Raw genomic sequence first — 144,179 nt, forward strand, 5'->3', positions numbered from 1 at the left:
ACATGCCAAATTGTTTGCTATGGGTTGACTATTGATGAACCTATTCAAACATGAGGATGGTTATCTATTGCAAACAAGAGAGACGGCCACTACAGATGACACACACGTCGTTGGAAGAGAGAGAGAGAGAGAGAGAGAGAGAGAGAGAGAGAGAGAGAGAGAGAATGTGTGTGTGCGCGCGCGCTTGTGCGCCTATAAAAAGTCTAAAAAAGTTTCATGTTTCTAATTGTTCCATAACATGATTGCCTAGCACTTTCATTCTAATCCTTCCAATCATTGAAATAATGAGAAGGTAAGACGAAGCTTTGAACTTTTCAATTAAGGCTTTTTAACTTCAAGGAAACTGATGAGAAGGTATAATGTGACGTGAGATAAGAAAGACAATGAGAATAGTTAAATAGTCAATTTGTCATTTTCTTTCTTCAAAGAAATAATCACTCTTGTCAACTTTTCTTCCTTTACTTTCGAACTCAACATAAACCTCCCATGGGTTTTGGAATTGACAAGATGGTAAGGATAATGGTGGGTTAGGCAACCTCTACAAAGAAAATGTCGAAGGGAAGGGTGAAGCATGTGTAGTAAGGAGCTAGATCCCCGCAAATGCAATACTTGAAGAAGCACCTAATTGATCAAGCGGACTTCCGAGTCCTTAGATCTCTACTAAACCCTAACCACCAAGAAATGTTTTCAAGTATTTCAATCCACTTTTCAAGTAAGTGTTTAGCCTAGATCCCAAAAGAAAGTACATTTCTTTCTCTTCGTGCAAGAATTACTCTCCCTAAAATTGGATTCCTCAAGAGGCAAGCAACTTGAACTTTCTATTGACATCCAAAAACACGGAACTTTGAAAACACATTTCCTTATATTTAACATTGTGCTTTCCACATAGTTCTTTCGATTTCCTAACATTATTTCATTTTTCTCTACATTAGCTTATTTTATGTGCACTTACATGTACTCGCCCATCTGGCATACATATCTAATTTCAAAATCTAGGTCAACATGTTATTTTCATGCTTTTCCTTTTGCTACGTGTTAAGACACCCCTTTTCAAGTCCCCCCCCCCAAAAAAAAAAAAAAAAGGACAATCATTTCCTGAAGAGGACATGGACCTCAAGAAAACCACCTCTTTGCATGTCGGGTCCAACAAGATAGTTCTTTCGATTTCCTAACATTATTTCATTTTTCTCTACTTGAGTTTATTTTACGAGCACTTACATATACTCACCCATCTAACATACATTGCTAATTTCAACATCTACATCAACATGTTATTTTCATGCTTTTCCTTTTGGCCAAGCATTTCCTGAAGAGGACATGGACCTCAAGAAAACCACCTCTTTGCATGTCGGGACTCAAGTCCAACAAGAATCTGGAACTATTGGAAGGCTATTGTTATATGGTTTGAAACTTTAAGATCCATACCCCTCAATTGAAATCTTTAAACGTGTGTGTGGCCTCAAATATTTAGCCACAAATTCATCCACTGCTCCAGATTTAAAACTTATGAAACTATACCCATGGTTGTCCATCAAACTACATATTTTATATGCCATTAAAAGTTCGTTAGTCCATCTCTAGAGACTAATTTTCATGATGCAGGTTGAGAGCTTGGACATTTCACCGAAGAAATGTCGCAAAGCTAAAATGACTCTGTCCAAATCCAAAATGTTCCGAAAGCTAGCCTCTACCAAAACCTCTGCATGTTAGATGATACTTGCCTATCAATTGCCACTAAACTTAGCACACATATGGAATCACGAAGCCAAAAAGCAAAAAACTTGGTTTACGAGAGGGATCAATCACGGGTAGATTTGCTTATACATCACAATGGCATTGCAAGTTGATACAGAATGCAAACAAGGGTGCACAATCACACGCAAGAGCATTGTCTTTTTTTCTATGCACACACGTGATATATATATATATATATATATATATATATATATATAGGGAGAGAGAGAGAGAGAGAGAGCGCTTTCACTGTGATTTTCTAAAGATAAACTCTTCTTTCTCGAAATGTAAGATATCCACACATTTCTAGGCTAAGTAGACCACTTCCCTGAAGTTAACAATGGGTAATATTTTTTGGCAATGCTAACAAACAGCATGCTTGCCTACATACATAAAATCAGAAGAAAATTATGCTTTCATCGTCAAAATTTGATTGAGGTTTGCCAGTTTCTTCCACAGTTTGCATCTCTGAATCTAAAATTGTGAGCTGTGAATTCACCCAAGCTGGAGTCGACCTTCCAAGCCATAACACCTCTCCAGTTGACTTGTTTCTGAAATCTGGGTGTTTGGGACTTTTCTGCATGTAGGAAAAACAATTGAGGATGGATAATTACACAAGTATTATGTAAGTTTAGTGAAGGCAATGCTAAATCTATGAGGCACATGCTTTAGGAGAAACCAAGAGCCACCTTTGAATCCCTGTTGTCCCACCACTCAGATGGATTTGCAAAAAAAGCTTGCCACAACTTTTCCACCTCTGGATCAACAGCAAAGTGCAGAATATCTTCAATTAGCAAAAACAAAAATGATGGGTAAAATCTAAACAAAGCAATTAACAGAGAGCAACCCCATGGAGCACCACAAGCTCCTTCAACTTCCATCTGCAGATGCACATGCAAAATGAGTCACCTTCAAACCAACTTTTTAAACATGTTTCACTATATGAGATCTTTGTCATTTTGTAGTTTGATATGCACTACATAAATCGGTCTTAAGGTAGCTGAAAATGATGTTTGTTGTATTTCCTACATTTTTAATTTCTAAAATCTTGCTAGTTTCAAACTTGGACTGAATTGGCCATTTTACCGAATCAGAATCTTTTTTGGACCTGAATTTTTTTGAGCTGAGTGGCCGTCCAGGTCCAAAACTCTCACAGAATCAGAATCTCACTATTCAATGTCTCTCTTTCATTCCTTCGTGTGTATGTTACTTGATAGCCGCACCGGGTCATTTAAAAAATCATTCTACCACTGGGTATCAAGGCAGAATTTAAAAAAAACACAAATCCGGATGGATACACAAGGCCTGTGCCTGCCCACTGCACAAAAAAAACATATTACTATATGGCATGTGGTGAATAGTTCCAAATTTCATACTGCATGGACAGGAATTGAGTGGGCACATACTACACTGTAAGTCCAAGAGGATTCTGTGTCTCCAAATTACCGTTTATACTCGATTTCTAAGAAATAGATGGTGGAAATTGAGTTTTGACTTCCCACCTATGCAAATGCCTTAAAATACTGAGCTAGACAATGGTTCTGTTGCCATATACTGGGCACTTTTACTGTAAAGAGAGGTCCCTTAAGAGGGTTATGACAGCCAAGTCCCATTAATAGGACTCAAGGCCGGTATGCGCATCATTATATGATCACCACTCTTGGACTCTTGGCACGTAGGCTAACACATCCACACATTGTGACAGTGGCTGAGAGATCCTGGTATGGAACGCCAACTCGGGGCTGCTAGCTCCCAGGCTTCAGGGCGAGCCCATTTGGCTCTATGGTGGATGTCCACTTCTTTTATGTTCTTTGTCGTGGATGTGACTGGTGTGATATCTCACGGGCAGGTTGGATCCTAGGGATATGTTTCAGATGTCCTTCATGTTAGGGATGTGGACAGCAATAGAGTGCTGAGGAAACATAATCCAATGAAGAATGAATGGAAGGAGGTAAGTAAATGCCCATGGGCCACAGCATACCCTATTTATAGGGGACTTTGGAGAATTTATCCTACCATGTGAAATATGTGCCAATAAACAGGAATAAACACATTCTCTGCATGCTTGATCTCCATCCTCAAGAGAGAGGACACCAGCTGCATCTCTATGTTGGACAAGATGCAAAGGTGCAGCCACCATGTCATGGTTGAGGCATCCAAGGCTCCCATCTAGATAGAACCTATAGATCTTCGGTAATCAATAGGTGAGATGGCAGCTCGAGGCCAACCACCCCATCAAAGGAAGATAAAGAATGCAAAGGCTATCCCCCCCCTTGAAAGAGATAGGGCATCCGAAAACTCAAGAATCACCACCTCTTGATGAGTGCTTGACGAAGAGGGAATGGCTGATGAAAGTGCAAAAGAAGGTATCTAGGCCTGCGGTGGGACAAAGCCCTAGTAGCTCCTAGAGATATCCTTTCGAATCTAACTAGAAGAGAGATGGGAGGAAGGCATAGCATGAATCCACTCAGCAGAGAGGGATATCATAGGCGATCTCGTCGATGCCCTCATGGGAGAGGATGTCCATGAAGTCATGCTAGAGAGTGGGAATGTGCAACTCTTATGGAGCCATGGGTGGGTGACAACCTCAGCCTCTCAATGGCGGCTGGAGCAGCCTCTGTAACTGAAGATGGTGGTGAATAGCCACTGTCTCTGAATGGAGAGCAGACTGCAGAGCCCAAGGTGATGGCAAACAACCATTGTCTTGATGGAGCGGACTGCAAAGTCAAGGGTCGTGGAAGCCGTTGAGTCATAGGCTAGGTGGAGGAAACCTCTCTCACTTGTCGGGGTGGTCTCCACAAGAGCCTATTGCATCATGAGGTCTTAGAGCCCCCCTTTGCTCTTTCAAGGACTTGATGTTTAGGGTTTAGAGAGAAGGGAAGAAAGAGACTGATATAAACATAGAAGAGAGAAGGAAAGAACGGCATTGAATGCTGAATACAATGTGGACTGATCAGTCCCTACATGCATGCCAAAGAGTCGGTGATGGCATAGAGAATGCACCGGATGATAGAGTGCCATGGGATAACGAAGAGTGCTTAAAATCATCCAAAAGAATGCCAAAACCTATAGTGTAGCATTGAGCGTCAACATCTCCAGCCCAATGTGAGTCACTCCATCATGCTAGAGTGGCCTCCTCTCCATAGATGATTGCATACGATCCAGTCCCCTGTAGATAGTGCAAGACGAGCAAAGTGGCTCTCAAGTGAGCCTACAAAGGAGTCTTCATAAGAGAAAAAGAAAAGTATCACAACATAGGAGAAGTTTAGCCTCATATGAATGAGCCAAAAAGTCATAGTATCTAGTGGCATCTAGAGGGGGATTTCCTATGAGAGAAAATTTGGACTCTCAATCCATGGGGGAAGATATGGGCTTACACTAATCCATACCAAACTTCAAAAGAAGCTCAAAGATTATCTATGCTATGAGATGAAAATGCACCGTGTCATCGAGTAGAACTCAAGATGGAGGGAAAAATGGATGATGCCCAAATCGGTCACATCAAACCCCTGGCAAAGTATCGCTTGCATCCAATCCACATAAAGGATAACCAAGACACATCGCTAACCTCATATCCATTTGTTCAACCAAATAGAGTGCCATCTATGAATGGTAGACATGGTCCTCCATTATACGCACAAGGAAGCTTGGAGGCTGATCTATCTCCTCTTGCACAATGCCATTCAAAAAGCCGGACTCACATCCATCTAGAGAACAAGCCAATGATGAAGGGTTGTGTCATGAGGACATGTATTTTTGAAACCTCACTTAACATGTGGATTAATTTTTAATCACATGATTAAGTGAATGTTGCACATGTGAGGTGCAACTGGGGTTAAAGTAAATTTACAAGCCCGGGACCCAAAGAAATCACGGCATGTCAAAGGCAAAAGTTGCTATAAGTTATGCCACACAGGTAGTTAGTGGTATCTGGTGATGTTGTGCTAAGAAATGCACTTAGCCACTTAAACAGCCCCAAAACATGCTTATTTTAGGCTTATTTTAGCCAAAACCCTAAAACGGGGAGCGGATCGAGAAAGTTAAGTGGGAGAGGATCTAGAACCCTAATTTTCTATAAATTGGCAGCCAGCCCTCCACTCTTTCACAATCTCATTTTTGCAGGTTTTAGGTGTTACCAGCTTGCTGCCCACACCCCGGTCACAGAGGACATCTCAGCCCTTGCTGTCCATCACTGTTCCCTATAGTTTGGCGCCTGTTTCCAGCCCTCCACATGTTGATTGCTGTTGTTTCTCCCTGGCAACTGACTGCTGTTCATCTGTACTGCTATCGTACAGCCTGCCACCCCAGTAAACTGCTGCGTTTGCAGGCTCCAGCTGCCGCCTTGATAGTTTTATCTCTCCTGTCTGTAGTCGTTGCAGTCTTTCTCTCTCCTGCAAGCTGTCCTGCCTACGTTTTTAATCTTTCTCTCTCCTGCAGGCTCCGTTTTTTATCTTTCTCTCTCCTGCAAGCTCCGTTTTTAGTCTCTCTCTCTCTCCTCACTACTGTCTGCATCAGATCCAGCTTCTCACTGCTGCGTTTGCTGGTGTTCGACATCCAAAGGCTGCCTTGCTGCGATTCGGGATCCGTTCAGAGTACGATACACTCTCCAGCTCATTACCCCTGCCCTGATCCTAGATATATAGGAGTTTGAGGTTCAATATTCATTCATTGCATAGTGTGTTTGCTGCATAAGCATTGTATTATTAGTAGTTATATCATTTCATTTATTCACTGCGTTCATTGTCTCTGAGTTACTCTAACCCTAACCCTAACTGTGTTCTTTTTATCAGTCTGTGCTTTGTCGTACAGTTTTTGTTTATGTGTCTGTGTTAGGGTATTTTTCTTTACAGGTGCCAATTGTTGGCCTGGGTCATTCATTTGGACATAAGTGTCAGTTAATGACACTAGAGAAGGGCATTTAATGGTACCTAATGCCAATCTGATGGTCAAAGATGACGCAAAGACACTCGGGAATGGAAGTTGCCTAGCCAATTTAATTATTGGCTAGCCAGATTATTTTTCAGGACACCGAAATAATTATTAGATTAATTTTCAGTATTTAAAGACTGAAAATTATTATTTAATTATGAAAAATGCTAAAAAAACCATTTGGGAAGGCTGTCACTTGTCAAAATTGCCCATGCAAGACTGAAAAACGTCTTTAGAGACTGAAGAGAGGCATTTTTATGATGCAACGTCCAAGAGAGAGAGAAGTAGAGGCTGTTGGTTTGAATTGCAACCATTGGAGGACCTTCTAAGGCACCCAGGGAAAGAAGAATACCAATCGATAACAGCTTTCCCTCTCATCTCCCAACCATTTCACAACCTTGCTCCGACGATCTCAGCATTTGGACCCTCGGAAGCTGAGAAATTTCAGATTTCTCTGTTGTTGTAAACCCTAATCTACAGTAGAAATTAGGGTTTAGCAACCGCCTCGAGAAGTGTGCCAAAAATTAGAAACTCCAAGACTTGAATTCAACAGGGCTGAAGCTGTTTTATAGCCAATTCAAGTGGAGGGACCAACAAATAATTGAATTTGGGGCATTTTCAGCCCTCAAAGCGGGTGAAGGCCAATTGTTTTCCTGAAATCAAGGGGAAAATCTGATTGAAAACTTGCTGGTGATTTTGAACAAGAGGAGTTGGAATAGCGAAAGGGATTGGGAGAATCCCATTGTAAATCAACTTCTTCTTCAATAAAGCTAAAGAAATACCGAAAGGAGCGCCAATTTTGGGGCCAATCGGGTGTGTCTTGTCCAAGATCAATAGGTAAATTTGTATTTTCAGATTTGCATTAATTGTTTGCTGCCCACGAAAGGAAGGCTGGTTACAGGAAGCAAGAGCAAAGATAGCTCCAATAGTAGACAGCCATGCCATCAAAGCTTCACTAGACAAAGAGGGTTTCCCCTCATCAAAGAAAGAAAGATGCCCCTCAAGCAACTTAGCACAAAGAGGATTGTTGCCAAGGAATTTGCAAAGAGATGACAACATGAAATAATATAGGCTAGCAAGTGTGTGGCATTTTTTGTTTGCAAGTAAAATGTGGCTGATTATATTACTTTTTAAAAAAACTAATTACAACGGAGTGCTCATGCTCAACAGACTAGCTAGAGCTGATGAAAGTCACAAATACATCATGTATACAAGCTTCTCAGGGCGGTCTGGGGGGGATGGGGGCAAGAAGCCATGGAGGGGGGGGTGTATCGCCATCTAGGGCTGTCTGTCTACATCACAAACAACAGGTCCTAGCCGCCCCAAGTGCGCATAAAATAACATCGGAGCTCCTAACGAGCCCTGGACTCGCCCTGCACTTGATCCCATCGGCCGCAGAGGGAGTGGATGATGGAGGTCGAGAACTCTGTTAAGGTCACTTGTACTGAAAGTCTCTCTCCGCCGAAAGCCTCCTGACACCGCGCCTTCCAAATATGCCAACCAGTAAGACTCCCTATGATCTCCCATACCTCAGAGCAGTTTGTTGTGGGCTCCAGTACCTGGCGGACGGGTAGAGCCTCTAAGCCAACCACTGTGCAGCACGATCCTGCCTCGATAATGAATATTGTGTCCTGCATCTCGGCCTCATACAGAAGGTGATGGCTCTGGCTGCCTGCCAGCAGAAAGCTCCCCATGAGATACATCCAAGGCTGGGTGCTATACGACGAAGGATGCGGCATGCTCCTCTCCACACGAGTTGCGCCGCCTCACACGACCAAAGGCAGTGCTTTGGGGTTTCCAAAGGCTACTGTGTGCAACGCTTACAACCTCCCTCCTACATCTCGGCAAGCTAGCTTTCCACCGCCAAGCGTCCATGTGCCACCAGTCATAACAAATATAATACCCTCATCGGTCTCCAGCTATCCCATAGGGGGCGTCAGAAGGTCCATCGGAAAGGTTCTGTGATGCTGTGCTTCACCCAGTACCTACTACGTGACGGCGCCCAATCTATATCCTCTTGCATTAGTACGTGTCTGCCAATCCTGGCGGTGTACTCCAAGAACCTCAGTGGCTTCTCGACAACCGCAATGGCCGGCCACAGCCACTCTCTCGTATCCCACTCCGGCTCATCAAGTGGCTTGCCCTCCCAGCTCCAGAGGAGCCACTCCCTAAGCTCCTGCCAAAAGACAAAAGGGTCCAGTCGCCATGTCTTCCCCTGAAGGCCAATCACCCGGATCTTCTTCCATGAAAAGACAACTATCCCCTCATCCTACTGCCCTCTGTCAAGAGCCAGACGCCCCCCCTCCTATATAGTGAAGAAGGTCCCAGGTGGAGTGCGGCCCACTCTACCTGCCACTTGTAGGGGAATGCATGCTAGTGAAAACCTAGCGGCCCATACCTCCGCGGGCTCTATCGGCTCTCATATCGGGGGAGCAAGCTACTCCTAAGAAATTTCTACATCTATCTCCCTTCTCAGCTCCATTGCTCTGGCAGGCTGATACTCAATGCAACACCTCCTCATCCACCATCCTATATACCTCCTACCATATCCTGATGATACGAGCCAGGCCAGCCTCCCAACCAGCCCACTAGATGCGGGGGCACTCGCCAATCTGTGCCCCTTCCCGATCCCTGACTTGGGGGTTCCAGATCACTGGCTGGTAGTCTATCTTCTCCTAGCAGCCTGGGAGGTTCTGGATTAGGGCCTTACGGAGGCCTTGGCACACGCAGAGCAAGATGCATAAGAAAGGTGATGTGGGCTGACGTGAAGATCCATCTCAAGGACGGTCTCCACTCACCGTCAAGCCTCAGTCTACAATCCTAAAGACCCTCCTGCAATAGGACCTTCCAGGTCTCCCCTGCCGGTGTGAGGCCACGGAAAACTAGCTTGCCCAAGAGGGCCATACTCTAATACTCTGGGTCTATGATCCCAAGCCCTTCCTCTGACCGATGCCATATGATGATCGCCCATGCCACCTTGGCCCTGAAATCCCTCGAGCTGTCTGACTCGGACCAAAGAAAGTTCCACACTAGGTGGTGAAGCTGCACTATGCAGGATGAGGAGAAGCACCAACACGAGGCGATGTACCAGGCCGTCGCTAGGAGGACCTGGTTAACCACCAAGGCTTGGCCGGCTAGTGAGAGGCGAGCCGTGCTCCAGTAGGTCAGCTTCCTCCGAATAGAATCAAGGACTGGAAGAAATTGTTGGGCGGGAGTGATGTCGAGTCGCATCTGAAATCCTAGGTACCAGACAGTTTGCCCTCTACTCACCCATCTAAATCCCAGGTGGACGTCCCACTCCATGCTAGAGTCCGGGTGTTTGTAAGGAAACCAACCGACTTTCACCAGTTGATTTTTTCTCCCGCTGCAGAACAGAACACCTCAAGAGCCACCCTCACTCTCTCCAACATCAACTCATCATCCTCTATATAGAGTGTTGTATCATCTGTATACTCAACTTAGTCTCCTCTCTCACTGAATGTCGGAGGCCACGTAGTCCGCTCACACATGACCTGAGGAAGTGAGACATCGCCTCTGCAAAGAGTAAAAATAGGTACGGGGCCAGGAGGCAACCCTGCTTGACTGATCTCTCCAGCCGAAACTCCTTTCCTCACCTACCATCTATGAGAACCCTGTTGGTGGCCAATCTGTAAAGTGCGGAGACCCCACGAATCCAAGCGTGGGGGAATCCTAATCTCACCATGGTGCCCTCTAGGAAATCCCAGTCCACCCTGTCATAAGCTTTCTCGAAATCCAAGAGTAGTATGGCCAGTCTCTGCCCCTTGTGCTGAGCCCACTCTGTCGCCTCAAAGAAGATGAATACATTGTCTAGGATGCTCCTATCCTGGACAAAGCCTGTCTGTGTCATGGATGATATCAAGAAGTACGGAGCGTAGTCATCTACCAATCATCTTTACCAGTGCCTTATAGGCCACTGACAATAAGGTAATCGTTCTCCGTTGGGAAAGCTCCAACCGGTCTCCCTCTTTTGGGAGAAGACTGATAAGGCCTGCCAAAAGACTCCCAAGCATCTGTCCTGAAATGAAAATCTCCTGGAAGGCCATCAGTAGCGGGTCCTTCACCACTTCCTAGTAGGTAGTGACTCCCTGCACATCATGTCTCCCTTCCGCGCCCAGAAAGCTGTTGAGCTACGGAAAGAGAACTCCGAGCGCCTATCCTCTGAGCCAGCAACGGCTGCTCGCACGCGCACCTCCTATGTGTGGAGGGTGGGATCCCCTAGTGCCTCCTGTAATAATCTGTGCGTATCTGCAAGGTCCTGCCGGAGTGCTCTCTCCTCCTAGCTCTATTGCCTAGCCTGTATGGCTGCCTCTTGGCAGATTCTGCTCGACTCGGCTAGGACCTCTGCAACCTCCTCTGGAATCCGGTCCCTGTTGCCCCTCCCTGATCCAAATCTACTCTATCTGTCTCATCACCTCCTCCCTCCTATAGATTGAGTGAAGGATCCGATAGGATCGTGTGTCTAGGGCAGATGCTGGGGGATCTAGTGTCAGGAGAACCGGGCAACAATCGGACAACGTGGTGCCCGCCAACTGCCCAATTTGGCCTCCACGAGAGCCTCCCCACTCTCCCACATAAAACCTGTCCAACCACTCTACCAAGACTCCACCTAGCCGCATGTATCCCCAAGAGAAGTCCAACAACCTCTCCCTCCTATGGAAGGCAGAGTCTCTCCAAGCATCGTGTGCTCCTATTGCCAGTAGAAAGACCTTCCATGCCTCTTACTCCTACCAAACCATGCCCTAGTAGTTTCTGCCTCTACCCTGCTGGTTCTCCAAAGCCTCCAAGTTGTTAAAGTCTCCTTCAACGATCCAGGAGTCCACCTCTGGAAGTCCATCCACGATCTCCACCCAGAACCTGCTGCGTGCTCTAACCTCCATAGGGGCATAGACATTGAGGACTCCAAGCCACAAGTCCCCAATATCCCATCTGATCCATAGAACCATAGAGACAGGGAACGCCCGTTCCAGCGTATAGGAACGGATTAACACGTTCCGAGAGGTACGAGCCCACGAAACGCTGGCGAAACGTTTCCTCCCATTCCCTGGCCCGTTCCTGCCCGTTTCTTGGCCGTTCCCTGTTTGGAATGGCCGTTCCAGTAAGGTAATTTTTAAATTTAAAAAAAAAAACAGTCACCCGCTACTCCCGCCTGTCACCCGCTACTCTCTCGCCTGTCGCCCGTCCACCTATACGTAGTCGTGACTCACCTGCATCTTGCGCCTGTCACCCGCGAGCTTCTCCAGACTCCCACATATCGCCCGCCTTCTCCCGCCTGTCACCCGCTGCTCCGCCTACTCCCGCTTCACTCACCTGCTCCGCCTGCCACACCTACCTCGCCAAGGCCGTGTCTACTTCTGTCCACCTGACTCTCCCACCTGCCTCTCCCCCCCTACGTCACGTGCGGCACACGGTACACCTCTATTGATTGCTTGGCCGGACTCCCGCCCGCGATTAGATGAGGTTTGAGGAATCTAGATTCTCGATACTCATGTTGAAATTTTGGCCGAAATTTCTGCAATTTCATTGGACTTTCAACTTTGGTTGAAATTTCTGCAATTTCATTGAACTTTGACACATGGATGTTGAAATGTTGGCTGAAAATTTCTGTAATTTCATTGAAGTTTACTGATTATTTGTCACTTCTATATAGATGGCAGCATTGACATCTATGGGATCTTCATCATCCTTGGCAGGTACTTCGTCAACAACTGGACGAAGTCGAAGCACTACTTGGTCATGGTGGGATGAGGCAGATGCAGGGGTGCCATTGAGAGGTGGAGGGGCTCGCCCTTGGAAATGCAAACTTTGCCCTTATGCTCGCACTAGTGGGGCTGATAAAGTGAGAGCCCATCTTCTACATGAGGAGGGGAAAGAGGTGCGTTTTTGCACCAATGTATCAATTGAGAAAAGGCAACAATTACTTGACCGCATAGCTACTTCTATGGGGAATTCACATGCCAGGAGGACACCAAATATAGCAGTGGATCCAACAACATGGACTCCCAAGGCCAGCACGGCATGGTGCTTCATGCAGAAGACCACCAGGATTAGTGGCTACGCAGCCTTCTCGTGGACCATCAATGGCAACAAGTCATGGTGTTAAACAGAGTTCATTGCACACTTCATGGGAACCAAAGAAAAACGAGGAAACAGATGCAGCAGTGGCACGCCTTTTTTACCATGACCATATTGCATTCAAATCAGCCAGGTCACCTTATTTTTTAAATATGGTGACAAAGATTGCAGAGTATGGATCCACATATAAGCCCCCTTCATCAGAAACTATCAAGACTACATTGCTTCAAAAGGAGAAAGTAGCCATAGAGATTGCAACAGCAAATATTCGCAATCAATGGGCAAGAAATGGAGTGACATTGATAGCAAATGGATGGAGTGACACACGCCATAGGTCCATACATGGTGTTGTTGCATATTCTCGTGGAGATGTATACTTCATTGTAGTCATGATGCTTCAGAGACTGGAAAGAGTGCAGATGTATTGGCATCCGAGTGGTGCGAGGCAGTGCAGACTGTTGGGGCAGAAAATGTAGTGCAGTTTGTGGCAGATGGTGAACCTACAAAGGGCAGCAAGAAACATTTTAATGGCAATGTATCCACATATCACCTTTAGTCCATGCATGGCGCATTGCTTGAATGACTTGTTGAAGGATATTGGGGACTTGCCATGGATTGCATCTCTTGTTGCGAAAGGCAACAAGATTATCACATTTATATGTAATCATCAGTACTTGTATGCTGAGTTTCGCAAGAGAAGTGACAAAGAACTTCTTAAATTCTCGGATACACGATTTGCATATAACTTTCTTATGCTTGGTCGATTGCACTATTGCAAAGGTGCAATTAGGAAGCTATTTACTAGTGATGAGTATGAAAATTGGACTAGGACTGCCACTGCTACTGCTGTGTTATGTAATGCATATGTTTCTGATAGAGATTTTTGGGATGGTTAATCGCACCAACCAAATGGTTGATCCTATTATGCACATGTTGAGGCTTGCAAATGGCATGGTTCCATGCATTGGGAAGATCTATGAAGGTATGGATCGCATGATTGAGAGGTTGGAGAGTTTGGAACCAAATGCAGATAGGTATGAGCAGATCAAGGAGTTATGCATCAGCAGATGGAATGAGTATGACTCTCCTATGCATGGTACAACATATGTGCTTGATCGTGAGTTTCAAGGAAAGATGCAAGAAAGAGACCTTGAGGTGGTCAAGGCTTGAAACACATTGCTTGCAAGGCTTTATCCTAGCCATGAAATGCAACACAAAATTAAAAATCAGCTCTCTGTATATCGGCAAACATTAGGGATGTTTGGTACAGAGGATGCACTAGAGGACAGGACAAATATTGGGGCTGCTTTATGGTGGGAGGACTACGGGGCAGAAGCTCCAGAGTTGCAGAGTTTGGCTATTCGTATTCTTAGCCAAACAATTAGCTCTTCTTGTTTAGAGTAACTATGGAGCTCATTCAATCACATTCACTCAAAGAAGAGAAATCATCTTGGTACAATGAAGACAAATGACCGAGTTTATGTGAGCTCCAATCTTCGCTTGCTAGCTCGTACATCAGTTGTAAAGGCTGATTCTTTTATATGTTGGGAAAAAGATGACGATGATGATGATGGTGATGGTGATGGTGATGGTGATGGGCAGGATGTTGTTCAGCAGGATGAGCATCCAGGCACAGTGGAGCCATCTTCCATGAATCAGAGCACTTAGTAGCTAGCCTTTTGGAACTTTAGAGTATTGACTTGGAAATTGGAGCTCTTGTAACTTGGATCTTTACTATTTAGGCTTTAAAGTTTAGTGCATATTTTGTGTTTTTGCAATGCACACTTGTTGCCAGTTGGACTTATGCAACATTGTTGATTACAATGTTGAATTATGAATGTGACAATCCATTGCTGGTTACAATGTTTTGAATCTTTATTATTGTTGAAACTTGATTATTATGTCTCTAGAGTCTAATTTCATGAATTATGGTTGATATGATCTCTCTCTCTAGATTCTAAGACAAGTGTTGACTCTCTCTCTCTCTCTTTTTTTTTTCGTAAACTCTCTCTCTCTCTCTCTCTCTCTCTCTCTCTCTCTATACACACACACACACACACACACACACCGTTCCCTCCGTTCCCGTTTCCCGTTCCTGGTAACTATGCATAGAACCCTCCCTGCCACTATTGTCTCGTGGTCTCGTACACAAGGGGTGAGACTTGGGCCAATAGAGATGCATATGCCTCCACTCCTGCCGTGGGCACCTATGGCGTGCTCCCAATACATGTGTGAGCTGCTCGGGAGTACCTTCCCTACCCGTTGGGCCTGGGTGGAAGTAAGCTTGTGCTCCTGTAAAAAAAAGATGTCAATCCGTCCGACAAGGGCAGCCTACAACTCCTGCCGAACAATCAACTTCCTGGAATCACATGCTCCACTGTAGTGAAGACTATTCACATTCCAGGATGCAATGTGTAAGCTCATGGGGGAACCTACGACTTATCGAACATGCAATTGTTCTGTGTGGAGACTGTTGATGAGGAGAAAAAGCTATGGGGCATGCAAGTACGCTTTGCCTCGGGTCCGGACGGCAAACTCCAGTCCCCATGGTGGCCCTTGACCGGACCATAGGAGTGATAGATGCTCCAAGTGGTACTATCAAGGCATCTATCAACCATACACTGGTAGAAACAGGCCGCCTATGCCAGGTGCCACTCCACATCCCTCGGAGCTTTCCAATATGGAGGGGCTCGAAAGATAATACTGAAGTGTGAGACCTCGACACCAGCCCACCAGTTAATGTCCATCATGCAACCACGCCACTGCTGTGCAAACAGTGCTAGTCCTTCTCCCATCCACTGGGAGATGTGGTCCGCCACCTGACTCTTCAACTCCTCTATCTGTGTCGTCCAATCCCCTGAGTGAGAGAACTGAAGAAAAAAAGCATAGTTTGGTCCATCTGATGGTGCTAGCAGATGGACCTTGCTCCTCCTTGACTTACGGACCACGAAGATCCCCACCTCTAGAGGTAGTGGAAACTCTCCGCGCTCCACAACTCTCAGATAGGACCATGGGCCACTGCGGAAGAACTCTTGTGGCAACAATTATCCCTGTCTCGAGAAAGTGTGACGGGTGCCAAAGGCAGATGAGCCGGTGGCTATGTGGGAGGGAAAAAACTGCTGGTGCAAGGAGGATGTAGACATGTGTGGCTCATCACCTCCTGTGGGAGGAGGGGGGTTGGGTTTGTGGTGGGGAATCACCTGAACCGGGTGCGGATCAAGGGGGCGCTCAGCAAGAGAGGTGGTGGGGGAAAGAGGATTGAGGGATGGTTAGGGGTACGTTGGGAGGGGAGGGGGGGGCTGGGGACGCGCAGAGAGGGGGGGGCTGTGGGATCTCAGGTGAGGTAGTCTATGGCATGGATGGTGTCTATGGGGGACTGCGATCCTGCCAGGCGGGGGGGGGGGGGGTGGGGGGGGGAGGGGGGACTGCGGAGTGCTCTGCACAGGGAGCGTCACTCGCCCTCCTGCTCCCTACTGGTCAAGGCTGCGTCTGAGGAGCTAGCCGCGGTCCCCCCTACCGTCTCCCTCTCTGTCGTCTCTAGACTCACTGAAGCCATCAGTGTCCTGCAGCTGTCACTGCATCCGCGAAGGAGGCAGGAAGAATTGTGTCGAAGAGCCATCTAAAGTCCTCCACTAACTGGTGGTACTCTACCGCTAGTCTAGAGAAAAGTAAGGTGACTCGGTGTCTGAGAAATTTGTTATGAAGCGCAAATGACTCCACTGTGAAGCCGCTATACCAGGGAACCATGTAAATGATCCCCTTTGTCCACAGAGGTGAGTCGAACCATGAAGATCCCTCAACCCATGAGGACTGCCTCCACGATTTGTGATGTGCCAATGCGTAGCATAAAGTGGAGTCAATCCCATAGTTGGGCCTTCGATGGGGAGTGTCCAACGACCTGACCGAAGATCGTTGTTTCTTTCAACTCTAGCTCTATGGCACGGACGGCTAAGAGATGTTCCTCAGAGAGAATGATGCACAAGGTGTTTGACTGGGGGGCACTCGCAGAATGCGCCGGTGTCTAACCAGAGGTTTCCATTGCACGTCCCTACTAGGAACCTACCTATCACGCTGCTGTGCTACTGGGGAGAGAGGAAGCAATTGGAGGTAGAGAGGGATCCATGGTGAGGAGAGGGAGGGAGAATTTTGCTGTTTTGAAAATGGTGGTGTGACCAGAATGCGTCAACGTCTGACCAGAGGTTTCCATTGCATGTCCCTGCTAGGAACCTACCTATCACGCTGCTGTGTTATCGGGGGGGGGAAGCAATTGGAGGTGGGGAGGGATCCATGGCGAGGAGAGGAGGGGAGGAGAAATTTGTTGTTTTGAAAACAATGGTGTGACCATCTGGCGGGGCCTCAAGGCGGGGAAGCGAGCCAGGGGGGGGCAGCGGGCGGCCAGGGGAAAAAGGCGGAGTGGAGGCGAACCCATGGCAGGCGGGGGGGAATTGCCAAGCGGGAGGGGGGAGGACTGACGAGATAGCGCAGGGCAGGGAGGAGGAGGACTGACACAAGGGGGAGACTGGCACAGGCGAGGGGAGGAAAGGACTCGCGCAGGCGGCAGTTCAATCGGAGATGGGGAGCAGCGACGCGACGCAATGGTGAGAGCTCGTGAATTTGCACTGTGTAGAAATAGAGAATACTGTGTGACATATGCATGTTATTGCCTTGAGCATAAAGCTCTTAGAGCCAATCGATCTTTATTCCAATGGCATAGAGAGCAAAACTGGATAACAATAATCTTTGATGAGGTGACTGTTCCTGCCACAATAGGTGCACCCAATGGTCTATGCTTTCTCCTTTGGAAAAGAAGCCATAGCATCTATGTGTCAAACTTGTAATGGGAAGGTGGGTGGGAGAGAGAATAAGATAATGGTATCTCTCGAATGATGCAATGAAATGATGAATATGGAAATTTGAGAGTATTGCTACTTCACAAACATTTTTCGTCTTCACAAGGATAAGTATCTTTAGCTCTTGGGGCACCTCTACTTTGATACCATGTAAAGGAATGGTAGGGTTTGCAAGGAAAACCAATGTGCTGCAAACAATAAATAACATAGAACTCAAAAACACAAAAACTTAATGAAATAATAAGTCATAAACAATGTTGATACAATGGAGACGCTGCCAAGCGTTTTTGTGAAAACTGAAAACCCCTAGTCAAACTACAGTTAGGTTTGATTTCTATTAGCTTAGATGTTTGCTGACAATTTGTGTTATTGTTTCGTTATTGGATTTGTTGTGTTTGCCTAGCTTAGAATTTGTTTCTATCATTTTGTTTGATTTCTTGATTGTGAAACTTAATAGCCTTGGCCGAGCTTGGTATTTTTTGGACAGGTTGAAGCTAGAGTTTTGCTAATAGCTGCCAAACATTGTGGAATATGGTATGTTATCTTGCCGAGACTCTTGCACATCACGGGGATTATGGATTCACGAGCACTTTATGTTGCACTTGTTGATGCACTGCACTCAAGGATCGTCTCTTGATTTTCTCAAATACTTCCATGCCATGGGTTGGGATTATGCATATTTTACACCATCATTGAGCACTAGCACGGCATGAGGCCTGCTCCAGCTATATACAGTAAATCCCAGTTGCACATACACTTGAGAGAGCACCTGTCATTGAGCACACACATTTCTTGCACGCACGATATTTGGGATGTTCATCAAAAAGTTAGAAACCTCTAGATGAGTGTGTAAGATGGTTGGGTGAGTTGGAGGGTCGTGAAGGACACCGCCAATTGTGAGATGGGTTGTTCTTATCTGATCAACATCTTGAGGACCATCATTTTCTAGCGTGATTGTGAGAGTTGAATGGGTGGAGCGGAGTTTGATATCTTTTTTTCCTACTGAGCGTCGAGAGGTAAGATTATGGTGGGTAGAGCGGAGATTGATATCTTTTTTATGAGTGTTGAGAGGTGAGGATAAGGAAACTTAAAGTTAACAATGAACTATGTTTGCATTATGCATGACACACGATCACATTTAGATAAGCTAGGCACATTTTCTTCAACACATACATTATTTTTGTGTGTAGCATCGATTTATTGGTTACAGACCACGATCCAACATTGCATATTTTTCCAAATCATGAATGATTGGATACATAGTTCATTTCAAAAAACCATATTCTTGCTAGGGTACACTACATAAAAAACAGGTTCATATCCACAGAATGTTTATTTTGAAAACTCAAGGATCAAAGAAAAATGTCGTAAGTTTTACATCGTTAGTGAGTATTGCTTGAAGAAAAAGAGAACATGTGTGCTGAAAGTGTGTGCAATTACAAAAACAAAAGGCCAAGGAAGGGAATAAGTCATCCAAGATAAAAGATGGAGAAACATGATGCAATTTGCGAAAATTGATATTTTGGCCCATTTTTTATGGATTTTCGTAGTTCTGCCCGCATTGGCTTGTCGATCAAATGCGTTCCCATTGTTTTGAGTACGCAAATGACTATATTCGGAGTTCATATGACGAAGTTATGATCCAAACAAGTTGCAAACTAGTGAGAGAACTTGTGAAGAGACCAAATAATGATCAATTGTTGTAGATGGAGTGAAACGCATGAGTTGTGGGTGACAAGTGCACAAGGATGCATTGTGCAAAAATGCAGTACTCTAGGCAAGGGGATGTTCTTACCAAACTTTTTGTTAAATTGCAAAACTTTTCTAAAGAGTGTCTATGTCCCATAAGCCAATCCCTAATTTGGGAGGATCCATATATCTATGAATAGAAGGCTGAGTGGTAGCCCGGCCCATCCTTTTGCAAATTGTTAGTGCCCAAACTCCACTACTATCTACACCCTGCCTTTGGCAAATACCTCGGTTCACAGTGCAGCCAGCTTACCCTCAGTCCTAGGTGACCTGTCCAGGCACTGCATTTTTCGTTGTGCAGACCTGCCTGCCAGCTGATGACATCAGATCACCAATATGTACAGGCACCAAGAGGCTACATTTTGCAGTCACAGCAGCCACTTATATCATAATCTTCATTCTCAACTTGCTACTCATAGTCTTCGAGCTGCTACTGCCTCTTTTAGCCTGACCAAGACACACAGATCTCTATTTGCAACTGCTGATTGCTTGCAAAGACTGCCTCCTGCAATTTAGGTGTGATATTCCGACTTTATTTTCAATCTTCTCGACTTCTCGTGGTTAGATTTAAAGAATTCTAGACCATTAAATAAAGGAAGTCTCGAACAAAAATAGTCCGAAGTGTGTACTCCGACACTTTCCCAAATTGATAAGGACTGAAACCATCCTTCAAGGAAGTCACCACACGAACGCAAGTCATGGGCCATAAGTTAAAAGTGACTAAACCCATTTAAAACTTAGCAAAGCAAGAAAAGTCTAAAAGCTTTAAGCTAAAAAGCTTAAAAGCTTAGAAAAAGAAGAGGAAGATAATGACGAATACGCTGCCAACCCCTCCCCCCCTTTTTTTTATCCCAAAAAAAAAAGACACGTGATTCTCCAAAATTTGGAGATCCTGAATGCATGAGGAAAAGCCTAAATTCTCCTCCTCAATCACAGCTGATAACTCCAGTAATCTCCCCCCTCTTCTTAGTTCAACGAGAGGTTTAAATTAAAGCAAGATCATCCGAGAGCCAGGCGAATCAATCGTGGCATCTCTAGCAACCTCTCTAGACCTCAAAGATCAAATCATCAGCATCAGATTGCATCTTGAAAGCCTCCAAATTGTTGATTTGCCAAGATACCCCCTATAAAGAGCTCCTCTTCTTGATCACAACCCTTCTTCTTCAATTTAACTATAAATACAAGGCATGAGGAGCTGTTGAAAGGTAGCTTGAGCAAGGGAAGAGAGACTATTCTCGAGGGCATAGAGCAAGGAGTGGAGCAAGTGAAGCGCAAGGATGGGAATTCTTGGCACGAAGACAAGGTGGATACTTCGCGGGCTCTTGGAATTGAATGCTCCATCCCTCCTAACCCACTTCCCTGTGAAATCAAGACTCTTCTCGATTTTCTAAATTCCTAATAATCGCCATCCCCCATCAATCCAATTGTGACAACCCCAAGCTCTCTTGCTAAAAATCCCCTCTATGATCTCACGATTAAAGACTATGGCTCCGAAGAAGAAAGTTATGAAGGTTGCAGAGGCAAGAGTTGCCAATAACGTTGTGGATACAACCACAACCAAGCACTCGTCATGGATCCCTAGGTACTATATTTTGATAATAAAAGCAGCTAACAAGCCATCATCCCATAAATTGACAACAAAAGCTACATTCATTAAAAAAGGATTTTATTTATTTTCTGCATATAATCTTTTAAAGGAAATCTTAACTGCAAATTCTAAGGGGTAATTTGGGTTTGCAGTAGATGTATTGTGTCCCTAAAAGACTTAGTATTTTTTATTTGTATTGATCGAACAAAACCTCTAATAGATAAACACAAACACCAATTCTCGATACATAAAAGATCTTGAGATGGAATTGTCGAAAAAATACTTTTCGTAATAAAACTAACCAATATCTTTTTTTTAATCACGGGCAAGGATCCACGAAACTCAATTAAGAAAAGTCCACTAAGAGAGTTATTCTCAAAAAAAGAATTCTTGTTTAGATTCAATCCAAACTAGGTCCGAAGGAAGGAAAAATCTAAGAAAAATATTAAAAAGTATTGCCACTTATGCTAAGTTTTGCCTTGATATTATTATTTTTGAAAAGAAAAGATTTGTCTTGGAAATAAATTTGTTAAAAGTTTATGTATAATGCATTCGAAATAAGATGTTTGTGATTGATTGTTAGATACTAATCATTCCTAAAATCATCAAGCTAAAAGATAGATGATCAAGTACAAATTGCCGACTGAGGCAGTATTCCGATGAGCACAAAATGCCAACTGAGACAGTGTTCTTCGATGGCGCTGGACCTCCCCAAGGCCAGCATGGATAAAAGCATACTCCAAGGGGTTTTCTTTTTTGTTTCCTGTTACTGAGTATAGACCAATCATGACGCGAAATGCCTTGTTGTAGGGAACTCTAGTCGACAGGAGGAGATGAGGATACCAGGGGGCTCTAGTCATAAACTCCTTAGGCTCTTACGAACTGCCAACTATCCTCCCAATTCCAAACAGTATCTTGGAAGTTCCAATACTAGGTGAGAAACTGAACTTGGAATGAATAATACCTTCGGGTTGACATCATTCTAGTTAGAACAAAAAACGTTGTAAAAAGTTATTTTTCTTAAGGAACTATTAAGAAGGGATTGCTTTAGTCTGATTTTGTGTTGTGAATTAAAGGCGTGTAACAAATTTGTATCAAGAGATAATTCAAAGAAGTTGTCTTTATATGTTGAACCTAAGATGGTAGGTAATTAGGTAATTAAAAATACTCTCTCAACGAAAGCGGAACGATCGACTCCCGATGGATCTAAACCTATCGTTGGGTAGTCTTGGTAAGCCGAGAGTTTTCCTAAGAAGAAATAAAAATCACATTTTTTATGGACCATTAGAGATCAAAAAGCCTGACTTGCATCAGTTTAGAACCATGGGCAGAAGGGATCAAAGTGCCACACTCCCCTTCGTCTCCCGTTCTTTTTGAACATAGCATGATGCAAGCCCGTTTCAGTCAGCAATTTCTATAAGTAGTGGAAACTCGAACCGCTGACACTAATCAACCGTTAATAGTTGATTTGACCAAAAAGACTCAGGTCGATCCTCGTGGCAACGGCCCGAACTTCCACTACGGGGTAGACTCGAGCGAGCCTAGTTAGCAAACTCCAAGGGTTTTCATCAAATATCGGACGACGTTTTCTGGGACATCTCTTGATGGGCTACTAAGAACGTATGGCAGACGAATCAACTTGGGCGCGCACGTTACATCAAGATCAGTTTAGAGTATGACACACTACAGCTCATCTCTATCTCAATCCTTTCTGAGACATGAAAGTTCAAGGTTTTGTATTTACTCTTGTACAGTGTGTTTACTACATTAAGCATCACTTTGTGTTTTCTCATATATTTGTGTTTATCTTTGGTACTCTAGCATTATTTATATGGTATCAAAGTTAGGTACTCTTTGAAGTAACCTAAGCCTTGATCTAAAAGCTCAACATCTAAGATAAAGAACTTTGAAGGAAATATGGCCCCAAACTCATCCTCACCTCTTTAATCTCTTGAACCACCTTTGCTAAGAACCACACAAGAGTGGGTCACTTAGCTTACTCTATAAGATTCCGATAAAGGAGGAACATGTGACTATCATAGCACTTGCAAACCATATGAGATTTCATGAGCCTAAATACGATTTGATCCTGTTGCATCAAGCAAATAAGCATTGGAAGGCAACATTGATTATTTACCCTTAGGTTCAATACACAAGTTTCATGTTTTGGTGGAAAGACTAGAACCTCCATATGGAATTGGCCATCGTATTGGAGAGATGGACACAAAATACAAAACTCTATACAGTTTTCATGTCAGATACACAAACATTTACTTCTATTTCCACTTCATATATCCCTACATCCATGCAAGATGTTAGTAATATTCAAGATGAAGAGAATCTTAAATCTACTCACACAAGTGTAAGTCCTTGAGAGGACAGATACTTGTACATAAACACAAGAAGAGGAGCATGTAGCCCTCCAAGTTATACTTCAAGTTTTGTTCCTCATAATCAAATATGAAGTTGGTGCATCATCATTTCCATTGTCATCTACTTTTTAATTTAACAAAATCATTCATCTCCATTTCCAACTCTCTCCTCCACACCTTAATTTGCAATCCCACCCATCCATTTCTTCTCTTCCATTACATTCACGTCTACATTCACACCCTCATCTACCATTCCAGCTATCTGACCATACACCACAATGGGGGAAGGAGCTTGAAACACCTGCATATCTTTTGCCTTTAGGTCCATTACTTTTGTATAGCCAAGTCAAAGAGATGCAATAGTAATAGGGGTTTATCCCCCACACCGAGCCTCCTTAGGGACCTATAGGCAAAGGTATCCCACCCATGTTGAGCTCCAAGGCGCGAGGATCAAGACACGCAGTGCTTACTAGCAACAGAGAGAGTGAGAGATATAGAATGCAAGGTAGTGAGGGTGAACATGATTTTTTGGGTACAATGACGAGTGTACCTCTTTAGGTTTTTAGATAGATATATATGTGAAAGTACAAGTGCTAAGGGTGCGTTCACACCCGAGCACATTTAAAGGCATGAGGGCCCTTATTCCCAACAACCTCCCACCTAAAGGCAATGTGCCTTTAGAGGAGAAAAGAATCAGCTAAGTCTAGGTACATACAAAGCAAACCGCTTTGCTAGAAGACCCTTCGTGAGAAGGTCTGCAGGATTATCATCCGTATGCACTTTGACAAGCTCAATGCTCTTGCTGTCAAGTACATCTCTAACGAAGTGGTATTTCACCTGTATGTGCTTCGTCTTTGCATGAAAGACGGGATTCCGTGCTAGCATGATAGTACTCTAACTATCACAATGGAGAACAGGTAGCTTTGTAATGCCAAGCTCTTCCACCAGACATGAAAGCCATAAAGCATCCTTGCATGCCTCAGTGGCAGTCACATACTCTACCTCTGTAGTAGACAATGCAACACACTTCTGTAGCCTGGAGATCCAAGAGACTGCTTCTCTTGTGAAGGTAAACGCATACCCAAAAGTGGACTTTCTGCAATCCGCATGACCAGCATAGTCTGCATGTGTAAAGCCAACGACAGATGCCTTCTGCTTTTCAAAACGCATGCACAAGTCCTTTGTGCCTTTGAGGTATCTCATGATACCTTTCACTACTTTCCAATGCTTTTTACCAAGGTTTGCCATGTATCTGCTAACCACTCCGACTGCAAAGGCACTGTCTGTCGAATGAGCCGGATCTAGGACATGGCAGTTAGTTATGGTGGATGAAAGAAGAAGAGTAAACTCATGATGAAGAAGACAAAGACACTATTTATTACAAGTGAATTAGATTCCAAGATTGAGGCTTTGACTCATAAACACAATCTTGTGTATGTGGACAATGACACTGACACTTTACTGATAAGAAAAGAGTACTATCATTGCATTAAGAAAAGGAAGCAAGGACAATGCTTTATAGGAAAGTAGGAAACAGCAGTAGGCACCACTGTGCATATGGGATAGGTAAGCTTGCATGTCCTTGGCCCTGAAGCTCCATACAAAGAGGCTGTTAGTGAGTGTGATTGCTGAATCTCAACACCCCTCCTCAATCACAACTAGAAAGGCACTAAGTGTGTAGAGGCTGTAATGAGAACCACCTGCAAAGTGTGGACACACCACAAACATGGTAGACACCAGAGGCTGTCACAGAAAAGACTAAGTGTGGGCACCAAAACATGATGGACATCCAGAGGCTGTAACAGGGGCCTCACAAAGTGTACAGGGACTGTAGTGCCAAGTTACATGAGGAGTTTACAAAGCTTATGGCAAGAAGCATTAGGGCAAGGAAATACAAGGCTTTTAAAACAATCTATCAGAGTAATGAGAGTAGAAGGACTGATGAGTCTTGTCATTCCGATCCTAGTAGTCTTCATCTTCATCTTCATCTTCTTCTTTTGGTCCATGGTCTTCTTCTTCTTTCACAGCTGCAAGATAGGCCTTTTGGGACCTCTTTCTAGCATGACAGAACTTCTCAGTGTGTCCGGTCCTTTTGGAAAAGTCACAGAAGAGCGGTTCCCTTTTACCTTTGTATATGTTGTTTACATATAACATTTGTTCATCCTTTGAAGTGCTAGGCTCTTATTTGCTTTTAAGTTTATTTTCTTCCTCTAGCAGAGAGGCTTTAATGTCAACAAGTTGAGGATCAAGCATATTGGTTAGAGTGGTTGATACATTATCATAGACAAGAGGTAAACTTTTTAACAAGACACTAATACAAACATCTTCATCCATTTTTAGCTTTATCCCTGCAAGTTGAGTAAGCAGGCTTTCCATGTAGTTCAGATGGGATGCCAGGGATGTATGAGGCTTCATATCAAGTCGGAAAAATTCAATTAATAGACCATACCTAGACGACTTTGACTGTGCACCAAATAAGGTATCCAATTTGTCCCAAGTGTCATGGGACGTGTCACACGCATCCACATGATGGATGTAGCTGTCATCCAATTCCAGTTTAATGATGGCTTGTGCCTTGTCATCATTCTTCTGCCAAGTAACTACAAGGTCCGCATCCCGAGGTTTCTTCTCTTTGCCATTGGTAATGGCCCAAAGACCCTTCTTCATCAGAATGAGCTTGATGCGGGTTTGCCAAGTGTGAAACCGGACTCCCTTGAACCGAGCATTTGGAGAGTCTTTTCCCATGTTGGATGGCTGAAGCAGTAGCAAATCAGCTCCAAGATTCTCAGATGTTACAGGTGAAGGAGCAGATTACAATGTGTCAAGAGACACAAGTAATGGTAGTGTGAAAACACACTATGTAGAGACTTGATGTTGAGCTTAAATCTTCCTTACTCGGGGTCATCGATCCTTCTTCAATCTTCTCAGGTCTTTCCCCTCCTTGATTTGGTGCTGGGACAGTAGATCAGAGTGGCAGTGGGTTGCTCCAGGTGGCAGGAGAGAAAAAATGATGAGATTTTTGAGCTTTGATGAAACTGGCTATGGCTAACAGTTTAGGGTTTCAGACAGGGGCCTGGTTTTTTGCAGATTGCAGGAGCTATGGTTAATTATTTCCAAAACTTTTTTTATGGAAATGTAGCTCTTTCCAAGGCCTATCAAAGCCCTATGATCTTCATCAACATTGCGACGTATGCAAGCGGAATTCGGCGTACGAACAGCAACGGCGCAGTCTGGACAGCGACGACGAATTTTCGCAATGCCAGGGCTGTCGGCTGCCAATGTGCCTCTGTGATGTGCCAGGGAGAAGCGCAAGGAGTCAAGAAATGATCTTCCAAAAGAGAGCTTGGGGAGATACTGCCTGGTTCAAGAGATCTAAGAGCTCCAAGGAGGCAGGGTCCTGCAGGCTATGGCAGCCATTGGAGCTTTATTGAAGGTAGAGTCAGAATTGAGCTAGGAGTGAAGTCATGAACTCAAGCCGAGCTGAGGAAAGATAAAGAAGAGCTGGAAGAGCAGAGACGAGGCTAGGCCATGCCCAACTGAGCTCTGATACCATGTCGAATGAGCCGGATCTAGGACATGGCAGTTAGTTATGGTGGATGAAAGAAGAAGACTAAACTCATGATGGAGAAGACAAAGACACTGTTTATTACACAAGTGAATTAGGTTCCAAGATTGAGACTTAGACTCATAAACACAATCTTGTGTATGTGGACAATGGCACTGACACTTTACTGATAAGAAAAGAGTACTATCATTGCATTAAGAAAAGAAAGCAAGTACAATGCTTTATAGGAAAGTAGGAAACTACAGTAGGCACCACTGTGCATATGGGATAGGTAAGCGTGCATGTCCTTGGCCCTGAAGCTCCATACAAAGAGGCTGTTAGTGAGTGTGATTGCTGAATCTCAACACTGTCAGGACGTATAACAACCATAGCATACATCAAACTGCCAACAGCTGAAGCATATGGTATCTTGGCCATTTCAGCTGTCTCATCATCGGATATAGGGCTGTCCTCTGCACTGAGTTTCACATATGGAGGCAATGGAACCCCTATTTTTTTCCCCCTTCCATATTCAAACGCTGCAAAACCTTGGAGATATACTCCTGTTGAAATAGATAGAGTCATTCTTTTGACCTATCTTTGAGTATTCGAATACCAAGAATGTGATTTGCATCACCAAGATCCTTCATGTCAAAGCTGCCATGAAGACTTTGCTTCAGTGAATTGAAGCCATGAGTATCCTTGCCAGCAATCAGCATGTCATCAACATACAGAACCAAGATAATCAAGCTATCATCTATTGCCTTCTTGGTGTACTAGCAGTGATCCACTTGACTTCTATGGAAACCTTGAGATCGCATAAATGTATCAAATTTATGATACCATTCTCTTGGTGCTTGTTTCAGCCCATACAAACTCCTTATAAATTTACATACCATCTTCTCTTTTCCTTTTTCAACAAACCCTTCAGGCTGCTGCATATATATGTCTTCATGCAAATCACCATGTAAAAATGCAATCTTTACATCCATTTGTATGAGCTCCATATCTTCAACTGCAGCCAAGCCCAAAATGGTTCTCAAGGTAGTCATTTTGACTACACGAGAGAAGATCTCATCAAAGTCAATTCCATGTTTCTACTTATACCCCGTCACAACCAATCTTGCCTTGTACTTTGGTGAGGAACCAGAAGTGACCATCTTGTAAACCCATTTGTATGGAAGTGTTTTCTGCCCTTTAGGCAACTGCACCAAGTTCCAAGTACCATTTTTCTTAAGAGATTCCATTTCTGACAACATTGCTTTATACCATTTCTTACTGTCCTATCTATCCATTGCTTCCTTGAAGCAAGATGGTTCACCATAGTCTGTCAACATGACATAATCAGCCACATTGTTTGCACCAAGAATGAATCTATCAGGTTGTCAAGTAGCCCTAGATGATCTCCTAACCCAATGATCAGTGTTTGCTAGTTGTTAAGCATTTTCAACTTGCTGTCCTGGCATTTCAGCCTGCAAATCGGCATTAACAACTTGTTGTCCTAGCTGTTCCTGCACATGTAGTGGCTCATTATCATGGGCAATAGCTGGCTGATCATTTCCAACATTATTTTCTGCATTTACAGATTCATTTTCAGCAGGTATTTGTTGTTGTACAGCGAGCACATTTTGTAGTCCAAAAGGTATTTCTTCCGGGAATACAACCCCACGGACCTCGTCAGTCTTTTCGGGCTTTTTATGCATGCAATCTTCCTGGAAGATAACATCATTGCTGCATACTACTTTCCTTTTCTCGAGATCCCATAATCTATACCCCATTTCACCCTCATCACCATATCCTAAGAAAATGCATTTACAAGACTTTGACTCAACTTTGTTGCGTTTTTCTTTACGAATGTGCACAAAAGCCTCGCAGGCAAACACTTTCACATGAGCATATGAAGGTGGCTTGCCCGGCCACGCTTCTTGGGGAACTCCCCCCCCCCAAAAAGACTTATTTAGTGACCGATTAATCAAGTGTACGGCTATCATAACAACCTCTGTCCAAAAACCATGGGGTAATGTAGCATGAGATAGCATTGTACGGACCTTATCCTATATGGTTCGATTCATACGCTTTGCAATGCCATTTTGGGATGGATTATGAGGGGCAATGAGCTCCCTCTTTATCCCTTTCCTGTCACAAAATGCCTGAAAGGCCTTGGGATTCCCCACCATTGTCAAAGCGAACTTATTAGTCTGATTTTCAACCAATGCCAAGAATTTTCTAAACTTATCAAGCACTTCATCCTTGCTTCGAATAGGATAAACCCATACCTTCCATGTAGCATCATCGACAAAGGTGACAAAATATTTCTTTCCTCCTAAAGATAATCCTGGCATCTGACATACATCGGAATGTACTAACTCTAGAGGAGAAGATTTAGTGAAAGAGACTTTTTATGAGATGCCTGTGCATGTATACCATATACACAATGATCACAATGCTCAAAATCAGCATAACGAAGATAAGGCAAGTAACCCAAACGAGAGAGCACTTTCATTCCAATTTGACTCATGTTTCCCAACCAGCCATGCCACAAAGAAACACTTGGCTGCTTGGTCACGGCAACAACATGATCACTCACACTAGATACATGGAAAGGATACAAAGTATCACTTTTACAAGCTCTAGCAATCACTCTAGATCCCTTACAGATCTTCCACTTCCCATCACCAAATGTGGTATGAAATCCATCGTCACCTAGCTACCTTGTGCTAATCAAGCTCTTTTTGAGCTGAAGTACATGCCGTACATGCTAAAGTGTGAAGACAGAACCCTGCTAAAACTGCAGCTGTACGCTGCCAATACCTACAATGTCACATGCATAGTTGTCCCCAAGATTAACATCACCATGTCAACCCCCGTATAGCCAGAGAACCACTCGCGATGAGAATGACATGAAAGGAAGCACCTAAATCGAGAATCCAAGTATGCATATCATCATCTGTATCTGCAAGTAAAGCATGTGCACCAAAGTGTGAAGAGACAAAGAGTACGTCATTCCCACTGTCACTATCATGAGTGACTAGATTCACCAGTTCAACTTTAACACTATTCTTCTTAGCCTGACTCTCTTTCTTCTCTTCCTTGCTATCATCTGTCTTCGTGTCCTTTCCTTTCTCTTTCTTCCATTTATAGCAGTCACGTTTAAAGTGACCCTTTTTGCCACAATGATAGCATTCAACATCTTTGCTATGTGATTTACTGCGTCCCTTGCCATCATATTTGCCTTTCTCCTGTGATCTGCCTCTAGTATGCAAAGCACTGGAAGACTTGTTGGATGCATTGTTTTGCCGATTCATTTCTTCCATGAGTAAAACACTCTCAACATCAACATACAAAAGGATTGCATTAGAATTGCTCATAGTAGTCCTGAATGTATCCCAACTCTCTGGTAGAGTGCAAAGCAAGAAAGTAGCCTTAAATTCCTCATCAATCATGAATTTCAAGGCAGCCAGCTGGCTGAAAATGGAATTAAACTCACTGAAGTGAGTAGACATTGCTGTACCTTCTTTCATACGCAAATCCATAAGCTTTTTCAGCCAATACACTTTGCTTGCAACACTCTTCTGTGCATACAGTTCTTCCAATCGTGTCCAAATAGCATATGCAGAATCCAAACCTTCAATGTTAAACAGCAAGGCATCAGAAATCAATAGCTCGATGGTTGAGCGTGCAAGCTCACTTAACTCATCCCAATCTTTCTGTTCCATATCTGCAAGCTTTGCCCCTTTGGTCTTAATCGGCTTTGCATGCTTCTTCTGCAACAGGATATTATAGCACTGTTTTTGCCAGACCGCAAAGTTATGTGCTACTTCAAGCTTCTTTATGTGCATGAGATTACTAGTGTCACTGCTGCCAGCCATGATTTTCAACCCAAATGTGACCAGAAATTCAGCAAAATGCAGCCCCAAACTGTCACAAGTGACCAAGGTACAAACAAGTACCAACCAGCAATAAATGACCATGTAGAAGCAGAAATTTCAGATCTGTAAGTAAATTTTCAGAAACACCAAACGATGTGCTACAGCATTCCACAACTGATTACAACTATTCCAAGGGCAAATACATCACATTACATGAGAAATCCCAAATTTTAGCTGCAATTTCTGTTGTACATGTACCCACGGGCATAAAATTTGACACGCACGGTCAAAAGCCCCAAAATTTTTGTGCTCAAAGCATTAACCATACATCTGCACTGTCTCTGACATGCATAGAACAGGCCAATTTTGCCCAAATAGAGCAATCTCAGCAAAACCCCCAAATTTCAATGACCGATCTGTCCCAATTGCATTAATACATGTTCCCGAAAGCATAAAACGGGTAAAATTACTAAAATTTCACAAGATTTTGCAAAAGCCCCAAATTTCTCAGGTCCAAATGTGCACCAATGTCAGCCAATCTGACTCAGCTGAACAAAATTTCACCAATACAATAAAAGCCCCAAATTTTATGGGTCCAATGTTGAGAAATTTCACTCAAATGAGTAAAATTTCAATAATTTTGGCGAAATCCCCAATTCAAATGTGCAAAATGTCTGCAATTTCTGATGCAGATGTCTCAATTTTGCATAAACAGCACTCAATCTGGAAAAACCCCAAATCTGCACATTGTGCTTGCGCACGCAAATCCTCAGTAGTGGAAGAGAAATTTCAAAAAAATTTGAAGAGAAAAAAGATTGGATGATGGGTCTGTTGACCCGTCAAGGCTGACACCGCCCGTTCGCACCATGCAGGTCCCGTCAGTCGATGCGTCGTTGCAGTCTGTCACCCTCCACGCAGTCCTGTCGTCACCACGCTGGTTAGTGCCCCACTGGTCCTGCCCCATTGGTCGCCAATGCGACCGTGAAGTCGTGTCGCCCGCTGGTCTATGACTGACCTGTCCAACTCATCGCTTGCTCGCCAAGCCATTGCCTGTTCACCCAGCCCGTCGCACACTCGCCAGCCCGTCAACTGCTCGTCAAGGCAATCGCATATTCGCCTAACCTGTCAACTGCTTGTTAGCCTATCGAGTCCACTTGGGACTCCTGCAACTGTGAGAACAGAGGATCAAGGTACAGCTGGGATTCAGTAGACAGTGTGAGAGTGAGAGACAGAGTTGAAGCACGACACCCAAGAGAATAGACTGAATGAGTGTAATCTGAAAGTACAAAGTACAACCCTTAAACCTTAGGGTTGTAGGGGGGTGTTCACACCCGACACACACTAAGTGCCTAAATGTGTGTAACATAAGCACATAAGTACATACGATAATAAGACCATAAGTCTGGGGGAAAAAACCTCTCCTACTGAGAGTAAAAAGTGCCCCAGTGTCCTACTGATCACCGACACTCCCATATGAGCGTAGGCGTAAGTAAGGCGTGAGTAAAATACCCAACAAACCCCCCTGGAGTGAAGAGTGATCAAGAGTACAAGGATCATCCGCCACCAAAGGATATCAAATTTAAAGCATCGCGAAATGCTTCAAATTTGTCACGAGGAAGAGCTTTGGTGAAGATGTCTGCCACATTACTGGTGGTAGAACAATAGACAAGGCTGATATTACCTGCATGTAGCCTCTCTCTGACAAAGTGATAGTGAATCTCAATGTGTTTCGTGCGAGCATGAAACACTGGGTTCCGTGCCACTGCAATGGCACTCTGACTGTCAGTGAACAAAGTAGTAGGCTCAGTAACAGATACATCCAAATCAGCTAGCAAGCGTCTAAGCCATACACATTCAACGGTGATTGTGAAAGCTGCCTTGTATTCAGCTTCACATGACGATGTGGCAACAGTGGATTGTTTCTTGCTAAGCCAAGAAATGCAAGAAGTGCCAAGAAAGAAACAATTGCCACTAGTAGAGTGACGTGTATCAAAATCACCAGCCCAATCAGAATCACTGTAAGCATGTAAATGCAGTGGTCCCCCCTTGGCATAAAGCAACCCAAGAGAACGAGTACCCTGCAAGTAGCGGAAAACACACTTGACAGCTTGCCAATGTGACATACGTGGCTGATGCATATACCTGCTCAAGGCTGAAACTGCAAACTGTATGTCCGGCCTAGTATTGCATAGATAGATAAGGCATCCAACTGCAGGAGCATATGTATGGATATCAAACAAATCACTGTCATCATGTAATGACAGTTTCAGTCCAGGTTCCATGGGAGTACAAACTGGCTTGCAATCCTGTAAGCCAAATTTCTCAAGAAGCTGCCCAATATACCTTGACTGTGATAACCCAATACCTCGAGCAGTATGTATGAACTGGATGCCCGAGTAGTAATGCAAAACTCCCAAGTCAGACATGTCAAAAGTTTGCTGCAAATTTTGTTTGAATGCTGAAATCTGATCAGCATGTGTTCCAGTGAGCAAAAGGTCATCAACATAAAGACATAAAATCAGCATAGATCCCCCTTCTTTACATACGTAAAGGGTAGACTCAGATGAACTGTTTAGAAACCCCTGACCAAGCAAGAAAGCATCTATCTTTTCATACCAAGCTCTAGGAGCTTGTTTTAAACCATATAGTGCCTTTTTTAGCTTGCATACCAAATGTTCTGAGCCTTCAACTACAAAACCAATGGGCTGCTGTACATAAACTTCCTCCTGAAGTTCCCCATGCAAAAATGCAGTCTTGATATCTAGCTGATGAACTGTCCAACCATAATGTGCAGCCAAAGCAATCATAGACCTGATGGTCGTCATACGGGAAGTAGGAGCAAATGTCTCCTCATAATCAATGCCTTTTTCTGTGCGTAGCCTTTAGCTACCAGCCGTGCCTTGTATTTATCTATGGATCCATCTGCTTTTCTTTTCAATTTGTAGACCCATTTTGTTCCAATGGCTTTCTTCCCAAATGGCAAGGACACCAAATCCCAAGTGTGATTCTTAGTAATAGAATCTAATTCAGCTTGCATGGCTGCCTTCCAATGCACACTGTGTTGTGCATCCTCATAACATTCAGGCTCTTCATTATCAAAAGTACTTGCTGCCATAATAAACTCCATAGTATGTGCTGAATCATGCAAACGAGTTTGCCTTCTAGTACGACCAGCCATGGGTGCATCCAAAGGACTATCTTGCATAGTCTGCAAATACCATCTAGGTAGCTGTCTAGCATCCTGGCTGTGTGCAAGCTCTTGCTGAATTTCTGTTTCAGCATTATGCTGAGTATTCCGATCAGCCAATGGCTGAATTTCTGCACTTTCCATAGGAGCAGCTGGCTGAACATTAGGTTCATTTTGTGAACCTCCACCAGAGTCACCAAAAGTAATGGGCAGCAGCCCTTCAAAAACATCACGGGCAGCCTGATATGTGTCCAAACCAGCCAAGGATAATTCTGATTTTTCATCAAAAACAACATCCCTGCTGACAAAAACCTTCTTAGTAACGGGATCATAGAGTCTGTAGCCTTTGCTCTCATTGCTATATCCCATAAAAATGCACTTAACAGCCTTGTTGTCCAATTTTCTTCTAAGTACTTGTGGAATATGGGCATAGGCAAGACACCCAAAGGTACGAAAGTGACCAACAGAAGGTTTACTGATGTTCCAAGCCTCAAATGGTGTGATGGTCTTCAAGGCTTTGGTAGGGCATCTGTTCAAAATATGGCAAGCACACATGACTGCTTCCATCCAAAAACTATGAGGCAAGCTCTTTGCCTTCAGCATACATCTGGCCATCTCCATGAGTGACCGATTTTTCCTCTCTGCTACCCCATTCTGCTGTGGAGTATAAGCTGTAGTATACTGATGTACTATGCCCTTCTGCTGCAAAAAAGAATTCAGCATAGAGGACATGTATTCCCCCCCTCGGTCCGAACGGAGAGTCTTAATGTGGCATCCAGATTGGTTTTCAACAAGTGCACTGAAAGCCAAAAATGCATCATACACTTCTGACTTCTTTTTCAAACAATAGACCCAGCAAAAACGTGTGAAGTCATCAATGAATGTCACAAAATAATAACAACCACCCAATGACATGGTCTGCATAGGCCCACAAACATCTGAATGCACCAACTCCAATCTGGTTGTTGCCCTGAAAGCAACATCACGAGGAAATGAGAAACGATGCATTTTTCCCAAAATGCATCCCTCGCATAAGTGCTCAGGAGGTCTCTCCAAGAGAGGTAAGCCATCCAGCATCTGAGTACGCTGTAAAAGCATCAAGCTGCCAAAGTTTACATGCCCTAAACGAGCATGCCATAACTCCGCCTGTATCATAGCAGGAGTAAGAGTGGATGTCAAGTATGCTGACTGATCTACTGAAAGAGCATCCAACTTATATAAACCATGACACAAAGATCCTGTCAAGACCAATGTCATGCATTCTTTTTCTCGAACCATGCAACGGTCATCATCAAAAGTGACCTGCATACCACAACGTGCCAAAGAAGAAATAGAAAGCAAATTCTTCTTTATTCCAGGCACAAACAAAGCATCCTGCAGGCGGAGAATAGAGCCATCAATGGCTGTGAGCTGAATCTCCCCAATACCACGAACAGGGTATGATGCATTATTGGCACACTGTACCGTTTTCCCAACGGGAGATGCACTAACTGAAGCAAACATATCTCTGCGAGATGTGATATGTCTAGAAGCACCACTGTCAAAGAACCAAGTGTCAACATCCTCTGTAGAGCTAAGTGCTCTATCGGTCCAAGAGATATCATAACTGCAAGTGTAAAAACAATAGTCCCTGTCCACAACAAAGGACGCGGACTCACTAGCAGTGGAAGGAGTAGAAGAAACAGACATTCCTGACTCCTTTTTCTTCTCTTTGGCAATGCGCTTTCTGCACTCAGTGATATAGTGGCCGGGCTTCTTACAATAATGACATTTTCCTTTCTTTGCTTGCATCCCCCCTTGTGACTGATTCTGCGATGTGCCCGAAGTGCCAGAACTCTGTGGAGCATTTTTCACCTTGCTGTTCTTGCCTTTCTGTCTTGCCACAAAAGCCTGCTCAGAGACTATAGCATCCACACCACTATTTTTCCGTGTTTGCTCCTCCTCTAGAAGCAAGCTAACCAGCTGAATAAAAGTGAGTGGGTGCTCAGCAATCCTCATTGTGAGGTTCAATGCAGTATGAAAAGACAAGTACGAAGGAGGTAGGGAATTCAAGGTGGTGGATATCAACTGTGCATCCGAAAAATACTCATCTACATTCATGAGCTGCTCCCTCAAGTCCTGAATCTTGTTTAAGTGATCCTGCATAGAATCACCTTCGTGCATCTTCAAAGTTTCCAACTCTTTCTTCAAGAAAGAGATCCGTGTCTCATTTTTTCCTGCATGGCCACTAATACATTTTTCATCATAAATGACCAAAGGGAATAGTTGTTTCCGTCCAGTCTGTCCTCTTTGGATACATACGTAAAAACATCACCTCCCTGATTTGCCATGATGACAAATTTCCAAAGACAATATGAGCAATGTCAAAGCAGTTTGAACTGGAAATCTGCAAATTTCCAGAAATTGCAGCAAATACTTTTCTGCAATTGATGTGCAAGGGCGTACTCTGTCAGAAAACTGTCCTTTACTGCACGCTTCCCAAGGTGCAAACAGTGCAGTGCAACACTGTTATGAATAAATCCCCAAATTTTTTGCCAGAATCTCTGTCAAAAACAGTCGTTCTGTGACTGTATGAGCAGTTTAAATGCATCTGTCCTCCAAATACACAAAAGCCCCAAAATTTCTGACCATTCAGTCCAGAAATTTGCATGAAATTTACTTTTCCAGTAGATCTGTGCCAACCGCGTGTGAACCGCCGCTTCCAGAATTTTATTCTGGGCTGGAATAATAATAATTTTGAAAATTTTACCTGGCCGTGAAGCACGTCGCGAGCAGGCGTTGACTCCGCCTGCACGAAACTGGTCACGAGCGCAGAGGAAAACTGGTGGTGCTGCTCGCGAGCTGCTGACGGACGTTTGCAGGAAACGGGCCCTGGCGTACTGGTGGTGCTGCTCGCGAGCTGCTGACGGACAGGGTACTGGTGGAGACTGACGACGAGCTGTACTGTGCTGAGGCAGCTCTGTGGAACAACGCCTGACTGCTGACAGAACTGACGACAGGTTGTACCTGTGCTGACGTGACGTCTGACGCTGGAGCAGGACTGGCGTGTGCTGCAGAAGCTGAGTTCAGAGCTGAGCTCTGATACCAAATGTGAGAACAGAGGATCAAGGTACAGCTGGGATTCAGTAGACAGTGTGAGAGTGAGAGACAGAGTTGAAGCACGACACCCAAGAGAATAGACTGAATGAGTGTAATCTGAAAGTACAAAGTACAACCCTTAAACCTTAGGGTTGTAGGGGGGTGTTCACACTCGACACACACTAAGTGCCTAAATGTGTGTAACATAAGCACATAAGTACATACGATAATAAGACCATAAGTCTGGGGGAAAAAACCTCTCCTACCAAGAGTAAAAAGTGCCCCACTGTCCTACTGATCACCGACACTCCCATATGAGCGTAGGCGTAAGTAAGGCGTGAGTAGAATACCCAACAGCAACACCTATTGTTTGCTTTGTCTCGAGAAGTGTGCACTCCTTGCCGCTTTGATACCAATTTGTTGAGCTTCGAGGTGCGAGGATCAAGACACGCAGTGCTTACTAGCAGCAGAGAGAGTGAGAGAGATAGAATGCGAAGCAATGAGAAGAGTGAACACGGTTTTTTGGGTACAATGACGAGTGTACCTCTTTAGGTTTTTAGATAGATATATATATGAAAGTACAATTGCTAAGGGTGTGTTTACACCCGAGCACATTTAAAGGCACAAGGGCCTTTATTCCCAACAACCCATGCATCTCAAGCCCCACCTAATTCTCCCATTTTCTCAAAGGCCACACAACTTGCCAACATGTCACTAGCTAGTAGGCCCACCTACATCTTTTCGGTATTAGGATCACAAACCAGTCAATCACCTCACTTGGGATAAACACCTAAAGTCATCATGCCGAACACTTCGATGCCACACGTAGCACCTAGTTACCCACATTTGTATCCTAGGCCACTCACCAATCCCCCTCACCTCATATAGCCATCCATCCATCAACATTAGCCAAGCATGTGTTTACAGATAAGACTCTTTAAGACTTGGTCCAATTTGATGTGGCATGAATTGGATTCCAAGAGCTTCTTGAAACTTGTTATGGACAAGTGACCCCCACTAGTTCTCATGCAAGGTTGTACACTCTTGAAAGAGCAAAAATGTCATAGCTATAATTGACATGATGCAAGGTCTTATGCCCTAATCTCACTCTCAACTCCAACACTTTGACCTTCCATCTTAAGATTTAGTAGATCTAGTCGACCACTACTTGATCGTACTTGCCATATCAACCACAACTATGAGCTTTAAGAGTTCAAAACCACAGAGTTGTTAGAATTTGCCGATTCTGTTAGGCTTTTGCTCATAGCACCCAATAGAGAAAGAATTTCTTCAAACCCTCTTAAAGAGAGATGGTCCACTGGGGGGTTTAACAAAGCCCCATGATAGCTACCAATAGAGAAAGAATTTCTTCAAACCCTCTTAAAGGGAGATGGTCCACTGGGGGGTTTTAACAAAGCCCCATGATAGCTACCAAGATTGCGCCATCGTCAGCAAGGGCCAAGCTCTCGGACATCACACTGTAAAAACTGCACCCGATTTCTACATTTGCTGCAATGCTGTCCTCCACGTTGTCGCAACGCGTAGGGTTGAAGGTCACCATAGGGGTTTGGTAAGAAAACTGAACAAGATAGATCGAGATGTGCCTTCAAGAGAAATAGATTACAATGAATGTTTAAAGGTTCAAGAGGTACTTCACGGTCAATCACAAGGGTTTGAGAGAAAAGAATGTATGGGGTTTCAAGAGTTTAGACTCCGGAGATGGTAGAGATAAGAGAAGGGTTGAAGGTTTCAAGCCAAGTTCTTGAAGATGTTGATAGAGCTTCCAACTGCATGTTCTTAGCAAAGATCACAAGAGTATTATCTCATAAGTTCTAACTCAAATCAAGCTTGTTTTCTTGATAGTAAGAGCAATCAAAAAAACAAGTACAATATGCTGTCATGTATCATAAACAACTCTGCATCCCATCATTCATACATGATGCTATAGCATAAATCAACTTTGCATGATTACATTCAATGTAGACTGTTAGGGACAAAAGCTTATGAGTCAATTACAAGGCTTTTAGGGCAAAGAGACTTGCTTCAAGAGAGCTTCGAATTGAGTTCCTAATAAGGATAAGTTACCACATCCAAGAAATAAGAAAAAAAGCTCCTCTTAATTCAACTCAAAGCATCTATGAATGATCTACAAGCATTGCTCTACCCTAGGGGCACATAATACCTACATATTTTGACAAGATGTCTTCTATAGAGTAAGAAATGAATTAAAAGAACATTGTTGTAGCTAATTCTTTGAATATGGCTGAAGATATCAGTCCCAAATCAGCTAAAATATCTTCCAAAATTCACCTCTGATGATAGCATAAACTTCCCCTAACACGGTGTCGGTGTGTTTAGTGTGGAGTGTCCACCACGGGGGTAAGAGACAGCAGGGTGAAGACAGATTCAAGGAGAGGAGTAGACGGAAGAGAAGGGATTTGAAGAAATTGAAGACGTAGAAGAATACTCCCAAAAAGAATTAGAAAATGTAGAAGAATACTAACAGAGATGAAGCATGTCATTTTATTACTGCATTATGAGAAGACAAAACTCTAATAGACAAAAACGTGTATAAAATAATACCTTTCTCTATGCTGCTCAGATTGCCAATCTAATACCTCCATTGGCTCCAAAAGGGGAATAAAATACCAGGACACTTGCCCAGAATCCAGCCAGATCACTTATTCTTCATCTCCCACTTTGGAGTGTTGTTCACTACCTAAAAACAACGATCGCGCATCGCGCGATTTCGCCAATCTCTCTTTTTACATAAAATCCTCTCAAATTAGCTAAAAGCTACATGCTTTCTTTTACATGTTATCATAATCTAAAAGTTGTCTACAGTTTCATGGATTTTTTACAATAGATAATATCTAAAATATCAAAAATTGGCTAAAACTTGTTCCAAAATCTAATATTTTTGAACCATGGACACTAACACTAATGTCTAAAATGGCATTGGCTCTCTAAATAAATAAGAAGCTAGAGATTTTTTTTACACGGTGTACACATAGCGGTACGACGACGTCGCCTAATCACGGCGTTTGAGATGCCACGCTGGATCGCCCTAAGCTGAGGAGAATATCTCCAGAAGAAATCAGGAGCTGAAATGCTCTCCCCAAGTCCTCCAACAGAGCTGTGTCAAGCTAGCTATGGTGGAAATGAAGGTAAATGAGAGGGCAAGAGTTCTTCTTGTGCACTTAGGTATGTAGAGAGGCTGAGGGAAGCTGAAGAATCAAAGATGGCTCTGATACCATGTGGAAAATCAGAGTGGAAGCATGGATTAAAGAGTGCACAAGAGGGAGAGAAGAGCTCACAAGTACAAGAACAATGTTGAGATATCGAGCTCCACTCGTGATACGCCAGGGTGACCGTTGTGTATTTATGTCACCGACTTGTCAGTTGCAGATGCGGTTGGTACACCGCCCCTGAATAATAGCTCCATGATAGCTATCCTTATCTACTCTAGTTCGTGGCTCAGTTAGTATGCCACCTTAGTTAGTTGAGTTTGGTTTGAGACCCATATAGAGGGTTCTTCTATTTTCTTTGTACTTGAGTTCTTTTGGCTTCCACAACTAAGAAGAAGAAAACTGTTTTCAGCCTCCACCCTTGTGTGTCTTCCCCCATTGTGCAAGCAAGAAAGCTTCAAGCGAGACTCCTTCCTTCTCTCCCACAATCTTGACATGGTATCAGAGCCTTGTTCGTCGTAAGGAGCTCAAGAAAGCAAGCCAAGCTCGCGGTGTTTTGGTAAGAGGAGCAGTGTTGCTTTCATTTTCTGTTTTGGGAGCAGATCTCTGCAGGTAGCACAGCCGGAAAGTGCAGGAGTGCATTGTCTCAGGTTGAGACGCCCTTCGCGGTGAAGCAAGAGGGCAGTATATGCTGCGGGAAAGGGCTTTAGCCCTTGGCGACCTTGTTTTTTTGATTTGAGGCCATTTCGGGGCCTGTTCTGGAGGCGGAAGTTTTCTGCACGCACTCAGGAAAAGGCCCAGTTTTATGCTGTGCGACCACTGTTCTACAGGTCGGTGAAAAGTTACCACAGAAATTGCATCGTATGCTTGTGCGCAGAGACATTGGGAGTTACAGAATCATCCTTGGTTTCTGTTTATGCAAAATCGTCACTAGGAAGTGACTGTGTGGTCAAATACCACTTTCGCCAGGTTTGCAGATTTGCCCTTGTGAGGCTGAAGCTGTGTTCTTTGCAGTGACAGAACTTTTTGCAGTATTCTGTAATGGCGTCTTATTCTCTCTCACAGATTGTCACTGAAAAGCTTGACAAGAACAACTTCCAAGCATGGAAGTTTAGAATGACGAATTTCCTTATGGGAAAAGGATATTGGGAATTTGTTGCAGGAAATGAAGAAGAACCAGTTCTTCCTGATGTTCCCAATCAACAGCAAATGCAGGCATTTAAAGCATGGCATGAGAGAGCCAGGAAAGTTATGTATTGGCTGTCTATCAGCATTTCAGACTCTATGATTGTGCATATTCAAGATGCAAGTACGCCAAAGGAGGCATGGGATACTCTGTCAAAGATGTATAGCACAAATACACAAGCCAGGAAAATGCAGCTCAAGCAAGAGTTGCATAATGTGCAAAGAGAAAGTATGAGCATCAATGACTACCACATGAAGGTGAAGAAGATTGCAGATGCACTTGCTTCCATTGGGTCGCCAGTGGAAGATGATGATTTAGTTTCTGTGACCTTGAATGGTCTAGGAAAGGATTATGCGCAGTTTCGGACATCCATTTCAGTTCGTGAAAGATTTTCTGATTTTGAGGAGTTGATTGCTCTTTTAATTTCTGAGGAGCAGAGAAATGGTGGTGCATCTTCTTCAGGAGGAACTTCAAAAGAAGCTGTCTTCTACTCAAATGCTGGAAGAGGTAGAGGCAGAGGTAGAGGAGGCCGATTTGGAGGCCGTGGTAGAAATCAGAATTTGCAGCAAACACAAGAAAACCAGTCCTATGGAGGAGGACGTGGTAACTCTAGAGGCAGGGGGAGCCAAAGAGGTCGTGGTAGATGGCAGAGAGGCCAAAATGCAAACAGTAATGTTGAATGCTACTACTGTGGTAAAATGGGTCATATGACTAAAGACTGCTATAAAAAGCAGAATGACATCATGAATGGAAAACTGCAACAAGGGAATTATGCATCTTCTAGTAGACAGGGTGATGACAAAAATGAGCATTTGTTCATGGTGCAGCACATGAACAATTCTGTGACAAGTGCAGAAGAAAGCAATGATGTATGGTATGTTGACTCAGGTGCATCAAACCACATGACAGGTCATGCAGAATGGATGGAGGATGCAAGGAAAATGGAAAAACCAGGATTTGTGGAGACTGGTGATGATACTGCACATCCTATTGTGCAGATTGGAAAAATTCCCTTGTCTATGCAGGATGGGAAAAAGAAATACCTATCCGATGTATTTCATGTCCCGAATATCACCAAGAATCTGGTTTCTGTTGGTCAAATGGTTGAGCAGGGCTTGCAGGTCAGATTTAATCCTCATGGATGCTTTGTTGAGGATATGAAAAATAAAGGTCGCTTGATAGCAAAAGGAAAGAAGAAGGGCAGAATGTTTACGTTGGATGCAGACATGCCTGAATTGAGTGCAGCAATGTTTGCACACGGGACCGGTGTAGTTGCAGATATTGATATCTGGCATAAACGCATTGGTCATGTTAATGTACAGCGACTTAAATCAATGCAGGCCCAAAATATTGTTGCAGGATTGCCAAAATTCAAGGTTGCAGAAATGCATAAGGTATGTGAAGCCTGTCAGTTTGGAAAACAGGCAAGGAAACCATTTCCTAGACATGTTCAAGAGAGTGAGAAGCCATTGGAATTAATCCACTCTGATGTGTGGACTACTAAAGCTGCATCTCTTGGAGGCTGTCATTATTTTGTCACTTTTATTGATGACTATAGCAGAAAAGTTTGGGTGTATTTTATGAAAAAGAAAAGTGAAGTTTTTGGGCATTTCAAAACCCTTAAAGCTATGGCTGAAAAAGAAACAGGTCTGCAAATAAAATGCCTAAGGTCAGATGGAGGGGGAGAGTACCTCTCAAATGAGTTTGCAAAGTTCTTGCAGGAGCATGGCATAAAGCAGCAATATTCATGCAGTTATACCCCACAACAAAATGGAATTGCAGAAAGGAAAAACAGGCATATTGGAGAGGTATCTCGTGCCATGCTCAATGAAAAAGACTTGCCAGATTTTTATTGGGCTGAAGCAGTTGCTACAGCAGTCTACATAATGAACAGGACTCCCACTGCAGCAATACATGGAATGACTCCAGAGAATAGGTATACTGGTAGGAAACCAGATATTTCTCATTTGAAAATTTTTTGTTGCATTGCCTATGTACATGTGCCAGATGAGCTGAGATCCAAGTTGGATCCAAAAGCTGAGAAGTGCATCTTTATTGGTTACTCTCTGCAGCAAAAAGGGTATAGATACTATAACCCTTCTACTCGTAAGTTTACAGTGAGCAGAGATGTTGTTTTTGATGAGATAGGTAGCTGGTATAAACCAGTAAATGTGATTGATGATGTAGATGCACAAAATGGTAATGCTGCACAGAATTCGCAGCAGCAGTCACAAAATATTAGTGGACCTGGAGCGTCCTCTAGCAATGGTTCACATTCTTCGCCATGGACAGAGCAGCAGTCACAAAATATTAGTGGACCTGGAGCGTCCTCTAGCAATGGTTCACATTCTTCGCCATGGACAGGCAGATTGAGATCAGGAGAATCTTCTCAAAGTAATGCAGATAGTGGTATGCAGGTATCACGAAAAGGAAAAGAGAAGGTTGATCAGCCCATGTTTGATGTGAATGCAGGTCACTCTTATGTGGATGGTGAATCCAGTGGCTCAGAACAGAGCATTGATTATGAGTTGGGTATTCCTTCTATTGTTACACCTGGAATAAGGAAGACCAGGGATGTTTTGAGAGCACCTGGGAGTGAACCTACTTTACGCAGGTCTACGAGAGCTAGGTATCCTGTGGATAGGCTGAAATATGATGGATTTACAGCCATTCACTATGCATATATGGTCAAAGTGATACAGGAACCAGAACCCACATCTTTTGAGCAAGCCATGGGAAAAGAAAAATGGGAGAAAGCCATGGATGAAGAAATGGATGCCTTGGAAGCAAATGCTACATGGGAATTGGTACATTTGTCTAAAGGTAAGAATGCAATTGGCTGTAAGTGGGTTTGTAAGGTGAAGCACAATGCTGATGGTTCTGTGAACAGATACAAGGCAAGATTAGTAGTCAAGGGGTATGCACAAACATATGGCATTGACTATGAAGAAACATTCAGTCCGGTTGCAAGGATGGCAACCGTAAGAGCAGTCATTGCTATGGCTGCATCAAAGGGATGGTCTTTACATCAGATGGATGTAAAGAATGCCTTCTTGCATGGTGATTTGCAAGAAGAGGTCTATATGGAGCAGCCACCAGGTTATGTGCATGATGTTCATCCTCAGTTTGTTTGCAGGTTGAAGAAAGCCTTGTATGGCTTGAAGCAAGCACCTAGAGCATGGTCTGACAAGATAGGACAGTATCTTGTCACTATTGGCTTTCAGATTTCCAAGGCAGATTTCTCACTTTATGTGAGAAAAACAGAGAAAGGTATTATGCTACTTGTCATTTATGTTGATGATTTGATTATGACAGGTGACAGTGATGAAGATATCCGTCATGTGAAAATGCTATTGAAGCAGAAGTTTGAGATGAAAGATTTGGGAGAGCTGCGTTATTTCTTGGGCATTGAGGTGATTAGATCACCAAGTGGGATACAGCTCTTGCAGAGGCAGTATGGATTGGACATGCTGTCCAAATATGGGATGACAGGCTGTAAGCCTATTTCAGTTCCTTTGGAGCAAAATGTGAAGCTGAGCGCAGATGCAGGTGAGCTTCTGGAAGACCCTACTATGTACAGACGCATAGTAGGAAGCTTGATTTATATGACTATTACCAGGCCAGATTTGAGCTATGCTGTTGGATTGGTAAGTCAGTTTATGCAGGCTCCAAGGAAATCACATTTGGATGCGGCTAGACGCATACTCAGGTATGTGAAGTCCACATTGCAGTATGGACTATTTTATGAGACTGGGGTTCAGATACAGTTGCATGGATACACTGATGCTGATTGGGCTGGTAGTATTTCTGATAGACGATCTACCAGTGGATATGTGTTCTCTTTTGGGAGTGCTGCAGTCACTTGGAGCAGCAAGAAACAGCCTACAGTTGCCTTGTCGAGCACAGAGGCTGAGTACAGGGGTGCAGCAATGGCTGCATGTGAGGTAGCTTGGTTGCATAAGCTACTTTATGATATGCATCAGTCTACATATGAACCAGTTGTCATTTATTGTGACAACATGAGTAGTATACACTTGGCAAATAACCCAGTCTATCATGCTAGAACAAAGCACATTGAGGTGCATTATCACTATGTGCGGGAGAGGGTTTTACTAGGTCTTATTGATCTAGTTTATGTCAGCACAGAGGATCAGGTAGCTGACATATTCACGAAAGCATTGGGCGCAGAGAAGCTGCGCAAGTTCAGAGACCTGCTTGGTGTGCAGGAATTGGGATTGAGCTCGAGGGGGAGTGTTGAGATATCGAGCTCCACTCGTGATACGCCAGGGTGACCGTTGTGTATTTATGTCACCGACTTGTCAGTTGCAGATGCGGTTGGTACACCGCCCCTGAATAATAGCTACATGATAGCTATCCTTATCTACTCTAGTTCGTGGCTCAGTTAGTATGCCACCTTAGTTAGTTGAGTTTGGTTTGAGACCCATATAGAGGGTTCTTCTATTTTCTTTGTACTTGAGTTCTTTTGGCTTCCACAACTAAGAAGAAGAAAACTGTTTTCAACCTCCACCCTTGTGTGTCTTCCCCCATTGTGCAAGCAAGAAAGCTTCAAGCGAGACTCCTTCCTTCTCTCCCACAATCTTGACAAACAAGTCTTGCTTATTTAGTTGCTCATAAAAGTACAACTTGGGTCACTCTCACTCAAAAGTTGATGTAGACCCTGGGCTGTTTATATAACCCCAATTGGCTAGGGTTAGGGTTTCCCCTTTCCCTCAAGACCATTCACACCTACCTGCCCTTATCCACTCCTACATAAGGAGGATTCATATGCCTATACTCTCAACAATCTTGATTTTTATCAAAGTTTTGCATCTACTATTTATTTAATAATGAAAGGCAATCCAAATGCATTGTCATTTGATGAGTTGGTTCTATTTTGTTGTAAGAAAAACAATCTACGCAAAACAGATCCATTATGCATGTTACAAACCCAACATTTTGTGACTAGTTAGAAAGAGAAGGAAAAGCTTCATTTTTTGCTAGTAAGAAAAAATCTACAAATGTTGTTCAAACAAAGAAGGCTAATAAGGATGAGAATTAAAAAGAGAGTTAAATGTTTTGCAAGTATTGTGAGACAAAAGATCATGTAAATAACAACTATCCTAAATTAGTTGCGAAAGAGACTAAGAAAAAAAAAACTAGTATGGTTATTGCAGATACCACTCCTTCTAAGTTAGAATTGATAAATGTTGTGCAAGACACATGATGGACTTTTAGTGCACAATGCAATTATGATCTCTTCTTTATATGATTCCTGCATACCTATTTGTTGAGAAATAAGTATGGGAACATGGAAACTCTCCTTATACTGGAGAGAATAAGGGTAGCTAGGTGTAAATGGACTAAAGGACAAGGGAGCAAGGGGAAACCCTAACCCTAACCCCTCCAAAGGCTATATAAACAGCCTAAAGTACACACTCACAGTTGAGGAGAGTGTACTAGTTGTACCTTAAACAACTAACTCTACAATATCTTATTCTTGTACTTGAGCTCACTCTCTCCCTCTTGTGCACACTCTCTCATGCTTCCAACTCTGATTTGCAACATGGTATCAGAGCCTCCTCTGATCCTTTCAACTTCCTCTATCCTCATCTTCACTAAGTGCACATGAGCATTCATCATCTTCATCTTTTCCTTCTTAACTCCATAGCCAAACCTTGACCCCTGATCTTGGAGGGCTTGGTCAGAACAAAGGAGCCCGTATCTTGCCCGGCATTCTTCTAGGAAGTTGTGCCTCAGCTCTTCGCACAGCTGCCTATCACGTGAAACATCAACATCATCCACATTAGAAGGCATCATTGTAAAAAACGCAGAGGCAGGCGCAAATCTGGGTCGAGATCAGTTCATATTGTTGCATGCATTGCAGAAGGCGCAATCATGGCAGGCTTCTTGGGCCAATGGTAGCCCCCCAAGTGGGCTTCCTAACCCTAAAAGGGTTTGACCAAATTCCTTCTCTGCTGGCCACACAGAGGCAAACCCTAACGGCCTGTTTCCTGGCAACCATAGCCAAACCTCAAGCTTTCTTCATATTTCAATTTTTTCACACTACTACTATCACTAACAGTGATTCTAATCACCGATTGATCTTCTCCAAAGTTAGTTGAAGATTTGAAAGCTCTATTTCAAAGTCTTTTACCCTCGATGGACCTCCTTAGTTCATCAAACAACCCACATTTCACATCTCAAGTAGCATAAACTTTGAGATGAGTGCTTGTAAGCACTAATGTTGAATTTTACACTCATGTTGCTAGCTGGATATTGACTCAATCTGGTGTTTTTATCTGAAAATTAAATCCATCAAGTGCTTTATGTCATTGACCTCTTCTTGCTTGGTTGTAAGGCTATGTGTACAACTATAAACACAGAGACCATAGACCATCCTATCTTTCATCATAAACTTGTATTGCTTTCTACATATCAAGTGTATTTCAGTTTATATATCTTGAGCTTTCACATTTGCAAGTGATTCTTGTATTGTTATAAGGCTATGTGTACATTGATAAACACATAGACCATATCCCAATATTAGTTTGTTGCTGGTAAATCAGAAATATGAGTGTTATTGTACTCTCCTCTAATTCATCCCATAGCATAGAGTTGATTGATAAGCCATGCTCCACCAAGAACTCCTCTAATAAGCCACATTATCAAGAAGAGTGTGAAGTCCAATCAAAGCTCACCTCATTGAAACCTAGGAAAACACTAAAGCTTAAATCAAGGGTTGTTCGAAGAACAAGACCTCCTAAATCCTATCTTGAGATATTGCATATGTATGACTTCCAACCGTTTTGAACTCTACAACTTTAAAAGTTGGTTATAATCTGTAAGGCTATCAGTTCTGCTATTCGGTTGTACTTGGCCACCTGTAAAGGACTAGACACTACCATTGCTTAAGGCAATAGGTAAGACCTTCCTATAATGGCCATGGCCTATGCAGGTGTAAGGCCTAAAATTCGCAAGTTCAATGGAAAAGATTTTCATCTTTGGCAAGTCCTAGTAAAATACAAAATGATAAAAAGAGGCTACTGGCCCTTCATAAAAGGAACCAAAGTTATTGACCTATCCAATCCCCTTGATGTAGAAGATGATGAAAGGGCTCGAGCCATCATCATGCTTCATTTGGATGAATCTTTAATTCATCATATTAACCAACTCTCCACTGCCAAGGAGAAGTGGGATGAACTTGAAAGGCTCTAAGGCGCTACAGGGAATAACTCCAAGATCTTTCTAAAGATTGAGTTTTTTAGCTTGGAGTACAAACAAGGAGAAAACCTAAGCAAGTTTATTTCACATATGAAGGGGCTTATGGCACAGCTGGCCTTCGTTCAAGCACCCATTCATGATGAAGATGCCATTGCCATCCTTCTGAAGTCTGTAAAGAAGGTTTTTCCAGCCCTTGTGACAACCCTAACTAATATCCCAAACCAAACCTTGGGAAACACCATCCAATCTTGCCTGGATGAAGAGAACAGAAACCATACTAAAGGGACTTCAGCATTTACTTCTCGTGAGCAAGTGTTAGTCCATACCGCTTCTACTAAGTGCTCCTTTTGTCACAAAAAATGACATTATAAACAATTTCTGGAAGAAATATCTTGACAAAATGAAGTGCAATAAATGCAAAAAGACCAGGCATATCACCAGTAAGTGTTCTAGTGTTCCAAAGTACCTAAGGAATTGGAGGCCAACTTTGCCTCCCAATCCACAGATGAGCGACTCTTTTGAGTCTTGTAACACTCTCTATCTATAATCTTCTTTTGTTGCCTCATTTATAAAGACATCTCATTATGGATTAAGGGGGGGCATCCTATCATGTTGTATCCAATGCCACCTGGCATTTAGAGGGGGTGTTGAGAAATAAGCATAGGAACATGGAAACTCTCCTATTACTGGAGAGTATAAGGGTAGCTAGGTGTAAATGGACTGGAGGACAAGGGAGCAAGAGGAAACCCTAACCCTAACCTCTCCAGAGGTTATATAAACAACCTAAAGTACACACTTACAGTGAGGAGAGTGTACTAGTTGTACCCTTGAACATCTGACTAAACAAGATCTTATTCTTGTACTTGAGCTCTCTCTCTCCCTCTTGTGCATACTCTCTCATGCTTCCAACTCTGATTTATAACATTATTGTGGATTCAAATGTATATTACTTTGACAGTGGTGCCACAAAAATATTATTTCTCTAAACAGCTTCTTCACTTCTCTTGAAGCTGCCCCTAAGAATTGTCTTTTAATATGTGCCAATACCTCTTCTTATCCTATCAAAGGAGTTTGAAAATTGTGTTGATTGTTGTTAATAGCAATACTTTCACATATATAGATGTTTGTATGTACGAAATATCAAAAACAACTTGTTATCAGTTTCTCTACTTGCCAAGACTGGATTCATTGTAAAGTTTATTGATAGCAATACAATTCATGACATCTCTTGTGGTGATACAATTGTTGCATCTAACTCACTACATTGTGGGTTGTATATGCTCAATAAGTATGGAAAATGCGTGGAAGACATGACATGTGCAATTGGCATGTTCGTAAGCAATTTTAGATGCTAGCCATTGGCATACGTGTTTTGATCATCTATTGATCGTTTGTTTCGCCTACGCAAACCTAATATGGTGTTTTCATTGCCTACTATCAACAATTTAGTCAGCTCATGAGTGAGTCTAGGCATGTGTAGTTGTGGGCTGGGCATTATAGATTATTTTAAGTATTTTTTTTATTGTCATCATTTTGGTGATTTATACCATTTAATTCTAGCTGATTGCATATTTATGCTCACCGAACTATTAATTTTTTGGCATCATTTTATGCCCATATATTCGGCTCCTCCTCCTTAGTCTAGATTATCATCACTTGCAAATTCTCAGTGCACATTCTATCAAAGAGAGGGTGCCCATGCCAGTCAGTGCCCACACAGCTAGTGAGTCACTATTGAACACAGTTGTCTCTTGTTTGGTATATGGATTCCATTCCCCGAGCATATCTCTGAGTTCTCCCTTTTCAGTGTTCCTTTGTTTTCTCTTCTCTCTTGTGTTGTATTGTCTATTACAGCAATCTTCTACGCTTCCATCGTTGCACATGCTTCCGATATGGTATCAAACATCTATGTTCAATCTCTAGGCGTTCTTTCATGCTGTGGTGAGTCTTCCCTCACTCTATTTTGCTGCTGATCAGCCTCCTACTATCTCTTGCAGCCCAGGCAGCCTATTCCTACTGCAAATTGGCCTTATTTTCTGTCCCTGTAACTTGTGTTTCATCTTACCTACCTGCATTTTAATGCTCACAACTACATTTAGTGTCTAATCTATCTGCATTTTGATCTGCGACTGCTGTGTCCTTCTGCATTTAATGCTTGTGCAGGCTGGGCTGACAGGTTTGCCCCCTGACACTGTTTTGAACTGTCTTCACCCTGATTATCTCAGATGTTGCAGTCATTCACTGATCAGCTTCTCTTTGCACTGCATGTGCACTCATCCTCCATGCACTATGTTGTGTTTGGATGTACTCTCTCTCTATTCTTTATCTTCTCCTCCTATCCTCTCGAGATGACTCCTCCCTATTGTTCTACTCATCAAAAACTTCGCAGCTCTGATTACTTAACATAGAGTGATGTTATGAAAGCATGGTTTGTGCAGAAGTGATTATGGTACGCTATGTCTAGAGCTATTGAGCAGCCTCAGCCTCCCACTCCTCTTCCAAATGATTAAAACCTCGACAACCATGAGGAAGTTGTGCTTATATGGGATCTTGATGTTGTACATGTGTATTCTGCACTTCTTTGATGTATCCTTAATGAGTCCCTATCAACGGTCGCCTTCTGCAAGACAACTTCAGCGATATGGGAGAAGCTTTAAATGTTGTGCAAGGCTCCCTCGACCATGCATGCAATTACCCCTCTATGGACAGCTCTAGCAGATGAAGTTTGAGCCCAAGGATACTATTCACTCATTCTTACTTCAAGTTGCACAAGTATAGGATCTACTTCGGCACATATGGTCCACTGCTCTACAAGCTTCCATAGGACTTTGATGGAGCAGCCAATGCTTTGCAAGCCCTGACATCATCAACACCAGTGGGTTTTTAACATATGTCCTTGGTGTTGCTTGAGCATGAGGCATCTTTACAGTGACAAGAAAGGCTTCCATCTCAATATGGTCACTCCAATGAGGCATAAATAGCTTCAAAGAGGGGTGACAAGAAGAGGCAATCAAAGGACCAATGCTATTACTTCGAGTGTCAAGGTTAAAAAGTTAATTATACATAATACTATCCATTACCAATTTCCCTATGAAGACTCAAGGAATAGAGCAATCCACTCAAGAAGCTAGAGATTACAATGGCGAAACACTAAATGCTCAAACTGGGCAATTGTGAGCTTATTTCTCTTTTTGGTGTGGAAGAGAACCCATGTGCTTCAATTCCTCTCAACAAGCCCTAAACTACAATCTAGCAAGAGGACACAAATGGCAATGCATTTCTATTTAAATTTTTGAGATTGAGATTAGGTAATTGCTAATAGGCAAGCCACAAAATCAACATTTTAGTGGACAATAGATTATTATTACCTAGATTGCATAATGCATTAAATTATCAAGATTCAAAGTATAAAGGTCACCAATCACATACCAAAGTATGAGCACAATTGTCGTATTTCTTCCACCAAGAGACAGACTGAAACTGTGTCTCGATGCCTAATTGTGGCTTGGCCAAAATAAAGAGAATGATTTCAAAATGCCAACAGATTATCCTCTACTCTCCTCGTCATATCTAAATCATCCCCTGTGAGGCACCTCATATATTATATGAAGCCCTTCTCCAACTCCTCGCCAATGTACTCCTCACTGTACCAAAGGGAATGCAAGATATGCACAACAGCATGGATTGGTTTATAAAACCAATCTCATCATGCATTCCACACTACACGTATCTCATCAACCCTTGAGAGCGAAAAATGATGGATCATAGATAAAATAAGTTAGAAACTTAAAAGTTAAAATAATTATCAATGAGCCGTTAACACTAAATAATTACATATGTAAAAGTTAAACAATAACTTAGTTGTCTTGGGACAAAAAGCTATTGCGAAGCAAAGCCTTACCAATTTTATCCATATATTTATATAGAAGACCCAAAGTATTCCCCTCCATATCAGTAATGTGCAATACAGTGTAAATACGAATGAGAATTTTTATCAATGTCTCTATCTCACCCCACCAACTCTCATTTAAAATATTTCATCCAAAAGCAAAAGCCTTTGGAGACTCTCTTTCTCTCTCCATGTGAGCCACTTCTAACATTCAATGGTATGTATCAAATTTCGAGGGATCTATGTCAACCTCTCCAATACAATAAATATATACGCAAAGCTAGTGTGCCAAAGGGCTTCAATAGCTTAAGTGTATCATTGGCTCAAAACATACTTGTGACGAATAACCTATTCTTCACAAATCTTACTATGCTTATAGCCGTTTTCAAAATGTCATCCACCCAAGATATTTGCCCAACATCTTCAATAAGGAAGTCAAGGCAATGGGATGCACATGGAGTCCATACTATGCTATAAAACTCCTCCTCGAGCATACATTTCATAAATCAACAATCGATTGCATTATCTGTTACCACTTGCACCACATTTTGGACTCCTATATTCTTGATGACTTATCGCATGTGCTCCTTAAAAAAAACTCCTATGATGGTAAGATCTAAGGCAGAGGCATCGATGGCCTTAATAAACATGGTGTCTTTGCATGAAGACATCAAAACATTGTATACATTCGTTCAGCACATATCCGACCATCCATCATATAATATTGTGCATCCATATTTTGTCTATGCCTCCTTCAAGGGCTCCAATTAAAACTCTACGAATGTTTTTTTCTTTTGAAGCTCTCGTATGTACAATGCATCCACGGACGTGCCTTCCCACTCACACCTTATGTGGCTTACTGCTTTGATTGTCTTCTTCCATTGCTATGTAGTGGCCACATTGAAAGGGATAGCATACCAAATAAATAAGCGTATGAGTTCGCTAGTTGCCTCCACACTCATCTGCCTCTAAAGTCCTGCATCGACACTTCCACCATGCAAAGAGCCCCTTTATCCACCACCACTAGAATATGGCAATGGAATCCTTCTGTACTTAGAACCAATACAGATATGCATGCAATTTTTTTCCAATGGACCACTAGCAGCTCCAATTTGGCTAGCGCCACTAGGCCCACTAGCCCCTCCTTGCCCTACTGCTTCATTAGCCCGATGTAGTGTTGGATAAGAAGATTCATCCTCTTCTAGCTCAATATACACACACGTTTAAACAAAGGTAGAGACTTACCATTACTTCTGCTAAAACATTTGCGCAAGATCTAATATCTTTATTGGCAACGCAAGCCAAACGGTCTTTCAAACACGTTATGCTCCCCAATTTCTCCAACCCTAAACCCTAAACCCTCTTTTGGCAACTACTTCTATTTGATGCCTTTCATTGATGACTACTCCTGGAATGCATGGGTATATGGTTTAAAAGCTAGTTTGAAGTGTTGTTATACTTCAAGAAAATTTTTAGCATGGCTGAAAACTTGTCAGGATATAAAGTGGACACTCTCTATTCTAGTATATGTCTAAGGAATTTAACATATATTTGACTGAACATGGGATAAAATACCAATGTACAATGTTGTATACGCCAACGCAAAATGGTGTAGGATAGAGGTAAAACAAATCACTTATGGAGATTCTATACCACACCAATGTAACCTTGGTCCTTATGTGATTTGCCTCCTAGCAAGAAAGCCATTAGTATCAAGTGGGTTTACAAGTTCAAGCACAAGACACATGGTAGTGTTGATTTGCACTCACTTGCTTTATGACAACTATTTGTAGAATTTGTGCATTAACAACTCAAAATGGTTGGAATGTACATCAAGTGGACATCAACATTGTATTTCTAAATGGTGATTTACATGAAAAAGTGTATGTTTTTTAACCTTGTGGCTTCGTGCAAGAATGGCAAGAAAGTAAAGTGCGAAGATTGAAAAAGGCTTTGTATGGTCTAAAGCAAGCACCTCATTCTTGGTATGAGAAGATATATGCATACTTGACTACATGTGCTTTTCATGAATAGTCCCATTGAGAATACATTACATGTCAGACATGAGAGTGAAATGCCTCTAATCATTGCAATTTATGATGATGACATGCTGCTCATTGATCCTAATGAGACATATATTGCTGATTTTAAAGCTGAGTCGCCTTCATCTTTTGGCATGCTAGATTTGAGCATATTGTATCATTATTTGGGTATTCAGTTTAAGCAATGTGATACAGGTATTGCTTTGTGTCAAACAAAGTATATTAAGACATTATTGCAAAGATTTGGTCTTGAAGACTACAAGTCTATTGCTACTCCTGTGGAGACACGTTTGAAGTTGAGCCTTCATGATGCTGGTGAATTCTTTTGTCTTTCTTGTCAAAAAACAATTGAGCAACCAGAGAGACTATAGGGTTTGCAAGGAGAATCACAAAGTGTGTACCCCAAACATTGAGAAGAATAAAAAAGAGAAACTCAGATGAATGAATGAAATAATAAAGTGAATCTAATACAAGGATGCCACAGTACAAAGCATGCCCTAGAGCAAGAAGACTCTTGAAGAAGCCTCTGACTCTACAAATGCAAGGATAATGAGGTGTCACCTAAAGCATGAAAATTGTCGTCAAAGAGGAGCCCACTGTGTAGGAAGGTTGCCAAGTGATCAGGAGTATCCATAGGCTGCAAACGCAAATCAAGGAACTGTGTGGATGACACCAAGTGAGTGGAGACTAACACCCAAGTGGAAGAAGAAGTCACCAAGTTGGGGATGCTGACGCTAGAAAGGGATGAGCTCTCACTAGGGTGGAGGAGCTAATACCAACAGAATGGGCTCCAAATGCAACCTGATACTAAGGAAACAAGGCGCTTGAAGAAGAAGATGGAAGTAGAGAGAGACGAAGGTCTCATGAAAAGAAGTAAATGAGAGATGGTTAAGAATGAATGGGAGATGTTCTATATATAGGCATGAATAGTCTGGAGTCTCCCCCACTGAAGTCTCTCCATAGAAACAGGAAACGCCCGTTCCGGCGCATAGGAACGGATTAACACGTTCCGGGAGGTACGAGCCGAGGAAACGCTGGCGAAACGTTCCAGCCCGTTCCTTGGCCCGTTCCAGCCCGTTCCATCCCGTTCCCTGTTTGGAACGGCCGTTCCAGCCCAGCCATGTAATTTTTTAATTTTAAAAAAATAAGTCCTGTTGACGTTTCGCTCCCGCCTCCCGCTGTCGCCTGTCGCCTGCGTCTGTCCCCTCCGCCTGTCGCGTGCGCCTGTCGCCTGCGTCTGTCCCCTGCTTCTGTCGCCTGCGCCTGTGTCTGGACTCTGTCCCTTGCCCCTGTCGCGTGCGCCTGGGCCCTGTCCCCTGTTCCCTGCGTCTGCGCCTGTCCCCTGCGGCTGCGCTTGTCCCCTGCGGCTGCCCCGCCTGCCCCGCCTGCTCGTGCTCCTCCGCCTGCTCCGTGCACCTGCCCCGCCTACTCCTGCTCCTGCTCCTCCGCCTGCTCCGTGCACCTGCCCCGCCTGCTCCTGCTCCTCCGCCTGCAGGCTGCTCGGCTTTGACTCTCCCACCTGCCTCTGAGTCTCCCGCCTACGTCGCGTGCGGCACACGGTACACTTTGGACCTTGGTTGAAATTTTTGCAATTTCATTGAACTTTGACGCATGGATGTTGAAATGTTGGCTGCAAATTTCTGTAATTACTAATTTCATTGAAGTTTACAATTTACTGATTATTTGTCACTTCTATATAGATGGCAGCATTGACATCTATGGGATCTTCATCATCCTCAGCAGGTACTTCGTCAACAACTGGACGAAGTCGAAGCACTACTTGGTCATGGTGGGATGAGGTAGATGCAGGGGTGCCATTGAGAGGTGGAGGGGCTCGCCCTTGGAAATGCAAACTTTGCTCTTACGCTCGCACTAGTGGGGCTGATAAAGTGAGAGCCCATCTTCTACATGAGGAGGGGAAAGAGGTGCGTTTTGCACCAATGTATCAATTGAGAAAAGGCAGGAGTTACTTGACCGCATAGCCACTTCTATGGGGAATTCACATGCCAGGAGGACGCCAAATATAGCAGTGGATCCAACAACGTGGACTCCAAGGCCAGCAGGGCATGGTGCTTCATGCAGAAGACCACCAGGATTAGTGGCTACGCAGCCTTCTCGTGGGCCATCAATGGCAACAGGTCGTGGTGTTAAACAGAGTTCATTGCACACTTCATGGGAACCAAAGAAAAAAGAGGAAACAGATGCAGCAGTGGCACGCTTTTTTTACCATGACCATATTGCATTCAAATCAGCCAGGTCACCTTATTTTTTAAATATGGTGACAAAGATTGCAGAGTATGGACCCACATATAAGCCCCCTTCATCAGAAACTATCAGGACTACATTGCTTCAAAAGAAGAAAGTGGCCATAGAGATTGCAACAGCAAATATTCGCAATCAATGGGCAAGAAATGGAGTGACATTGATAGCAGATGGATGGAGTGACACACGCCATAGGTCCATACATGGTGTTGTTGCATATTCTCGTGGAGATGTATACTTCATTGTAGTCATGATGCTTCAGAGACTCGAAAGAGTGCAGATGTATTGGCATCCGAGTGGTGCGAGGCAGTGCAGGCTGTTGGGGCAGAAAATGTAGTGCAGTTTGTGGCAGATGGTGAACCTACAAATAGGGCAGCAAGAAACATTTTAATGGCAATGTATCCACATATCACCTTTAGTCCATGCATGGCGCATTGCTTGAATAACTTGTTGAAGGATATTGGAGACTTGCCATGGATTGCATCTCTTGTTGCGAAAGGCAACAAGATTATCACTTTTATATGTAATCATCAATACTTGCATGCTGAGTTTCGCAAGAGAAGTGACAAAGAACTTCTTAAATACTCGGATACACGATTTGCATATAACTTTCTTATGCTTGGTCGATTGCACTATTGCAAAGGTGCAATTCGGGAGCTATTTGCTAGTGATGAGTATGAAAATTGGAATGGGGCTGCCACTGCTACTGCTGTGTTATGTAATGCATATGTTTCTGATAGAGATTTTTGGGATGAGGTTAATCGCACCAACCAAATGGTTGATCCTATTATGCACATGTTGAGGCTTGCAGATGGCATGGATCCATGCATTGGGAAGATCTATGAAGGTATGGATCGCATGATTGAGAGGTTGGAGAGTTTGGAACCAAATGCAGATAGGTATGAGCAGATCAAGGAGTTATGCATCAGTAGATGGAATGAGTATGACTCTCCTATGCATGCTGCAGCATATGTGCTTGATCCTGAGTTTCAAGGAAAGATGCAAGAAAGAGACCTTGAGGTGGTCAAGGCTTGGAACACATTGCTTGCAAGGCTTTATCCCAGCCGTGAAATGCAACGCAAAATTAAAAATCAGCTCTCTGTATATCGGCAAACATTAGGGATGTTTGGTACAGAGGATGCACTAGAGGACAGGATAAATATTGGGGCTGCTTTATGGTGGGAGGACTACGGGGCAGAAGCTCCAGAGTTGCAGAGTTTGGCTATTCGTATTCTTAGCCAAACAATTAGCTCTTCTTGTTTAGAGCAACTATGGAGCTCATTCAATCGCATTCACTCAAAGAAGAGAAATCGTCTTGGTACAATGAAGACGAATGACCTAGTTTATGTAAGCTCCAATCTTCGCTTGCTAGCTCGTACATCAGTTGCAAAGGCTGATTCTTTTATATGTTGGGAAAAAGATGACGATGATGATGATGGTGATGATGATGGGCAGGATGTTGTTCAATAGGATGAGCATTCAGGCACAGTGGAGCCATCTTCCATGAATCAGAGCACTTAGTAGCTAGCCTTTTGGAACTTTAGAGTATTGACTTGGAAATTGGAGCTCTTGTAACTTGGATCTTTACTATTTAGGCTTTAAAGTTTAGTGCATATTTTGTGTTTTTGCAATGCACACTTGTTGCCAGTTGGACTTATGCAACATTGTTGATTAGAATGTTGAATTATAAATGCGACAATCCATTGCTAGTTACAATGTTTTGAATCTTTATTATTGTTGAAACTTGATTATTATGTCTCTAGAGTTTAATTTCATGAATTATGGTTGATATGATCTCTCTCTCTAGATTCTAAGACAAGTGTTGACTCTCTCTCTCTCTCTCTCTCTCTCTCTCTCTCTCTCTCTCTCTTTTCGTAAAAGGTAATTGTATTAATTACGAAAAAAAGTACAAGATTACATGATTACATGAGTACAAGAGACACGAGGGCCCTAGGCCAACGTGTGGGAAATCCCCGGACTAGTATACTAAAAAGGTTACACCAATCATGGCAAGGACCCAGAGGCAATTGCCAAATGCCAGGAATGCAAATCCTCCCGAGGGAGCAAGTCAGAGTGCCTGATGAGATCTAGCTGCCAATGCAAGAGCCCTTTAAGCCTTGCAATATGTCGCGGTACATTAGAAGCCGAATTAAAGAGAAAAGCATTTCGGGTGGTCCAAATGTGCCAGCATCCCCAGTATCTGAAAAAGTGAAATAAGATCTTCATATGTAACGGTGGCGGTGTGGGATACTTTGGGCGTACAAAAACCCAATCGAAAGGAGTCAGTGAGGACCCCACCACTGCGCCACAGATTTGCGACAAGAGTGACCAGATATTCTTGGCGAGCGGGCAAGAAAGAAAACGATGTCGGGCCGATTCCGCCGTAGTGGTGCAGAAGAAACAATTGCCATTCGAGATTCGACGCTTGGAAAGGGCCGAGGCAAGAGGAAGACCACCAATCATTACCCGCCACAGAAAGACCTTGCATTTGAAAGGTGCCTTATTCTGCCATCCCTCCATCAGCGTTGCCTGCCACCATGACAATGATTTCCGCAGGCCCCAAACAGTATTAGCTTTCACACCCAGCCATTGGTGATCTTTAATGAGAAGATGATACACCTGATTAGTAGAGGGCTTTTCCAGACTCAACCAGCCTGCAAGGTCCCAGTCCTGCCAAGGGCGATCCATAGCCAGGGCAGGAAAGGGTTGCCTACCCTGAAGTTCCGACGAAAGCTTCCCCCATAAATCACGGTATCCGCGCGGGATCCTGAAAAGTCTCCTAGCAGTCCGAAACGATGCGAGGACATTGCGAGTAGCAACGGTAGCATCCGCAATCGAAGTCACACCCAAACGGGCCATGCGGTTAAATCTTGGTCTGAGCTGATGTTTATCTTCCCATGAAAGTAATCTGGATACCGCCAACAATTCCAGCTAAAAAGAATTAGTCTGCAAGCGGTCCCCCACAAGATGCCAACGGGCCTTTTGGAGCACCACTTTCCAAGAGCCGACCAAGTGCAGTAACAAAGAGAAAGAGGGACTGGAAAATCGAGAGTGAGCATTAAGGACATGCCACCATGAGGCCCGAAGCCGTGTGTTATCCTGGCGGAGCCCGCTGTCCTCAAGAAAATAACGGGCTATGATGGTCCACGGGTGATGATCCACACACATGGCACGAAAAAGAGACCAACGAAGAGCCAGCATATGAGTTTCCGCGTCCAAAATAGCTCCACCACCCATGCGCTTGGGGGTACATGCATGTGACCATGAAATCCAGGAAATGCCTGCCTGCAATGAATCTTTCTTCCATAGCATGAAACGAATGGGATGAGTGAGAGCCTTCAAAGTAGTGGGCGTCCATGGCAGTAGTGGCAGGAAATACGTCAGCATTGGTAGCATAATTGTCTGAGCCACTTTGAGGCGGACATGGAATGGCCAGGCTTGCGACTTCCAATACATAAACTTCGCGGCCAGTTTTTGTGAAATCCACTCCAGCAGGTCCTTTGGCCGTACATCCACCCCCAATGGGTATCCAAGATGCCTGACAATGGAGCCACGGGAAACCACCTGGAAAATAACATTGAAAGGACCGGGTGAGTCGCCAAGGCAAAGAAGAGAGGACTCAAAGGGCAACCCTGTCGGACCGAGCGTGCAAGGACAAATGGCTCTGTAACCCCACCATTAAGCATAACTCTTGAAGAAGCCTCAGTACTAATGGTGTAGATCAATCGGGACATCCGGATACCAAAGCCCATAGCAGACATGAGATCTGCAAGGAAAGACCAGTCCACACAGTCAAACGCCTTTTCCAGGTCCAATTGAATCAAGACCACTTGCTGATTGGAGTGCCGCGCATAGTCAATAGCCATTTGCACATTTAAGATATTATGCAAAATGTTGCGGCCCTTAATGAAACCATATTGGGAGAAGATTTTATACATCGCGCCCATCAACGAAATTGGTCTCCAGTGTTGCAGCTTTGACGGCGAAGGGACCTTGGGAATCAGTTTGATAAGGCCGTCTTTCCAAGAAGAAGGCATGACCCCTGTTTCCCAAACCTGCTGAAACATGAACACCAATGGCTTTACCAACTGCGTGGCCGAGTGCTCAAAAAATTCATTAGTGAGACCATCCCAACCAGGACTTTTATCCTTAGGCAGGTGCAACAAAACATCCATAACCTCCTCTTCGCAAATATCCGCCTCCAAAGTGGCTTGCATATCAGATGGAACCTGCTGGCGGACCAGATGATAGAAGACCGAGCGGGCATGCGTAACCTGGCTAGAAGGCAAGGGAGAAGAACCAAAAAGATCCATAAAATAATTTCTGCACATATTGATAATGGTCTGCGGATCAGTGACCATGCGACCTTCCGAATCCTGGGGTCGAGTCATATTTTCGCGAGCCGGAGAAGCATGCAAGGCGCGAAAGAACTTATGAGACTGGCAGGCACTATCTTGCAATGTGTCAGTCAAGTTATGTAGCTTGGCCTGCTGATAAGATTTCAAGCTAAATACTTGAATAAGATGGGCCAAACGCCGCTCCAGTGACAGCACAAAATCATCATCTGGAGAGTCCAGGAGCAAGGAACGGACCAAGGCCAATAAGTCCTCTGCTGCATGTCGACGTCGGCGACAAAGAGAGGCATTATGAATCCATACTGCCGAGCAACCCGCTGCACATTAGAGAGCAGGCGTGCAAATGAAGCCAAGCCCTCAGAGGCAAAGTCCAATAAGAACCTCTCAATCAATTGCTGCATATAACCTTGAAAAATTGGATGCTTCAAATAAGAGGAGTTGAAGCGTAAAGGGAGCTTATCCAGCAACTGCATAAAAGGTGCAATAGATTGTGCCCGCATCTCAAGCTGGAGGGGGAAATGATCCGACAACGCATATTGCTGCAAGACCTTCATCTCCAGCATCTCGGGAAGAAAATCATCCCCCTGCATGATATACATTCTGTCCAACCGCGACCAAGTGGTTGCATATTGTGCGGAATGAAAAGTAAAACCTGAAACAGAAGGGTGAAGCCACGACCAAAGATCTTGCTTAAGTACGTGCAAAGCAAAGGAGTTCCACACCCGGCTTTCCGGCGTATCCATTACCGAATGCCCTGAGGTGGACTGAGAAGAGTCAACACACATATTGAAATCTCCCATCAAAAACCCCCTGCGGCCAAGTGACATGGAGCCCTGCAAAGTCGACCATAGATCCCGTCGGGATGCGTGATCATTCGGAGCATAGAGTCCCAGCAACCATAAAATCTCTCCTTCAAATAAGACGATTACCAGAAAGCGGCCCTGCACATCATTTTTAACAAGAACAGGCTGGTATTTCTCATGGACAATCATCAGCACGCCCGAATAGTGCTTAGCATGTGTCCCTGCATAAAACAGACGGAATCCATGACAATCCACAACTTTTCCTGCCTCACCGTGACTTTTGTGCTCCACTGCACACAATACATCCCACTGTTTCTCATGCAAAACAGTCCACATGGTATGTTGCTTATGGCGAGAGCAAATGCCTCGCACATTCCACGTGGCAATCTTCATATATTTTCAAAAAAGGAAGTCAGGAACGAGGCGCCTGTTGCCTCGATTGCACCTTTTCTGCGAGAGCATCCAGGACACCCTCATCCAGAAAGTCAACCAATAACCATGTCATCCTTGGGCTGCACAACCTGCGCCTCCTCAGAAGACGGTTGCCGTTCCGGGCATTCGGCCATAAAATGCCCTAATTTACCACATGAAAAGCAGTGTCCGGCAAAATTGCCCCATTTCAGGCGAAAATGCAAAGGATGCATGCCAGAACAATTGAGACGAAGCCACGCGGGCCTTTTCTTGGCCGTATCCCATAACATGCATAAACGGTTTCGGTTCATAGCCCTGAGGCTTGGGGGAACCAGCACTGTGCCCACAACCGCCATCGCGTCCTTCAACAATGGCCAATAGACCGCTGGACAATTTTCCACTTCCACCTACACCGGGCATTCTCGTTGAAGCAGACGCTGGAAGTCAGCCATAGGGCGCCATGGTACCACATGGACCAAGCGGCGATCAAAGAATAGTGGCAACCTGGACAGGAGCTCAGCTCGATGCGATTCCGATTTCAACAGCACCTCATAAAAGCCGCGAGGTCCAAGGAAGATCTCCTCAACACACTCCCCTTGCAATAAATGGTGCATCCACTGGCAAATATGTGAGAGCACTGGGATCCTGCCAGTGAAAAAAAGTATAACTGCACGGTCATAAAACACCGAGAAGGACCGCAAGACTGATTTTGGGTCCACCGTGGCTTCCAGCACATCATCCGCAGCCGCATCAGAGAAAGTTTCATTATTATGCTGGACATAATCGCCAAGCAGAGTATTGGCAAAGTCCAGCAAATGCTCCCAGTCAATTTCCTGCGAATCCACAGGTTCAGAGGCAACCTGCGCATAGGAACGTTCCTGAGGACCCATTGGCTCGTCTGAAGTATGCTTGGAGCGTTTGCCTGCAGGCGGCAGTTCAGAACCCGGAGGCGGCTCCTCCGTGCATGGCACCATATCCTCCGGCTCCTCTGTATCGGAATCAGGGCCAAGGGCTGCCACCGTTCGGTCTAGAAAATCCATATCCAGGCCAGCCATACTGCTGTCTTCTCGCTTTCGCTCGCTCGCTCGCTCCCTCACTCTCACTCTCTCTCTCTCTCTCTCTCTCTCTCTCTCTCTCTCTCTCTCTCTCTCTCTCTCTCTCTCTCTCTTTGTGCAGGTCCCGAAGACCTGCAGAATCAGGGAACCACCCGACTGCAGCAACAGGACTGCAACAGGGCTCCTGTGGAGAACAGGACAGACACGCGCAGATGAACCCCTGACGAACAGGGCGTGTGAAGGCAGGCGAGTAGCTGAGAGCGCAAAACCAGGTGACTATGCAACGTCCGAGGGGGGATGTGAGGCAGGACTGCGTTCAGTGGGGCACCGTCGCACAGCAGGGGGCGAGCGGGTCGCAACCTGAAGACCACAGCAGACGACTCGACGGCAGCAAGAGACAATGACGAAGCAGACCTGGCCAACACGGGCGTCGGCGGCGAAACCTGCGCCTCCACAACTAGGCGCCCGCGCGCAGGCGGACGTTTGCAGGCAGGAAGCAAGGACTGAGGCGCTCTAGGGTTTCCACTGGTGACGCAGGGACAGGACACGAACGACGGCCATCTCCACCCTCTCTCTCTCTCTCTCTCTCTCTCTCTCTCTCTCTCTCTCTCTCTCTCTCTCTCTCTCTCTCTCTCTCTCTCTCTCTCTCTCTCTCTCTCTATATATATATATATATATATATATATATATATATATATATATATATATATATATATACCGTTCCCTCCGTTCCCGTTCCCTCACTTTGGACGTTCCCCCCGTTCCAGGGGGTCCCGTTCCCATTCCCCGTTCCTGGTAACTATGAGTCTCTCGAATGGCATTCTAATACTCTCAAAAAGGCCCTAAAAACCCTTTTTGGGGCTGGAAACTGAAACTAAAAATGGGAATGAAGAAGGTAAGTTGTACAGAATGATGTGGTTTTTCAATATTTCTATCTCAATAGGCTGCTGAATGTTTGATTTATGTATGCATTATCAGGCCTGAAATTCATTTTGCAATCTCACTGATAAGCAAGTTTATGCCCAAGCACTAGGCATTGGCAGGCAATGTAAGTGGATCTTTAGCTACTTGAGAGGTACTTGGCACATTGGCCTATTTTATCCCAACGGGGGATCATTACCGCCAAATTTATGCATACTTTTCGGATTTGGGATGGTTGTTTGGGATGGTTGTTTGACACCTATGTATCCGCAAGTGGTTTCTTATTAATGCTTAGCAACTCATGCATATTGTGGTTGAGCAAGAAGCAGCCCATTGTGGCCACTTCTAGTTGTTAAGCCGAGTACAAGGTAGCTTCCATTGCTACGGCTAAGTGTGTTTGGCTCATATGCCTCTTGGTTGATATGGGTGTTGGACGGTCATTTTCCACCACCATCTTCATTGATAGTCAAAGTGTTGCATACACATAGTAAGCACATTAAGCACTATCATTATGTCAAGGAGAGTCTCTACAAGAAAGAAAGAAAGAAAGAAAGAAAGATATATTAATGTCTACATAAGGCCAATGTGTCCTATGAGACAAAATCCAGAGTACATCCATGTCTAATGTCATCTCATCAGTAAGGTAAAGATAACATTACAAATTACTCAAAATAACTATATGATGGGATTATACTAGGGTTGAACCATGTGTAGTGTTATTCCATCAATAGAAAAGAAAAGGAAAGGAAAGGATAACCAAATCTGATAGAACCATGTACAAAAGTGTGGTGGGGACTATGGGCTGTAGGTGATCTCAAGATCTCCGCATGATCTCAGCTATGATGCGGTCCCTAGCTGCTTCACTAATATGCCTGGTGGTGAGTCTACAGTGTCTCGTGATAATGGCTCTAATCCGACTGTGGTGTGGCTCTATCCAATGTGACACCATAGGAGGCTACGTGGTCCCAGCAGACGAAGGGAAGTGGCTCTATCCAATGTGATACCACGGTGTGGCCTGTAAGGTGTCTGGCGGGGTGGCTCTGTCTCTGCTAGGTTGGTAGTGTCAGTAGGGTCGGCTCTGTAGAATAAGTCTGTCACTGCTCTCTGTGTGTGTCCCTCTGGGTGAGCTGGCCTCCTGTCTCGTAGTAGTGCAGTTCGGCGCCTCTCGAGCTCCAGGAGGAAAAGACCTAGGCATCTCTGGTCCTCGTACTCCATGACATGACCAAGGGGTCCAAATTCATCACGGAAGAGGCAATGGTACCGTCCTCGTATGTCATAGTATACTATGCATCTGCATATGTAGTGCTCCTCCGTCTCAAGCTCTCGACCGCAGAGTTGGCAAGTCCTATCCTCTGCTAGGGTATTTGTCCATCTGCCTGTCTCCATCTGAAGCCTATGTGAGGAGATGCGAATCTGTCCGATAGCAACCCGTACGCTGTGGGAGAGATGAGTGTCCATATATGCTGGCCGAATAGTGAAACCATCATTAGAGAGACACAAGAAATGACTCTTGTAGAACTCCATCCTTGATCCTAGAGGGAGTGGTGGATGGATCCATGTCCTTGCTGTCTCAATCCTCAAGATATCAACTCTGATCACCTGGTTCAACTCTGAACAGCTGAGAGAAAGTGTAGGGCATTCAAGGCTATAATCCAAAGGTGGAAGACAGTCAATATCCAAGCCATGTAGGCTCATCCAAATAGTCATCTATGAAAACCAACAGTTCTTCTCGCCTCCAGCTGCTAGTTGTCTAGATGAGGTTAGTGCCAATCTAGAGTATCTATGGCGTGGAAGTTCCCATAGTCTGTGACAAAAGGTCACTGCCCTGAAGAGTGCCTCCGTAACTATAGGTGTTGCCTCTAGCTCTACTCTGACAATGGGACATGGAGTGGAGAGCTTACTACTAATCATGCGTGCTATCACCATGATCAATGGCCTTTCCACGCTATCCCAACCATCATAATAATCCCTCTCTATTCCAATCAGATCAGTGAGTGGGCTAAGACGCCTGTGGTACAAGCTGCAACTCCATACCTCTACTCCATATAGTAATGTAGGTGTGACTAGGGTGTCAAACAACCAGAGTTTGGTGCGGGGCTCCTGGGACTGTATGTGAGCACATTGACTCTCGAGTGTCCCTAATGTTGCATATCCACGTGCCAGACATGCCTCTAATGCCCCTCTCAACGAAAAACGTGGGCCAGAGAAGGTGACTCCCGAATAGACATATTCCCTCACATGCTCCGTTATGTCTCCCCCAAATGTGAACTGGTACATAGATCTAGTCACCCATGCTGCTAAAGTATAGAAAACCATGGATTTGGTCTTCCCAAGGTTCACTGTGATGTCTTTATCTCTACAGAAGATGTGCAAAGCATCTAGATGGCACTGCAATCCCTCCGGTGAATCTGAAATGAGAACAATATAATCTGCATAAAGTAATATCGGTATCAGCACCCCTGCCAGGCTAGCTCTAGCTCCTCCTCCTCGGTCTATGTAATCAGGCACTTCATCTATGTATAGACCAAACAATGTGGATGAAAGTGGGAATCCTTGTTTCACTCCTATGGTACTGTCAATCCTCTTTGATAGCCCCCCACGTGCTCGTACATGACCTGTCACTGCCTCATATAATGCATAGACACCCCATCATATACCCTCTAGTACTCCAATGTCCTGCAATCTCTGCATGATGCATGTACGAGGCACTGTATCAAAAGCTTTGCAAAAGTCTACAAAACAACAATAAATCCTCGTCTCGGATTCGACCCTCCTCAATAATGGCTCTAAGTGTGAGAATATGGTCCAGCGTGGTATATCCTCGTCTGAAACCTACCTGTCCTTGTGCTCTCTTGCCTTGCATTTCAGCCCACTCACTAAGTTCATGCTCCAATATAGATCCATATATCTTGACCAAAGTATGACCGATCATAATAGTCCTGTAGTTGCTAGGAATCAGGGGATCACCATTTTTAAATAGTGGGATTATAGTATTGTCTGACCAACTCATAGGGAAACGTTCATATACTGCTCTATTGAACATATGGGCTAATATGGGTGCTAATATGTCACGAGCATGTGAGAAATGTTCTGCTACTAGTCCATCTTCATCCTGTGCCCTCCCATTTTGTAATCTATAAATTGCATCCCTAACCATTTTCCATGTGAAGAATGACCATTGTGTTGGCCTACAAGCTTGTGGGGGCTCCATAGGTGGCTGTCCTAGCAGGTTATACAACTGTCTCCCATAGTCAAGCCACGCATCTAGTGATGTAATCTGTATGGGGGGCTGTCTTTCATGGAACATCTTCCATGCGCTTTTGCTATCCCGCCCCAAAAATAGCTGATATATCTCTGCTTCTGCTTTCGCTAAGTAGTCTCGTTTCTTCTTCCGCACAAGGCGTTTGAAGAACGCCTTTGCTTGGCGATGTGTCTGAGTGCCTAGCTCCACTTCCCTCTATAGGCGAGCTCGTGTGACTCTACACTCATCATCATACCAGCTATTTTGGGGAGCAGTAGATCGTGTAGGTCTACGTCGGGGCAAGGTGTGTGGGAATGCATACATGGCTGATCCATGTATGGCCTCTGCTAAATCCCTTGTACATTCTTTCAACGATCTACTCAAGTCCAATGTATGTAAACTAGTCTGCAGAGAACCACTGTAGATGTGTGAGGTGTCTTCTATAAAGTAGTACTTGGGATGTTTAGGGAGGCATGGTGTTTCATGTTTCATATGTACACAAGAGAGCATGAGTGTCAAAATAGCATGATCTACTGCTATGCCAATTGGTCTCCTGGATATCTTAAAGTTTTGGATGTCTGGTATCAATGCTAGTGAGCCTATCAAGTAGTCCACAATACTTACCCCTCCTTTGTGATTCCAACATGTCAAATTGTCATATCCTGGCCATTGTGGCAAACCATTAAAGATGGCTAGTCTATGTACACTTCCCAAAGTCAATAGGTGTGTTCCATAGGTACTCACTTCTTTATCCTGGGCTCTCCTACGTAGGCCTATTTCATCTATGTCGATCTCTTTGAACATGGCATTATCATGCATACAAAAGTCACTCTATCTATCTCCGGTGCGTGCATTGATATCTCCTACTAATAATATGTCCCCAATGCTAGCATATCTCATGATATCCTCATAAAGTACATCAAAGGGTGATCCATCTCGTGTGGCATAGGTAGAATTTGCAGAAGGAAAGTAGCATATTGCGATGAATATATCCCGTGGTCTTCCTGCATGTATCCTAATCCATAAATATCGTCTATGTACCAACACACGACAACTTTGCAAATATTTTCAAAAAGGCTTTACCTTGTGAGAAGTTCAAAGCTTTCCGCGAAGCTTTGAGCTTAATCTCCTTTATGGATTGATCTAGCCCACTAGGCATAGCACTTTCCAACACGAGTGCAATCAGCTCCCACGCGATTGATCTAGTCCACTTGGCATAGCAATTTTCAATACACGAGTGTGAACTCTTGTTCAACGTATTACTCCCAAGGGGGATTTGTCATTATATTTTGGTAGTGATGTGTGTAACACGCTTAGGCCAAGGGAGATTTGTCACTATATTTTGGCAGTGATGTGTGTGAACACACTTAGGACACACGGAAACTTTGTTCCCTCTTTAGGAGGTTTTTTCCCATCGACCTTGTATATGTGCCTATTCACTTTTAGGGCATACTTAGTCTTGCAAATCTTCTCTATTGATACTTCTCAATACAATTTGAGTGGTGCTCTCTCAAAGCTTCTTCTTTTCCAAGCTGTGTATTTGCATTCTTGCACCTAAATCTAACACCAATTGATGTTTCTTCTAATGCAGGTGGCTCTTCGTCCTCAATTGAATCCTCAAGGAAACTTGAATCCAAGCCATTCAAGCCTCCAATAGAACACTCTTAGATGACTAAACAATGTTTACATGTTGAGCATCAATAGTAGAATCCATAGAAGCCATGAGTAGATAGATACAAAGAAGATAAACTCGGGCAAGAGATTTTGAGGAATATATGTGCGCCAAGAATACTGGCATGCAACAGTTTCAAGAGTTAATAAAAAACAGAGAATGGATTAACAGTACACAGAGTGTGGTGTTTGAAGACTAGACAACTAAATACACAAGACTGCTCTCTAAAGTTGAAGAGTGAATCACAAAAGCTGATCAAGAGACAAAATGACTGCTGTGAACAGACAAAATCTGATCAAACACAGCCCAAAAATGATGGTTACAGCCAACAAATAGGAAGACAGGTTTGGAAACACAGTTGTCCAGCCTGCAACCACATTAATGCTCAAAATGAAGGGTCAGCTCACATAGGAAGACAGGCATGTTTCCATGTTTATATAGGCATGCAACCACAAAATAGACATGTGACTGAAGAGGAGTCCTCTCTCCAATCTCCTTGAATGTGACTCCAACAATTTAAACTACAAAGCCAAATAAAGAAGCCATTTCAAACTACTGCCTCTCAATAACAGCAATAAGTTGTTAAATTCTGTTAGAATATAGATATGATGCTCGTTTCCAGGTAGTTTTCGCTTATCATACTAGAGGATCAGCACGGAGGAAAGTTTTAGCTTTATTGTATTGGAGGATACTAATGAAAGGCAAAATGTGTTTCGCATATGTGACATTAAAAGTGACATTTAATGTAACGTTAAGGTCACAAATATTGAATGTGACATTAAGGTAAATCTAGGGGAACATGCACGAGAATGACCGTCCGGGCTCTTGGGCGCCCGAACGGGGTTAAGGGGAGCCTAGAGAGTAAGAGAGTCCAAGAATAGTAGGACTCACCAAAAGTGGACGGCTGACAGAGGAAACGGGGAGAGAGGAACCAGAGGAGCCAGCACTTATCTAGGCGAGGTTGGGAGGAGAAACGGACTCGTGCTCACAGAGGAGAACTATTCTTCTTCAGGCTTCATCGTTTTCTGTCTTTTCCTAAGTCATCTTTCATTGATATCAAAGCCGTGTGGATTCCTGGAGATCTTCAACGAAAGGCCAATGACCGATTTTCAAGTGCTCCGCAATCCATTCAATCGACAGTCGACGGACCCGTAAAGCCGTTGGTCAAACGTCAAGTGCCCGCTATCCATTTAGTCAACAGTCGATGGACCCGTAAGCTGCTGGTCAAACGTTACGTGACATGTCACGAAAAACTTGACGTGACGTGTAATTTTGGTCACGTAACGTATCGAAAGGGCAGCCACTTTTTCACGCCTGTTCGTGAACGCCGTAGGCTGATCGTGGGCCACCGAATCCTGGCCACGCCTGTCTGTGAATGCCCCTCCATGAACACACCAACAAAACACGCATTCTTCTCCTTTTCACGGGCTGAAGTTGAAGTTATTTTCTGATACATGTTTGATCAGTCGACTGCGTGTTCGGAATTCTTCTTTTCAGCCTCGACTGTATTTATATCACAAGTACAGGTTCAGCAAAAAGCAAATTCAGGAAAGGGACATTGATGGCCTGCGTGATTATTAAAGAAGGGGGCTGAATACTAGTCGTTCTGCAAAGAAGCTCCATTTTCTGCATGACCGACTTTGTTCGGGCGATAAAATTTATTCCTTACTCTTCGGGTTTATTTCCACACCAGCAACAACTATCTGCCATTAAAATCAGGGAAGTACTTTACTTTGTATGCAAATTTCTTATCTTTGCTTTCCAATTCCAGTGTATTAATGGCAGAAAAAGGGAAAGAAAGGGTAATGGAAAGCTCTAGTTCTGGGGACCAACCTATGGTAGATCCCCATGAACCAGAAATACAAGAAGAACAATGGGAAGAATTTTTTGCTACACGAGAGCAATTCGATGATCTTACTGCTCGTGTGCAAGCTCAGGGGGTTCAAATGGAATTTTTAACCCAAACACTCACTGAAATAAAAATCTCAATTAACTTTATTGTTGGAAAGAGATAAAAATAAGATAGAAACCTCGGATGTCCCATCTTCATCGAAAGATTTAGATGTGACTATGCGAGATCCTAAGGAACCCCAACCTTACCATAAATTGAGGGATAATCCAGTTCTAAAGGATATGAAACCACCTCAATTTTACGGGGAGGAAAAAGATAGGAATAAAGACACAATCTTTAATTTCCTCCAAAAATGGGAAGATTTACATAAACTAAAAAATACCCCACCACATCTCCAAGCACTGGCGGCTAGTTTAACTTTGGGGCCCAAAGCATATAAGTGGTGGCAAACTTTAAAGGAGGCAAATAAAATACCTGAAACCTGGGCTCAATTTGAATCGGTCTTTTTAAAAGAATTCCTTTCTGAAAATGAAATGGAAAGAAATTGGGAAGATTGGGATTATGTCAGACAAAAGGGACAACCCCTGCTGACATATCTGGAGGAATATCGTGAGATAATCCTCAAATTGGAAGGAATAGATGAATTCCAAAAAACAAGAGGATTCATTAGGGGACTAGATAAAGGCTGTAAAAAGGAAGTAAAACGGAATTTACCTAAGACGCTGGAAGAGGCAATTAAATTTGCATTAATTCATGAAGATAGTATGCGTCCAGGTATACTCACTAGTCTCACTGATACAGAGCCCAAGTCTAAGGAATTGAAAACCTCAAAATTTGTGGGCAAATTTAAAAGGAAAATGCCATTTTTTAAGGGTAAAAAACAACCTTTTGAAAAGAAACCATATATAAGGCCAAAGTTAAGTCCTGATGACTTTGATAAGGCCAAAAAAGAAAAGTTGTGTTTCAATTGCCTATCCCCTAACCATGCTGCTTGGAATTGCCCTCAAAAGAAAAAGGGGGAAGACAAAGGAAAGGATAAGGACAAGGGCAAGGGAAAAGAAAAACAAATCCATGTAGTGCAGACCTTAGAATTAAAGGGCCATGAAAAGTATAAATCTTTAGAGGTCTTGTACATAGATCTACAACATAAGTGTTGTATGTCAACTTCTATGTGGCAGCCTACTTTTGGGCCACATGATTTACTTAGAGTACATGGATTTATAGCTAGAAAGAGGGTTAGAGTCATGATTGATGACTTTGACACACATAATTTTATAAATTATGCACTTGTCAAAAAATTGAAACTTCCCCAACAAAAGAGTGGGCATCAATATGTTGTTCGTATGATGCAAGGCCAAGACAATAAAATATGGGATACAATGGTATCCAATTTGGAAATTGAGATTCAAGGATATAAAGATAAACTTGATTTCCAAATAATGAACATGGAAAGAGCTGATATTGCTCTAGGGAGGGAGTGGCTATGGGGATTGGAACCATCCTTAAAACGTAGTTATCACCATAATACATTGGAATTTGAAAGGGATGGTAAGACTTTTGTTATTCAAGGTGAACATGAAGTATCTGATAATCCTTTGCTGTGTTCTACTGAAGTTCAGAAGCTGATAAAGAAGGAAGTTTGTGAGGTATATATGTTATGGTCTCTTCCTGTACAGAATACTTTTACTTTCTGTAATATAAAGCAACAATTTTCTTATGTTTGTGAGTTGAATATTAATAATGAATTAAGTAGTTTGTTAGATGAATTTAAAGATGTGTTTCCTTCTGATTTACCAAGTGGCCTTCCACCAGATAGGGGTGATATAAATCACCCAATTGATATAAATAAGGATATACACCCTATTTCAAAACCACCGTATAGGTTAAGCGAAACACAGCATCAAGAAGTTGAAAGACAAATTAAGGATTACCTGGATAAAGGGTTTATTCAACCTAGTAATTCACCTTGGGCTTCACCAATTTTATTGGTAAAGAAAAAAGACGGTTCTATGCGACTTTGTGTTGACTATAGAGCACTTAATAAAATAACGATGAAGAATAAATTTCCTATGCCCAGAATGGAAGATCTTTTTGATTAATTACAAGGGGCAAAATTCTTCACAAAGATAGATTTAAGATCAGGTTATCACCAAGTAAGAATTAAGACACAAGATGTTTCCAAGACAGCATTTCGTACTAGATACGGGCATTATGATTTTTTGGTGATGCCTTTTGGCCTCACTAATGCACCAGCTACCTTTATGAAGCTGATGAATAGTGTTTTACGGCCCTATCTAGAACATTTTGTAGTAGTCTTCTTGGATGATATCTTGATCTTTAGTAAATCAAGAGAAGAACATTTGCAACACTTACAATTAGTATTCCAACTGTTAAGAACACATTCCCTTTATGCGAAGAAAACTAAATGTGAATTCTTTGCACAAGAGGTCAAATATTTGGGGCATATTATCTCGAAAGAGGGAATCAACATGGATCCAGAAAAAATAAGGACAATTATTGAATGGCCACCTCCAAGAAACCTGGATGAGCTGCAGATCTTCCTAGGTTTATCTGGATTTTATCGTAGATTCATTCGAAATTATGCCAAAATAGCGATTTAAGTGGAAGAATTTTACCATTGATAATGGTTATTTACTCTACAAGGGTAGGGTATGTGTCCCGAAAAATATAGAAATAAGGCGCCAGATACTCTTTGAGTGTCATGATACCCCTAGCGCGGGACATCCAGGAGTTAATAAGACTTATAGTCTTATTAAAAGACAGTTCTATTGGCCTGGAATGAATAAGGACGTCCTTGACTATGTGGTCAAATGTAATAAATGCCAGGTTAATAAAGCTGAAAGATTAAAAATAGGAGGACTTCTCCATCCACTAGAAATTCCTTCGGAAAAATGGGAGAGTATCTCCATGGACTTTATTGTTGCTTTACCTAGAACACAGAGGGGGCACGACTCTGTGTGGGTGATTGTGGATAGGTTAACCAAAATGGCTAGGTTCATTCCAACTTCAACTGATGTTAAAACACCAGAATTGGCTAGATTGTTCGTAGAGAACATATACCGATTGTATGGCCTTCCGACAAATATAGTTTCTGATCGGGATAGAAAATTTGATAGCCATTTTTGGCGTGCGGTATTTAGGAAATTGGATACTAAACTTAGCATGAGTACGGCGGATCATCCGCAAACAGATGGGCAAACTGAAAGGGTTAACCAAATTCTTGAAGATATGCTTAGGGCATATGTAAGTAAAAGGCAAACTAATTGGGAAGAGTATTTACCGATAGCAGAGTTTGCATATAACAGTTCCAAGCACTCTTCCACTGGATATAGTCCATTTATATTAATGTATGGGTTTCAGCCCAGAGCCCCTTTTGCAGTAGGACTGCATAAGGAAAAGGTTCAGGCAGCTAAAGACTTTTTGGAGGATATGAATAGTATGTTAAAATTTGCTCAAGAAAATATTAAAAAAGCTCAAAATCGAGCTAGAGCATATGCAGATCCTCACGGAAGAGACATCTTCTTTGAAGAAGGAGAATTGGTCTATCTTAAGGTGCCTGAACAAACTAAAACTATGAAAAAGGGACAATGTCCAAAGCTTTCACCAAGGTATTGTGGTCCTTTCATAATACTTAAAAAGGTGGGAGAATTGGCTTACAAGCTCCAACTACCTGCTAGTAGTAAAATACATCCAATTTTTCATGTAAGTAAATTAAGGAAGAAGCTGGGTGATTTGGATAATCTGATCTTAAATGATGATATTGAGGAGCTATTCAATGACCAATCTAATCCACATGAACCAGAAATAATATTAAATGTTCGTAATAGACGAACAAGGAATATTATTTATCAAGAATGTTTGGTTAAGTGGAAAGATTGTTCAGAAGAAAGCAACATGGGAGCGAGTAAGTACTTTAAAGAAAAGGTTTCCCGATTTACAGTTAGACCTTCCAAGTATCGTTTTCGAGGACGAAACCGATTCTTAAGGGGAAGGAAACGTGACATTAAAAGTGACATTTAATGTAACGTTAAGGTCACAAATATTGAATGTGACATTAAAGTGACATTTAATGTGACATTAAGGTAAATCTAGGGGAATATGCACGAGAATGACCGTCCGGGCTCTTGGGCGCCCGAATGGGGTTAAGGGGAGCCTAGAGAGTAAGAGAGTCCAAGAATAGTAGGACTCACCAAAAGTGGACGGCTGGCAGAGGAAACGGGGAGAGAGGAGCCAGAGGAGCCAGCACTTATCTAGGAGAGGTTGGGAGGAGAAACGGACTCGTGCTCACAGAGGAGAACTATTCTTCTTCAGGCTTCATCGTTTTCTGTCTTTTCCTAAGTCATCTTTCAGCATATGAGATATATCTATGTAGCCTATCCGTTCTTGTCCAAGGAAGAAACAAATTCTATTAGAAAATTGCTGAATATAGGCAGTTTAAATGTGTTCTTTTGCCATTTCATGTGGTGTTTCACTTATAGCCTACCTGAGGGTAAAACGCTCCATACTGAAACACAACATTTCAGATATGAAACATTTCAAGGGTGAAACATTGTGTGGTTACCTTGTTAGCATGGAGGACAGCTCAAGAGCGAAAGGGGAAACTATTAGCAGTTATGTTTGTCATGCCTTGTCATCTCTTACCTATGAGCCTCAATCTGAGTCAAATAAAGACTTTAGGAGATTCGACCTATTTGTGACTTGCTTTGATAGAGGAGGTACCTCATTCTAGAGCACTCAGTTCATTGCATTTTCTCCAATCGAGATTTTGTGTGTATTTCTCAAGCAATTATTGCTTTCCGCAATCTACCTACACCTGCCGAACATTGTCTACCCTTTTCGGGATTTGTTCTGAGCATTTTTGGCATTTTTACCAAATGTTGGTTGGCCATATTTTTGACCCTAGATTTTAGGTCAACCAGATTTGGGGATATTTAGCTATTTATAGCCTCCCCCCCTCAGTTTACAGATCATTCATCTCATCTTCCTCCTTCCTTGGCAAGTGCACACTCCAACTCCATCATCTTCCTTCATCATCAGTGCTACCATCATCATCAGCATGAACTAGTGCTCTCAGTAATGTTGTGGGCTACGTGCAAAGACTAATCAACCTCCTTCCACTTTCCCATTTGTTCAATGCAACTTTCATTCTTCTTTTCTTGCAGTCCCTCTCTGTTCCTTTGCCTTTGTGTTTCCATTCCTTTCCGTTGCGCACTGTCACATGGTATCAAAGTATGGTATCATTGTCTGAGAGAGACACTGAGTCCCTAATTCTTGCAAAGGAGGCCATCCACATCTACATTTTGCTGAAAACACAGCTTTCTTCTTGAAAAGGCGACGGCTTCTTTATGCAAATTACACTATCTCTCGCCTAACTGGACCCTCTACATCAACTTCCTTGTGATACTGTAGCCATTTCCTCCTATTTCGGGGCAAAACGCAAATTTCTTGTGGGTATCTTGCAAGACTTTTAAGATGTCTTACCACCCATTTCACGACTTTGATGATACAAATGAGGAGCTCTCTCAGCAATCCTCCAAACAGTGGCAAGATCATCACGTGGATCGTGAAGAATGGAGGTCACCTAGCTCGTTTGTTCGGGAACCCTGCCCTCCCCCTTCTCTCCATGTCTCATAGAAGGCCCCATCCTACTAGCCTGCATATGCCATTCATGGCACCCTCTATTCAGGTGTCCGTACTCACTTCTCTACCCAAAGAGAACTGGCTTGATGGTTCAAACTACTCGCTTTGGTCATGTAGGGCAGAGTGTATCCTTGATACCTTTGATCTTTGGGAGTTTGTTACCCACTATTCCTCGTCCCGTAGACGATCCCACCATTGGATTATCAATGGATCGTGCAGCCTTATGAAATCGGCTCAATTCTAGATCCCGATCTTTCCTTTTTATGAGCTTACAAGATTCTGCCCTAGTGCATGTACGTAGGTTACGAGGAGAGCATCGAAAGTGTGGACAAAGCTTCCTTCTTTGTACCATCAAAAGACATATGCCCATCGTAACTTGCATCCCTTGGCAAAATGATGTCTTCAGAGGATATGCCTACGATTCTTTTGACTCAGTCGCCATCTCCCCAGGTTGATGTCTTCTACACTAGCCTTCTTACATCAAGGATTTGTGAGAAGCTTCTATGGGAGGAGCTTGCCCCACTTGTTTTGGAGTATGACAAGCACGCCAATGAGGTTGCCAATGGATCCACCTCCACTAAAGCTTTTGTTGCAAGTTTTGAAGTGGGGAAGAAGAAAAAAGGAAAGTTAAAGGCGACAAGACAGGAGAGTTCTTCAAGCTCTAACTCCGATTTGGAGAAGTCTAAATACCCATACTGTGGAAAGGGGACACATCTTGAGGAGAAATGTTGGAAGAAGTACCCTCACTTTCGTCCGAGAGCAGAGGATGGTGCTAAAACATCCGAGCCCTCTATCTCTACTCCAATGGTTGCCCATGAGTCAGTGCTCCTCCATATTGTTCAGTTGGAGGAGTGTTCTTCAGTGGTTATCTTGTCTTCTAAGAGGCCTTGGCTAGTTAATATTGGCACTTCTAGTCATATGACTCCACAAGGTGATTTATTGTAGGATCTATGCCCTTCTAAGAGTTCAATCACTATTGGTGACATTGTATCGCTACCTATTGGTGGTGTTGGCACTTTGCCTTTTGTGCTCGAGCTCCCTTTTACAAGCCCTTTATAATCCGGACTGGGGCTTTCTACTCTTCTCAATTTGTGGCCTTACTAGCTAGGCTTGGTGCCCAAGTTGTCTTCATCGAGTAGAGCGTTTGTATTGAGAATTCTTCTACAAGGGTTGTTATCATGACAGATTGGCAAGAGAGCGGGCTTTACAAGCTCCATTTCCCTTCTCTTATGCAGGTTTCTCTGAGGCAATTTTATATTGCTACACCCATTCCCGCTTGTGCACCATTTATTCCACAAGTTCCTTCCTATCCCCCACCCTCTCCTCCGATGATTCCCTCGTACCCCCCATCTCTTTTAGAGGGGAACAATCTTGGTGATGCAATTGTGGATTTCCTTGCCTTAAGTGTTTCGGAGGGGGTTTCCCAAGATCATGAGGAGCTTCTTCATTAGTAGTCTAGATCAACGGACTTCATCGACATTGGCAATCCTCTTGCCATCCCAAGATCTGTTTCTTCCTTGGCCTTCCACCACTACGAGGGGGTGTTAGTAGTAATGTTTGTCATGCCTTGTCATGTTATACTTGTGAGACTCAATCTGAGTCAAATGAGGACTTTAGAAGCTCTGACCTATCTGTAACTTGTTTTGACGGAAGAGATAGCTCATTCTAGAAAACTCAGTTTATTGCATTTCGCTGCATTTTCTCCTCGAGTCAAGATTTTGTGTGCATTTTCCGAGCAATTACTACTTTCCACAATCTACCTACACTTGTAGGACATTGTCCATCCTTTTCAAGATTTTTTCTAAGCATTTCAAGCATTTTTACCAAATGTTAATCGGTCATATTATTTGCCCTAGATTTTAGGTCAGCCAGATTTGGGGATATTTGGCTATTTATAGCCTCCCCCACTCAATTGGCAGATCATCCATCTCATCTTCCTCCTTCCCTGGTAAGTGCACACTCTGACTCTATCTTCCTCCATCTCTGGTATTGCCGTCAACATCAGCTTGATCTAGTGCCCTCACTAACAATGTGGGCTATATGCAAGGACCGATCAGTCTCCTTCCGCTTTCCCATTTATATCAGCATTCTTTCTTGTTCAATACAGATCTCATTCTTCCTTTCTTGCAATCTCTCTCTTCCTTTGTCTCTATGTTTCCGTTCCTTTCCATTGCGCACTCTAACAGGAACTTGGTCTTATCAAATCCAATTACTTTGCCAAAGTTCACTAGGAGGCTACGTATATCCAGATTCACATATCTCATGAAAGAGAGCACAAACATAAAATTTAAATGATGATGAGAAACATAGCCCCTGCCCCCCTCCCTGGGAAAAAACCCTTACAGCCAGAAGAAAAAACAAAAAACCGGCTTAAGGTCATTTCCCTCAAGCTCCACCGCTTTCCTGAATCTATATTAAAATTTACAATTACCCACAGCATATGCACATCATTGAACCTCCACCAGTATCAGATCTTCAGTTCTAGATCCTCAGTTGCTACAGCCATCGGTCATCTTTTATTTGTGCTAGTTCATTTAAAACTATACAATTAATTATAACCAGTATGTGAGTTGTCCATAACCATCAAATGTTAGCCTTTGAATGATTGATTTTATGTTGATTACAGATGTGACAAAGCCACTTAACTTGAGAGTCACACTATTGGTGCGCTTTATAACAGAACTGAAGCAACTGTAGCCATTGAATTAAACATGCATTCTCAAACAGTTCAATTTCCACAAAAGGGGAGTATCCGAAATACCTGATGACACCTCAGTATCATCTCCATGAAGAAGGCCCCCTTTTTCCTCCAACCGTTGTTTCACCCATACTGGAGTCTTCATGTTGTCAATCCATAAAGCATCCCCTGAAACCTTGTGCTTGAAATCCGGTGACCTTGGGTTTGCCTTTTAGGCGAATTATTATTAAGAAAAATGGAATCTCCTGGACCCTCTCTCTCTTTCCCTCTCCCTCCTCTCTCCAAGAAGAGACCTATAATTGACCTCAAAAAATTTAAGTCAATTCTATGATTAAAATTTTCATCATGTTGTGCTTATGGAAGTCCAGTCAGAAACTGCTTGCTGAAGTATTGAGCCCCTGTGACCAAGCTGAACCCCAGTCCTTCCTCCAGCCTACCTCTCTCACTGGCACCATCCTGCATGGTGCAGCCTCTCAACTTGCTTCCATGTCTCTATCCTGCTTCACCTGCTGTTTTCCTGCAGCCCCAGCACTGTTGGAGGCTCAAAATACTCATTGCACAAGATTTATGGTGTTATGAAATAACAGTGTCCACCCATTACCCTGCTTCACTGCCTTCTTCAGACCTCACAAAATCCACTATCCAACCTACAGTGCCTCCCTGCAGATCTTTTTTCCTATGGCCATGAGATAAGCCTCTCCATTATTACTCTGCTTCTCCCCAATTCTCGCCAATTCCTCCAGCCAACCTACAGAGTCTCCCTGTGCAGATCTTTCCTTTTTCACAAGGGAAATCTATTAATAAACAGTTCAAAAAATTTTCCCAAGTTAAAATTACAAACTTAACCCTGTATAGGACTTTAAGTATACATACATCAAAGATACAAGAGAAAGCTAATACAACAGCTGAGTAAAGAGCCAATCAGGCAATCTGTAATGCCAAACCAGATGTGACTCAGAATGGAAGAAGGGGTAGAATCCCAAGCACGAAGCCTCTCTCCTCCTCCTCATGCACTCAGAATCAGTCTCCCCCTCATCTCTGCCATCCCCCATAGAGCATATCAATGAAATCTATCCAAATCCTAGAAAAAGTCTCTGCAGTACAAACGCCCTCTACATATCTGGCATGATTGTGTCTCACAGTGCAGATGTCCTTCCGACCTATGACATGACTGCATCTAGCACTCCATATGAAACAACAATAATAGTAGCTATCAGCTCTAATACACAACAACGTCCCTTGGGCCTCAGCCCACTTCCTATGAGAAGTCTAGCATGGGAAGCATACTCAAGTACTGACCAAAATGAGAAAAGACTAGCTCCCCTAATAATTCTGATATCCACAAGCTGGGCCTCTATCCATGACACAGGCTGTCATCTCCCAAGTCACTATCATAGTCTCAGCCACACGATAGTAGACCATCCTAAGGGCTCTCTTCCACACCTCCTAAGCCCTTGGGCAATCCATAAACAGTGTCTCTATCTCCTCTTGCTCTCCACATGTAACATGTGCTACTAGAAACCTACCATAACCAAGCCCTTTAGGCTTTCCTCACACCAGGTCTTCCCCTCCCCTTATTCCATATTCATCTTCCCTCAACTCCTCTCGCCACTATAGCTGAACAAGGGAGAAAATGATGATTGCAAGTTAACATCTGATCCACATACATCAGCAGAAGACTCAAGTGCACCCCTCTAAATTCCTCTCCTCTTACTATTACAACTGAAGAAGGGAGCGAATGACACACTTCCAAGACAGAATCCAATCAAATTTCTCCCTCCACACCTCAACTGCTTTTTGCGCACAGAAAGGGATACAATGTGCAAGGAGTTCTTTTAGGTGTACCAGTGGTGCACCTTGAGGGACTAGATCCACAGCCTTTGTGACCAGTATAGGAAGGTCCATTCATGCTTGGAGGAGTTGATGGAGCTCACCACCGACTTCTACATGCAGCTTTTTCCATAGGAGGCAATCTCAGCTCCCGTGATGCAATGCAAACACCAAGGTTGGGACAATATCCCCTCCCTTGTCAAAAGGGGGATGGGACAGTCTCTCCTTTGCTGCTTCACTAAGGAGGAGTTAGCCCAAGCTTTCCACACAAGAGATGGGTAGAAATGCCCTGAAGAGCATGGGCAGTCTAGCACATTCTTCTCTACATACTAAGAGGTGGTGAACAAGCATTTTGGGAGATCTTTAGTTCTGAACTGATATCGGGTAGCATGCCAACAGGTCTAGTTAGTCTCCTCCCCTTTGAGGGAGGACCGCTTGGAGCAGTCCCAGTGGAGATCCATCACCTACAGCACAGCAGGCAATGGATAGCCATGCTCTTTCTCGACGTTGGAAAGGCATATGACAGGGTGGATTGGGACTTCTTGGTGGGCACTATAGCATAGCTTGATTTCCCTCATAAGTGGATGACAAGCGTGTTTGCACTAATTACAAGTCAGCCACCATCAAAGTGTGCATCAAGGGGTAAAGGGGGGTTGAGTTTCAGTTAGAGAGATCCATTTGTCACAGCTGGCCTATAGCCCCATACCTCTTCCTACTCTTTGTAGAGGTGATGTCCTACTTCCTTTACTCCAGAGTAAGCGGCCTGCAGTGTAAAGCGAAATTAGCTCTTCAAAACAGCACCAAAACATATAAATTAGCTAGAGTTTCATTAAACGGTGCACAATCCTAGAGTGTCTATGTCCCATAAGGCAAACCCTAATTTGGAAGGATACACTAATCTATAAAAGGACATCTCAATTCAAGCTATTGTCTACTGCTGACGAGCTAGAGTTGATCATGGCTCACAAAGCCAAGTCTAAAGAGCTTAGAATACAAGGCTTTCGACAAAAGCTGCTTGAAGTAGGTATAATTAATTCTTTCTCATCAAATGTTGCATATAAACTTAATGATGTTGCAAGGCCATTGAGACAACCGTAAAGGATGGACCCTCCTCTTGGAGAAACAAATCCGGAGTATGTCCATTACTTTCAAACCTTTCCTACTACTCCAATACAAGGTACACAAGTTTCTACTTTTGTTCCTTCTTCTTCTTTACTTCACCGCCTTTGCAACATTATACTAAAGATCAAGATAAAGCTAGACAGCCATATGTTGATCATGATAAAAGTCCCATTGCACATCCGCTTTTGTATATCAATACACAAAGGGGTAACTATAAGAAAAATATTGGTAGCTCTTCATATTCCTTTCCTTTTTAAATTTTTCAAAGTCAAAATAAAAATGGTGTTTTCTCTGCTATGCATTCTGCATCATCGTCGAAATTTCAATTTCCATCTTTAATCAAAATCAATAATGGGTATGCATCATCATTCACTTCACACTTTCAAAACCTACCCATCCCACCCACTTATTTCATGGCATCACCATTACCCTTCACACCATTCACCTTTCCATATTAGACACCACCTATCATTGCACATACCACAACGAGGGGTTCTTTAAACATAGGCACAACATTTAGGATCCCCACACCTTCAATTTCCCGTGATGCTCATGCACTTTTGGGCTCAGCCTGCACCTTACACACTTTTGGGCTACTCTCAATATGGGATACCTATCCTTGCTTACGTAGGCGTTGACAAGTTGATACCGCAATTTGCCTTTACAACAATTCCCAGTGGGCCATCTAGTTGTGCTATTGTGCCGGCCCTCACCCAATAGTTGCGTGGAGTTTGAGAGACCATGTGCCTACTCCACATGTACCTGTGGATCCCTCTCTGAATTTTTCTACCTATTCATCCTATCCCCCTTTCTATCCTTACTACCCTCCTTACCCTTAGACACCTCACAATTCTTCCTCATCAGCCAAGCATGATTTCACTAACAAGTCTAACTATATCACTTGGTCAAATCTGATGAGACATGTTTGATTCTCAGAACTTGTGGGACCTTCTTTAGGAGCTAGAACCCCAACAAAATACACACTTATTCCACCAAAGGTTGTCTGCCATGGAAGGCCAAAAATGCCTCCGCTATTGTCGAGTTGATGCAAGGTTTATTACCTAAATTCCACTCACAACTACAGTGCTTTGACCTAGCATCAAAGCAATGGAACAGTTTATTGACCACTATGTGGCTCGGAATAGGACGTATCCTATAGATCTCAACAATGAGCTTCAAAATTTTACAATCACTGACTGGATGACCTTAAGATCAAGATAGCTAGGTATCGGCACTTCTCACCAAATTCTCCACTAGAGGTGCTCCTAAGTCCCCTCACGACAAGTACCATTGTTTGTAAACAAGCTGCCTAGAAAATACTTTCATTTTGTGCAACAAGTAATCTCATAATCCACCATGCCTGTAATCTATTAATTTGAGTGTCAACTATTCTATTGCACTCGGTTGTTCAATCAGTTTCATAGCGCTTCCTCTGTAGAAGGGGCTTTTGTTGTCTCTTCTTAGAAGGGGCAGCAAGGACAAGGCAACAAAACTCAAAACCAAAACCAAAATCAAACTCAAAACCAAGCTAGTGAGACATGGGGGAACACCCAATCATCCTTAAAACCTGGGTGAAAGAACGTGCCAAAGAAAAACAAGTATTGTCAACACTGTCAAAAGGCTGGCCATTTTAATGAAGAGTGTTGATCAAAGGTAGCATACACACAACCAAAACAAAAGACAAACCCCTACCCATCAATCGAGTACCCCCCAACAAGGGAGGCAAGGTAGTAGCAACCAAAACTAAGAACAATTGCAAGGCCAAACCCACACTACCACCAATCAACCATCACAACCAATATCATTCTCAACTCTAAAGGGCATGCTGGACATGGGGCTCGCCTTGTCTCCATGGAGACATCACACACTTCAAGCTTAGTTTACATCCACAAGTTACCTCCTAATGAGGTGACCATCTCTACCCAACCGATCATATATTCTCCCACATTTATCCATTTTCAAATTCTCTTTCAATTGATCATCATTCATTATTCACTAAATTAATCATGCAATTACTCCATTCCACATATCTATTTATAGAAAGTTTGGGACCTCCCAAATTAGGGTTTGCATGTGGGACACAAATGCTCTAAGATTGTGTTCTTTTCAATAAAGTTTGGTAACATTTAATTAAGCATGCTTTGGGGCTGTTTTAAAGAAGCTAATGCATTTTTAGATCAATAGTTGGTACCCTTATTTCTTTGTTTTCACTTATATATGATTGTATAGTGTATACTTATACAAGGGATGCCCGTCCAGCTATTGATCATTAGCCTTTACCCCTACAAACCTTTGGCGGTGCTACATTCCTCCAACTTGCATTCCTCCCCCACCCCAAACTACCTTGAGGCCCACTATTCACATGATATAGACCTTTTGGCTCCAACCATGCTATTGAACCTATATAATTAGCACACCTTATTTTTCCAAACTAATAACCATAATGTCTAATGGGCAAAGGGGGCACATAGAGGTTAACGCTGAAAATTTCAGCCAAGGCTTTACTTTGCAAGAGAAATCTACTCAGCTCTCATGTCCTCATGTTCTAGAAGTTCCCATAGAGTGTACTAATTTTCTTATACAATACTACCTCAATGAAAAAGGGTGACTGAAAGGATGCATCAAGTGATCACATATCAACAATAGGAATCTCCAGAGGTAATGGACAGACAAATCATTTGATTAAGACACGCATGAACAAGTGGTAAATTTTGATCTTACAACAAACTTTTGCATTGCATATGCCTTGCATGATAATATGAGAATGGATGCAGATTTAATCATGGAGGTCACTAGAAGCATAGGGAGCATCACCCACCCTTACATCATTGTGTCATATGGTTCCTTACAGGCTCCCTTTAAATAATGATCTCTGCTTACAAGGTTATAATGCATTTAACAAGCAATCAATAGGTTGGTTTGTTCCAAGTAACACCTGTGACTAAAACTGCTTACCATAATGATGCCTGGCCTTCTGAAAGGTTTGCAAACCTAAACTGGCCAATTATTTCAAAAAACAAATGCAGTGGTCGTAGACTTTCATAAGCACCCTTCAAGGCAGACAGGTCTTTAGCTCAAACATTAAATCAAGACACTGTAGGGTAAAAGGCAGGGCTTAGATAATGGATTCCATAAATTGAAGAATACTAACAACAAACTTCAAACTCCCAAATCACCTCCTTCATGAGGAATACCAATCGTTAGAGAGAAGTACAAGCAAAAAGAATCATATATCAGCTGATTGAGATTGCCAAATACAAAGTCACTCCCATGGAATATAGAAAAGGACACAAGCAACTTAACCTATGGACATTAATACGAGGAGGTGAAGCTCTGAAAGTGTGTGTGCATGTAAGAAGGAATGCAATGGATGATATAGTTGGTGGAGACGTTCCACCCACACAACCAACTACAAGAAAACCCATCTACGCAATGTAAAGCTGTTTCAACTGTAAATGAAAAATTTCCCGAGTATCAAAAGACAAAGATCAAGCTCCAATCCATATTCAAGACTCAGGAGAACTAATATAGTGCCTTTATCAATTTGCCCCTAGGGGTGTTTAGATCCAAAGCCTGATAAAGAACACAAAAGAAGTTCTGAAAATGGAAGTTACTTTGTTTGATCTGTTGTCCCACCATTGAGAGGGATTTTGAAAAACATCTTTCCATTTCTCTTCAAGACTTATTGACAATCCAGCCCCATCTTTGTTCATTGAGGTTCCACTGGCTGTGCTCATGAATAAAGATCCCATAATGAGACAGTAGTAATTGTTTTCTAACCATAAGCATAATAAGCAGCCTTACCCCCAACAAACTTAACCTCCTTCACAATCACCTGCAAATAAAACCCAATCTTCAACAGTTATCCAATTGAAACGTTGTTACTTTGCCACAGGAAATTTGATGACCAGTTCTGTAAATAGCTAATAATTGCATGCTATTCAGATTGAGATCAAAGCGATCTATAATCTATACATTGCAATCTCTATTTCTGCACTTTCAGGACTGACCTTGCAAAGAGTCTTCTGTAGCTCATCTTTGCCTGTGAAAGTTTCCACAAACACACTTCCTGAGACAAAAATCAGATCATCTTTTTTTAGGTGATCTGCAGCAATTTGAGCCATGTCATCCCAAAATTGTAGCAAGAACCTGTAAGAGAGCTTCATGAACAATGACAGTGCAAAATATTCACTTCATATTATCAAGTACCTTACAAAATGGAACAAAAGGAGGAGAAACTGCTAAAAGTTATTGCAACATCCTACCCAGAAACTTCCGCAATTCACCACATGATTTCATTTATTACACATGGTGTCACCCAATTGCACTTGCGAAGCTAGACATAACGATCTAGAGCAAGTCCTTTTCTTTAAACGTGATAAGCACACCATTCAACAAATGAGATCCTTCAATCACCATTGTGTTAGCACTTTGCTATCTACATATCATCATTGATCAATACACATGTCACAACATGAGAAGCTCCATTCATGTTAACCATACTCTGCAACTTTTGAGTAGGGGCAGCCAGTTTAGGGCAGCTTGATTTATGATAATCAGCCTTCATTTAAGCCTTGCTTGTCTTCCTTTACTCTCATAATTGACTCACGCACAGCCCATATCAAACTGGTTATTGTTACACTTATCATGTTCCTCTGTTGTTCTAATGTGAGCACTCCCTTATCCATGGGCACTTTTTACCTTAGGGATTGTAGTTTCATTCACTCATTGATTGTAGTTTCATTCACTCATTCTCACTTCAGATCTATTATAGTACCTTAGGGATCATACTTTCATTCAATCATTCTCAAATTAGTGAACGACATTCCAACACTCTCCTCTTTTGTTGTTTCACTAATCACAATGTGAGAGTGTATTTGTGTGCACGCAGCTGAGCATTGAACTAATAGTGGTACTAGAGCTCCTAACCCACTTAGCTCCACCACCACTTAGTTCCTAACCCACTACTGCCATGGCCACCCTCGAGCTTTAAGCTTGGCTCTACTCTTTCTTACTTGTTGCTGCTCCAATTGCTGAGGTAAAGGCTTATTTTAATCTTTCAATAATCCTTGAAAGGATTCGATAAAAATTTGCAAATCCCAAAAAGCATTGAACATCATTCTAGAATAGTTTGTACCTTCTTAGGGTCCATAGAAATTCCCTTCGCAAAAATGACGTACCCCAAAACTCAACTTCAGTTTGATGAAAAGAACACTTTTCTAGCTTTGCATACAAGCCTACTTCCTGCAATTTATTCAAGACTATTTTGATATGATACTTATGCCCCTCTTGGTTCTTGGAAAAGATCAAGATGTCATCCAAATAGATCACAATAAAGTCATCCAAGTATTCTTAAAAGATATCATTCATCATATGTTGAAAAACTATTGGAGCATTCATGAGGCCAAATGGCATGACAACATGTTCAAAATGCCCATACCTTGTGCAAAAAGGCATCTTCCATTCATTACCTTCCTTTATTCTAACAAGATTGTAAGCACCACGAAGATCTATCTTGATGAAGACTTTTGGCTTTCCCAAGTCATTCAAGGAGTTCTAGAATCAAGGGAAGAGGGTAGCAATTCTTGATAGTAATCTTATTGAGCCCTCTATAATCCACACACATATAGAGGGATCCATCTTTTTTCTTGGCGAATAGAATTGGAGCACCCACTCAAGATTTTAAATGGTGTATGAATTCCTTGGCAAGATTCTCATCAATACATTTCTTGAGCTCTACTAATCTATCTTCAAATTGTGAGTACGCGCAACGAAAGAAGCAACATGAACACAAAGGGAGAGAGAGAGAGAGAGAATCTACAAGAAAAGAAGAAAGAAACCTGCACTAAACAAGGAACAAATGCTGAATACAAGAAGAGGACTGATCAGTCCTTGCATGCAGCCCACAGCATCAGTGAAGGGACGAAATCATGCTGACTATGATGGCACCACCGGAGATGGAGGAAGATGACAAAGTCAGAGTGCGCACCTGCCACCAAGTGGGAAAAGGCTATAAATAACCAAAAATCCCAAAAACTCGCCGACCTAAAATCTAGGGCTAAAAATATGGCCAACCAGCATTTAATGCTAGTAAAAATACCAAAAAATGCACAAAAAGATCCTGTAAAGAGTGGACAATGTCTAAGACGTGAGGCAAGCTGAAGAATGCCCAAGAAATGCACGTAAAATCCCAATTGGAGGAGAAAATGCTCCGAAATGCAATAAACTGAGTGCTCTAGAATTGTTAGCCTGCCCTATTTTGTATGTCAATCTATCGTCTCCTAGTTGTGAACTCCTGTCACAGTCTTGCAAGAGACAAAGGAGCTCTGTCAGTTTGTTCAACATTTATGTGTTTATGCATTTCATTTTTGAGTAGCTGCTGGCCAATTTTAGGGCAGTCGGCCAATTTTGGCAAGCCACTAGCTGGTCGGCCAGATTTAGGAGGAGAGGGCTATTTATAGCAACCCTCTTGGTCACTCTCACTCACTCTTTTCTGCAGATTCAGCACACGTTGCTCCCATTCCTCTCCAACATTGGTGCTGCCACTCATTTCAACCTAGTGCCCTCATTGATGCTTAGGGCTGTGTGCAAGGACTAATCAGTCCACATACTTGTATTCAGCATTGTAAACGCCCCGAACAACGTAGTATACTTAACAATTATGATATCCGCTTGTTTTCAAGATTTAATATAAAAGAGAATGAACACTTAAGCTGAAAATGAAAATTACTCACAAAATTACAGCCATGAAAATGTAAAAGTAATGGAGACAAGATTGAGGGTTGAAGAAAGAGGGGAAATCAGCCTTTCTTTATCATTGATCAGCAATACATGGATAGGGCTTGCTTCTTGTTGCTAAAATGGGAGAAAGAGCTCGAGAAGGAGGTGCTGTAATGAATTTACAAACTTGCTGTCCTGTAAAACAGCAGTGATAGAAGAGGGAATATGGAGGAATTTGATAATGGAGAAGTGGGAGATGATGATGGGGATGGATGGGGCCAGTTTCTGGCTATCTATGGGTGTTGTACATGAGTTTACAGCAAAGAAAAATGATGCTGAATGAAGAAAAACGAGCTCTTATTTATAGAAGAGGAAAGAGCTAGTACAAAAGGGGAAAGTGGAGTAGCACAAGACAAGTGTCCAGTCACATGTCATGAGATGTGACAAGTGGTGGGACACTTGGAAACTTGTGACAAGTGTCTTGACACTTGTCTCTTCTTATGGCCTTCCTTTTTGGGCTGAATACTGTCAAGAATAGAAACAACCAAATTTAGTAAGCACAGTCAAAGTACAAAATTTACTATTTTTAGAATGACATCCCTATTTTTTAGGACTAGCATTTTTAGGCTAATTCGAGGCTCCTAAAATTTAGGGACCCCCCCAATATGGGTGTCATATGAAAGCTTTTTCCGTGTACATCGCAAAAACGGTATCAGAATCTTCATGTGACTTTCCTATGCAAAGAAATTTGCATTTCAAGCTTTCAACCCACACATGCACATTGTACAAGCATTTCATGATCATGTCATCTTGTTGATTGTAACTGTCTATTCTGGCGGATCTAGCCCACACTTCAAGGCATCAATCATTTCTGTGTGCGAGTCTAACCCTGATATGCGTGAGTTCTGGTCATAGGCGCCCAATCGGGCCATATAGGTGGAAGTGTGAACTATCTTTTCTCTAACCCACCGCGTGGGTCCACCATAACCTATGACCACTCATTAGTGGCCAGCTCCAATGCACTTTTCTTTATATCTAATTAGTGCAAAGGAAAAAAATTTAATAAATCATTATATAGACAAATTAATGAAAAAGGATACAAATTCTGTTTCTATAGAGTTCCTTCTTCTGTTGCGCACTCTCACATGGTATCATTCCCTAAGTGAGAACACAGATTTGGGATCTTCCGCAGAGACCACCTTGGCTGCCCCAAAATGAAGCCAAAATCACCTACGTTTTTTGCATCTGTGTAGAGGTGACCGTCTCTGGAGGCAAGGCAAGGCGACAAACATCCACAATCAAGTGACCTCATTTTGACGCTTGGCGGCCACATTCAAGTGGTAGTCCTCATAATTTGGGGCTCTTTCGACATCTCCAAAAGGCAACTGTCCCTTTTCCTTGGCGTTTGTTCCTCTACTCCAGTCGTCCTCTTTTGTGGACCAATTGTCCACTTCGAATCCTTTCCCTCAAAAACACTTACCAATTTTCAAGCTTTGATGGCTCGGAGAAGGAGCTTCTTTCTCGACACTCCTCTAAGCAGAGATGTGACTATTGAGAGTTTCTTGATCGACAACAGGAGGAGTCTCCTCGAACCCGTCTTTCTATCCATGTATCCTAAGGGTTCCATCTACTGTGAAGGCCCCGTCGGAGAAGCTTCCATCGGATATTTGCATGCCTTCCCTGATTCCCTCTATACAAGTATCCATTCTCCCTTCCTTTCCCAAGGAAGACAAGTTGGATGGTTCCCACTATTCCCTATGGTTGTGCAAGGTGGAGTGCATCCTCAACACTTTCGATCTATGGGCGCTTGTTTCTTCACCTATTGTTCGTTCCGAGGAGGACCCTGATGATGGGGTCTCCATGGACCGTGCAGCCTTATGGGATTGGCCCAACTCTCAAGCCCGTTCCTTTATCTTTAATGAGTCTACAGGATTCTATTCTTGTGCATGTTCGCAGGTTGCAGATTGCGGCGGAAGTGTAGAAGAAGCTTGCGTCTTTGTATCAGCACAAGACATTTGCCCACAAAATCTCCCTTGAGAAGAAGTTACGGCTGCTCAATCTTGATAATTCTCCTTCTATGAAGGAGAATCGTCACGAAGATTAAGGATATGCGGGGTGAGCTTGCCCCTCTTGGATGGAAGATCTCCTCTGAAGACATAGCTATGATTCTTTTCACTCAGCTGCCATCTCCTCGGTCCAATGTCTTCTACACCCGCCATATCACCTCGAGAACCCATGAGAAACTCTTATGGGAGGAGCTTTCACCACTTGTCTTGGAGCACGACAAGCGACTCAGAGAGGTGGGGGCTAGTGGTTCAAGCTCCCCCAAGGCTTTTACTGTAGGTACAGGTGGCGAGAAGAAGAAGAAGAAGAAGAAGCAATAGGAGAAGGCCAAGGACAAGGAGGATTCGAAGGAGAAGTAGCCCAAGTGCCCACACTGTGGGAAGGGCACTCACCCCAAAGAGGAGTGTTGGCAAAAATACCCCCATTTGAAGCCGAAGCAGGAGTCAAAGGATTCGAAGGCTATCCCCGCTACCACACAATCTGCCTTTGTATATTTGTTTGAGGTGGAGGATACAGCTCTTGCTTCTTCTACACTAGCGAAGCCTTGGCTTGTGGACAATCGGGCTTCTTCTCACATGACCTACCAACAAGATTGGCTTCAAGACTTGAGTTCCCGAGGGGGCACAGTCACCATTGGTGACAATTCTACCGCTCCTATTCCTGGAGTGGGGACTATTCCCTTACTGCCAGATCAGATCTTCTTCTGCCAAGGTCCTCTATGTACCAAATTTGGGTTTTAACCTTTTATCTGTTTATGGCCTGACCAAGCTAGGTACCTGCTTTGTCTTTACACAGGATGCGGTTACCATCGAGGATGCTTCCTCAGGTGTCGCTCTTTGGACAGGTACACAACAAGGTGGGCTTTATGCACTCACAATCTTAGTTACATGGTCTTCTCACGAGCTTGGGCTACTTTGGCATGCTCCTTATGGGCATATGAACCTTGATGCGATCTAGCGGGCTTCTCAGAAGAAGGTGGTGGAGGGACTTCCAAATTTTCCTCCTATTCACACTTTGTGCCCTAGTTGCTTGCAAGGCGAGCAACATAGGCAACTACATCCCCAAATTGCTTTAAGGAGGGCGTCTTCACTGCTGGAGTTGGTTCATATCGATCTTTGTGGCCCTATGGGCACGGCCTCCCTTGGGAAGGCCAAGTGAGACGTAGTTAACCAGTCTGACGCAGCAGTCCAACTCTCGATGACGGACTATCTGAACGTGAAACAATGGTACGAGTGATTCATTTCTCCTCCCAACCTCGCCTAGATAAGTGCTGGCACCTCTGTCCCCGTTTCCTCTGCCAGTCATCCGCTTCAGGTGAGTCCTACTATTCTTGGACTCTCTTACTCTCTAGGCTCCCCTTCACCCCGTTCGGGTGCCCAAGGCTCCCAGACGGTCATCCCTCGCGCCTATCTCCCATAATTTACCTTATTAATGTAACATTTCCTTCCTCTTAAGAATCGGTTTCGTCCTCGAAAACGATACTTGGAAGGTCCAACTGTAAATTGGGAAACCTTTTCCTTAGGGTACTTACTCACTCCCATGTTGAGCTTTCTTCTGAACAATCTTTCCATTTGACCAAACATTCTTGATAAATAGTATTCATTGTTCGTCTGTTACGAACATTTAATATTCTTTCTAGTTCATGTGGATTAGATTGGTCATCTAATAGCTCCACAATGTTATCATTTAAGATCAAATTATCCAAATCACCCAGCTTCGTCCTTAGCTTACTTACATGGAAAACCGGATGTGTTTTACTACCAGCAAGTAGTTGGAGCTTGTAAGCATGTTCTCCCACTCTTTTAAGTATTGTGAAAGGACCACAATACCTGGGTGAAAGATTTGGACATCATCTCGTTTTCATGGTTTTAGTTTGTTCAGGCACCTTAAGATAGACCAATTCTCCTTCCTCAAAGGAGATGTCTCTTCGGTGAGGATCTGCATAAGATCTAGCTCGATTTTGAGCTTTCTTAATATTTTCTTGAGCAAATTTTAACATGCTATTCATATCCTCCAAAAAGTCCTTGGCTGCCTGAACCTTTTCTTTATGCAATTCTACTGCATGAGAAGCTCTGGGCTGAAACCCATACATTAACATAAATGGACTATATCCAGTGGAAGAGTGCTTGGCACTATTATATGCAAACTCTGCTATCGGTAGATACTCTTCCCAATTAGTTTGTCATTTACTTACATATACCCTGAGCATATCTTCAAGGATTTGGTTAACCCTTTCAGTTTGCCCATCAGTTTGTGGATGGTCCGCCGTACTCATGCTAAGTTTAGTATCCAACTTCCTAAATACAGCACGCCAAAATTGACTATCAAATTTTCTATCCCGATCAGAAACTATATTTGTCGGAAGGCCATACAATCGGTATACGTTCTCTATGAACAATCTAGCCAATTCTAGCGTTTTAACATCAGTTAAAGTTGGAATAAACCTAGCCATTTTGGTTAGCCTATCCACAATCACCCACACAGAGTCGTACCCCCTCTGTATTCTGGGTAATGCAATAATAAAGTCCATGGAGATACTCTCCCATTTTCCCGAAGGAGTCTCTAATGGGTGGAGAAGTCCTCCCATTTTTAATCTTTTAGCTTTATTAACCTGGCATTTATTACATTTGACCACATAGCCAAGGACGTCCTTATTCATTCCAGACCAATAGAACTGCCTTTTAATAAGACTATAAGTCTTATTAACTCCTGGATGTCCCGCACTAGGGGTATCATGACACTCAAAGAATATCTGGCGCCTTATTTCTTCATCTTTTGGGACACATACCCTACCCTTGTAGAGTAAATAAACATTATCAATGGTAAGATTCTTCCACTTGAATCTCATTTGAGCAACCCCTGATGCTCCATTTCCTTGATGAACATCCTCAAATATTCCTTCCTCTATGGAGGCTCTTCCATTTGGATCCCCATTATTTATTGCTTCCCATATGTTGGAATATGCCGGATCAACCCGACATTTCCCTTTCAAAGATTCAAGTAAATCGGAAGTGAACTGAGTAAAACTCAATTCATTTATGATGGGCATTCTGTTGAGTGCATCAGCCACTATATTATACTTTCCTTTTCTATACCTTATCTCATAGTCGAACTCTTGAAGGAGTTCGGCCCATCTCGCTTTACGCCCTTGTAGATCCGGTTGGTCATTAAGCCACTTAATGCTTTCATGATCTGACAAGATCAAAAGTTTGGCACCGCACAGATAGTGCCTCCATTTCTTCATTGCATGTACTATTGCATACAGCTCCCTCTCATAAACAGAATAATTCCGTTTTGCACGGTCTAATTTCTTGCTTTCAAAAGCAACTGGTCGAGCTTCTTGTAAAAAGACCGCACCTATCACCTTATCACTGGCATCGGCTTCAACTACAAATGGTTTATTGGGATCCCCAATTAATAGTACTAGAGCTGTAGCAATAGCTACCTTAAGTTTTTGAAAACTTTCATTTTGGTATATTCCCCAATTAAAGCTCTTCCCTTTTCCTTTAAGTTGGTCTGTCATTGGAACAGCTATTCTAGCATAATCTCGAATGAATCTACGATAAAATCCAGATAATCCTAGGATGATCTACACCTCTTCTAGATTCCTTGGAGATGGCCATTCAATAATTGCCCTTACTTTTTTTGGATCCATCTTGATTCCCTCTTTCAAGATAATATGCCCCAAATATTTGACCTCTTGTGCGAACAATTCACATTTAACTTTCTTCGCATAAAGGGAATGTATTCTTAACAATTGGAATACTAATCGTAAGTGTTCCAAATGTTCTTCTTTTGATCTACTAAAGATCAAGATATCATCCAAGAAGACTACTACAAAATGTCCTAGATAGGGCCGTAACACACTATTCATCAGTTTCATAAAGGTAGCTGGTGCATTAGTGAGGCCAAAAGGCATCACCAAAAAATCATAATGCTCGTATCTAGTACAAAATGATGTCTTAGGAACATCCCACTTGGTGATAGCCTGATCTTAAGTCTATCTTTGTGAAGAATTTTGCCCCTTGTAGTTGATCAAAAAGATCTTCCCTTCTGGGCATAGGAAATTTATTCTTCACTGTTATCTTATTAAGTGCTCTATAATCAACACAAAGTCGCATAGAACCATCTTTTTTCTTTACCAATAAAATTGGCGAAGCCCAAGGTGAATTGCTGGGTTGTATAAACCCTTTATCAAGGTAATCCTTAATTTGTCTTTCAACTTCTTGGTGTTATGTTTGACTTAACTTATAAGGTGGTTTAGAAATAGGGTGTGTATCCCTATCTATGTCAATTGAGTGATTTATATCACCCCTATCTGGTGAAAGGCCACTTAGTAAATCAGAAGGAAACACATCTTTAAATACCACTTAATTCATTACTTACATTCAACTCACAAACATAAGAAAATTGTTGCTTCATATTACAGAAAGTAAAAGTGTTTTGTACAGGAAGAGACCATAACATATACACCTCACAAGCTTCCTTCTTTATCAGCTTCTGAACTTTAGTGGAACACAACAAAGGATTATCAAATACTTCATGTTCACCTTGAATCACAAAAGTCTTATTGTCATAAAGACTGTGACAACTATTATCTTTTTGTTGATTTTTTTATTACTACTTTATTTGGTTTCTCTTTTTGGAAGGATCCCTCTTGAAATCTAAACGCCTGAGTTGCATGGCTAGTATGTGAAACGGACAGGAATGTCCAGTGAGTCAAGACTAGACAGTTAAGTTCCAGTACAAGTTTGGAAGAGACTGATGGCACTGTAGATTGACAAGCCTGGAAGAGACTTATGAAAGTGTATATGGACAAGTGTGTTCTAACCTGGAAGAGACTAGTTCAAAGTGAAGATGGACAAATCTCCAAGAGATTAGTCCATGTGGGGTCATCAGTGGAAATTCACTTTCAATTGAGCTACATTGCAAATTTGGATGTAGCCATAGTCTGCAAAGATGGCCAGAAGACTAGTGGGGATGCAATGGAAGCAGCTCCTAAAATTTAGGGAGTTACTATTTTGGACCCCAGAATCTGTTCGCGCCATTATCTTCGTTTTTGCACGAGGATTAATTCTCTAGTCTGTGCCGAGGTCAAATTTTGCACCGATCATAGAGAATTTTAGACCGAAAGGTTTAAACAGGAAAATTGTTACATGTATGCCATGTGTCACAATTTGGGCATAAATTCCCAAAACAGAGAGAGAAAGCAGCACAAAAAAACGAGTTTCAATGCATGAGGGGCACATTGAAGCATGGAACTCATGGGGCTGAGGGCAAATTGCTGCAAATACATCAGCTATGGAGGGTACTTCTTCATCTCTGACTCGTGTAGAGAGGTTGAGCTTGCTCCTCCTAGGTCACTCTCTCCTTATCTGAGCAGATGGATTATGTACAGTGTTGTGGGCTGATCAGATGGATCATGTACAGTGTTGTGGGTTTATGCATAATTGCCGAGGCAAGAGCCTCTTGAACAGGTACAGGGTTTGCTAATTGCATTTTCAAGCAAATACTTGTGTGGAAAACACTGTTTTCCTAAGATTTCTCGCGTGAAATCTCGCAGGATTCAAAGGGCAAGTGGCCCATAAGGTGCGGGAGCCCGCTGGCTACGCATACAAGTGATTGGCAGGTAAAACAGGGCCCAAAACAGGAAATTACAGCCTGCTGTATATTTTTGCAGGTTTGGGTTTTGGGCATTTTTGGTCTCTATTTGCTCCAGAAGCTTCAAGGAAGCTCCAGGGACACTGTACATGTATTTAGGAGCTGTTTAAAGACAAAAGCCAGAAAATGCAGCGTGCTGAATTTCTTACCAGGCACTTCATTGAGTGTGTTTAGGTGTATGGAGACACCAATTGAGTAGGGATAATGACCAAGTCAAGTTGTACTGCCGTTATGGTGTCGAAATTGGGTTGGAACTGTGTTTCCTTCTCCACTTTGTACAGGGACAGCTTGTAGGCAGGTTATTGTGGGATTATCTCTTTGTTAATGAATAAAGAAATACCGCAAGGGGCGCCTGACTTAGGGGCCAACAGGGTGTCTGTGTCGCAACAGGAGCAATCTAGCTTCCTGTATTTCTTCTTGATTCTGTGTCTTTAAGTTCAGGTAAAGTGGGCGACTGTGAATTGGGTGAAAGCATTTATATATTTTGGTTGTACACTACCGCCCTTTCCAGTGAACAGGCCGGTTACATGGTTCCATTGCCGGGATATGAATCACTTTTTCCCTAAAGAGTGAGCCAGGGTCTGTTTGGGTGTAGACACAGAATTGTGCATTATGGCTGATAGAAAGGAAGACACCAGAGAGGAAGCGTCTTCATCACAGGAGATCCCTGTTGTTCATGAGGTGGGAGAGTCTTCTAGACCTCCACAGTTTGTTACTCCTCCTGTTATGGTTGAGCCACAAGTTCTTACAGCTTCTTCTATGGATGAAGACATTTTCAAGACTCAATTAGTTGCTGCTGTGAGTATGTTTACTCAAGTGATGCAGAATCCAAGGTTTTTGGCATTTTTGCAACCCTCCCTTCCTTTACAGCAAGTTGGGCAATCTGCAAAGATTTCGGATCCAGTAGAGGTCTAGGATAAGGGTAAGCATGCTGCAGATTCACTGGAAACACCAAGGCAGCTTGCGGAGTCAATGGAGACTCCAAGATTGGTTCCGATTGTCGAGGAATAGGTGGCGGAAATGCTAGTTACATAGGCATTGCCAGTTCAGCTCGCCAATTTACAGCAGCCAAATGTTGGCTTAAATGGACAGGGAAGCAGTTTTCAGGCTTTACCACAGGTTTTCCCACCGACCTCTGTACATCCTGGGTACTTTGGAGGTGGATTTGTATTTCAGAGTATGGCTGGTTATGTGCTTGGAAACCAGATTTATGTACCAGGAACAGTGTTTGGGGGTACACAGGGTTTTATGCCAAACCCCATGTATGGCAATATAGGCATGCAGCCTGGATTTCAGGGAGTTCAGGGCAGTTTTGGCATGCCACAAGGCACTTTTGGTATGGCTGGTTATCAAAATCAGCAAGCAAGTATTGTGTCTACAAGCCCTGTAGTCAGTGGTCCGACAACTTCCATGCCACCTCTTAGTGTTCCTATGTTACAGGCATATCCTACGGACCCTTTGATGGCTCATGAGAAGCCAAAGCTATACAAGGAAGGTGGTGCAGCCGTACAGTTTGACATCTTTCGAGGATTTGAAGATAGGACTAAGGCTCTCTCTTTCTTACAGCAGTTTGATGCTGCATTTGCAGGAGGGAACTTTACAGAGCCTTCTAAGGTCCGGAAAGCTGCCACCTTTCTTAAGGACAATGCTAGTCAGTGGTGGAGTACACTATTGATGCAAGGACAAGCTCCTGCCACTTGGACTTACTTTAAGCAAGTATTTGCCTCTGCCTGGTTGACCAATGAATTTGAGATCGATGTTATGTCAGCTTGGCACAATTTGGATCATCTAAATGCAAGGATCTGGAAGATTATAACAAGAAGTTTTGGGAGGCTTTGCTTCCAGTCACTTCTTACAAGGTTGTTCCATAGACCGAGCAGATAGAGAAATACTGCTGCGGGCTGCCCAAGGAACTCCGGAATTATTGTACAAAGACAAAGGTCACCACTTTGACACAGTTAATTGAGAATGCCAGCACAGGAAATGCATTATTGCTAGGACAGTCAAGTGGTTTTGGGGGCAGCATTAAACAGGACAAATCTGAGAAATTTTCAGCAAAGAAGCCATTTGGTAAACAGGTTTCTCAGATTTCTCAAAGCACAGGTAAACCTTGGCAGCTCAAGAAGAAGCCAGCCAAGTTCTTTGGACAGCAGTCAAAGGACCAGAAGAAGCCTTTTGTGCGCAAGTCTCTTGAAGAGAAAAAGGCTTTAATGGCTGAGAGGAAGTGCTTTATCTGTGAGCAAACTCGTCATATTGCGTCTAATTGTCCGGACAAGAATAAGAGACCAGCTGATGATGATAAAGAGGACAGGAAAGGAAAGAAGCCCAAACCTTCAGCAGGTTTGGGGTAAAGTTAGGGATCAACATGTCCTCATTTTCTTTGATCCTGGAGCTAAGGCAAACTTTATCTCGCCAGAGTTGGCTTCTACTTTGGGCATCAGAGCAGATGAGATGGGCTACACAGTAGAGGCAGGGTTGGCATGTCCTGGCCACTCAAGAGTTTGTGACACCCATTCTTGGAAAGCTGCGTCTTCATACAGTCTTATGTTGATGCAGAAGAATTTTATATCATGCCACTTGAAGGCTGTGATGTCTTGTTGGGAATGCCATGGATGTTCAGAAAGCATGGTGTGTTGGATGCCTTTAACAAGACACTGACTTTGGAACATAGGGGAAAGACTCACGCGCTTGATGTGAAGCTTAAAGGAGAGTCTGTTGTATCGGCTTCTGCCATTACATCTGTAATAAAGAATCATCTTTCTACGTACTTGATTTTTGCATGTGATGTCAAGGATAATGATCAGTTAAATTTCTCTATATTAGATAGAGACAGGTCTGCTTTCTTGTCTCAGTTCAGTGATTGCTTTTCTGACTCATTACCATCACAGTTGCCACCAGAGAGGTCTGAGGATCATGCGATAGATTTGATGCCAAGCAGTAGCCCACCAAATAGACCTCCGTATAGGATTAGTGCAGCCCAACAGAAAGAGATATTGAGCCAGGTGAATGAGCTGTTAGAAAAAGGGCTGATTCAGCCAAGTTCATCTCCCTTTTGCTCACCAGTGCTCTTAGTGCAAAAGAAGGATGGCTCTTGGCGCATGTGCATAGATTATCGTGCATTGAACAAGAGAACCATCAAGAACAGGTTCCCCATTCCAAGAATTGACGACATCCTTGACCGTTTGGAAGGAGAGTCAATTTTCAGCAGGATAGATTTGAAGAATGGATACCATCAGATCAGGATTAAGCGAGAAGATGTGCATAAGACTGCATTTAGGACCACGTTTGGTCTCTATGAGTTCTTGGTAATGCCATTTGGACTTACTAATGCTCCTGCTACGTTTCATCGAATGATGGACAGGATTTTTCGTCCATACAGGCAGTTTGTTGGTACATTCTTTGATGACATGATTGTATTTTCAAAGAATGAACAAGAGCATAGAGAACACATGAAAGCAGTCTTTGATGAGCTTCACAGTAATAGGTTGCTTATCAATGGCAAGAAGAGTGAGTTCTTCTTGGAAGAAATCTAGTTCCTGGAGCACATAGTATCAAAGGATGGTGTCCGAATGGATCCTGCCAAGGTTGAAGCAATTAGAACATGGCCAGATTTGAAGACTGTCCTTGATGTTAGAAGCTTCTTGGGTTTGTGTTCTTACTACAGGAGGTTCATTCGCAATTTTGCAGAGATTGCTTCACCTTTACATGCTTTACAGAAGAAAGGAGTCTCTTTCCAGTGGACACAGAAAGAGGTTTCAGCTTTTAATCTTCTTAAAGAAAAGATGACTTCTAGTCTAGTGATCATTCTGCCAGATCTTAGGAAGTCATTTGTTGTCCAGTGTGATGCTGTGGCAATAGCATTGGTGCAGTGCTAATGCAAGATGGCCGGGTAGTGGCTTATGAAAGCAGAATCTTGCGAGGGCCAGAGAAGACTATGCAGGTCTATGAGAAAGAATTGTTGGCTGTGATTCATGCGCTTCCTAGTTGGAAACACTACCTACTTGGGGCAGATTTTGTTGTCCAGACAGATCATCAGACATTGCGTCATTTCTTAACTCAGACTAAGCTGTCAGAAAAGCATATGCGTTGGGCAAACTTTTTGTCAATGTTCCATTTTCAGATTGTGCATGTGGAAGGCAAAAAGAATGTTGTGGCTGATGCTTTGTCAAGGAAGCCACAAATGTCAGCTGTGTCAATTCCTTATCATCATGAGCCTGATGATATGAAGGAACAGTATGCTGATGATGAAGATTTTGCAAGGATCTTTGATTAGCTTGTCAATGGACAACATCATGAGCATTATCTTCTCAAGGATGGTTTCATGTTGATGCATGGTAGACTATGTGTGACTATGCCATTGAGACGGAAAGTTATGACAGAGAGTCATTCTCCACCGTATGCAGGGCATCGTGGTATTGATGCAACAGTCAAAGCAGTAGAGACATTCTTTTATTGACCTACTTTGAAAAGAGACGTGGATGCTTTTGTGCGGCAGTGTTTGATTTGCCAGAAGGTCAAGTTTGACAGGCAAAAAGCACCAGGGCTTTTACAGCCATTGCCTATTCCAGATAAACCAGAAAGCATAGCTATGGATTTTATCTTTGATCTTCCAAGGACCAAACAGGAAATGATGGGATATGGACTATTATTTGCAAGTTTAGCAAACAGGCTCATTTCATTCCTGTCAGGAAGAAGATAAAACCAGATCAGATGGCACATTTGTTTATGTGCAATGTCTTCAAGTATCATGGTATGCCACAGTCTATTGTCAATGACCGTGATCCACGGATGACAAGTCTATTCTGGAGAGGCATATTTGAGAACATGGGCACAACGCTTAAGTTCTCATCGTCATTTCATCCACAGACTGATGGACAGTCAGAAGAGGCAAATTCTACTGTCTTGGATCTACTTAAGTACTATGTGTCAGAGCACAAGTCAAAGTGGGAGCAGTATTTGTCTTTGACTGAGTATGCATACAATAATATTGTGCATTCGTCAACAGGCAAAGCCCCTTTTGAAATTGTTGAAGGTGGTAAAAAGGTTCCTCCCATTTTGCATACAAAGGATAAGATCTTTCAGGCAGATCAATATGTGCAGAGTATGGATGAAATGTATCAGAAAGTTAAGCATGCCCTTGAAAGAACTTGGGCAAAGCAAAAGAAAGCTATTGATCATCACCGTCGTGAATTGTTATTTTCACTTGGTGATTGGGTACTATTGCGGTTTGAAAAGGCACGCTTAAAGAAGCGGAAAGGCAAGGAAAGTATTTTCACTAAGCTTAGTATGTGATACTATGGGCCTTTTCAAGTAACAGAGAAGATTAGTGATGTCAGCTATAGGCTGAAATTGCCTGACAATTGGAAGATTAATAATGCTTTCCATGTAAGTCTTCTTAGACCCTATGTGGGTGATGTGCCAAAAGATATGCCAGCTGAGGAACAGCCCGAACTTGAGGAACTTGATGAAATTCTTGTTCCAGAACAAGTACTGGCACACAAGGAAAGGAAAGTGAAAGGCAAGGTTGCTAGAAGGTATTTGGTTAAGTTCAAGAACTATCCAGCTATAGATGCTAAGTGGATGGACGAAGGTGAACTTGCAGAGTCACCTAATGTGTTGGAACTTTACCTTGAAGCATTTCGCTTGCAACCTACCTTGACCCCTTGTATCTCTAAGCTGAAATAGATTGTCAAAGTGACAATTGCTCAAGAAAGAAATTATGTACAGAAACAGATTTTGTACAGGTTAACACTTATTGTGTCCATATGGTTTTCTCAGAGCTAAAGAAGTAAGTATTGCTTGTAAGACTACAGTTTTTACTTCTATTGAATTGAATACATGTTGTAACAATGGTTACTCGATCGGGCATGTATTCTGTGAATTGACTCAGTGGGGATATCATTTTGATGTACCGGCCACTAGATCTCTAGTCAGGGTGATGTGGAGTCATCAAATGAGAATCTACCACTATGGGGGATATCATTGTGGTGTACCGGCCACTATATCTAGAAACAGTGATGTGGAGTCACATGATGATAGTCTGCCATGTTTCACAGTTAGAACATACATGTGTTAACAGTGTGTTCAGTACACAATATTGGCTGATAGCATGTATGTGTTGTACATGTACTGCCAAGTGTAAGTTCACTGGGTTAGCTGGAAGCATGTATGACATTCATGCAAACGAGGACGTTTGCAATTTCGAGAGGAAGGTATGTCACAAGACTGTGACAACTATTACCTTTTTGTTGATTTCTTTATTACTACTTTATTTGGTTTTTCTTTTTGGAAGGATCCCTCTTGAAATCTAAACGCCTGAGTTGCATGGCCAGTATATGAAACGGACAGGAATGTCCAGTGAGTCAAGACTAGACAGTTAAGGTCCAGTACAAGTCTGGAAGAGACTGATGGCACTGTAGATTGACAAGCTTGGAAGAGACTTGTGAAAGTGTATATGGACAAGTGTGTTGAAGAACTAGCCTGGAAGAGACTAGTTCAAAGTGAAGATGGACAAATCTCCAAGAGATTAGTCCATGTGGAGTCATCAGTGGAAATTCACTTTCAATTGAGCTACATTGCAAATTTGGATGTAGCCATAGTCTGCAAAGATGGCCAGAAGACTAGTGGGGATGCAATGGAAGCAGCTCCTAAAATTTAGGGAGTTACTATTTTGGACCCCAGAATCTGTTCGCGCCATTATCTTCGTTTTTGCACGAGGATTAATTCTCTAGTCTGTGCCGAGGTCAAATTTTGCACCGATCATAGAGAATTTTAGACCGAAAGGTTTAAACAGGAAAATTGTTACATGTATGCCATGTGTCACAATTTGGGCATAAATTCCCAAAACAGAGAGAGAAAGCAGCACAAAAAAACGAGTTTAAATGCATGAGGGGCACATTGGAGCATGGAACTCATGGGGCTGAGGGCAAATTGCTGCAAATACATCAGCTATGGAGGGTACTTCTTCATCTCTGACTCATGTACAGAGGTTGAGCTTGCTCCTGCTAGGTCACTCTCTCCTTATCTGAGCAAATGGATTATGTACAGTGTTGTGGGCTGATCAGATGGATCATGTACAGTGTTGTGGGTTTATGCATAATTGCCGAGGCAAGAGCCTCTTGAACAGGTACAGGGTTTGCTAATTGCATTTTCAAGCAAATACTTGTGTGGAAAACGTTGTTTTCCTAAGATTTCTCGCGTAAAATCTCGCAGGATTCAAAGGGCAAGTGGCCCATAAGGTGCGGGAGCCCGCTGGCTACGCATACAAGTGATTGGCAGGTAAAACAGGGCCCAAAACAGGAAATTACAGCCTGCTGTATATTTTTGCAGGTTTGGGTTTTGGGCATTTTTGGTGTCTATTTGCTCCAGAAGCTTCAAGGAAGCTCCAGGGACACTGTACATGTATTTTGGAGCTGTTTAAAGACAAAAACCAGAAAATGCAGCGTGCTGAATTTCTTACTAGGCACTTCATTGAGTGTGTTTAGGTGTATGGAGGCACCAATTGAGTAGGGATAATGACCAGGTCAAGTTGTACTGCCGTTATGGTGTCGAAATTGGGTTGGAACTGTGTTTCCTTCTCCACTTTGTACAGGGACAGCTTGTAGGCAGGTTATTGTGGGATTATCTCTTTGTTAATGAATAAAGAAATACTGCAAGGGACGCCTGACTTAGGGGCCAACAAGGTGTCCGTGTCGCAACAGGAGCATTCTAGCTTCCTGTATTTCTTCTTGATTCTGTGTCTTTAAGTTTAGGTAAAGTGGGCGACTGTGAATTGGGTGAAAGCATTTATATATTTTGGTTGTACACTACCGCCCTTTCCAGTGAATAGGCCGGTAACACTTACCATCCCTTTCAAATTCCAATGTATTATGATGATAACTACGTTTTAAAGATGGTTCCAATCCCCATAGCCACTCCCTCCCTAAAGCAATACTGGCTCTTTCCATATTCATAATTTGGAAATCAAGTTTATCTTTATATCCTTGAATCTCAATTTCCAAATTGGATACCATTGTATCCCATATTTTATTATCTTGACCTTGCATCATACGAACAACATATTGATGCCCACTCTTTTGTTGGGGAAGTTTCAAATTTTTGACAAGTGCATAATTTATGAAATTGTGGGTAGCAAAGTCATCAATCATGACTCTAACCCTCTTTCCAGCTATCAATCCATGCACTCTAACTAAGTCATGTAGCCCAAAAGTAGGCTGCCACATAGAAGTTGACATACAACACCTGTGTTGTACATCCTTGTGCAAAACCTCTAAAGATTTATACTTTTCATGCCCCTTTAATTCCAAGGTCTGCACTACATGGATTTGTTTTTCTTTTCCCTTGCCCTTGTCCTTATCCTTTCCTTTATCTTCCTCCTTTTTCCTTTGAGGGCAATTCCAGGCAGCATGGTTAGGGGATAGGCAATTGAAACACAGCCTTTCTTTTTCGGCCTTATCAAAGTCATCTTGATTTAACTTTGGCCTTACATATTGTTTCTTTTCAAAGGGTTGTTTCTTGCCCTTAAGAAATGGCATTTTCCTTTTAAATTTACCTACAAATTTTGAGGTTTCCAATTCCTTAGTCTTGGGCTCCGTATCATTGAGACTAGTGAGTGTACTTGGACGTGTACTATCTTCACTAATTAATGCAAATTTAATTGCCTCTTAAAGCATCTTAGGTGAACTCCTTTTCACTTCCTTTTTACAGGCCTTATCTAGTCCCATAATGAATCCTCTTGTCTTTTGAAATTCATCTATTCCTTCCAATTTAAGGATTATCTCACGATATTCCTCCAGATATGTCAACAGGGGTCTTCCCTTTTATCTAACATAATCCCAATCTTCCCAATTTCTTTCCATTTCATTTTCAGAAAGGAATTCTTTCAAAAAGACCGATTCAAATTGAGCCCAAGTTTCAGGTATTTTATTTGCCTCCTTTAAAGTTCGCCACCATTTATATGCCTTTGGCCCCAAAGTTAAACTGGCCTCCAGCACTTAGAGATGTGATGGAGTCTTTATTTCTATCTTTTTCCTCCCCGTGAAATGTTACATTAATAAAGTAAATTATGGGAGACAGGCGAAAGCAGGACCCGATAGTTCTTCGTGAAGACCCGGCAGCTCTTCGTGAGGACCCGACGGCTCTGATACCAGTGAGACGTAGTTGCCCAGTCAACTCTTGATGACGGACTATCTGATCGTGTAACAATGGCACGAGTGATTCATTTCTCCTCCCAACCTCGCCTAGATAAGTGCTGGCACCTCTGTCCCCGTTTCCTCTACCAGCCGTCTGCTTCAGGTGAGTCCTACTATTCTTGGACTCTCTTACTCTCTAGGCTCCCCTTGACCCCGTTCAGGTGCCCAAGGCCTTGGACTCTCTTACTCTCTAGGCTTCCCTTGACCCCGTTCGGGTGCCCAAGGCCCCCAGACGGTCATCCCTCGCGCATGTCTCCCATAATTTACCTTATTAATGTAACACCAAGTATCTGATGTTGATTGTTAACGACTTCAGTTGTTATATGTGGCCTTATTTTCTTGAGTACAAGAGTGACACATACTCCCGATTCTGCAAGTGGAAGGTGTTTGTGGGGACGGAAACTACTTCCAAAGTTTATGGTGTTCGAGCTGATCATGGTGGCAATTTTACTTCTCACCTCTTTTTCTCAATTTTGCAAGGATCACGGCATTTGGGTGGAGTATTCCCATCCGAACGCACCATCGAAGAATGGTGTGGTGGAGCCTGCAAATTGGACCATGGTCGAGATGGTCCGATCAATGCTGTAAAGCATAGAAATCTTCCTTGTTCCCTTTGGGGTGAGGCGGTGGCTACTGCAGTTCACATCCACAACCGCTCTCTAATTTCAGCATTACAAGACATGACTTCCTATGAGACTTTCTTTGGGAAGAAACCTTCCAAGTCCCACTTTCGCATCTTCGAATGTGATGCCTATGTCCATGTGGACAAGAAGAAGCGGCAGACGAAGCTCAACTCAAAGTTGTGAAAGCTTATCTTCGTGGGCTATAGCACGACCATGAAGGGATATCAGCTCTATGACTTGACGACACGGAAGATTAAGGTGAGCAGAGATGTGATCTTCGACAAGCCTGCAACTTCCAAGGATCCGATTGATGGTTCTCTTACAAGTGATACTTTATCATCGACTAACCCTCCCCCGCCTTCTATTCCTCTTCTTCCTTCCAGATTGCCTCTTAGCACCCCTCCTTCTTTGGCTCTTCCCCCTCCTAGCCCCCCTCCTCCTTTACCCTCTACTCCGGCTTCCCTTCCACCTTTGACGGACATGACTAATTCTTCGTCGCGTTCTTCCACCCCTTCAACCTCCCCTCAGGAGTCTTCAAGGGATACTCAACCATTAGAGGAGGATCCTCCTTCCAATGAGGATCTCCCTTCCCTTGGTGAGAGGGAGTCCCTTCCACAAACAAGTGCTTTGCAGGTTCCGCAAGCTACTCGATCTCCCTCGCAGCAGCAAGAGTCTCTTAGGATTCCTCGGTGGTACAGGCAGCTTAAACAAGATTCTGGTGTTACTCACTTTCCTCCTACTCCTTCAGGTCAATGCAAATCATCCTGATTATAGGGCCAACAAGATAGTTCCTTGTGTGAACTATGCTCTAATGTCACAAATTCTTCAAGATTCTGAGCCTTCTACGGTCACGAAGGCTCTTGCCCAAGATGTTTGAAGATAGGCTATGCAGACTGAGCTCGATTCCATCGAGTGAAATCAAACTTGGGAGCTCATACCGCGTCCCAAGAAGCGGAAGGTGATAGGTGTGAAGTGGGTCTTTAAGACCAAGTACCTTGCCGATGGTTTCTTGGACAAGCACGAAGCTAGGCTTGTTACCAAGGGTTTTGCACAACGGGCAAAATTGGATTATTTCGAGACCTTTGCTCCTACGGCTTGGATGTCTACTATTCGAGTTATTTTGGCTCTTGCAGCCCACCACCATTGGCCTGTCTATCAAATGGATGTCAAGTCAACCTTCTTGAATAGCATCCTTGAGGAGGAGATCTATGTTTCACAGTCTCCCAGTTTTGTTGTGCAAGGGAAGGAAGATCATGTCTACAAATTGCAAAAGGCCCTTTATGGCCTGAAGCAGGTCCTCATGCTTGGTACCAAAGGATTGACCACTTATTTATGCAAAGTGGTTTCCATCCCTCCGATCATGACCCCAACCTATACTTTTGAGTTGAGGATAGCCACTATGTTTTGCTGATTTTGTATGTTGATGATCTTATCATTACAAGGAGCAACACTCAAGAGGTGGATCACACTCAGACTATTCTGAGGCAGGAGTTTGACATGACGGATCTTGGGATCTTTCACTTCTTTCTTGGATTGGAGAACTATCAAATGGCACAAGGCATTTTTATTTCGTAGCACAAGTACATCTCCGAGCTTCTTTCGGAGTTTTGTATGGCCGATTGTCAATCTATTTATTGCCCCATGGACCCAAAGTCCAAGTTTGTGGCAGATAGAGTTCCCCTTACCGATCCCACCCGTTACAGGTGCCTTGTTGGCTCTCTTATATGACTGATTCACAATCAGCCGGATATTTCTTTTGTGGTGGCTTTGTTGTCTTCTTTCATGAAGACTCCTGCCCAGGATCACTAGAGGGCAACCTTGCATATTCTTCGATATTTGCAGGGGACTCAATCCTACGGAATCATGTATGGAGAGAGGGTCACTCTCTAATTGGAGTGATTCTGATTGGGTAGGTGATGTGGCTTCCCAACAATCCACTACAGGCTATGCTTTCTCCCTTGGATCGGGAGCTATCTCTTGGAGTAGCAAGAAGCGGCCTACTGTGGCTCTCTCTTCTATAGAGGCTAACTATCAAGCCTTATGTTTGACCACTATGAAGGCAATTTGGATCCATCGTATTTTGGCAGAGATTGGCTTTTCATAGCCCGGACATACGGAGCTACATGTGGATAACCAAAGTGCCCTTGCTCTGGCCAAGAACCCGGTGTTTCATGCTCGCACGAAGCATATTGAGGTTCAGTACCACTATGTTCGAGAGTGGATCATGGATTCAGAGCTCGCAATGGCCTATTGTCCCACGAAGAACAATGCGGTTGATCTCTTCACGAAGCCTTTACCTCACGCTTCTTTGCTTCATCACATGAGTTTGTTAGGTCTTCAAACACTCCTAGGATCTAAGAGCGGGGGTTAGCCTGCCCTATTTTGTATGTCAGTCTGTCATCTCCTGGTTGCGAGCTCCTAACAGAGTCTCGTAGGAGACAGAGGATCTCTATCAGTTTGTTCAACATTTATGTGTTTGTGCATTTCATTTTTGAGTGGCTGCTGGCCCATTTTTTAGGGCGCATTTTCCAGTCAGCCCGTTTTAGAACAATCAGTCAATTTTGGCAAGCCACCAACTGGTCGGCCAGATTTAAGAGGAGGGGGCTATTTATAGCAACCCTCTTGGTCACTCTCACTCTTTTCTGCAAATTCAGCACACACTACTCCCGTTCCTCTCCGGCATTGGTGCTGCCACTCATTTCAATTTGATCCGGTGCCCTCACTGACGTTGTGACCTGCATGCAAGGACTAATCAGTTCACATCCTTGCATTCAGCATATATTTCATCAATACAATAGTTCTTCCTTCATTCTCTGCTATCTCTCTTTGTGTTCGTGTTCCTTCTTCCGTTGCGCACTCTCACAAGAATGAGCTACCTCCTTCGTCAAAACAAGTGATAGACAGGTCAAAACTCCTAAAGTCCTCATTTGAGTCATACTAAGGCTCACAGGCACGAGATGACAAGGCATGACAAACAAGACTGCTAACAGCCCCTCTCAAATCCTGGATGTGAGGGAAGGCCAAGGAAGAAACGGATCATGGGGTGGCAAGAGGAATGCCAATGTTGATGAAGTCTGTCAATGAAGAGTGCCGATGAAGAAACTCCTCACGATCCTAAGAAGTCCCCCTCTGAAGCACTAAGGGCTAGGAAATCCATAACCACATCACCGAGATCATCCCCCTCTGAAAAGGATGGGGGTTACAAGGGAACCATTGGAGGAGAGGGTGGGGGGGGAAGGAACCTATGGAAAAGATGGTGCACAAACGGGAACAAGTGCAGCAATAGGCAACTACCCTAGAGGACCCTGCATAAGAGAAGGGGAATAGAACTTGTGAAGCCCACTCCCCTGCCAACTTGTCGTGATAACAACCCCTATAGAAGAATCCTCAATACAAACGGCCTGCTCGATAAAGACAACCTAGGTACCAAGCCTAGTAAGGCCATAAACTAAGAGGAGTGAAAAGCCCAAGTTCAGAATATAAAGGGTCTGTGAAAGAAAGCTCAAAGTGCAATCAACAAACAAAGGCAAAGTGCCAACACCACAAATAGGCACCGATACAATGTTAGCAACAATGACCGAACCCTCAAAAGGGCATAGATCCTGCAACAAATCACCTTATGGAGTCATATAACTGGAAGTCTCATGATCGACCAACCAAGGCCTCTCAAAAAACGAGCAGAAGAATATAAAGGGTCTGTGAAAGAAAGCTCAAAGTGCAATCAACAAACAAAGGCAAAGTGCCAACACCACAAATAGGCACCGATACAATGTTAGCAACAATGACCGAACCCTCAAAAGGGCATAGATCCTGCAACAAATCACCTTATGGAGTCATATAACTGGAAGTCTCATGATCGACCAACCAAGGCCTCTCAAAAAACGAGCAGAAGAAGGCTCTTCCAACTCAATAATATGAAGGAACACTCACTCATGGGTAACTGTTGGAGTAGAGGTAGAAGGCTCGAAAATTTTAGCTCCATCCTTCGCTCCTGAATGAAGGTGAGGGAACTTCTACCAACATTTCTCCTCTAGATGTGTCCCCTTGCCACAATATGGACATTTAGGCTTCTCTGAGTCCGAGTTAGGGCCTAAAGAACTCTCCTGTCTCTTAGCCTTTCACTTCCCTTGCTTCTTCTTCCCCCCTCCCAAACCTTGAACAAAAGCTTTGGTGGAGGTGCATCCACTGGCTACCTTTTTGGCGCACTTGTATGCTTCAAAACAAGCGGTGCAAGCTCCTCTCCTTCTCACGAGTCCTCGATGTAAGAAAACTAGTATAAAAGACATCAAACCGGGGAGATGGCAACTGAGTCAAAAGAATCATGGCCATATCCTCTAAAGAGATTATCTTGCCGAGGGACACAAGCTCTAACCTATTGATCCTCTAACCTATTGATATGATCCTTCATGAAAGAAGAGTCATCAACAGCGAGCATCCATAACTTCTTCTCGAAAGTGTAATCCGATGGGCAAATGTCTTCTGATAGTACAAAGAAGCAAGCTGTGTCCACACTTCAGTTGCTTTGCATAACCTACACACATGCACTAGGACAAAATCCTGTAAGCTCATAAAGAGGAAAGATCAGACTCTAAAGTTGAGCCGATCGGCGATCCCATAAGGCTGCACGATCCAACAAAGGGATCCTCCACTCTATGGGGCATAGGATGCGTAACAAACTCCCAAAGATCGAAGGTATCAAGGATACACTCCACCTTACACAACCAAAGCTAGTAGTTGGAACCATCAAGCTGGTTGTCTTTGGGCAAAGAAGGGAGTACGGTCACCTATATAGAGGGTGCCATGAAAGGCATATGAATGCCAACAGAACAGGCCTTCTGTGAAATATGGAGAGAATGGGGAGACGACGAATCCTATATAAACAGGCTAGGTGACCTCTAGTCACCATGTGAACTAGCACAAAAATCTCTCCATCTCTCATAGGAAGGAACAAAGACCCCATCCTTTGAGTCAAGAGAGAATTGATAATAAGACATCTTCGATATCCTTGGGGAAATAAACTATCACCTGCACAAGGACTGTGTGTGTTTGTTGAGGAGAGTTGTCGCATGACCAAGGAACATTGTGTTTGCAACAGAAGACAGTCACTTGACTGAGGAATCCTATCACCTCCAACAAGAGAGAAAGTGGGTAGCAGAACAGATACCTAGCATAAGAAAAGCATACACCTCCAAGCAAAAAGCTGCATTTTCAGCAAAACACTAATGTGGCAAGGTTGCCTGGCAATCTAGGGTGGTCTCCTCCGCAAGAAGTCAACTCTGTGCCTCTCTTAGACAATGATACCATGCTTTGATACCATGTAAGAGTGCGCAATGGAACATAGAGGAAGAGAGAGAGACAATTTCCAAGAAAAGAAGCAAAGACACCTACACTAAACAGGGAACAAACGTTGAATACAAGAAGAGGACTAATCATTTCCTGCGCTCAGTCCACAACATCAATGAGGGCACAGATCAGGCTGATGATGACAGCAACACCGAAGATGGAGAAAGATGATGAAGTCAGAGTATGCACCTGCCAAGGAAGGAGGGCAGATGATGATCTAGCTGATCGCCAAGTAGAAAATAACAAGAATAGCTTATAGATGGAGTGGAAAGGAGTTTGAGCTCTTTCTTGTAAATCTATTGCACAATCATAAGGTCGATGTTCCAATAGCATATCCGCATTCTTCTTTTTAAACACATACTTGAACTCTACATATTGAGCTGAGAGTGTATCAAGGCTTTCATCCTTTCGCTTCTCCATTGGACGCATGAATCAAAAAATATAAATTCTTCTTTGCTTGATGCATAAACACATTTGCCCCAATGTGTATTGGTCAATAATTTTTCCTTTTATCATTTTCCATTGGCCTTGGTTCAATCTTTATAGACCTCCAATCTAATACAAGACTCCTTAGGATAACTTTTATGAGTTGAGTCTCATACCTAACGTGCCCCGAAGCAAGAGATCAACTATAAATTACTTCTACACATACCAACTTTGCTTTCCTTAGAGGTTGTATATCATGTTGCTCTACAAATTTCTCATCCATGAAGCATGTTGTAGCTCCAGAGTCTAACAAAGCAAGTCCGTCTATCAATCTTCCCTCCAAGTGAATCTTTATGTAGACATTACATGGCACAATGGACATAATTTGAGCAAGGAGTAGAAAACACACAACAAATATGATAAGGACAAAGACTACTTTAATTTCAAATGATATAATACAAAGATGGCTTTGTCCACCTGTGCACTTCCACTGCAAAGCTTAGATGACGATCCAGACAGATGATAGGCGAAGAGCTTAAGGGTAGCTGGAAGAACTCTGACTAGGTGAAAGATAGATTGACGATGGCTTTGGAGGGATCTTTCTTTTATAGCCTGGAAAGACAATTTGATTGGGCTATCTAACCATATTATGAACCTTCCCTAGTTGGCTAGGGAATATTTCAAGGGATATTCTCTTTATTGTCGGGCCAAAGGCACTACCCCCGGACCCTAACATAGGGGTCCCTAATAACTCCCACATCTCGCAACTCAATGCATTGTGCCTCGAGTTGCTACTAGCATAACTACTCTATCTAACCCAAATGCTAAACCCACAAATGTTACCTTTTTGCTATCTCGTTACATAGACCTCATCTAACATACAAGTCAGGACCCAACCATCCGTGCTCACACATGGCTTCTCCTCATAATGAGCACCTTATAATATAGAGCACCATGGATCATTGGTGGCACCTTACAAGGGAGAAACATTAAGCATATCTAACACTTTATTAATAACATAAAGCTAGACGTTGGATCTTCAAATAGAAAGAGATCTTCTTTTGGATTCCTCGACACTGTCCAACCATATGGTCTCTATTGAGACTAAACGTTAATGTTTCCCAACAATGATGTAGTGGTTCCATGAATTCTTATCCTTCGCTTGCTAGGACAATATTTAGCTATGTGTTTGGATTGGCCGCAATACATGCATAGTCTATCAATGTGCCGCTTTTATTTTTCTTGAGTTGTAAAGGGCTTAAACCGCATCATATCAATTTACATAGGCTTTGTCTCAGAAACTTAGTCTTCTTGGCCGGTTAGGTCTTCAAAATTCTTCGTTCTACTTAAATTAAAGGTGGCTCCTCGACATCTTTCTTGTCTTCTCTAAAAAATGCAGTTATCACATTCAATTGCTTGAGAGAGAAATAAACTAAGTGTATGCACCATTGGCATATTGAGCAAAACATCTTTAACATCATCTTTCAATCCCCAATGGAATTGAATAATAACATAATCCTCATGTCATGTTAAATCGCATTTAAGTTGCCGAAATATTGATGCATATATCGAGGTAGGTCTCAACCCTTGCCGTAGATTTTTAATCTTTGTTTCACCTACTCTTACCCTATCTACTTCTCCAAATGTGGTAGAGAACTCTTGTACAAAAGCCTCAAAATTATATAGCGATGGGGATTCCTTCTTAAGCAAGGCGGCAAACCAAGAGAGAGTTGTACCTAAGAGAAGAGTTCCTACAAGGCTGATCCGAGAAGCATCGTTTGGATAATAATCTAGTTACATCCATATAAACAATCGTACCTACTGGAGGAAACCTCTGAATTTTGACCTTGCAGCATCAAATTTCTCTAGAAGGCGACCTTTAGTTCTTTCTTATATTGATCATAAAGGTTGCTAATAGCTAATGGATGTGTAAGCGTGGGAAATAACATGAGAATGACAATACTTGAACTTAACTAACTCGATCAATTATCACCATGAAAGTTAAAAGATAAAGAGTAAAAGAGAGAGAGAAAAGAGTCGACGCCATGTTGAGAGGGGAACTGGCCCCTCCCCCTTTTCAAGAATTTATTAAAACAAAACCACGACACCAAGTGCATAAACCATATACAAAGGGCTGATTTGCTACAATTCTGAAAATTAGGATTTTGAAACCTTAATTTCTGCAAACTTCGGGCAGCAAGTTAGTTTCCTTATTTAGTGCTCGGATCAAATTAAGCTAAGTAGAAAGTGCTTCTGGATGAGAGATAGATAGAAAAGTACAAAGTATGCGGCTGAAATTTTCAACATGACAGCTTGTTTCGAATGAACAGAGAGACCTTATATAGGTATGGGACTTGGGTACTCAAAAGTGACAAGTAGAGGCTACAATGATAAGAATTTGCTGAAAATGACAAGTGTAGGAACACTTGTCTCTTCAAAATGACACATACCCTCTTCTAGATGCCACATGTCACTTTTCTAGAGAAAAAAGCTTCCAATCCTTCTACTTTAAAAATCTATCAAATGGTTAAGAATTCAAGATACCTGCTGAAGACAAAATTGTTCCTTGTGAACTTCCAGAGCATTTGGCATGAACAGAATTTCCATTTGAGCAACTTTCAAAAATAGTAACCTCCTAAAATTTAAGAGTCGCCAAATTTAGCTTCTGGAGAGCTTCATTATGTAGGTTCATCGATTCATGGTTTATTTCTCGATCATGAGCATCTAATTTCACTTTTTGAAACCACTCGTTATATAGGCCTCTAGTATATCTGAGTGTAAAAGTCTTAGTCACCTGAGCTTTCTAGTCAATTTGACCACCCAACTAAACTTTTAATTTCTCTTGGACATCTCATCAATGAGATGTCCAAGTATAATTATAGGGCGTCTTGGCCATTGGCTACCCTTAGATAGAAAGATGAACATCTAATCATATTTTGAAACACTTAAATAATACAAATGCCCTTTCAAAGTACATGAGCATCAAATTAAGTTGGAATCATTGAGCCAATATGGCTTGGTAACAATTGATATACAAAAGGTTTGCTACAAGATGTCTGACTTGATATAGACTTGTCTCTTGGATTACTTTAAATTTTCGTTGCAGGTCTTGCACAACTAAGCCCAAAGCTTGTGATTGCTCTGCTTGTAGCTTGGCATTACTTTTCTGGCGCTCTTGGATTTGCTACTAGATGCTTTATAAATAAGCAACGATACCTTCCATCACAGACTCCACCACAACTAAGCAAGATCATGATAGGAGAGTCGCCAAAACTGTTATGGGTATGGCAAGTGCTCTTCAAGAGCAAGGAGATCGCTCTCACAACTTACAAGAGAATAACTTGAAAGAGAAATTGAATTAGAACCTAATTGCAAGATAACTCAATTATAAGAGAATGCTCATAAGAGTGTGGCTTGAATACAAGACAAGACTCAATATAAGAAAAGACTAGAACAAGACAAGAACTAAAAGAGGACTTATCTCGTAGGCACCTCACAACCGATGTTGGCAAGATTAAAGGGCTTGTAGCCTATGATCCCTATTTATACCATAGCTTAGGGAAGCTAAGGGAAACACATGTCGTTATAGGAGGATGCCACATGGCATGACATGCATGTTGACACATGGCATGACATGTATACTGACACATGGCATGCTAACATCAACAATGATATGAACAATGATACAGATATCTTCTAGAATATTCTAAGATCTTCTAGAAACTTCATGAAACAAATGGTTGTTCCAACTCGCATCACCAAGGGTTGCCCTTATTTAAGCATCCGTTACACTCCGAGACGTTTGTCGTGCTCCAAGACAAGTGACGATAAATCCTCCAATAGAAGAGTCTCTTAGGTTCTCGATGTAAGAAGGCTAGTGCAAAAGACATCATATTTCAGAGATGGCAACTAAGTCAAAAGAAGAATAGCCATATCCTCCAAATATATGATCCTACCAAGGGAAGAAAGCTCATCCTTTATGTCTTCCAACCTGTTGATATTATATTGCATGTAAGGAGAGTCGTCGGTAGTGAGCATCTGTAATATCTTCTCAAGAGTAATCCGATGGGCAAAATGTCTTCTGATAGTGTAAAGAAGCAAGCTTTGACCACACTTTCGCTGCCTGTTCCAGCCTGTGCACATGCACTAGAATAGACTCTTATAAGCTCATCAAAAAAAAAGACCAAGCTTGTGAGTTGAGTCGATCCCATAGAGCAACTTAGTCCATAGACGAACCAATGTGGGAATCCTCCATTGGATGGGAAACCAAGGTGGTAATAAAGTCCAAAAGATCAAAGGTGTCAAATATACACTCCACCTTGCAGAACTAAAGGGAGTAATTAGACCCATCAAGGTAAACTTCTTTAGGTAAGGAAGGTAGCATGGGCACTTGAATAGGGGGTGCCATCATGGCAATACACAGGCCAACAATACAAGCCCAGTGAGACATACAAAGGGAAGCAAGAATAGAAGAAAGGGGCTCTGATCTTCTCGACCTAACAGAGGGAAAATAAGGCCTTGAAGGTTGATCTTCGAGTCAATCACGACAAGACAATTGGTAAGATTGCCGATCAAGAGAAGGAAGAAGAAGCCTCTTCAAAATCGTCAAAAGCATTGAGCGAGTAATAATCCATCTTTGTAAATCTGCAAATGGAGTTATGGGTTGGACACTATAGATATTTCAAGTATTCATAATATTATTTTTCTAATCGTTTTGGCCATTTATTGCTAGCCAATTGGTGCACGATACTAGTCGACCAAACCCTTTTATGGCATTATTTTATGCCTATTTATTTGGGCCTCCCTCCTCAAGTCATTCATCACTTTTGCAGATTCTCAATGCAAGTCCTCTTAGAGAGAGGGAGCCAATGTCAATGTGTCCACACAACCAATGACTCACTATTGTAAACAAGTGTATTGTATTTAGTATATGGATTCCATTTCCCAAAAACACGTCTCTGAGTTCTCATTTTGCACTATTATTTTGTTTTATCTTTTCTATGTATTGTACAATCTATTACAACAATCTTCTACACTTCCATCGCTGCATCCACCACTGATAGCACCCCCCTTTCCCTCTCCCCCCGAGTGTTGCTGCCATAACAGTTGTTATGGCACCATCTATTCATGTGTTCATTCTTTCCTCACTGCCCAAAGAGAACCACCTTTTTGGTGCAAGCTACTCCCTTTGGTCATGTAAAGTGGAGTGTATACCTGATGCATTCAATTTGTCAGCATCTATTACCGTCCCTATTCCCTATCTAGTAGAGGATCCCCACATTTGTTCTACAATGGACAAAGTAAACCTATGAGATCGGCTCAATTGTCGAACCCAATCCTCTCTTCATGAGTTTGTAAGAATTTGTTCTTATGCATGTGTGTAAACTTTGGACTGCAATGGAGATATGGATCAAGCACTCTTCTCTCTATCACCAAAAGACTTTTGCCCTCAAAATTACCATCGAAAAGAAGCTCCGAGTGCTTCCTATTGATGACTCTCATTCTACAGAGACCATATCAATAAGATGGAGAAATTGTGGGATGAGCTTACATCCCTTGGTAGGACAATTTCATTAGACAACATGGCTATGATTCTCATCACTCATCTTCTATCTCCAAAGTATGATGTCTTCTATACTAGTTTGCTTAACTCCAAAGTTTGGGACACTATTCTATGGGAGAAGTTTGCTCCACTTGTTTTGGAGCACAAAGAGCAAGTCCAAGAGATTGGAGCCAATTGATCTAGCTCTAGTAAGACTTTTACTATAAGTTTAGGAGGGGGACCAAAAGGATGACAAGAAGAAGACTAAGATTAAGAAGCAAGAAGTCAAGAAGGATAGTAAGAAGTCAAAGCCAAATTGCCCAGGCTATGGAAAAGACACTCATCTTGAGGAGAAGTATTGGCAGAAATACCCCTATTTGGAACCAAGCACCAAGGAAAGTGCTAAGGATTCAAAGCCTATACCATCTACTACAAAGTCAATCTCCATCCATTTATTCAAAGTCGAAGCCATTACACTTGTTTCTTCCATTGTAGAGAAGCCATGGCTCGAGGATAGTGGAGTCTCTTTGCATATGACTTATCAACAGGATTTCGTCGCAAAGGGGGTTCCATCATCATTGGTGATAATTTTTTCATCTAAAGACAAGAAGCAAGGATAATTCCCTTTCTAGAATATCATCACAACTCTTCTACCTAAGTGCTTTATGTTCCTAATTTAGATGTTAAGATTTTATCTATTCATGGTTTGACACAACTAGGGACACAAGTGGTCTTCAACAAAGATGTCATAGTTGAAGATGCATCTATAGGTTCTATACTTTGGATAAGTACATGAGAGGTGGGTTGTACAAGCTCACCGCCATTGCAACGCAATCTCCCAATGGGCTTGGGCTACTTTGGCATGCCCATTTTCTTGAAAGAAATTGGTGGAGGGGCTTCTAGATTTTCCTCCCGTCAACACTTTGTGCCCCAACTACATTAGGGTAAGTAGCATCGACAGTCTCATCCACAAGTTGCCTCATGTAGGTTATCTACTCCACTTGAGTTGGTTCATACCGACTTATACAAATCCATGAGTACAGTCTCCTTTGGCAAGCCAAGTATCTAATGTTGATTGGTGATGCTTTTAGCAGGTATGTGTGCCTCTACTTCTTGGAACACAAAAGCAAGGCATATCCCAACGTTCATGCGACAAAAGTGTTTTCTAAAAAGCAAACAACTTTCAAAGTTTGAGATATACAAGCCAACCATGGTAGCAAGTTCACATGATGCTCTCTTTGCTAAGAAGCCTTCCATCTCTAACTGTCACATCTTTGGGTGGGATACATGTCCATGTGGACAAGAAAAAAAGTGGAAAGCTCAACATCAAGTCAAATAAGTTCATGTTTGTTGGTTACAAATTACAAGCTCTATGACCTAAAGTAAAGAAAGAAAGAGGTGAGTTGGGACATGATATTTGATGAGGCTACGGTCAGCCTATGTATACACACAAAAATTACTCGCTAAAAGTGTAATGCACATTGCAGAATGGACACAAGATAGTCAAAGATTCAATGTCTCTATCAAAATTTTATAGAGCTCACAACTAAGAGATGAAAGAGTCCCATAGTATTTCAAAAACAAGAAAAACAAAAATAGTAAAAAATAGAGTTTTGAAGTTTCAACCACTTTTGGAAACTAGAGGAGGAGTTTCATATTCTAGCATTAAATCCATACATGGATACTTTACTATATCGATGCACATAACCCCACTTAATTTTTACACAAAAGTTCAAGCCTTCATCTAACTTAAACTTGTCTTCATCTTGTCTCCATACATTTTATGTCTCCGTCCCTTATATCAAAAGAATTGTGAAAAGCTAAGGATTTCAAGCCTTTGCATGACTATTTAGTAGCTACAAGTTGCTAGTAAGAGTTGAGAGTTAGTACTACATTATTAATTATGCAAACCTTTCTATGACTACTTCCATCCTCTCACTAAAACCAGCTTTAATGAAGAGAAATAGGCATGCAAACACATGCAATAAAATGGTACTTTGAAGGCCAGAATTTAAAGTTGAGAGCTAAAACACACAGTCTATCAATTAAAAACTGAAAAACAGACAAATAAAGTTCAAGGCCTCTCCCTCTCTAAACAAAAACTTTTTTCACAAATCCAAAACACACGCACGTGCGCATTATGTGTGTGCCTGTGTGTGTGAAGACCAATGCTGATCCAAAACACCGTTTCGGGATACTATGCTCATAAGTAGAAGACAAAGATCAATACGAAGAATCTTTTCCATCACATAGCAGTGTGGTGTAGCACATGCCACCCGCTATTTCAGAGTGAGGTTTTCTCTAACGTGGTCAAATGCAGGCCGAGACAGCCTTGTTGACAGGTGGCCTTTAAAAAGGCACGCTCCTCACCTATAAGCATTGTGCGTTCCTCTTTCTATTGAGAGGGAAGGCTCCGACGCGTAAGTTACCCACCACCACGAGTATACTTCCGTCGTCTCTCACTTGACTTCGAAAACTACTTAGGAGAAAAATATTGCTATGTCGGCCACGCAAGGCTCCAACAACCACGACAAGCGACTCTTCACTCTCCTCCTAAGCTTAAAAGACAACTAGGCTTGATAAATAGCCAGCTTATAGTACCAGAAGAATACCACATATCCTGCTGTTTCGTCCCTGTCCTTAGCACTCTGAGGGAGGAGCTGGCCAAGACATGGCCAGTGTCCAAGTACTTGGTCTGGACGTCACGGCCGAGGGTGCCAATAAGGCCGACAAAGTTCGTGAGGTCCTTCTTCCATTCGATGGACTCCGGTCGGGGCGTTCTACCCTCGCTGAGCTCTGCCGCAAGCTGAGAAACCGCAGATGCCATGGTTGAAAATGTGCGCAGCCGTACACGTACCGGCGAGGACAGCCTCCCTTGAGGAGATGACCTCCATCGCACAGGCCATCGCCTCGATGATGCTTTTGCCGGCGCACAGTGCTGGATTAGTGACCGCTGCTGCAAGTGATAGGACTGAGAGAAACCACCATGGATGCTTCGCACAGACGCAAGCATGACTACCCGTCCTAGCCTAAGCTTGCTTTTTGAAGAGGCTGCATACCACCTTGCTTGCATTCGGGCCTGGTTTTTATACCCCTCAAGACGCCCTCCGCATTAGACCGGTTGATGGGGATCAAGCTGTACGCAATCGGGTTTGAACCGCACCACCACATGCCCACCCTGCCCAAGAGAACAACATTTGTACTTTCATAGGACTTCAAGGGAATCAGATATCAAAAGGCATAAAAATGATAAAGCAAAAAGAGATAAAATATATCCTGGTACTCTCACAAGCAATACCATCAGGTTTTTAGATCATTTATTGATTCAAGCATTTCAAGCAACCGAGCTATAGCTACCTCTCACATAACCAATGCACACTCTCTAATCAAATGTAATAGCCTTATGAGCTCATCCATTCGCTGTAATCTAGCCGCAAAAATCCGCTAGTAGCTCCACAATCCAAGGAATGCACTCAAGCAAGCTCCATCTCCATACTCCACCTATCGTACTCATCGCGCAAAGAAAAGAAAAGAGAATAAGAAGAAGAAAAGAGAAGCAAGAGCTTTAGACATGAGTAATAAGAAAGCCACACGTTTTTACATTCCAAGAATGAGCTTATCCTCTTACTTTTTTGGCTTATACACATGTCTTCTTTTTGGACATCCACCCCTCCCTTTGGTCCATCAACACTAACCCTTTCTCAATACATGCCTTGTATTCTTTCTAAGCTTCTGAAGCACAATTTATTCTATACCTCATTGTGAACTCTTTGATTTTACAACTTGCATAGAAGGGAGGTCAGCATTTGTACAACTTGAATGATTTTCCTTATTTGATCCAATTCAAACTCTTGCTCCTGCACTTGCTTATGCTATAAAAAATTTATTGATTTTTTTTCTCTTTCTTCTAATGCCATCTTTTTTAAAGGGATTAACATTACTCCCCTTCTAATTGAATGTTAGTCCCATGGCACTTTGAGGTCCAATGGGACCCGTGTACATTTGGTGCTAGTTTGGAGGTGTAGAGAGTACTAGTAGTATCCTTATACTTTAGACCAGTGTTCGGCAATGATGGAATTAGCTTTGGATTAGTCTTTGGGAATAGAATCGCTTGTAAGGTAGAAGAGGGAAAGATCAAGAGTTGTCTCACACTTGATGACATAGTTAGTGTTGGGAGGAAATGCGGTACAAAACTCAAGGAGGCAAGTCTACCGACATTATTGGGATGTCCTACCCTTGATGTGCCTTGAATTAAGTGAATTATATACAAGTAAATTAGGAGGGCTTCGTTGGGGCCCTCAGTGATGGGTGATTATTAAGATAGTGGCCGCAATAATCTTTATAGGTATTCTTTACTCATTATCTAAGTCTTTAGTGCAGATCTTGCTACCAAGGGTATCGTTGGGAGAAAAGGGTGGCTACAACTGGTGAACTCATTGATGTTCATGCTTTTAGTAGCTTAAAGTAGTATGTCAATAGCAATGTAGCACGAAGGAGTAATCTCACCTTAGCATACATGTCTATTCTTGCATTCACATCAAAGAACAATGGGTGAAGACCCTTCTCTTCTATTATCTTCTTCTAATTGAGCAATTGAAGAAGCAATCTTAAATAATTGCACGTTGTAATGAAAGAGAGATCTGGGCAAGAAGAGAAAACTTCTATGAATCTTTTGAAGGAAGAGATCAAGTCCTTCCCTCAAAACTTGAGGCTACCTTTTGACCTTTTTGCATTTACATTATATATCAAAGGAAAGTCGTACATGCCATGCCTTGTAGAGTTATAATCAACTCCATGTTGCCTAGGATAAGGCATGTAAGTGGGATTCCTTCTTTCGAACAATAGTGAGCTGTAGAAGGCCATCCATACTTCCATGTTGTCATCCAAGATATTCTTTCTCTAAACAAGCTAAGACTCGTAACCTTTTACAATCCATGGTACCTCAAAGACCTTGCCATGCCATTAATCTGTTGATTCACATTGCCACAATCCAGGGTCTTGAATCTTTTATTCTAGCCATCTTTTCCCTAACCTTAATAACACTTGAATTACCTTCTACGAAATTGTCAAAGGTAGCACCTTTCTGAGTCCACATGAAAAGTTAAAAGTAAATTGCATAGGCAATTCTTGAGCCTTCCATTGTTCTTGAGTGATGAGTTATCTATCCCAATTAATCAATAAGTAATCTTCTCTCTATGAAAAGGGTATGGTGATATGCACAGATTGGATGTGAGGCTTGCGTGTAGCGAGCAGAAGAAGCTCTCCCTCACTCTCTTTTACTCATAAAAATAAAAGCACAACTCATAAAACTCAAAAAAGACTTAAAAAAGAGTAAAGCAAAATTGAGCTACACACTATTGGGTGCAATCTCCCCCCATACATAGAGTGGGCATATCCTCCATGCCATATTTATAATATCAAAATGAATGTTGCTTTGCCCAAAGATAGGCCCTTTACAATCACTCTTTTTATAAAAGAGTTTGAGTTCACTAAATAAATGGTTGCAATCAATTGCGCAACTCACAACTGCTGCTAAAAGCTATAAATATTTTTAGAATATCTTCAATATATCTCCTAAAATCTCAACTATCAATAAACATTTACAAGGGTGTGCATACGCCTTAGAATGAACGATAGCACATCCATTTAAATAATTCAATGAATAAGTCTATGAAATAAATTGCACTTTGCTACATGTATCCAACTCAGCTTGCTCTACACATTAGTTGCTACAAAAAATTTAGAAAATCATGTTCGAAAAATAATTAACTGAATAAATGTAGCTAGCCATAATAAATCAAATAATCATTGGAATTTTATTAAATAATCATATCATGTGGATGTTAGCACTTGAGATATGAATATTATGGCATCACCCATATACAGATTCATACGTGTTCACACTTGTAAGTCTCAGGCCAGAAAGGATAGGTGTCCAAATGAAGATGTAGAAAGCACAAAAATATTATTTACAAACAATCTATGACTTAATGCATTAGCTACAATATTTTCTTTACTGGGCTAATATCGGATTAAAGGATGGAAATATTGAATATGCCTATCAAAAATTTGCGGTTGAGAAAGAAGGTGTTTGATACTTTGTTTATCTGCTTTAATCATAAATTTTGAGCCCATTAAATAATGTTTCCACATATGTATTACTACAACTAAAAGTTTCTTATCATATGTATTATATTTAAGTTCAGAGGGTTTCAATTTACAGCTAAAGTATGCAATTGGAGGGTCATCTTACATCAATACGACACCAATGCCAAAACTACTAGCGTTAGTAATGACTAGAAAAAATGGTCTACTAGAATCAAGGAGTTATAAAATAGGCGCATGAGTTAATGCATGCTTTAGTAATGCAAAGGATAGTTGTCGGTTATTGCCACAACAAAATACAAAACCTTTCTTTAATAACAAAGTTAATGGCAAAGTAAGTAATAAAGTTTCTAACAAATTTATGATAAAACCTAGCTAGTCTTAAAAATAAGCAAACTTCATGCACATTTTTTTGTGTATGCCATGTATTAATAGCCTTAATTTTGTGTGGGTCAACTTGTATTCCTTTAGCAGACACAATATGACCTAAATATTCAATTTTTGTTTGAAAGAAAATACTCTTTTTTGGGTTAGAAAAATTATAACTTTTTAATAAACTAAAAACTAAATATAAATGATGTTCGTGTTTTCTTTTAGTTTACTTAAAACAAGGATATCATTAAAAAAGACAATAATACAATGTTAAACATTTAAAAATATTTGATTCATCATCATACTAAAAGTGCCAAGTGCATTAGTAAGACTGAAGGGCATTACTAACAATTGGTAGTGGCCAAATTGGTTTCTAAAGGTATTTTTATAAATGTCAGGTGTAGCCATGTGAACTTGATGATATCTTATACTTAAGATCAATCTTACTAAACACAATAGAACCTTGCAATTTGTCTAATGGGTCATTCATGCAAAGAAATTGGATATTAATTTTGAACAATAGTTTTATTTAGAGTTATGTAAAGTGAAACGGAAGATGAAGGTGCACCAAGAAGAATCTGGAAACACAAGAAGTGTAGAAAAGTCCGAAATCAAGGGAAAAGGTGCATAGAAAAAAGCACATGTCAACACTTTTGTGAAAGAGCGCAAGGCGCACCATGATTTATTTTAAGAGCATTGGGCTCTCACCCGTACAATTTTTAAATGTAGATGGATGGTAGGAAGGAAGCTAGGAAGATAGGAGAACAATGGAAAAAAGGGCCTGCCGTGTAAAAAAGGGGATAAGAGGATGACCTCCCAAAAGGGATTTAGGGTTTTGTATATAAAGTTGAAAAGAGAATGGGAAGCTCATTCTTGTGTGTGGCCAAAAGTAGCTCTCTTCTTCTTCTTCTTCTTTCTATTTGATAGTTCTTCAACTTGTTTTTGGATTTCTTTTTGTTCTACGTGATTATGGTGATAGAGAGATTTACAAGGAGGTTGATTGCCAGGTAAAGGATGATTTGATGATCCTTGGGTCATGATGGAGGAAGTTGAAGAGGTAAGTCAAAAGAAAAACATTAAATTTTATATTAATAAAAAGTTAATGTCTTATGGTTGACTTAGACTTAGCAGCTTTGACTTAATTAATTAATGTGAGAAAAGCTTTAGATTGTTTTTGAATGGTATGCTTCACTTGAGTGTGACTAATTAATGAGTATAGGTCACTGTTTATTAGTCCTTCAAGAAAAAGAAAATTTACATTCATGTTGAATATATTTTTTACCTTCATGTTGAGCATACATTGAATGTGTGTCAATATAATCAATGTTAGGATTAAATTGATGCCACCAAGGCATATCTAAAATTACATCGACAAATTGTAACAGTGCTACTAAAATATTTTTTTTTCTATAAGGTCCAATGGAAATTTCTATTTCATGTACTTCTTTAGTTCCATTATAGCGCTATCCTAAAAATACAATCTTAGTTTTATAAGTAGATGGAGCAATTTTAAGTTGTAATTTTGTGACTATCTTTTCTGAAACAAAGTCATGTTTATTGCCGTCATCATGCAAGATAGTCATTTCATTATTATGAATTTCACATCTTATTTTCAATAAAGCATGGATGGAAAATTTACCAACAAGTTCATCAATGTCGTTAGAGTTTTCTCCCATGAGCCCCGCTTCATAAAAATCAAGCATCACTTGAGGGTCTTTAATTGCTTCATCACCTCCAAGATAATTTAAATGTACAATAGGTTTTTTCCAATCACGAGTGTTGCTCATAGAACAATGACTAGAGCGATTGCATTTCTAACAAATTACATTCTTAGAATTGGTATTTGAGACACTTGGATTAACATTTTTAGATTCAGACGACTTAGGTAGATTAGAAGGCAGAGTAAAAATCTGGGGATTAGAATTTGAAGTAGGGTGGCCTACATTATTATAAAAATTTCTCATCCAAGATCAGCGAGTAAGACGATTCTTTCCAAATTGAAAGTTGGAAGCACAAAAAAAGTTAAAACGAGAGTTGTTATTACCTATATTATTTCTTGTGGAAGTTGAAAGTTATGTACCAAAGAGATTGCCTTGTCCAATATGTTGGGTTTAAACATGTTGACTTGAGCTTGGAAAAATGGAAGAAGGTCAGACATGTACTTCCTCTTAAAAGTCGATTTGGCTATAGGCTCGACCATTTGAAGTTGCAACAAAGTGCTCAAGAATCTTGCGATGTACTGAGGAATGGTCTCTCGCTCTCACTACATAATGTCATCCCATTGTTGTTACATGCGAAGCTCGAATAAGCAGGACGAAAATTAGCGAGAACTTTCTTAATGGAATGCCTCTGACATAAGAGGATGGTCAGTGCTCTTGTGTGTGACATCCCACCATAAAGAAGCTTTTCAATAAACTAATGTGAAGTACACTTTATTTTATCATTTTTAGCATAACTTTCATTATCAAAATAGGATTCGAGGCCTTAGTAAAAAATTTAAACTTATTATGACAAAAGGATGCCATCAACCCACTCGATGGTGGCCAAAAACACCCCCCCTCCACCCACAAAATTGATAAAGAAGCTTTTAAGCTTCTTAAAGCTTAAACTAAGCTTTAAACAAAAAGCTTATTAAGCTCTTCTTCACCTTATTTGGCCGATAGAAGCTCCAGCATGATGACACCATGGTAAGGGGATATGATTTTTCAATGTTCGACTAGTTTGAGAAATGTTTGGGCAAATATAGGGGGTTTGGGGTCGGTTTGGGTTGAGACAGATCATAGAGTCAATTTGCTCCAGAGAGCTTGCCTTTGCGCAAGAGGATAGGCGATTGGAAGCCCTAGATGTAGGCTAGGCTCTGATACCATTGTTTCACAGATCAGATACGAGGCTGGCACGTAGTGAGCATAAGAAACTCTTCCTCACTCTCTTTTACTTTTAAAAATGAAAACACAACTCATAAAACTCAAAACAGGCTCAAAGAAGAGTAAAGTAAAATTGAGTGACATACTATTGGGTGCAATCTCCCCCCATACATGGACACAAGGGAGAACCATTGAAGGTGCTTATCCCCTTATGTAGGTGCCACACCTAACAATATTCCTTCTACTTATTTTCGCCCGTTCTCTTCTTCTCTACAAGGCTTCATAATATATACTAGAGGGGTAAGTGCCATATCTATTTATGTTGTGGAAATTGGTAGTAGGGATGTTGATTTCTCACACTCTTTCTATTCCTAGTTTGCTTCAAGTGCAAGAGGTGATGATGGTGGTGCTTCCAAGGTTTAGGTGGGATCTCAATTATGACTATTTCAATCATCTTTAGTTTGTCTATGGAGAGCCCCATTTCCTTGAGTCTCTACAATTGTTCTTCCTTTGTCATGCTATACTTTTGCTGGGGAATCGTCACCTTCAGATTATGTTTGAGTACCTACCTAGTGAGTTGAAGTTTCTTCTTGAGGTTGTTCATTGTGTCATCCTCACATGGCTGCCACATCTTAAGTAATGTGTTGATAAAGCCTTGTTGCTAAACCTGCATCGCTGTCTCAATTACCTTAGCTCTTTCTACAATTAGGCTACTTTCACACTCTCCTTGTGATAAACGGATGGCCATTTTCTGCAATGCTTCCACATTCTTTTATTCTCATCGACTCACCTTTTCCTTTGCTATCTCTAGCCCTTGGTTTTCCCATTTAGTAAGTATTTTCAACATGGTTTGCTATTCTTGCTAAGTTTGGGCAAGGATGCTTCTTATTGCACTTCATGGACTAATTGCTTTGTTGCCAAGTTTGGGCAAGGATGCTTCTTGGTTACACTTCATGGGCTAATTACTTTTAGGATTGGGCATAGTTGTATGCAAATTTTCTATCTCATTTTTCAACTCTACTAACAGTTGAGTCTTTTGCTAGGCCTCCTCTTTGGCTTAGTTTGCCTCCATCTCCCATTTTTGTTGCCCTAAACCTACTTCATCTCCTCCAATTTTGTCTCTAACTTAGCTTTGTCTTTCATAACTTAAGCATACTAACTTTTGAGTTGCACATGGTTTTCTCTTTTCACTTCATACTATTCCTACAACTCTTCATTTTTTTTCATTATTGTTGCCTTCCCTCACTATAGCCAGTTCTTTCTTTGGACTGAAAATATCTCATGTTTTCTATTGTTAGTGAGCGGCATAGGCTCTCTTTTTCTTTTCTAAAGCTTCCAAGGCTAACTTTCTCTTCTAATATCATTGATCCCTTTACTCTTCTAGCTCTTTTAACAACTCGTCAAAACTTGGTATTGGTCATGGGTAGAGAAGCTAAGGATCCTTTCACTCTTGGCATTTTAGGCACCTTTTGATTAGATTTCAGATATGTAACTACGAATCATTAAATATCAGTGGCTGTGGCTTCTTTTGATCTTGCCTATGAGAGAGAAGTGACATGTATAGCAAGCTGATAGACCATGCCCATCAGTTTACTTCTAGCCAAATCGTTTGTTGTGGGGGCTAGGATGGGTGATATTGTGGCTACAAGTGAAGAGAAGGTGTTTCTAGTGGAGCCTTACCTTTGCCCAAGATGATTGGTAGACTAGCTATAGGTCCTATTACGTTGGTGTCCACCTTTGAAGACCCTCCTAGGTCAAGGTTTATTAGAGCCAACTCTTCTACTCTTTAGGGTTGCTCTAGTGATCTTCTATTTACTAATGCTATATCTTCTTCCTCTTGCTTTTTAAGGTGCTCCTCCTCTCCTCCTATTTTTTTCACCTTTGTTTCTCTTCCTCTCTTTTGGAGCCTTCTTTCACTTTCTTGAGCTCTTTCTCCTCCTCCCTCATGCCCTTCTCTTGTTCGATTGACCCTACAATGATAAATTTTTTCCTTGTTTTGTGTCCCAAAGGTCAAGTATTCTTTAGGAATGGTAGCATTGACATTGTAGATCAAAGGGAAGTCATACCTGCCATGAGTCCCCTAGTCAAAATCCACACCATGGTGCCTTGGGTAAGCCATGTAGGTGGGATCATCCCTTTCATATAGTAGAGTATTGCATAAAGCCATCCATGCCTCAAAATTGGTGTCCTTGATCTTTTGGTGCCACTTAGGTTGGGCTTCATAGCCTTTGACCTTTCTTGGCTCTTCCATGAGCTTCTACTCTTAGTACTTTGCAAGATCTTTTCTCCATAACGTGGGATTTTTAACCCTCTCATCTAGCCACTGCTTCCCTAGCCTCTTCGCGACCTGGATAGCTCCTTTAACCACTTGTGGGGGCAGCACTCAATTCACGATAGAAGGATAAAAGAACTCAAATTCAAATGGTCTACACCCATTCTCCCATTGCTCCCAATGATTCAATTCTAGTGCCCAATTGATAGGTAGACGTTCCTCAGTTTGTAGCATCTAGACATCGAGCATCCCTTGTGGTCTGGCATTAAACTTTCTCCTTGTGAATTCAGCCAGCTCCCTACATTTTCTTTTGGGCTCGACCATTCTTTCCGTGATGGTAGGATTGTCTTCTTCATGGCCTTCTACTTATGTTGATGGAGGCAAGGGTAGGCTCTGTTCACTAGGCTGTGCCTTGGTGTCATCAAGGTACTCAAAATCGGGCTGGAAATCCCTTGGTGGTTCTGCTTAGGGGGTTGCTATGGTTGGCTACTATTGATGCTCTTACTCTCTGATTCTGAGCTACTCTAACTCCTCCATCAAGAGCCCCACTTGCATTGAAAGTTACCTCTACTGCATCAAGCTTGGACTAGCGCTAGTTCTAAGGGTGTGCTCTTGGAGCCTATATTTTATGGTCCTCCCTGAGATCCCTAGCTTCCTTTTTAGCCCTTCCACGGAGTCGTCATCTCTGGCCTGAGTTACGTGAAGAAGAGATGCGTTTAGGAAGGCGTATTGATGTACTTCTAGCCCTACCTTCACTACTTTAGCCCTTGTCTTTGCCATAATTCTCCAACTTTTTCCTAGGGCAAGGCATTTGGCCAGGTCCTTGACTCTTCCAAGGTTCCTCTCTTCCCAAGCCTTGGCCTTCTCCTCCATCTTTTCTTAACTTTGCCTAAGCTCTTGTGATAGTGTTGTCACCACCTCTTCTTATTCTTTCCAGATTGCCAACATCTTCTCCTTGTCTTGTTTGTGATGATTCAGCTCTTCTTTCAGTTTTTCATGCTCTTGGAGGGTCCCAAGGAGTCGGTTCTCTGCCTCTAGCACCTTTTTAGTTAACTCCTAGTCCTTCTGGGCCCTAATATCTTACAGTTCCTTTAGTAGTCATTCCTTTTGCCTTCTCTCCTTATGGAACTTTGCATGGGACTGTGTCTTCACCCTTTGCAGCTCCTTGATTAGCTCCTCTCCTAGGTTCTTTAGTTGTTCAAATTGCTCTTCCATGTCCTTTTGCCCTTGTATGAGGCTTGAGAAGCCCATTTCCAATCCCATTTCTCCCTCTAGTTTCTTCACTTATAGCTCTTTTGCACTTTCTTCTTCCTTCTCTGCCTCCATTTTCTTCCTTGCCTCTAGTTCCTTCTTAGGTTGTTCACTTGTCTTTGATAGATGGTTATTTTCTTTGTCTTTTCTAGTTGGTAGGCCGCGAACACATCCTTCTCAACTTCTATCTCTGCCATAGCGACCTTCCTATCTTCCTTCATCTTTTCAAGTTGGCCTAGGAGCTCATGCACATACTCGTCATAGTTAGTCACTACTAGTATGGCCAATGGCATGGATGTTGTTGATTCCTCGACCGTGGACTTCTTTGGGTCCTTTCTAGATTCTATGTGCACGACAGTAGGTCTCTTTGTCCCTATTATTGGGGCTTTATCGTACTGGGCGCTAGGCCAAGCTGCTTCAATTCAATAGGTACTACACCCATGCCACCATGTTGCTTTGGTCCACCCCCCCCTTATGAGGTATCCTATGGCTGGAGTAGCAATCAAGGTTGGTGGTCGATGTCTTGGCTGACCTTCTCCATATATTTACCGAGATTGCCCTAGTTTACAATTTGTTTTAGCACTTGCTCTTTCATCACCACACTTTCTAAGTTTTGGATGCTGCTTGCCACCTTTGTTGCGCCCGACCATCTCGTTCTTGTCATGGTGCAACAACTCACTATTAAGGGATTATGAATATAAGCTATGGAAAGATGAACTTCTCAAGTACAAAATGAAAATTTTTGCTTCAAGCAGTCCACATAGTTCAACCAAGAATTCCATGAAATTTTTCCTTAAGTACAAATTATCAGTCCTTCTTGCTTTTTAAAGTTTAGTTTAAGGTTCAAGTTTTGTCTTTTCAGTATTACTCCCTCCCTCTCGGGAGTGATAAAAATCCTTCCTAGGATTGGAGGATGAGGGGTTTAGGCATTACTGTGCTTTACTTCATCATGAGCCACTCGTAGAAGTTTGGGTTATACTCCAAGTGGGATGATGGTCCATGTCATGAGGTCTAACGTCAATGCATCTAATGTATGCCATGACATCAGTGAGAAAATCATTAGAGTTCATCGTGCTAGCAATATACAATTCTTTCTCGATCAAGATTCGATCAAAATAGGGGTGGGCCATGACATGGTCCTCTAACAGTTGATTGCAATTGATGGCCAATACTTTGAGCATGGTAGGAGCCACATAGGTTGGATCGTACTCAAAGGTTTTGATTGCTCGTCTCTTCTCAACATTGATCATAATTTGGTAGCCTTCTTGTTCCCATTGGAGACAAAGAGCGTACCATTTACGAAAAAAAGGAGAGTCAGAGCTTGCTAGCTTTTTCAACTCTTCTAGCTCCTGGCTTGTTGCATAGAATTTGCTCCTGTTATAGGATGTGATTAGCCGGTGTTTGAAAGCTTGCTCATGAGAGATCTTGTTGGAGTCAGCTACCATGGGAATCTTGACAAATATGAATTTGGATTCTTCCCAAGTGCATGGCAAGGAGAGTACATTTGTTGCCAATGGCTCGTTTAGGAGGCCTAAGTTTCATAGCTACTAGATAGTGTGATGAAGGTGGCATCCAAACATCTAATGCAGGTGACTAAGCCATCCCCTATATTCATGGCGAGGTCCAAGGCTAAGGCAAGGATAGATCTACACTCATAGGAGGGATTAAGGTATGTGGGAGGTTAAGGTTTTGGCTAGGGACTATATAACTTAGGAGTTGATGCCTCTTGGGGAAGGGCAAGAAGCAAGCTTTTCGAGCGAGCATTTAAGCGAGCTTTTCTGGGCAACCTCCATTTCTTGTTTCGCATATTCTACTTATTCCTCATATTCTCTTGTGCACATATCAAAGCACCACTACTGCCCCTACTGCCACCACCATCTCCACCACCACCACCACTACTACCGCCGTCACCGCTGCCGCCACCACCACCACTGCCGTTGCCACCACCACCACTACTACCGCCGTCACCGCTGCCGCCACCACCACCACTGCCGTTGCCACCACCACCACCACTACCGTCGCCGCCGCCACCACCACCACTACCGTCGCTGCCACCACCACCACCACCACCACCACCTCTACGGCCACCTCCACTACTGCTGTCATTACCACCCCCACTGCTTTCACCATTACTGTCCCCTCCCACGTTTCTCCCCCCGTGTTAATTAAGGCCTCTCTCTCTCTCTCTATCCCCCATCTTCCACCAATTATTCTCTCTATTTTCTCTCCTCCCCATCTCCCTCTCTCTCTCTCTCTCTGACCATCATGATTGGGCCAGTTTTGGCCAAACTTTATGGCAGGGTGATGGAGGAGGAGCTCAGCACGCTGGCAGAGAGAGACTGCATGCGCGCACCCGGACAGACAGGGTTCAGACGGGCATTTTCTACCATAGACCACATCTTCACTCTCCGTTGTCTGATCGACCAGACAGGAGTGAAGAAACAGAGATTGTATTGTTGCTTTGTGGATTTCCGCAAAGCCTTTGACACGGTTCCGAGAGAGAGGCTTTTCAGACGCCTACTTGATCTGGGGGTGGATGATGACATGATGTGGGGTATTTATGCACTATATGAGCGGGTCACTGGCAGAGTCAGATGTCCGAGAGGTATATCAGATCCCCTTGTGAGCACCATTGGTGTGAAACAAGGATGCCCACTCTCACCGACTCTATTTGGGCTATACATTGATGAGATAGCAGAGTTTATTCAACAACGAGCCGGTGGAGGTATAGATCTCAGTGGAGCCACAGTTCATATCTTACTATATGCAGATGACATTGTGTTGGTCTTAGATTCAGCTCAGGGATTACAGCAGCATTTATTAGCATTGGATGATTTTTGCATACAGAGAGGCATGACAGTGAACCTTGGTAAAACCAAGGTTCTTATATTCCATACATCAGCTCAGATACGCAGACAGAGTATTTTCATGGCAGCAGGAGGGAGTATTGAGGTCACTGGATCATATGTATATTTGGGAGTCACCTTTACAGCAGCTTCAGGGATTTTCTCGATGACACAGGCAGCTCGTGACCGCCTCACTAGAGGATACTCAGCATTGGCTCTTATGGAGCGACAGTGTCATCAGGCACATTTCTAGGAGCCCCGCACCAAGGGGTGGCTCTTTGATACTCTAGTCACTCCAGCACTGATGTATGGAGCAGCTATATGGGGGCCAGGCCTTGCCGATTATGTATGGACATTGATGGAGAGACCTCAGGTGATCATGACATCTAGATTGATTCGCAGCAAGGCCTCAGTCCCACATGACATTGTGCGAGCAGAGCTTGCCACACCGCCCATGCTAGTAGAGGCACTATTTCAGATAGTCTGCTTCCTACACAGATTTCAGGATATGGACAGAGATCGCATTGCATACAGAGCATACATGGCATCTCAGGAGATGGCTCGAGCGGGGAATACCACATCATGGTATGCATAAATTAGAGCTTGGTTTGACAGACATGGGCTGGACATTGATAGACTCCCACCTCTTCTATATGATACTCAGGCTCCCACTTACACCCTCTCTCTCTCTGAGAGGAACAGAGTCATCAGACAGGAGATATGGCATATTTATATACAGAGGACATGGGTCAACCCTGCACAGCCACTGCCGTCAAAGATGGCACATTATTATACACAGTTCTTGAGCATATCAGAGCAGGGATTCATAGAGATTCCGAGATATATGCAGATCTATATGCCACATTGATTGAGAGTTCTTATTGGACAGCTCAGGGTATCATCACATCAGCTTATGATTGAGAGTGGCAGAGCCAGTGGCATTCCACGGGAGGAGAGGATATGCCCCCTTTGCAGATCAGAGGTGGAGAGTGAGGAGCATTTTGTTCTCAGATGCCCGGCATACTCAGAGTTGAGATCTAGATACACATTGAGCAGCTCACTTCAGGGATGTATGACTGATATGGATCAGAGATCATTTGGCCATTTTCTGGGAGAGGCATGGCACATCAGAGAGCAGAGCACACAACGGGTCCCAGTCAGATAGGGGCCCACCCAGACGACTATTACACAGTTCTTTCAGACAGACAGAGTGAGAGCTACTGTACTAGCCTCCAGCCAGACCTCCGGGCTCACACTACAGCAGGCTGAGGACTAGCGTACCCGACGCCACACGAGGATCCGTGGGTTTCGGACCCCACAGCCACACCGATAGGAGATCCAGAGGATTCTTGATCTACATCGACAGTAGACTGAGATCCGACGACACTTGACACACTGGATCTCAGACCTCCAGTTTGCTCTTTCTCCACTGCCGATGTACCACATCCTACATCCAGGAGGGATCACCTGCTATTAACGCCTTCGACGACTGCTACTACATCCCAGGATAGTATATCTCCCTGCATCTGTTACATATACACATCGCACCACTTTATCACAGCCGACAGTTGTTCCCCTATCACAGCCGACATTTGTTCCCCTTTTGTAGCCATTATCTGGAGTACCAGAGCTACATATGCACATACACATACACGACACTTATCACACTCACAGCACCGTATTTTCAGTTTCCAGTTTTTAGCTTTTCATTCAGCACTTTTATTTTGGATAGCTGGACCTCATCAGTTGTATCACAGTTTGTCTCATAGGCCAGTTTTGGTCTTTAGAAGACGTTAATATAACTTTCTTTCTCTCTCACTTAGACACATACACACTCTCTCTCTTGGCAACTTCTCGCTTCTCCCTCTCTCACACTCACGTTCTCTCACTTTCTTTCTCTCTCCTTGTGTCGCTCACAAATACATATACACCCACTCTCTCTCTATCCCTCTTTCCTTTCCCTCTCTCTCTCTCTCTCTCTCTCTCTCTCTCTCTCTCTCTCACTCACTCTCACTCACACACACTTTCTCTCTATTGTGTCTCCTTTCCCCACCTCTCTCTCTCAATTATAACAACTAAATAAAGCAGCTATGAATATTAGATCAGAGAGCACTAGACCAAATAAGCAACTCCTCTCTTTCTCCCCCTCTTACACACACACACACACACACACACTCTCTCTCTCTCTCTCTCTCTCTCTCTCTCTCTCAATTAGCAACTTTTCACTTTCTCCCTCTCCTGCTCTCTCTCTCTCTCTCTCTTTATTGTATCACAGTTATCACGACACTTATCACACTCACAGCACCGTATTTTCAGTTTCCAGTTTTTAGCTTTTCATTCAGCAATTTTATTTTTGGATAGCTGGACCTCATCAGTTGTATCACAGTTTGTCTCATAGGCCAGTTTTGGTCTTTAGAAGACATTAATATAACTTTCTTTCTTTCTTTCTTTCTATCTCTCTTGTGTGCTCACGAAGGCACACACACACACACACACACACTCTCTCTCTCTCTCTCTCTCTCTCTCGTGCACTCACAAAGACAGACACACACACATACACACACACACTCTCAAATAGCAACCTCTCTCTCTCTCCCCCCCTCTCTCTCTCTCTCATACACACTCTAAATTAGCAACTTCTCTCTATCTCCCCCTCTTAATTTTGCAAGGGTCATCCATCCGTTTTTCACAACCCTCTTATTATTACAAGGATCAAGGGTTTGCATGAGGTAAATTATCTTAAACACTTTTAGCTGTTCAAGACGAAAAGAATATCACATTGTTATCCCACATGCATATATATATTTACGTACCTCTCACTTTTATGTGCATGTTTTGATATTATATCCTGATATATCACTTCCATTGTGCACACATAGGCAAAACTACAATGCACATGTTTTCGTTACTTTCAATTGAGCATTATTGCGTGGATTTACTACAAGAGGATAGGGTATTAAATAGTTTGTTACACTCACTGCAGTAACATGAGATATCTATTGTTTTTCACTTTGTTTGAATAGTTAATATCAAGACAAAAATATTACCTCATTGTTACTCAATCCACTGTGCACACATACATTCACATGCATGCATGTTTCTACACTCCACCCTTTCCTAGATATTTTACACATGCTTTGTTTAGACATCTTGTAGTATTGCAATTGAGCAAATGCCTATACATAATCTCTTTCACTTGCACATTCCTCTCTCTTTCTCCTCTTCCCTCTCATCCTCATTTTATTGCGCTTGCGAATAAAAAGAATCTAATAATTTTGAAAGTACATATTTATTATGCACATCAAATATCAATCGAGTTCCATTGTTGGGGGGGTGGAATTGGTGATCCCTAACAAAGTCTAGGACTGAACCACAGAAGCATGCTAGCTCGGTCAAGTAGGGAAGAATGTGCTGTAGAAGGATTGTGTCCATGGGGTTTCCCTCAAATGGGGGTGGGTATATAAAGGTGTTGGATGGATTCATCTGCATCTTCTCCATGCTATCATCCACAAATAGTGTTGTTGTTGGGCTGAAGTGCGGCCAATCAATGTCGTCAAAACATTTCATGAAAAGGGGCTTTGTATAACTCTTTCTAGTAGAAGTAGTTGTGGGAGTTTCTCTACACTTTCCTTGTCCATATTGGAATATAAAGATTGGTGCTTGCTTTGACAACTTCACACATTCCCTTCTAACCAATTGGAACAGCTCACTTAAGTCATCTTCCTTCATGGAGCTCCAGATGGCAATGTCAAACAATGTAGATATTTCCTTCAAAAACCTGGTGAGACCTGGCCACAAAATCACCTAATACTTGCCCACTTCTAGGGGCTTCACTGGTAACGATCCCTTTTGCTTTGACTGCCTATGTAGAAGCACCCCATTCATATCGAACACGATTAATTTTCGGGTTGTGGGAGGCAGTTGTACATGCACATGTGGAAGGGTGAGCACCCATGTATTGGTATGATGAAAAATAACACTACATTACAATAAGATATTGTACAAGTTTACGTAAAAATGTTACCTTTGCTCTTAGATATCTTCCATCTTCGGCGAAGCAATACAGACATGCAATTAGTCTATTGGAATTTAGTGCTACCGATGCAAAGTCACCACATCCTGCATTGCAATCTAAAATGGTGTCCCCTTTTTTTGTGTACGTTTGCAAGAATGAGCTCCAAAAAGCCCTACCACGTTGCATGCCACCTACAGTATTTGGTAGTCATATAATGTATTAGGAATCTACTAAATGTTTACAAAACATATCAACAATAGTTTTACAACATTGGATCTCATATTGACCTCTCATTGGGGATCTTGATGTATCTCGCACCCACTCATTCACAGTAATGCCATCTTTTGTGAACTCGGGAGGGATGATTCCATTGTAAGCGATATTTGAACACATGTACGCTAGAATTTATAGCACATGTGCGTACATTTAAAGATTGAAATACTAATTTTAGTAATTATAATCACTAAATGAAGCCAACAAGTGTGATACATGTCAAGATTGTGGGAGAGAAGGAAGGAGTCTCACTTGTAGCTTTCTTGCTTGCACAATGGGGGAATACACACAAGGGTGGAGGCTGAAAATAGTTTTCCTCTTCTTAGTTGTGTAAGCCAAAAAAAAGAACTCTAGTACAAAGAAATAGAAGAACCCTATATATGGGTCTCAAATCAAACTCAACTAACTAAGGTGGCATACTAACTGAGCCACGAACTAGAGTAGATAAGGATAGCTGTCATCTAGCTATTATTCATGGGCGGTGTACCAACCGTATCTGCAGCTAACAAGTCGGTGACATAAATGCACAACGGTCACCCTGGCATATCACGAGTGGAGCTCGATATCTCAACACTCCCCCTCGAGCTCAACCCCAATTCCTGCACACCAAGCAGGTCTCTGAACTTGCACAGCTTCTCTGCGCCCAATGCCTTTGTGAATATGTCAGCTACCTGATCCTGTGTGCTAACATACACTAGATTAATAAGACCTAGTAAAACCCTCTTCCGCATATAGTGATAATGCACCTTAATGTGCTTTATTCTAGCATGATAGACTGGGTTATTTGCCAAGTGTATACTGCTCATATTGTCACAATAAATGACAACTGGCCCATCTGTAGGCTGATGCATATCATAAAGTAGCTTATGCAACCAAGCTACCTCACATGCAGCCATTGCTACACCCCTGTACTTAGCCTCTATGCTCGACAAGGCAACTGTAGGCTGTTTCTTGCTGCTCCAAGTGACTGCAACACTCCTAAAAGAGAACACATATCCACTGGTAGATCGTCTATCAGAAATACTACCAGCCCAATCAGCATCAATGTATCCATGCAACTGTATCTGAACCCCAGTCTCATAAAATAGTCCATACTGCAATGTGGACTTCACATACCTGAATATGCGTCTAGTCGCATCCAAATGTGGTTTCCTTGGAGCCTGCATAAATTGACTTACCAATCCAACAGCATAGCTCAAATCTGGCCTGATATAGTCATATAAATCAAACTTCTTACTATGCGTCTGTATATAGTAGGGTCTTTTAGAAGCTCACCTGCATCTGCGCTTAACTTCACATTCTGCTCCAAAGGAACTGAAATAGGCTTACAGCCTGTCATCCCATATTTGGACAACATGTCCAATCCATATTGCCTCTGCAAGAGCCGTATCCCACTTGGTGATCTAATCACCTCAATGCCCAAGAAATAATGCAGCTCTCCCAAATCCTTCATCTCAAACTTCTCCTTCAATAGCATTTTCACATGAAGGATATCTTCATCACTATCACCTGTCATAATCAAATCATCAACATAAATGACAAGTAGCAAAATATCTTTCTCTGTTTTTCTCAAATAAAGTGAGAAATCTGCCTTGAAAATCTGAAAGCCAATAGTGACAAGATGCTGCCCTATCTTGTCAGACCATGCTCTAGGTGCTTGCTTCAAGCCATACAAGGCTTTCTTCAACCTGCAAACAAACTCAGGATGAACAGCATGCACATAACCTGGTGGCTGCTCCATATAGACCTCTTCTTGCAAATCACCATGCAAGAAGGCATTCTTTACATCCATATGATGTAAAGACCATCGCTTTGATGCAGCCATAGCAATGACTGCTCTTACGGTTGCCATCCTTGCAGCCGGACTGAATGTTTCTTCATAATCAATCCCATATGTTTGTGCATACCCCTTGACTACTAATCTTGCCTTGTATATGTTCACAGAACCATCTGCATTGTGCTTCACCTTATAAACCCACTTACAACCAATTGCATGCTTATCTTTAGGCAAAGGTACCAATTCCCATGTAGCATTTTCTTCCAAGGCATCCATTTCTTCATCCATGGCTTTCTCCCATTTTTCTTTTCCCATGGCTTGCTCAAAAGAAGTGGATTCTGGTTCTTGTATCACTTTGACCATATATGCATAGTGAATGGCTGTAAATCCATTATATTTCAGTCTATCCACAGGATACCTAGCTCTAGTAGACCTGCGCAAAGTAGGTTCACTCCCAGGTGCTCTCAAAACATCCCTGGTATTTCTTACTCCAGGTGTAACAATAGAAGGAATACCCAACTCATAATCAATGCTCTGTTTTGAGCCACTGGATTCACCATCCACATAAGAGTGACCTGCATTCACATCAAACATGGGCTGATCTACCTTCTCTTTTCCTTTTCGTGATACCTGCATACCACTATCTGCATTGCTTTGAGAAGATTCTCCTGATCTCAATCTACCTATCCATGGCGAGGAATGGGAACCACTGCTAGAGGACACTCCAGGTCCACTAATATCTTGTGACTGCTGCTGTGAATTCTGTGCAGCATTACCATTTTGTGCATCTACATTATCAATCACATTTACTGGTTTATACCAGCTACTCATCTCATAAAAAAAAACATCTGTGCTCACTGTAAACTTACGAGTAGAAGGGTTATAGCATCTATACCCTTCCTGCTGCTGCAAAGAGTAACCAATAAAGATGCACTTCTCAACTTTTGGATCCAACTTGGATCTCAACTCATCTGGCACATGAACATAGGCAGTGCAACCAAAAAATTTCAAATGAGAAATATCTGGTTTCCTACTAGTATATCTCTCCTCTGGAGTCATCCCATGTATTGCTGCAGTGGGAGTCCTGTTCATTATGTAGACTGCTGTAGCAACTGCCTCAGCCCTAGTAAAAATCTGGCAGGTCTTTTTCATTGAGCATGGCACGAGATACCTCTCCAATATGCCTTTTTTTCTTTCTGCAATTCCATTTTGCTGTGGGGTATGACTACATGAATATTGTTGCTTTATGCCATGCTCCTGCAAGAACCTTGCAAACTCATTTGAGAGGTACTCTCCCCCTCCATCTGACCTTAGGCATTTTATTTACAGGCCTGTTTCTTTTTCAACCATAGCTTTAAGAGTTTTGAAATGCCCAAAAACTTCACTTTTCTTTTTCATAAAATACACCCAAACTTTTCTACTATAGTCATCAATAAAATTGACAAAATAATGATAACCTCCAATAGATGTAGCTTTAGTAGTCCACACATTAGAGTGGATTAATTCCAATGGCTTCTTACTCTCTTGAACATGTCTAGGAAATGGTTTCCTTGCCTGTTTTCCAAATTGACAGGCTTCACATACCTTATGCATTTTTGCAACCTTGAATTTAGGCAATCCTGCAACAGTATTTTGGGCTGGCATTGATTTAAGTTGCTGTACATTAACATGACCAATGCGTTTATGCCAGATATCAATATCTACAACTACACCGGTCCCATGTGCAAACATTGCTGCACTCAATTCAGGCATGTCTGTATCATCCAACGTAAACATTCTGCCTTTCTTCTTTCCTTTTGCTATTAAGCGACCATTATTTTTCATATCCTCAACAAAGCATCCATGAGAATTGAATCTGACGTGCAAGCCCTGCTCAACCATTTGACCAACAGAGTTCTTGGTGATATTCGGGACATGAAATACATCCGACATGTATTTCTTTTTCCCATCTTGCATAGACAAAGGAAATTTTTCAATCTGCACAATAGGATGTACAGTATCATCACCAGTCTCCACAAATCCTGGTTTTTCCATTTTCCTTGCATCATGCATCCATTCTGCATGACCTGTCATGTGGTTTGATGCACCTGAGTCAACATACCACACATCGTTGCTTTCTTCTGCACTTGTCACAGAATTGGTCATGTGCTGCACCATAAACAAATGCTCATTTCTGTCATCACCTTGTCTACTAGAAGATGCATAATTCCCTTGTTACAATTTTCCATGCATGATGTCATTCTGCTTTTTATAGCAGTATTTAGCCATATGATCCATTTTACCACAGTAGTAGCATTCAACATTACTATTTGCATTTTGGCCTCTTTGCCATCCACCACGACCTCTTTGGCTCCCCCTGCCTCTAGAGTTACCACGTCCTCCTCCATAGGACTGGTTTTCTTGAGTTTGCTGCATATTCTGATTTCTACCATGGCCTCCAGATCAGCCTCCTCTACCTCTGCCTCTACCTCTTCCAGCATTTGAGTAGAAGACAGCTTCTTTTGAAGTTCCTCCTGAAAAAGATGCACCACCATTTCTCTGCTCCTCAGAAATTAGAAGAGCAATCAACTCCTCAAAATCAGAAAATCTTTCATGGACGGAAATGGATGCTCGGGACTATGCATAATCTTTTCCTAGACCATTCAAGGTCACAGAAACTAAATCATCATCTTCCACTAGCGACCCAATGGAAGCAAGTGCATCTACAATCTTCTTCACCTTCATATGGTAGTCATTGATGCTCATACTTTCTCTTTGCACATTGTGCAACTCTTGCTTGAGCTACATTTTTCTGGCTTGCATATTTATACTATACATTTTTGACAAAGTATCCCATGCCTCCTTTGGCGTACTTGCATCCTGAATATGCATAATCATAGAGTCTGAAATACTGATAGACGGCCAGTACATAACTTTTCTGGCTCTCTCATGCCATCCTTTAAATGCCTGCATTTGCTGTTGATTGGGAACAATAGGAAGAACTGGTTCTTCTTCATTTCCTGCAACGAATTCCCAATATCCTTTTCCCGTAAGGAAATTCGTCATTCTAAACTTCCATGCTTGGAAGTTGTTCTTGTCAAGCTGTTCAATGACAATCTGTGAAAGAGAATCAGACGCCATTATAGAACACTGCAAAGAATTCTGTCACTGCAAAAAACACAGCTTCAGCCTCACAAGGCAAATCTGCAAAATTGACGAAAGTGGTATTTGACCACACAGTCACGTCCTAGTGACGATTTTGCATCAACAGGCAACAAGGATGATTCTGTAACTCCCAATGTCTCTGCACACAGGCATACGATGCAATTTCTATAGTAAATTTTCATCGACCTGTAGAACAGTGGTTGCACAACAAAAAATAGGGCCTTTTCCTGAGTGCGTACGAAAAACTTTCGCTTCCAAAACAGGCCCCGAAATGGCCTCGAATCAAAAAAACAGGGCAACTTAGGGCTTAAGCCCCTTGCCCACAGTATATACTGCCCTCTTGCTACACCGCGAAGGGCGTCTCAATCTGAGACATTGCACTCTTGCACTTTCCGGCTGTGCTACCTGTAGAGACTTGCTCCCAAACTCGAAAAATGAAAGCAACACTGGTCCTCTTACCAGAACACCGCGAACTTGGTTTGCTTTCTTGAGCTCCTTACCACGAACCAGGCTCTGATACCATGTCAAGATTGTGGGGGAGAAGGAAGGAGTCTCACTTGTAGCTTTCTTGCTTGCACAATGGGGGAATACACACAAAGGTGAAGGCTGAAAACAGTTTTCCTCTTCTTAGTTGTGTAAGCAAAAAAAAAAGAACTCTAGTACAAAGAAATAGAAGAACCCTATATATGGGTCTCAAAACAAACTCAACTAACTAAGGTGGCATACTAACAGAGCCATGAACTAGAGTAGATAAGGATAGCTGTCATCTAGCTATTATTCATGTGTGCTGTACCAACTGTATCTGTAGCTAACAAGTCGGTGACATAAATGCACAACGGTCACCCTGGCATATCACGAGTGGAGCTCGATATCTCAACAATACATAAACAATATCTAGCATGAGCATATCATGACTTTAAAACTCTCACCTCTCTACCTCTAATGACACATATAGGTGTCTCGCAATGAATAACCTGTGCCATACGTAAGACCCAACACTTTTTCCCTGACTTCATTTATCGGTGTCCATCCTCCACAACCTGCTCGATAAGCTCTACCATGGAGTGTGTTGTGGCAAGAAACAACAACATCCCCGCGTCCTTGAGAACACAACCAGCTAGATACATGGCATCGACTGACTCTACCTTAGTATGGGAGTTCCATGATGGAATTCCATCCCCCAATCCATGCACGGCACTATCTTCAGGGAGATGAACCACCATAATATCACATGTTGTGTTTGTGGTTTCTTTGTCAACCTCGACTGTCTTGTTTTGGTTGACCTCCT

General features: G+C 42.5%; 1 protein-coding gene across 2 annotated transcripts; it reads right to left on the bottom strand.

The window, feature by feature from the left end:
* Positions 1-1,781: 1,781 nt before the first annotated feature.
* LOC148018694 (protein OSB2, chloroplastic-like) lies at positions 1,782-121,158 on the bottom strand. Of its 2 annotated transcripts, none has more exons than XM_087661106.1 (7): positions 120,574-121,158; positions 86,413-86,471; positions 86,207-86,237; positions 86,017-86,129; positions 79,514-79,658; positions 2,424-2,491; positions 1,782-2,311 (listed from the first exon to the last, which is right to left on the bottom strand). In XM_087661106.1, exons 1-7 carry the CDS (start codon positions 121,043-121,045, stop codon positions 2,132-2,134), a joined length of 1,068 nt encoding a protein of 355 aa, XP_087517232.1. In that variant the 5' UTR covers positions 121,046-121,158; the 3' UTR covers positions 1,782-2,131. The 2 variants fall into 2 exon arrangements, with proteins under 2 accessions (XP_087517232.1, XP_087517230.1); XM_087661104.1 differs by having other exon boundaries at positions 86,413-86,551; positions 120,585-121,156.
* Positions 121,159-144,179: the final 23,021 nt, after the last annotated feature.

The sequence above is a fragment of the Lygodium microphyllum genome, chromosome 20 (genome assembly GCF_053477565.2).
Source record: "Lygodium microphyllum isolate KBCC chromosome 20, Lygodium_microphyllum_v1.1.10, whole genome shotgun sequence".
Lineage (NCBI taxonomy): Eukaryota > Viridiplantae > Streptophyta > Polypodiopsida > Schizaeales > Lygodiaceae > Lygodium > Lygodium microphyllum.

Coding starts and splice junctions, on each gene's coding strand:
- LOC148018694 (XM_087661104.1), bottom strand. CDS start 121,045: ATGCAAGCAAGGTGGTATGCAGCCTCTTCAAAAAGCAAGCTTAGGCTA. Junction 86,552..120,584: donor ACGAAACAGCAGGATATGTG/GTATTCTTCTGG, acceptor GCTCTCTTACAG/GTTCTTGCTACAATTTTGGG. Junction 2,492..79,513: donor TGATACTGAGGTGTCATCAG/GTATTTCGGATA, acceptor CTGTTGATCCAG/AGGTGGAAAAGTTGTGGCAA.